Source organism: Schistocerca serialis, chromosome 6 (genome assembly GCF_023864345.2).
Source record: "Schistocerca serialis cubense isolate TAMUIC-IGC-003099 chromosome 6, iqSchSeri2.2, whole genome shotgun sequence".
In the NCBI taxonomy this organism is placed as follows: Eukaryota; Metazoa; Arthropoda; class Insecta; order Orthoptera; family Acrididae; genus Schistocerca; species Schistocerca serialis.
The window spans coordinates 546,983,297-547,127,475 of NC_064643.1; the positions used below are offsets into that span (position 1 = coordinate 546,983,297).

General features: G+C 42.3%; 1 protein-coding gene across 1 annotated transcript; it reads left to right on the forward strand.

The window, feature by feature from the left end:
* The first annotated feature begins 24,455 nt into the window (after window positions 1-24,455).
* On the forward strand, window positions 24,456-99,177 carry LOC126484973 (cytochrome P450 6k1-like). Its single transcript, XM_050108577.1, has 7 exons — window positions 24,456-24,675; window positions 26,168-26,406; window positions 50,681-50,943; window positions 64,064-64,213; window positions 75,858-76,087; window positions 80,528-80,779; window positions 99,011-99,177. The coding sequence occupies exons 1-7, from the start codon at window positions 24,456-24,458 to the stop codon at window positions 99,175-99,177; spliced, it is 1,521 nt and encodes a 506-aa protein (XP_049964534.1).
* Window positions 99,178-144,179: the final 45,002 nt, after the last annotated feature.

Consider the following 144,179-nt stretch of genomic DNA (forward strand, 5'->3'; position numbering starts at 1 on the left):
GTCTTGGAAAGCCCACGTTCAGGGTCTTGTTCAAAGACTTGATGCTGCCATTTTTACTATTCGAACGGTGTCTGATGTGAGTGATCATTCGACACGAAAATTAGTCTACTTTGCTTATTTTCATTCGCTTATGTCGTATGGTATTATATTTTGGGGTAACTCTTCCTATTCTAAGAGGATATTTTTGGCTGTTTCAGGCAATAGGTGGTTTAAGTTCACGAACCTCTTGTCGACCCCTGTTCACGAGTCTGGGTATTTTGAAATTGGCCATTCAATACATATATCTCATTTCTTGTTAACAATATTAGCTTATTCCCTAGAATAAGCAGCTTTCACTCATTTAATACTCTGCAGAAATCAAAACTGCATCTAGATCGGACTTTCTTAACTCTTGTGCAGAAAGGTGTGCGGTATACTGCTGCATCCATTTTCAATAACCTACCACTAGCATTCAAAAATCTTAGCAGTAATCCGTGCGCTTTCAAATCGGAACTTAAAAGTTTCCTCATGGGTCACTCCTTCTATTCTGTCGAGGAGTTTATTGAAAAATTAAGCTGATTCTTGATGTATTGTTGGTTGTGTGTACTTAAACTTATGGCTTGACTTTTTTCGCGTTCATAAACATTTTATTTTTATATGTTATTACTTTTAGTTGTAATTTCATGTATTGACACGTTCCATGATCTTGAAGTTTTCCTCCTCAATTTGGTTCTACGGAACTTGACGTGTAACTAAATAAAATAAACATGGGAAACCAGCACTATACATAGCAGGAAAAGCTGAAAGGTGGAGAGCATACGGAGGAGCTATACAAGGGAAATGAGCTTGAAGGCATTATTACGAAAGGGAAGAGGAAGTAGATGAAGATGAGACGGGAAATTTATGACACTGCGACAAATAATTTGACAGCGCTGTGGAAAACCTAAACCGAAGCAAGGTCGCTGGAGTGGACGTCATTCCCTCAGCAAGAAGAACGTAAAAATTCCAAAGACAGCAGGTGCTGACAGGTGTGAATTTTACCGAACTATCTGTTTAATGTGTCGTGGTTACAATGTACTGTCAATAACTATTTACAGAAGAATGGATAAACTGGTAGAAGCCGAGTTCGGAGCAGCTCAGTTTGGGTTCTGGAGAAATATGTGAACACACGAGGCAGTATTGATCTATGACTTCTCTTAGAAGATAGGTTAGGGAAAGGTAAACTTACGGTTACTGCATTTATAAACTTAGAGAAAGGTTTTGACAATGCTGACTGGAATTCATTCTTTGAAATTCTGGAGACAGCAGCGGTAAAATACATATAGGGAAACGTTCCAACTTGTACAGAAACCACATGGTAGTTACAACTGTCGAAGGGCAGGAAAGGGAGCAGACCGGGTCGTAGCCTATGCCCAGTGTCATTCAATGTATACACTGAGCACGCAGTAAAGGACAAAAAAATGGAGAAGTAAATAAAGCTCAGTGAGAAGAAATAAAAACTTTGAGGTTTGCCGATGACATTGCAATTCTATCAGAGACGGCAAAGGACTTGGAAGAGCAGCTGAACGTTATGGTCAATGTTGAAAGAAAGCGAGACCATGGTAGTGGAATGTAACCAAATTACAAGGGGCGTTCAAAAAGAAACGAGCCGGAGGCATAATTTCAGAGACCTGTACCTGGATGTTAGAAGTATTGACCCTGGCTGTTGAGGTACTTGTCCCACAGTGACACAAGGTGGTGAATGGCTGTCTCATAAAATTCCCGGGGCTGCGATGTTAACCAGTTTCCGCTCGTACTGCTGGACGTCGCCGTACGAGGTGAATCGTTTTCCCCTCAAAGCCTTTCCAAGGGGACCAAAAATGGCGTAGTCACAGGGAGAGAGGTCCGGACTGTGTGGAGGGTGGCCGAGAGCCTCCCATTTGAATTTCTGATGGAGTGACGCAACTATGTTGGCCGTATAAGGCTTTACATTGTCTTGGGGCAGAATGAACCGACGGGTGAGATTGCCTGGTCGTTTTGATGTGATAGCTTTGCGAAGGGTGGTCGAGGCTAGCGAGTAACGCTGGGCATTCGCTGTTGTCCCGTGCTACGGGAAGTGAATCAGATGGGGGGCATCTTGGTCAAAGAAGAACGGCAGTATAACCTTTCCTGGCAGCATTGGACGATTGATGCATACTGCTGCTAGCTCTGTATAGTCACGTGACGTGCACGCGTGCCTTCTAGCGATGAGCTGTGAACTTCCATGCTCTGTTCAGAACCACACCTCGCTACACACGCCACGATATTACCCTCCTGTCACCGGTTTGCACATTCCAGACCCCAGCTCGTTTCTTTTTGAACGGCCCTTACAAATCAGGCGATGCCGAGGGTTTTATATTAAGAAATGAGACAATAAAGTGATAAATGTATTTTGCTGCTTTGGCAGTAAAATAGCTGATGATGTTCGAAGTAAAGAGGATATAAATTATAGACTGACAGTAAAAGTGTTTCCGAAGAAGGGAAATTTGTGAACATCAGATGTCAGGAGGCAGTGAGACATGGACGATAAGCCATTCAGGCAAGAGGAAAATACAAGCTTTTGAAACGTGGTGCTGTAGAAGTATGCTGAAGATTCGGTTGGCAAATCTTGTGACGAATGAGATAAGCGCTACGGAATAGAAGTGAGGAGGGAAGAAATTTGGGACAAAACTTGACTAGAAAAATAGATAGTTTGATAGGACACATTCTAAGACATCAAGCAATCGTTAATTTATTATTATACGCAAGAGTGGGTGCAAAAATTGTAGAGACAAAGGGATGAATTCAGCATTCAGGTTCGAATGGATGTACCTTGCAGTAATCGTTCGTAGATGAAAGGGCTTGCACAGTACCATAGGAGCTGCGTCAAACCAGTCTTCGGAGTGAAGACCACAACAACAAGATGGAAGGAAATCCGCTGTGCCCTTTCTAACCAACGCGGCATTCGCCGAAAGCAATTTATAGGATTTACAGAAAAACTATCGACATTTGAACCATCGTTGTCCTCAATAGAAGCACAGTGTTTCAGCAATACGTGTTTTTTCAACAAATAATAAATTATTCCAACAAAAAAGTAAAAACTATTTGGAACATAGTAACTAATGCATAAAATCTGCCTAATATGGCCAGGAAATTCTTCTAAAAATATCGTGCTTTTGCGACATGTGCATATAACAAGTGTTTCAAGACTTCATGGTGACAGACACAAAAAGTCGAACGTTTTCTATACATGCGAATACAGAAAGCACTTCGCATGGCTACTTTGTACGAGCATGTATAATTTGCCGTATTCCTATTTTCTTGCAATTATAAAATTTATAAAATTCTTGTTCCTTTAGCACAAACCGCTTCAGGCGAAAAGCGAGAAACGGTGACTGGTCTACGAAATAAAATTACCCCAAATATAACTTCTGAGTAGAAGTTCTCTTTGTCCATTAAACTTGCATGCTTTTGAGAATTTATGTCATGCGTCCGCAGAAAGACGTACTCGAAATGGCGCCAGTGTTTTGGGCGCCAATGATTGGCAGATGTTCGTTGAAGGGATAGCTCGCGCCCTGTTTTCGTTGCTCCGTGCTCTTGCTGCATTTCACGGTCTTCTTAAGATTTTGCTGAACAAGGCAGAAACATTCGTGTTACTAACCGTTCGACTTTTCACACACTAATGCAGAACAATGACATGGGCCGCTGAGAAGGCTCCTGCACTGTTGAAAACTGCTTCATGTCGCAGAGGATATGAGGAAGATAAACATTCTACAATTAAAGAAAAAATCTAGTGGTGACACCAAGGGCGTAGCTGGGCTGTGGCGTCCAGGCTAATGATTCAGAGGATGAGGTGTCTCTGCTGACCGAAAGATATAAATAAGAAAAATTTAAATGGGAAGGAAAGATGAAAAAATTGTTCAGTAAAGAAAAGCCGTTTGCTGTGTTAAAATAATGAAACACTGTTTAGGAAATCATTCTGAGGTTAGGATATGAACATTAGTTATCTCCTTCGCCCTGTTGAAAGATGATATTTGACAATTAATTAATTGAATGTATAGGACTAAAAGGAGAAGAAGTCAGCAAGTAGTTTTGGGCAAAGACATGACACAGCATTCGTGATTTGTGGCATCTAAAACTGTGCCCAAGAAAGGATAGAGTCACAATTTCAACGTGGTCCTTAAAGGCACAGTACATGCTACGAGGATGACCAAAAAGCAATCAGAAAGTCGGTCTCGGTATGCTACATGAAGGGGCGTTTTGTTGAGCTGAGAATACGGTGAGCATGCTCGAGCGGTGAAAGAAAAAGGGGGGGGGGGGGGGGGGAGAGGGAGGGAACTCACTTTAGAAACTTGGCTCGCGGCTCCCAAGACTATAGTTACGCTCCAATTGTCAACTTAATATTATCGATGAATTCACATGGATTCACGCCCCACTCAGAGCCTAAGCTACATCTGAATTTAATTATTTAGAGAACGAAAGCCTGATTGAGAAATCTTGCGACAGAAATTTGAAGTTTGGGATATCCGCTCGAAAATAGTAAACTTCAATGAATATTAATTGCCAGAATGAGATTTTTCACTCTGCAGCGGAGTGTGCGCTGATATGAAACTACCTGTCAGATTAAAACTGTGTGCCGGACCGAGACTCGAACTCAGGACCTTTGCCTTTCGCGGGCAAGTGCTCTGCCAACTGAGCTACCCAAGCACGACTCACACCCCGTCCTCACAGCTTTACTTCCGCCAGTACCTCGTCTCCTACCTTCTAAACTTTACAGAAGCTCTCGTGCGAACCATGCAGTTCTAGCACTCCTGAAAGAAAGGATATTGCGGAGACATGGCTTAGCCACAGCCTAGGGGATGTTTCCGGAATGATATTTTCACTCTGCAGCGGAGTGTGGAAGCCGGCCGCTGTGGTCTCGCGGTTCTAGGCGCGCAGTCCGGAACCGTGCGACCGCTACGGTCGCAGGTTCGAATCCTGCCTCGGGCATGGATGTGTGTGATGTCCTTAGGTTAGTTAGGTTTAAGTAGTTCTAAGTTTTAGGGGACTTCTGACCACAGCAGTTGAGTCCCATAGTGCTCTGAGCCATTTGAACCGTTTGGAGTGTGGAAGTTTGGAAGGTAGGAGACGAGGTACTGGCGGAAGTAAAGCTGTGAGGACGCGCCATGAGTCGTGCTTGGGTAGCTCAGTTGGTAGAGCACTTGCCCGCGAAAGGCAAAGGTCCTGAGTTCGAGTCTCGGTCCGGCACACAGTTTTAATCTGCCAGGAAGTTTCAATATTAATTGCATTCGTAGCATTCTAACTGTGTAAAGCTAGGTTTAGGGCCGTCAATGAAATACACTATTTGATCAGAAGCATCCGGCAATATACTAGTAGCCATTATATGTGGTTGTCCACCAGTCGTCTTTACGATGAGTTGGACTCTGCTGGGGCACCTTCAGTAAGGTGTCTGAATGTCTCTGGAAAAATGGCAGCTCTTCCTTCCTTAAGAGCCGGAAGTAAGTGATACTGGACGCTGGTATATGGAGCGAAATCGACGTTCCAGCTCAACGCAAAAGGGTTCCATTGAGTTGAGGTCTGGATTCTGGGCAGGACAGTCCAGTTCAAGTATGTTACTGTCCACTAAGCAATGCTGCATAGATGCTGATTTGTGACAGGTTTCCATTGTCATGCTAATATAAGGATGGTCTCTCGCTATTCTACTTCGTACAGAATGCAGTAAAGTGGGTTCATATTCTTCCATATTCAGCGTTTCCTTGATCGCAATAACGGGACTACACCCTAAAGATGAAAAACAACCCCTTACTGTAGTACCACCTGATCCATACTTTATTTTTTTGGCGTTACACATGATAGGAAGCAACGTTACCCAGGCATTAGACAAACCCAAATCATTTGATCAGATTGCCGTAGGGTACAGCGCGATTTATCAATCCAAATCACTAGTTTCCAGTCATCCACTGTCCAGTGACGTCACTCTCACACCACCTCAAACGTCGCTTAGCCTTCACTACTGAAATGTGTATCAAATGAAGAGTTGCTCTACCGTCGTACCCCACTCTATTTAACTCCCTATGCACAGTCATTGTTCTAGCTAGTGGTAGCCCTTAGGAACTCACAAGCGGATCTTTGCACCGATTTTACGCGATTTTTTACCAGCACGCTCCGCAATGCTCGACGGTTCCTCGACCAATAATATTATTTTGGAACTCTTCCATTTCATCCGTGCTTGCATAGAAAAACAGTATTATCACAAACTGAGTCCGCCTTGGTGCAAAACACCTTGCTATTCGTTTATTGCTTTATTATCCCAAACTAATTTCGGCGACAAATATACAAATATCACCATCATCAGAGCTTTTTTTTTTTTTTTTTTTTTTTGTAACCTAAAACATGCAGAAAATGGTATGGTTGTACAAACACAGTAAAACATTATTGCATTTTTACAAATCGTCTTTTGAAATATAGTTTTATATTGAACACTTTCATACTACCTTATTTATTGTATGCTGCAGCATGTTTTCAGCAATTATTGGCGCTGTTTACGACATATTTTCTGTGCTCTTTTTTCTGTTGCCGTCTTTTTACTAAGCAAACATCATGTCATCTGCAACCATGTGAGCGGCTTGTTTACTAACAGCCGCTCACATGGTTCCTTGACCGTCAATATATGAGGTCTGCTCGTCGCGGTTCAGCTCTGGTTATTTCTCTGCGTTTCGACTTCACAGTCACATCACCAACAGTCGACCAGGGCAGCTGTGAAGGTTATGAAATGTTTCTGATGGATTTGTTATCAGCTGATATCGAATGACTGGTCCACTTTCGAAGTCACCGAGCTCTCCCGTTCCACCAGTTCTGCTGACTGCTTCTGTAGTAACACAACCATATTCTCCGTCTCTCTCTATACTGGCAGGTCCGTCTCTTGTGACATCTAGTGATCAGTTCTGTATTTCATATGGCCGTCCATATGCTTTTTACCAGATGGTGTGTAGAGTAAAGGTTGAGTCAAGCAGTAAATGAGGCGAGCAGTGTATGATTTGAGAAGCTCAATGGTTAGCATCTAGCACATTTTTCCTCATGTTATGTTAATCATACATCTGTGATATCACTTGCTTCTGAATGTAAAATACATGTTTCATTTATCATTACATTTTAAACAAACCCAGTCGCATCAACTGCACAATTCGTTTGCTTTGGACAGATATATTTTGGTTTAGGGCATCATGGTAAACTTCTGATATATCAAGGGTGTCGGGACAAAAAAAATTTGTGATACACAGCTTCACAATATTCACCTTTACTTACTCGTAAGCGTACAATAAGTCATAGGTATCAGCCAGTTATACATAATGAAAAAACGTTTAAAATACGAGTATAAATCGCTTCCTGAAACCGTAGCATTCATAGCACTCAGTGTTCTGTTATTAGTGACTCATTAATAAATACACTCCTGGAAATTGAAATAAGAACACCGTGAATTCATTGTCCCAGGAAGGGGAAACTTTATTGACACATTCCTGGGGTCAGATACATCACATGATCACACTGACAGAACCACAGGCACATAGACACAGGCAACAGAGCATGCACAATGTCGGCACTAGTACAGTGTATATCCACCTTTCGCAGTAATGCAGGCTGCTATTCTCCCATGGAGACGATCGTAGAGATGCTGGATGTAGTCCTGTGGAACGGCTTGCCATGCCATTTCCAACTGGCGCCTCAGTTGGACCAGCGTTCGTGCTGGACGTGCAGACCGCGTGAGACGACGCTTCATCCAGTCCCAAACATGCTCAATGGGGGACAGATCCGGAGATCTTGCTGGCCAGGGTAGTTGACTTACACCTTCTAGAGCACGTTGGGTGGCACGGGATATATGCGATAAACAACTGCATGCGGACGTGCATTGTCCTGTTGGAACAGCAAGTTCCCTTGCCGGTCTAGGAATGGTAGAACGATGGGTTCGATGACGGTTTGGATGTACCGTGCACTATTCAGTGTCCCCTCGACGATCACCAGTGGTGTACGGCCAGTGTAGGAGATCGCTCCCCACACCATGATGCCGGGTGTTGGCCCTATGTGCCTGGGTCGTATGCAGTCCTGATTCTGGCGCTCACCTGCACGGCGCCAAACACGCATACGACCATCATTGGCACCAAGGCAGAAGCGACTCTCATCGCTGAAGACGACACGTCTCCATTCGTCCCTCCATTCACGCCTGTCGCGACACCACTGGAGGCGGGCTGCACGATGTTGGGGTGTGAGCGGAAGACGGCCTAACGGTGTGCGGGACCGTAGCCCAGCTTCATGGAGACGGTTGCGAATGGTCCTCGCCGATGCCCCAGGAGCAACAGTGTCCCTAATTTGCTGGGAAGTGGCGGTGCGGTCCCCTACGGCACTGCGTAGGATCCTACGGTCTTGGCGTGCATCCGTGCGTCGCTGCGGTCCGGTCCCAGGTCGACGGGCACGTGCACCTTCCGCCGACCACTGGCGACAACATCGATGTACTGTGGAGGCCTCACGCCCCATGTGTTGAGCAATTCGGCGGTACGTTTACCCGGCTTCCCGCAGGCCCACTATACGCCCTCGCTCAAAGTCCGTCAACTGCACATACGGTTCACTTCCACGCTGTCGCGGCATGCTACCAGTGTTAAAGACTGCGATGGAGCTCCGTATGCCACGGCAAACTGGCTGACACTGACGGTGGCGGTGCACAAATGCTGCGCAGCTAGCGCCATTCGACGGCCAACACCGCGGTTCCTGGTGTGTCCACTGTGCCGTGCGTGTGATCATTGCTTGTACAGCCCTCTCGCAGTGTCCGGAGCAAGTATGGTGGGTCTGACACACCGGTGTCAATGTGTTCTTTTTTCCATTTCCAGGAGTGTACTTCAACAGTCGTATGGTAGAGTAACGAAAAGGGAAATTTACAAACATGATATTTCCTTCAGACTAATTTTGAGACTCTGAGTAACCGCTCGATAACGGCTGCAAGGTCGTAGTATACCAATAAGATACTCATTCTTCTTCTACCTATACATTAATAAGACCCACAGTTACACGCTACAGCAAAATTATTTAAACGTCTATGTAGACTTTCCCGGCGTATTAGTACATCAAATTCATGTCGGGTTTCCAGCCGAATCAAACTGTCATCTGAGGACAATATTTCAGCGGTCCACCTGGCCGCCATAATGAGGTGAGAAAAGCTACGCAGCTCTCGCCGATAACTGATTCCACTCACAAAGCAGATATCGGCGAGAGCAGCGTAGCTTTTCTCACCTCATTATGGCGGCCAGGTGGACCGCTGAAATATTGTCCTCAGATGACAGTTTGATTCGGCTGGAAACCCGACATGAATTTGATATTGAAACGCCGTCTGAAAGAGAATTATTATTAATACTGCCACTTCCAGTGCGTGTATTTGACACAATTTCTCCGTTATAGATTAATTAAAGATGCCTTATGGGTTGTGGATGCAGGAGTATATTTTCGTGAATAATAAGAGCGCTCTTCGAATCAGTGGAAGAACTTTACGTATTCCACTGTGTCTTGAAAACTGTTCTGCATGTCGCTAGATCCTTTTACATGTTTGATAGATATGCAGTTGTTTATCGTCATTCCAGGCAAAGAGACAGCTCATCTCTATGATATTTTTTTCTAAGTGGAAAGAAAGACACTGGTTGTCTACGTATAACGGAATTTAGTTGATAAGGAACGGCTTCAGACCGAAGTTCAGTATCACAAAAATTCACAAGAAAATTGCTGAGTCGGCATGAAACGTCTCTCCACCAGGATATTCCGGCACCATATCCGGGTAGAGAGATTACCCGATAGACAGATATCGGAGACAAGATGATCCTACGTGCACAACGGCTATTTTATGTCACCCCCCTCAAAGACCACGTGGTAAAATCCGGTATCACAGCCTCCAGAAATCCAAGTCATATAAATTGCAGCGCCATTCACAGCCTCGTTAATAGCTTAGTTTGTCGCCGAAGCAGCAGAAGACGTCGTCCAGAACACTGGTGGTACCCGTCTACTAATAAGTAAGTGGCTTAAAGTACTTCACTTTCTGTCTCCTGCGACTCATCGAACGCTTTCAAGCGTCAGACTTGCATTGCACTGATGGAATGATTCTGGTTTATCCCCGATGCGATACCTAACTACGAACTAAACTTAACTAGTGTACAAAATATTTCATCCGGTGAACATCTGCAATTGGAGAACATATTTATAGAAAAGAAATCCGCTTCCGCTGCTAGTAATTTTCTTAGTTTATTTCTCGACCGGTTTCGAAGTTTAAAGCTTCATCTTCAGGTGCCAACAATTATGAGGAGATGAACATGTGTAGGAGGGTGGGAGCGTAGGACCAGCAACGTCAGCGCCGCCTGACTGCACGACACGGAACAGAACAGCAATCGGCCGCTGTGAATAATTCTACTTATTTACAAAAATAGTTCCCGTTAATAGATTCGAACCAACATCTTCAGATAGCTGTCCACGTTTATATAACACCTGCTCCGGCTTACATTATTTGTTGGGAAAAACGACCAATAAATAATGTAAACCACAACGAATGTAATACACACGAGAACAGTTATCTGAAAATAAGCCTGTCGGTTAGGAACTGGTAATGGCGCTATTTATGTCAATAAATAGCATTATTCATTGTGGATGGTTACTGTTTGCTTCTTTGCAAGACACAACATGTAAAAAAAATTCTTATTGGCATTTAGAACCAGCCAGTTTCCTTGTATGACACTGAGAAAGTTCTTAAAAAATTATTTTTCCTAATTTGTATCATTATTTTTATGTACTGATGGGACAAAAAAAGGCTCTGAGCACTATGGGATTTAACATCTGAGGTCATCAGTCCCCTAGAACCTAGAACTACTTAAACCTAACTAACCTAAGAACATCACACACATCCATGCCCGAGGCAGGATTGGAACCTGCGACCGTAGCGGTCGCGCGTTTCTACACTGAAGCGCCTAGAACCGCTCGGCCACACTGGCCGGCTACTGATGGGACAGGCAGTATGATTCTGTAGGATCAGAATACCTTCTCAATATTTTTGACACAAATAGAGCTACCCTGTTTTTTCATTTTTCCAGCTAATGTTAGACTTCGCACTTAGAGCGGCTTCAATTTCTACTCTTTATTTAATTTCAAGTGTACATAAACCTTTATCCAGTTGTGAATGTTAGATGGCTGTTGACTATGGGGTGAAGACTAGCCTCCAAGGATCATCAAATAAAGACCAGTCTTCCCAAATTTATTAATCACTGAGATACAGACATAAGCACTTGTTAATGGAACTGTGTTTTCTTCTGTTTCTGTGGCAGAATACATCATCTACAGGAGAAAAATTCAGCGATAAAGCTGCTTTGTAGATCTGGCAATAAAGTACCATACGCAGTAAAACCACGCTTGAATTGGGGATTGTTGTATTACTGTTGGCGGCCACAGCTGTCAGGCATACGGCAAAACAAAATTTGAATACAAACTGAAAAAGCTTCTTTATGACTACTCTTTATATTCTGTAGAAGGATTTAAATGGTTAAAATGACTCTGAGCACTATGGGACTTAACTTCTAAAGTCATCAGTCCCCTAGATTAGTTCCAGGCTACAGCGCCTAGAACCGCTCGGCCACCGCCGGCCGGGCTATAGAAGGATTTCTATTATCGTAATGTGTAAAAGGTGGCAGTAGGAATTATTAACGCACATCTGTATATGTCGTTTTTTAAAAAAGAAAAAGAACATTAGGAATATTCAATATGTAACCGTAGGCGTAAATTAATTTGCGATGAATGTAAAATGACAAGTTCCACATCATTACGATTTATCATGCAAAATAATCCACGTGACATGAAACTAACTAATCGACTGAATAGTACACCGTCCGGAAGTTTATTCCTCACGTTTACGCCTCTGTAGAAGTAAAGGATAGTAAACTTCCATCTCAGTATGTAGTTTGGACTTCCATATGGGGATACATTAGTATGACCGCAACAGCAGCACAAAAGTACCCTTACTCAGTCTCTTAATTTTGTGCAAATACGAAAGTGCTTTTCTGTCTTGCTGTCATTCTTGAAATTCTAACAAAGCAATTGCTTCTGTTCATAGCAACTATAGCTAGAGTATTTAATGTATTCCACTTTCTTGGTGTTGGGTCTTATCTCATTCCACGAGGGAGAGATTCGCTTCTGTTCAGTACTTCCCCTGTACTCCCTGCCTTCAGTCAGCCCGTACGTCTAGTCAGTGCTTACGTTTTCTCAGACTTTTATAAGCTGTCTAAAGTGTTTTGCTGAGATTGGAACCTCCCGCTTACAGTTTTTCCCTTGTTTGCGAATTAACTGTGGCTTTTTTAAACTCCACCTTCTGCAAAATACGATTTGTTTCGATTTTCTATTCTTCACCTTGCAAGGCACCCCTGGGTTAAAATTCTAGTCAATCTTTTTTTGCCACTGGCATGTTCTGAGTATCCGCAATCGAGATGCAGGTCCCCCACAACGGTCCAGGTGCATGTAAAGAAACTGTGCACAAGGAAACTAAAGGAAAGGGCTGGCTCTAACACATAGACTGTAGCTGTGTGGCCTGATGAAACATTTAAAAAAATTAGTAAGTAGTGATGCGGACTATCAGCTACTCTAATGAAGCAACGGTTACAATTAAGTACATTTATTGGGTATCAAGTCAATGACTGTTCAGATCAAACGATTATCAAATATCGTCACGGAAGAATGAGTGCATATACACACATGAGCGTATGGTAACTGTGGATATTCAGAGAGAAAGGACTGGAAAAGGTATCATAAAACAGGCCTAACGAACAAGAAACGGTGTTAAGTAACTGCTAATCGCGAAATTGAAGTGTCGGTGACGACTTCATTGCAAGGTTAATGAGTAAAGAGAAATAGAACCCCAAAGGGTAAAATCAAGGCCGAAAGGACATCACGCAGTAACTGATTGATTAATCTGAACTAAAGCGCCGATCATCCCGTACGAACTTCATACTCCATTACTGCGACACTTGCATCATTTATGGGAGACGAGACGCGGTGAGGTCGCAGGCGGCGACGGATAATGGCATTATACAGCCCGTCTGCTCGCGAATAAACTGCCCCTCTCACGGTGAAGAACTATGTTCTCTATTCCTATCAATGACGAAGTGTATTTACTATGGCTCCAGGCGGAGAAGTGCGTTTACTATGGCTCCCGGTTCTTTCATGGTGCGAGCCCGCCAAAGGTGCTATTTTGGCCAATCTGAAGCCGCGTATTCTATTCCACCAATCAGAAACGTCCTTACAGTTTTGTTCTGGAAGATTTGGCGTCGCTTTTTGGAAGATTCAGAGTGCCAAACTATCCTACTCCTCCTTTCATAAATTTGCGAGTGCCATCCTACGACGCATGACTATTCCCAAAGGTTCCAAACTGCAACCTATCAGAGGGTGTCCCACGAAAATCTTCATGTAACCTTGTCTTGTCAATTTTACGCTCAAGGAGTCAGCGGCTGTTGGTTCTAGACAAAAGACTCACTTGTGGAGGCGCCCCGTGATTACTGCACAATACTGCGATGTTAAAGCACGGGACACGCCATTTGCGTGGGTACTCTGTCCTTTGGAGAAACCGTTGTATTTATATTTGCCAACTCGAGCACAGGGAGAGTTCACTGAACTCAGCACGCAAGTGCATTCTTTCCAGAGTGTTGTTAATTCTGGCAAAGACGCACGCCGCCATCTGCCGCCGTGAATGCGATAGGGGGCGGTCGCTCACAAGAGTCGGGTAGCCGCCGCTGCTACCCCGCACGCATCCTATCAGCTGCCTCGTCCACTGAAGGCTGGCCAAGGCGAGCAGAAACTGTAAGGGCCGTATTTTTACTCCTCACTAATTACCAGAATGAATTCAGAGTGCAACTTTACAATTAAGACAAAGAATTTCTCGTCAATCGTCACCCCCTCTTACGGACAATACCACTCTTCTGCGCATACAGTAAAATTTATTGATTAATTAGACCTATCGTACGGATGGATGAAGTGTGCTGAGAAAAAAAGAAATGCAACACGAGGCTCGCTACAGCCAACATATTTCGGCATCTCTGTGTCACCTTCAATGTGTCGTGTTTTATTTTTGTGAAAATATTAGACAATGTTTGTGGGTGGTTTCATATTTTAGGCCTGATAAGTATATTTTGTTTTTATTGCTCTCCTAAAACTGTATATATGTGGTTTATCTGGTGGGGAAAACATTTAGGGCTGCACCGGCAGCTCTGTACGCCGCTATCTGTGTGGGCAATGCAACAGCAATTTTAACTATCTATTGCCTTGACTCGATGTGCTGTCGGATGAGTCGGTGGTGCACCACAGCTTTAAATCTCAAATATTAGAAACAGGAATATTTCTAAAACTTATATTTAGCAGAGAGTAGTTTCAGTGATAGTTATAGATATCTTTAGGTTTTATTAGTGTGTCTGTCTAGAAATGGTTAATAAAACAGACTGTAGAACATGTTAATTAACTGGATAAAATCATTTAGGATGATTTTGTGGGCTAAACCAGGTAACTACAGTTTAAACCAAAGAGTGAGCACATTGAGAATGTTGGCCTCACATGGATTGGCGGACACAAATAAAATCAGTTAAATAATGATTAATTTGTGCCGTGCGAAGTATGTTGTCTTGTAGTGCGCGCAGAACATTGAACACAGCAAGACCTGCGAGTAAAGTTCATGGAATTGCACATTAAGTCGTGAAAACACATTAAGTCATGAAAGCAGCAACAAATGTTCAAAATTCGAAAGTATAGTTTCCCACTGCCAATCGCTATGTAAATTGAAGTTCGATACTCTCAAGAATCACTGCGCAAAAACATCCATCAACTTCATCAGATAGGATAGAAATAACAAATGCAGGGAATATTCCCAATTCACAGCTTTCTCTAATCCCGTACACCAAATTACAGCTCGCAAAATCAATTACAAAAAATAACTCGCAGTCAAATATTATAAGACGCGTGGAAAGCTAGAGTCTGTAACTTGCGGTCATGGCATTACTTTTGAGTCCAAACAAATTCTCAAGTATTTCCACTGAGCACGGCTCCTCGGTCGCACAGCCTCTCGACAATATCACACACAGCACCAGCTACAAAAGTTTGCTGACAGAGCTCTGGCGCGCCTATCCACCAGCGCTTGAATGCTCTGCGACATCAACACTGCTGAATTCCAGTTAATTACTTAAACACTGACCACTATTCCGTTTTGAAGATAACTACACATGTAACAAGCTGAAACACAGAGAAATTTATTACGGTCACTTTGCGACCTCTCACTGAAATATCGACACACCATTAAACAAATTATTAATAAGGTTCACGAATGCATGACTGAATCTGGCATTGCAATGTGTTAACCCTTACGAAACATTACTAATACGTACCAAATAAACTATGGTCGCTCATCCACTAGGAATGTTGTAAGAATCTGAGGAGACCATGCGCCATTCATACTATGTGTAACTGTGGAGAATTTGCATATTGACATTTAATAAATCGTCTATAGTTGTTGATACACACATCTGATTTTAAATGCAGCTATTTTGGTGGGCACAGACGTCGTCAACTCTAATGTATGAACGTTTTGCTTCAGTGGTTCATTCGTTATTAATTTTGTAAACTATTGTAGTGAAAAGCATGTAATAATATTTAAAATATTGGATCTAGAACTATGCTTGAAACTTCAATGAGCTCGAGTCATGGACGCGAAATTTCTGGTGTATTTGGTTTTTCAGAAAAGTGTTTGTGGGGGGTGTTACGCATTTTCGTATAAATATGTTGTTTCGTGTTCCATTTCAACCAAGTTATCCGCCCATAATACCGTGGCCAGCCACATACTGCATTACTTACACACCTCGCTCTAGTCGGTCATTTCTCCTTACCCACTAAACCTCAGCAACCAGAACCACTCACCAACTCCTTCCACCCCCCGTTCCAGAGTCTCGTAATCCCATAATCTGATATTCGTGTCTGTGTGTGTGTGTGTGTGTGTGTGTGTGTGTGTGTGTGTGTGTGTGTGTGTGCGCATGTGTGTGAGAGCGTGTGTGTGCTTGTGTAGCTGGGGGGCCAGGGGCTGGATCACCGTAAAAACTCCCACTAACCAGTAAAAATTAGCGATGTACTTGACAAAAAACAAAATGATGAACAAGTGAATGGCGTCAATGATATAGCATCTCTCGATACGTGTGGCAACATAAATTATTAATAAATCGCGTTTTTATGCATGAATACATATGATGGCAGGTGAGAGAGACGCAACAAATGTCTAAAAATAACAATTCTCACGCAAACGTTTCCCACTACATTTTATATGACTTGCTGTAGTCCACAAAAACCAGTAAATGCAAGCGAGCCTGTGCAATTCCACATTCACAGTTATTGTAGTTTCATGTGAGCAATCAAAACGAACAAATAAAAAAACATTTTGTAGTTTTTAGGCGTAAGACCCAACCACGTCCTGGCCCTGGTGGCCGAGCGGTTCTAGGCGCTTCAGTCTGGAACCGGGCGACCGCTACGGTCGCAGGTTCGAATCCTGCCTCGGGCGTGGATGTGTGTGATGTCCTTAGGTTAGTTAGATTTAAGTAGTTCTAAGTCTAGGGGACTGATGACCTCAGATGTTAAGTCCCATAGTGCTCGGAGCCATTGGAGCCAATTCGAACCAAACGACGTACTTCTTGTGATATTTTAAGATAAGTAAAGCTAGACGCATTGAAGATGACACGTGGGTGTCGATTCATGTTTGGAAAAAGGATTTAAAAAAGGAATAAACAATGTTTTGCAGAAGCCAGAGTATTAAATAATTTGAATTTGAGTAAGATGTAGTTGTTCAATCAAAAATGTCTCTTAGTTTCATAGGCTTTCAATATTTACGATGATTACTCTCCTCTGGACTTGCATTACTACGATTCTAAACATGACATAAAACACAAAAACTGTTGACATTTCCCAACCAGACCTTTCGACTAAACTAAATAACAGATTGAGTTACAACACTGAAATGAGGTTCATTTTCTATTCATTTCATCATTATGTGTATCGCCCCCCACTGTAATCACACAACCGCCGCTAATCGGCTGTGTTGTGAGCCTTAGATCGCAACAATGATCATCGTATAAGTACAAGGCTTCCAGTACCTTTACGGTCGAAATATTACGAATAGTATCATATTACGAATAGTATCCTAACCTGAATACCTTTAAATTACGAACTACTGGTCGAAACGAATATTTTACCGACGTAAATACACTACACTGTATGGTAACAATGTAAACTCACAGCAACTACACTGTCCGAGAAAAAAGGTAAGCAACGAGAAGCGGATTGGACGACGAAATGAAACTTCACACGTTGAGAGGGTATGTGATGTTATTTCAATGATTAGAGCACCGAATCAAATTTATGGAGAAAATGGCAATATGCACCCATTTATTAGCATGACGTGGCTGCCATTCTGGCTTGGATGCATGCACTGACTCAATTTCGAAGAATATCATAAACCTCTCGTATCCACTCCTGAACCACGCTCGCTGACAACCGTGTGTACGGTACTTTAGACAGGGTGTTTGCATAAGAGCGCGCAAAAATTTAACCGGATGTAGAGGGTGCTCCATTGAACCATTTGAGGTAAGGAAGCTGGGTCCGAAGAAGTCAGCTGATGGAGATAACAGTAATAAAATCACATTACTGAGTCCTTTTTTATTTACATTAGTTACAGCTAACTCCAAATACCATCACTGACACAATGAACGTAACATTTGTACCTTATCTTACAAAATGTGCTGAAATTGAAGGCCATAAGTGCAAGAATGACATCTGCGAACATGATTCTGACGCACCCTGACAAAATATCCCTGGTGTGTTTTGATTCACATTACAGGCAGCGACGATTCTGGCAACTAATTCCATCTCCGTATCCACTGGGGTCTCATACACAAGAGACATTAAGTATGCCCATAGGAAATAATAAGGGGCTCTAGGTCAGGTGACCTCGCCGACCATGGAATAGGACTTGTCCCTTCCAATCCAGCGACCAACAAATATAGCACTGAGGTGGTTGCGAACATCCATACTGAAGTGAGGCGGTGCGCCGTCATGTTTCATCCACATCCTCTCATGAACAGCCAAGGGTACGTTCTCCAAACACTCGAGCACGAACCTCAAGCACAGGTAGCCATTCAGATGGCCTCGTAGACTCCCTAGTAACCAGGTTCGCCCTCCTTGTTTCCTTGCAGGAAATAAAGAAAGTACATGTAAATAAACAGCACAGTATGTGTAAACTTGTACGCATGTTAGTTGTAAATAAACTGGAAAACAGTAATGCTAGACAAAGCGGTGGACAGGTTTACTTCCAAATCACCTTAAGATGGCTTCTACGACACCAGGTTCCCTGCCTCGAATTTTTCATTACAGCATTCTCTATGTCCTGTTCCATTTTTGTACACTCTTACGGAAACACACTGTATACTCGGTAATGTACTGGTATGGTGTTCGTTTATCAAATGGTGCCACATATGTTCTATTGGGGGGACATATCTGGAGATCTTTCTGCCAATGGGGTACCTCAGAATATGCTGGCTATTTATAGTGACACATGTCATGTATGGACGAGCAATGTCCTGTAGAAAAATGGCACAACGATACTGTCGCGTGAGAGATAAGACCAAAGGGCACAGGATGTCCAAGACGTACTGTTATGCGATAGGGAAATACAACGTCCGCCGATGCATATCCGCCGATGGTGAGCACGTGTAGGAAGTTACACTGGAATCTGGCGATATCTTATGGGTGTCTCCCTTTTCTTGTCAGGCAGTGTATTCAAACTGAACTCTTGAATCAAATTACTTGGAGCCATTATTTGCCCACTTTGTTGATGACAGGGGTACAATTGCTGCTCCAGTAGCGCCTTTCGCGCCTCATTCTACGACAAATGCATTTCATGGACAAGCTGATGGGTGGTTTTTCGTGAAGCTTCTCCCACACGATATAACGTGTTCTAAAATTTTACTGTGCGTGCAACTCTTTCTCAAGAACTCCCCCAGTGACTTGAAGCACTCATTTTGTCATAAGCGTCTCTACACAATGACAATTTTATTCCAGTGAGAGTACATTCGTCTTTCTGCGCGCTGCTTCCTGCTGCACCATAAATTAAATGCGTTTGCGCAAGTTCTCAAAACTAATAACCTTCCATCGTGTACAGCCATTTATGTACATTAAAAAGTATTAAACTTATCCATGGTCACACCACACAAAAATGTGGAGCCTTTGTAACACAATGCCACCAGCGTCGCTACTGTATGCAGTTATTTGTTATGAAACATGAGCATTTTACATGCAGGCATTGCTCAATCAAGGAAACGTACTACCTAAGGTAAACACAGTCCGAACAGTCCGTGATGGCCCAACATACCTGTGACAAAATCTTCTCGGACTAACAGCCGAGTCAATGCGTTGTTCTCCAGCAAATTTTGAGCAAGTTTTTTGCTTGACAGCTTCAGGTTGAAGTGTCGGGTTGATGTCTCGTCCGCATCTTTGCTGGAGAACAACGCGTTGACTCGGCTGTCAACCCCAGAAGATTTTGTCATCGAGATTTGCCAAGAAAGTCTGCATGCCCACCGACCGCCGTGTCATCCTCTGCCCACAATCGTCACTGGATGCAGATGTGGAGTGGCATGTGGTCAGCACACCGCTCTCTCGACTGTATGTCAGTTTACGAGATCCGAGCAGCTACTCCATCAAGTAACTCCTCAGTTTGCCTCACAAAGGTTTAGTGCAACCCGTTTGCCAACTCCACTCGGCAGACTGGATGGTCAGCCATCCAAGTCCTAGCCCAGCCCGACAGCGCTTAACTTAAGTAATCTCACGGGAACCGGAGTTACCACTGCGGCAAGGCAGCTGGCAAAGTATTTACTCACCAAAGAAAAATCATGGAACAGTTGTACGTTTTTAGAAGCTGTTATTTTATTTACACAGCCAGTTTCGGCATTTCATAATACCTCCTTCAGTCCCTATGCACACCGTGTAGAGTGAATCCGACAACGACTGCGTGCATTTATGCATCTGATTCTCTGAACACAGAGTGCATAGGAGCCTGAAGGTGGCAATAATGAGATGCAGAAACTGGCCGTGTAAATGAAGTAACAACATCAGAAAACAAACGGCTGTTTGGTGATTTTCCTTCCGACTAGCCACGGCGGATCAACAGAGACTGAACTGTTTATTTCCGACCATTGGTTCATTACACAGAACGCTAAGGCTATAATCCTGTACTGGCTGTTCAAATTTGACCTGAAAAGTATGGGACGACCGGCATATTAAGACATAAGCTGCACCGATGAGGCAAAGCATTGTGACCACCTGCTTAACAGTATTGGTCCACCCTTGGAACGCAATGTAGCAACGATTCTGCATGCCAGAGATTGAACGAATCCTTGGTACGTATTCGGAGGTTCGAGGCGAGAGATGTCTACGCACAGGTTACTCAATTCCCGTAAATTTTAGGCTGGTTGTGTGTGAGCGCGTGGCTGGCGTCCTTTGTTTGTTCCACCAGGATCAGATCATGCGATTTTTGTGGAAAAGACACGAAAGTGAGCTCACTATCAAGTTGATCAACTACTGTAACACGATTTTGGCCGTGTAGCACGAATAGTTGTTATGCTAGACAATGCCATCGCCTTCGAAGAAGGCATCAGATTACACTGATGCTATAGATCCATACTTACCAATCATGTACAACCGCTCGCTCGACGAAACATCCCTACCTAAAGACTAGAAAACTGCACAGGTCACAACAATATTCAAGAAAGGCTACAGAAGTAATCCACTAGATTATAAGCCCATATCATATACAGCAGGATTTTGGAACATATATTACTTTCGAAAGAAATGAATTGTCTCGAAGAGAACGGTCTATTCAGACACAGTCATCACGGATTTAGAAAATATCGTTCTTACGAAACACAAGTAGCTCTTTATTCACATGAAGTGTTGACTGCCATCGACAAGGGATTCCGAAATGGTTCCGTATTTCTAGATTTTCAGAAGGCTTTTGACACCGTAACTCACAAGCGGCTTGTAACCAAATTGCGTGCTAATGGAATATCGTCTCAGTTATGGGCCTGGATTTGTGATTTTCTGTCACCGAGGTCACAGTTTGTGGTAACTTACGGAAAGTCATCGAGTAAGAAAGAAGTGATTTATTGTGTTCCCCAAGAAAGTGTTATAGGCACTTTGTAATTCTTTATGTATATAAACGATTTAGGAGATAATCTCAGCAGCCCTGTAAGGTTGTTTATACATGATACTGTCGGTTATCGTCTAGTAAAGTCATCAGAAGATGAAACCAAATTGCAGAGAGATTTAGAAAAAATATCTGTATGGTGCGAAAATTGGCAATTGATCCTAACAACGAAAAGTGCGAGGTCAACCACATAGTTCTAAATGGAATTCGTTAAACGTCGGTTACACTATAAATCAATCAAATCTAAAAACCTTAAGTTCATCTACGTATCTAGGAATTACAATGACGAGGTACTTAAATTGGAAAGAATACGCAGAAAATGTTGTGAGGAAGGCCGAAAAATTACGTTTTATTCACAGAACACTTACAATATGCAACAGAGCTCTTAAAGAGACTGCCACGGACATGATACAGGAACTGGGGTGGACATCACTAAAACAAAGGCGTTTCTCGTTGCGGCGGAATCTTATCACGATATTTGAATCTCCAACTTTCTCCTCCGAGTGTGAAAATTTTTTGTTGACGCCGTGCTACATAGAGAGAAACATCATCATAATACAAAAAAAGTGAAATCAGAGCTAGCACGGAAAGATATAGGTTTTCGTTTTTTCCTCCCACTGTTCGAGAGTGGAATAATAGAGAATTAGTGTGAAGGTGGTTCAGTGAACCCTCTGTCAGGATGTGAAGTGTTCAAATGGTTCAAATGGCTCTGAGCACTATGGGACTAAACATCTGAGGTCATCAGTCCCCTAGACTTAGAACTACTCAAACCTAACTAACCTAAGGACATCACACGCATCCATGCCGGAGGCGGGATTCGAACCTGCGACGTAGCGGTCGCGCTATTCCAGACTGAAGCGCCTAGAACCGCTCGGCCACACCGGCCGGCCTGTTAAGTGTGATCTGCAGAGTATCCATGTAGATATAGGTGTATATGAAGGGATACAGGTGGCCACAATAATGTTGACGTAGTGCACAGCTGTCATAGTGTGTTCAGATACTACCGCCAGTCCTATAGACTCACAGCTAACTGTCCGACGTGAGTATGGGGACACGACCAACGATCTGTTGTAACAAGAAACGTGATTCGTCAGAGCAGGTAGCACTTTTTCACTGAGTCACTGTCAAGTCTCGGTGATACCGTACCCATTGCAGTCCTGACGACGTCCTGGAGCCAACATGGCCTCTGCTGTGGAGAGCCATTTTCAGCAGTCAGCGCTGAATGGTGTGCTACGAAGGAATTATGCCTGCATCAGCATTGCACTCGCATACCTGCCACAGATCGCTGTCTATTCTGTTCTAGACAGCGCGCAAGCCTTTGATCTCCACGTTGTGTGAGGAGGCGTAGAGTAAAACACTCAGACACCGGGCCAGAACAGTCTGCCCTCTGTCAAAGTCGTTTATGACAGTGGGTTTCCCCACCTGTGCCCCGTATCGCTAGAATGATTTCACGATTTGTCGCTCTTCTGCTTACATACATTCCTTAATTCGTCACGCGCCTAAAACACCACCTGAAGGTATGCATTTAGTGGCCACAGTGTTTTGGGCTCATTAGTGCATCTAGCTCTGGGCTAGGAATAATGGGTCGTATGAATAAAAAAGGGAACATTCTCCGGAGAAGACTGTCAATTTCGCGTGAATAAAAAATTTGAAGCATGTTCTCTGACGAGGTTCTTTCTTCGCACCCGCTTCCTTCCTTCTTAAGAAGGATCCCGATGTGTGTCGTCTGCTGTGTCCGGCACAGAACACACATGTAATTCTAAATTTCATTCAGCTCTCTCAAGCAGGCAAACTATTCAATGCACAATTATGTAACTGCCTTCACTGTGTTATGGAAAAGTTGCACTACGCCTCGATATTAGCCTTACGTACACGGGCAGTTTATGAAAATATATTTTCTGCCGATCTTACCTGATTTTCTGACATGCAGACAATGTTGTTGTTGTCGAATTAAGTGAATACATTACGTGAATAAAGCCTTAAGAATACATCACCCTTTCACCTGCTCCAAACAGCAACTTTCCCAGAGTTTTCTAATACGAGATTATTTTATTTAAATACGACGAATAGTGGTTCGTTCGCGCGTCGAGTACTTAAACGTTCGGCCGTAACGTTTCCTTGCGAGAAACAGAACGCTAATTTTGTGATAAACCTGTGAGCAATTTTACTGGCCCGCTTACTTAGTTTTAACATTTGTGATTTGAGGAAACATGAAGATGAACATCTGGCAATGTCTAAAAAGCGATCGTGTCACATTGATGGCTGGGAGGACCATTCCGGGTGAGTTCGGCAGCCGGGTGGGAGTCTTATTTCAGGTGACGCCACACTGGGTGACATGCTCGTCGTTGATAATGAGATTATGATATGGACAGCGAAACACCCAGTCCACGAGCGGAGGAAGATCTCCAAACGCACAGGAATCGAACCCGCGCTCCCTGCATGGTAGGCAAACACGTCACTGCTCAGCTAAGTAGGCGGACTGAGAATGTCAAGAATGTCAGTGACACACTGGTGTACACCTAAGTCTTCTCGTACACCAGTCTGAAAACTTGGCTTTGCTAAGTAGTAAAACAATGTTCTCATTTTCGGGAAGAAAGTTCACCAATCAAATAATGCTTTTATTGTTCAAACCATATAAATTCCTACAGTTTTTCTTTTCTGTATTCCTTCGTGCAACATATATCTTTTCTCCCCTTCCGAGAAGCATAAATTCAGTCATTTTTACTTAAAAAAACTCGGTAAAAATTATCAAAAGTTATCCTCAATAGAACTTACTTAGCATGAACCATGCTACAAAGCTTATTTAAAAAAAACCGAGAATTTTCTCCAGTTCTGAGAAATTTCCCTAGTTTTATTCATATGAAATCGGAGAACATTTTCCGATTTTAGAAACTTCCACCAGCCTTTTACCCAATCCGAGAACATTTTCAGATGATGTATTTTGTCCTAATCGTTTTATTCATGAGAAACTGAGAATGTTCTCCGAGATCCCAAGAATAAAGTACGCTCTCCGTTTTATTCATACGACCCAATAACTCAAATAAAACAGTCTTCATGAATCTGACGTTTCAAGTCTAATAGTAACACTCCCAGCATCACGTATCTCCTAGTTAGCTACTTAGTTTAATTGGAAGATATGGATCACACGTGTTCATTTAAGATATTAACTCAGTATCTTTATTCCAGGACAACGATGGCGCTTCTCTTGGACTCGTGGATTAGTGAATTCATACTTGTCGTTTCTGTAGTGACTCTCGTTATCTACCTGTGGTTCGACCATGGCTTCAAATACTGGAAGAAGAAGGGCGTACCTTTCGTGGAGCCAAGCATTCCGTTCGGAAACTTCAGGAAAAACATTTTGGGTCAGGAGCCCCTTGGTGTAACGACGCAAAGCTTATACAAACAGCTATCAGGTACGTTTCAAGACTTACGGTTAAGACTTAGTTAGACACAAACTTTTCTTATACTGTAAATTCCTCTGGTACAGTGTACACTGTCGTGAAGGTTTCTAGCACAAATAAAATCTTCAGTAAAGATTTTGTAACCTATCAGGACAACTCCATTGTGTGAAACTTATGAGATGTGATAATAGAAGGACTGCTTTCAAAACGGTGGGCGAAAAATGTGTGTACCTGCCCGATACGTAGAGATGCTTTTATATCTCGTAGTGTCACATGACATTGGAAACTAAAAGATGAACCAGGTTTTCGTGTTCCGGTACGGTGGCATTTGGTGTCACAGTGCAAAGAGCAATACGTGAACAACTGTTTGTACAGGGTGCATCAAAAAGAATCATCCGATTTCAAAAAATTAGACTGATAACTAATGTCAAATACCTCTAATGAATAGTTATTTTGACCAGCATTAAAAACAATTATAATTCAACAGTAGCAAAGTATATGTATGAAGTAGTAGATTGGAATTTAGACGACATTTCAATAGAGCAGACCAAGATCATTTATTTCATAGATTCTACATATTTCATCATCATTATTTGTCACTAGTGAGAATGCCTTAGTTACTTGATATACTGTTTATGTATAAACGTTGTAAATACTCGTAGTATACAGTACTTAGTATCAGTAGAATCGTAAGATGGTGAGTTGCCACTTAAATCATTTGTGTAATTTGTACATTTGTTAATAATCAATACATTTATCAGATTTTAAATAAAACTGTGCTGTCATAGTGGGGGAATGCAAGTCTCGATTGGCGCTCAAGCGTTCTAATTGTTTCTGGAGAGCTAGGAAGGATTCATGAGGCAGTTTGAAAGACACTCTGTTAGAAGACTCTGTGACGATAGGGCGGAGTAGCCAGATGTAGGTAAAGTGAAGTTCTGGACGGCGAATGACGACGAATACTTTAACTGTTGCTCAAACTTACAAAATTTCTGATTATATTGGACGAAGTCTCAGAGATTCTATTTAATGGAGCAGCACTCCTAAAAGTTAAAGTGTTTTGTCTGATTGCAAAAATCGTTTCCTTCAGTTTAAATCATTTGTTGTGGCATTCATCAGTCATCACTGGAATTCAACCGTTTTTCATTTATTATTATTGTTTTTAATATGTTTCAAATTGTGTTACTTGACAATTCGTATTACACGCCAGTGATCAGGTAAGTCGACTGCAGGATCAAGGGTAAAAGGGAATAGTGCAGTGGAATCTGTTGCTGAGCATAAAATAAATGACCTGGTTTTGTTAATAGAGCCGTACATCGCGCAAGTGCCATACAAGAGGTACGTCGCAAGGTGGGAAGCATATAGCTCTCTCATTCCATTGCTCACTGAAATATAGCGCATGTCTACTATATGATACGGAAGAAAAGACCCAATTACGTTATTTGGATATTGTAATAATTCTGCTTCTGTTATTATCTTGCAATTTGAGATTAATTTCTCTTTGCAGGAGAGCGTTATGTTGGACATTTCGGATTCAGTCGACCGATTCTTCTAATTCGTGATCCAGAGATCATACGCCACATCCTTGTGAAGGATTTCTCGACGTTCCATGATCGAGGAATCGTACTTGACGATAAAGAACCACTGAATCATCATTTGTTTGCCCTCACTGGACAAAAGTGGCGGCAACTTAGGGTCAAATTGAGTCCTACTTTCACGTCTGGCAAACTGAAGGGCATGTTTACGGTTAGTAAATACATGTTTTACATTTATTTGAATTCGAAATGCTTTAATCTAAAACTCCTCATTAAGATACGTCAAATCTCTTCCTCCAGCTACATTGTAAAATTGCATTTCTTTAAGCCTGAAATTCTGTAAGTACCTTTTGTCAATCGAAATACATATCTGTTGGAAGGCTAATATCACTTAAGAACATGTTGTTTAAGATTATTTAGACCCTGTATGAGGAATTTAACATTTGAAAGAGCGGCTGTAGCATAGTGGATATTTTCTGCATATCGCCATTTAAAACGCTGTAGTTTCTTAAGCGGATGGTTGATATATTTCAGTTGGGAACATATTAAACGCATTACAACAAAACCATAAACATCGCTTTAACGCTATGATTTTAGTGTTTTCTTCAAATTAAATTATTCCATGGTTTTCTTATAATAAGGCTGATAAACGTTTAAAAATTAAAAAATGTAGACCGCTTTTGTTGAAATCAAAACACCAGTTGCCAGTTATGTTCTAGTTTGGTTACACAGCTGGTTCGAACGCAGTTACGTACCATAATCAAGTGTATTAAATGTGTATGCCTAGAACACAATGATCACATTTTAAAATGTATGTGTTTGGAAGGCATGCGTTGCTGTCACCTGAAGCGAAGTTTTCGTAACTAGTAACGTTCGGAGTTTACTATTGCAAAATACTTTTGACAGCTCTGTTTATTTAAGTACTTCTACAGATCGACAGTCACTGTCAAGCTCTTTGTGTGCCTCCTTAATGACGGAAAAGTAACGAAATTTGGAATAATATTCTTCGTGTTTGTTGTTGTGATCTTCCGTTTGTAGACTGGTTTAAGGTTGTTGTTAAAGTTAGTCTACCCAATGCAAGCCTCTTCATCTCTGCATAACCACCGCAGCCTCATCTATTTGAACCTGCTTACTGTACTCAAACCATCGTCTCCCTCTACTATGTTTGCCCCCTATACATGCTTTCATTACCCAATCAACACTTCCTTGTTCTAGCAACCCATCCCTTCTTTTAGTTCATTTGTGCCATTAATTTCATTTTGCCACACTTCAGTTCAGCACCTTCTCGTTTGTTATTCGGTCTTCACGTCTAATCTTCACCAACCTTGTATTGAACTACATCACCTACAAGCATCTTTATTAAGTCAGCGTAATTCCCAATAGGGACACTGTCTGTATTTTGATTCACTATCTGCCTTACTGGCGGCGTGCGGTTTCTATATGGAAGATAAATTTATAAACTTAACTATCATTTTCCTAGTCACTATGTTAAAATTCACTAGCATCTTATCGCGACTGTGGAACGACACTCAGCAAACATTATCACATGGTCTCGGTTCCACCACAACATTGTTGGTAGCTGCATGACAGTGCCCCAAACTCAAAGTAACTCGCATCGTAACAAACTGGACACGTTTTTATTTCACATAAGGGTATGCACGCTTCTATATGCCTGGCAGGAACGATGTCGTTATCCTCCAGAATGCTACCTTTTAGCCTTACCTTAAATTGTAATATCTTTTGATATAAAAGTACTGAATTTGGTGCAATATATCCGAAAAACTCACTGTGAAAGATTTTGGTGTATATATCTCCAAATATACTCCAAAAAAACTGCTTTTGGAATTTTCAATACAGTTGCAAAATACTGTACCCAATATCAGGTTTAAGAAAACCTATCTGAGTAATCAGATAATTCTTGGTTTTGTTAAAGTCAATGTGAACTGCAAGTGACCTGCAGAACAAATAGCAAAAAGAAAAGCACGTATTATTTAGTTACATGAAGAAACTCATTTCCAATATGGTAAAAAACAGAAGCTCACTGTTAAGTTATATAAAACAAACACTGAACTAGATAATACCAAAACATCAGACAAATTCGTCGATATCCACATGGAACCAGATCACACACAGAAACACCAATAAACAGGAAGAAAAAAACACAAAACAAAAATCTGTATGACCTCATGAAATCCAGCACACCAATTGAATGATAGACTTGTGAAATTAACTGAAATTTCATTAACAAAGCAAGGAAGGAAATTACTAGTAAAAGGAGTCCAAACACAACATAAACACAAAACATTCACACTAAATAATAGGAAATATGATCACAGAAACAGAACAGAAAATAAAACAAGGAGAAATGTTTGAAAACCCCAATTTCAAAGCCACCTTGACAAAAGAACAGGTAGCAGAACAGATGAAACGCATAATAAAGGAGAAAAAGATTCACATCGACTAAAAAAACAACAGACCACAACATATGCAGAAAACAAATCAAAAAACTACAAGAACACAATGCAGTCATAACGAAGACGGAAAAAAGGAATACGCTGGACCTTATGAGTGAAACAGAATTCATCAATAAAAACAGAAAAGTTCACAGAAAACAATAACATTCTTAAATTAGTCAGTGATCCCACAATGAGGTACCAAAGAAACTTACATAAATGTCTAAAAACAGGAGATAAATGTTCAGTTATATAAAACAAACCTTAAACAAACTAATCTAGTAAAATCATGAGCCAATTTGTTGACATCACACACACAATCAGATCATAGAAACAACAATGAAAATGAAGAAAGAAACATAAAACAAACAACTAAATGACCTCATGAAGTCCACCACATTAGTGAATAAAGAAGACAGAATTGATGCCCATCACAAAATCTTGAGCAAAATACATGACACGTAACAATCCCAAAACACTCAATCTAAATAGTTTACCAAATACACATAAACATTTTTGTCCAATTCAACCACTAATTAACTTCACTATGCACCATCTCACCTCCTAGCTAGACAAACACATACAGTAATACAGAAATTGTACACTTTCACAACCAACAGCAACCTACTACACACCAATGCACTGACAGAAAAAATAAAAGATGTAATTTTGCCATCAATAGCAAACCTGATATCGTTTGACATCATATCCCAATACACAATGACGGCAGTAGAATAAACAATCAGCATTATTAAAGAACAATAGCAGGAACAAGGGAAGATAATAAATTCACACATAGGTGAAACTGAGCCCACCCTAAAAATTATAACAGAACAGAATTACTTCACATTCAACAAAGAGTTCTGTCTACAAAAATATGATCTACCAATGGGCTGACTTAACAGTGTCCTACTTCCAGACATATTACTGAACCACGTTTAAAAGAAGATATTCAAAGAAATAATACATTCAGAACAATACATGATTATGTAGTGGTACCATTATGTGGATAACATTATTTGCATGATAGACAAAACAGACACCTAGATAAAAAAGTACACAGTAGCATAAACAGAGTTCACTCAAAAACTAAATTCATCATTGAGAGAGAAGCAGACACTAAATTTAATTCCTTACATATCACTGTACACAGAGTCAACAACAAACATAGTTTTGGAATATTTAGAAAACTTACAGCCACATGAACTGCCATTTGTAAGTATTCGAATCATTCCCACAGACACGAACTCTTGAGCTGCAAATACATGCTATAAAGGCTCAACCTAACTTCACAGGGCAAACTGAACCACACACAGAAATTAAACACAATACATTAGTTATCTAGGAAGAATGGGTGCAACATATCAATAATAGACAAACTGAACAACAAAATGAAAAAGGAAACTGAAAAAGAACACACCACGAACACTGCACAAGCCACAACTGAAAACCAGGAACACAAACACTGGACAAATAAAAAGTACCAGGAAAATCTTATAAAGAGCACAATATGGCGTATACTAACACAGAGTAATAAAAAGGTCCACAGTGTAGGAAACATCCTGAGGAATAAAGTACTACAAACATCACTCCACGCAAACAGCACAGTATAGAAAAATCTAAACAATAAAAATCCTTCCACAAACAAATCTGTAAAATTACAATATATCAGTTAATTACCTACATAGGTCAAACATGCAGAAATTTTAAAACAAAATATGAATACACTCCACTTTTGCAGATCATCTTATACAAGAAAACCACCGCCCTAACAACATTGTGTCTGATCTTAAGATTGTCACAGAAAGCAATAAACCCAACTCACCATAGAGAAGAACTACCATGCACTAAGAACAGTGATACAAGGAAAGAAAGAGTTGAATAAAATACAACACTGCACAAAAAAACATAGTTTGGAACACAATGAACTGTACAAATACACTTCCCCACTACAAACATAATAATGAAACACCCTCTATATACTTAAAATCATCTGTTTTATCAATCCCATTGCCCCCAACCCCTCAACCATCTTTTCAGTTCTCTGTCTCTATATCTCTCGCTTTTAAACATTCACACACTCACACTCACGCACACACACATCACATCATATCTTTTAAGTTCTCAACCAACAGCGACACACAAAACATTCCAAATTAGAGCTATACTAAACATAATGAAAACGATGAACAAGTGAGGAGCGACAATAACATACCACTTCCCAATCAGTATGGAGACATTAACGCCTCCTCAGATCACATTTTGTGGAAAATACGTGTGAAGTAAAAATGAGAGTGAAATCATATAAAAACGGCGTGAAAACAATATACACAATATTAGAAGAGAGAGATTTCTGCAAGAGGACAGAAAATATAAGTACAAGCACATACATAACCACTAGCCAGGAATCAAAAATGCACAAATTTTCTTCATTGCTACTTTGCATATGATCTGCTGTCAAAACAGCAAAAAACGGCACACAAAAAAACTGATCTCTAAAAATGCATTTCCTCTAGCAACATAATTTTTAGGTCAGCCATTGAAAAACCAGACAACATGTTCTAAGTTTTAGACATACAATGGACAAATGATCATAAACTTTGCATTGTACTTTAGAGAATTAAATCCAAGCCACAGAAGATGACACATACACTGAGGTGACAAAGTCTTGGGACGGGTTCTAACATCGTGTCAGCCTCCTTTTGCCCAGCATAGTGCAGCAGCTTCATGTGGTATGGACTCATAAGTCGGAAGCCCCATGCAGAAATATTGAGCCATTCTGCCCCTATAGCTGTCCACAACTGAGAAAGTGTTGCATATGCAGGATCTTGTAAACGAACTGGCCTCTCGATTATGTCCCTTAAATGGTCGATGGGGCTCATGTCGGGCGATCTGGATGACCAAATAGTTCGTTCGAATGGTTGAGAATGTTCTTCAAACAAACCACGAACAATTGTGGCCCGGTAACATGGAGCACTGTCATTCACAAAATTCCCATCACTGATCGGGAACATAGAGTCCCTCAATGGCTACAAACGGTCTCCAAGTACGCAAATACAATCAATGATCGGTTCAGGTTGATCAGAGGACCCAATCTATTCCATGTAAACATAGCCCAAATCATTATGGAACCACCACCAACTAGCAAAGTGCCCAGTTGATAACTCGTGTACATGACTTCATGGAGTCTGCGTCACACTGGAGCCCTACCATCGGCTCTTACCAACTGAAATCGGGACTTATCTGCCTAGACCCCAGTTTCCCAATTGTCTAATGTCCAACCGATATCGTCACGAGCTTAGGAGAGGCGCTGTAGGCGATGTCGTGCTGTTAGTAAAGGCACTCGCATCAGTCTTCTGCTGCCACAGCCCTGTAACTCCAAAACTACTTGTCTGTCAGCAATGAAAACTACCTCAATTAGACGTCGTAGACATTCTCCAAATCGAAAAACACGGCCACAGTCTGGTATTTATGCAAAAAAAAACCGTTCATGACATGGGTTGACAAAGAGACAGAGATCAACTACAGAAATGTGCGCTCGAAATACACATTGTGCAGTAGTTAGTAAATTGCGAGACTCGAGCCACCATTCCAGCTGGGCATGAATCATATGTCGAATCACCTCGCATACACAGCTGTTGAGGGAAATGGGGCAGTAGTTACGAGGAACATAATTGTCCGTACTGGGGTTACATCTGAGGTGGGGATGACAGTAATTTCTTACCAGTGCTTAGGAAACGTGCCCTCACCCAGATGCGACTATATGTATGAATGAGAAAGTGCTTGCCCACAAAAAGGTTCTGCAACATCTGAATGTGAGCATCGTCTGGCCCTGGGGCAGAGGATCAGGATGAAGTGAGAGCATTATCTAGCTCCTTCACTGTAGAACTCACAACTCTGAGAAGAGAAGGCTAATACCTGAGCCTCCTCCAATCGTATAATATGGAGGAAGGGAGGGTGATAGTCGGTGGAGCTCGACATCTCCACAGACGGCGGCCCAAGGTGTTGGAGACAGCACCACTGTGACATCATCAGCTATGATCAGTCTGGAAATTTTGTAATGGACCTTGGGCCCAGAGAGCCTTCGGATGTTGGCCCACGCATTGGAAGAGGGAGTGGAAATGTTAAAAGAACCAGTGAATGAAATCCAGCTAGCTTTTTCGCTATCCTGAAGAACGTGACTACACTGTGCTCGCAACTGTTTTTAACGAAGACAGCTTGCCCTCGTAGGATGACTTCTGGAAACGCGGAGAGCACGTCTCTGCGCGCGAAATGCATTGCGGCACTCCTCAGTCAACCAAGGGACTGGGACACAGTGAGGTTAAGATGAAGTAGAAGAAGTGGAACGTTACGCGGCGGTAAGGATAATGTTGGCAATGTGGTATACCTGGTCATCACAACTGGGGAAACGTTCGTTGAAAGTCGCCAGGGAGAAGTAAAGAACCCAGTCGGCCTTAGAAAGCTGCAATTTAGGTGTGCAGATGGGTGGGGCAGGATAGCACACAGGAAATGGTCGTTCGAGTAAGTGTCAGAGAGAATGGACCACTCGAGACGATGAGCAGGAAGAACAGTGCAGAAGGAGAGACACAAATGGGAACAGGGGTGCGTGGAGTCTGAAAGGAACGGGGTGGGAGGGATTTCCGTGTTGAGGGAGATAAAGTTAAGCTGACTGAGAAAAACAGCCAAGAGGGCTCCTCTCAGACATGTTCTGGGAGAACCCTAAACGGGATGGTGAGTATTAAAGTCACCAAGCAGCAAAAAGGGGTAAGGGAGTTGCCCAAACGAGCTGGAGGAAGTCTGTCCTAGTGACACCGAATGATGGAGGGATGTAAACAAAGCGAAAAAGCGAAGTGAGGAAGGAAAATGCAGACTGCAACAGCTTGAACCTGAGTAGTCAGTGAGATTGTTTGACTATGAACTTCATCCTGGATGAGCAGCATAACTCCCCCATGAGATAGAATGCCATCCTCAAGGGGAAGGTCAAATCGGACTGGAAAGAAATGCGAGAGGTCAAATGGGACAGGAGGACGCAATTTTGTTTCCTGGAGGCAGAGACAAATGGATGCTGTGATTCCAAGAGCAGCGGGAATTCCTCTCTTTTGCATCTAAAGCACCAAACATCCCATTGAAGAAGAATCATATCAAGGGTTCCGGACTGAAGCGGCCAGAACCACTCGGCCACCGCGGCCAGACCTCCAGCTGTGAAACAAGTCACCAAACGTCCGTCTCGCGGGGCGAAGTCACCTGCTACACCACCGATTGGCCGGAAAGGACAGAAGGGATACACGCACGACGACTTCTTACTTCTCTCCAGCTGCTGACAGAAGGAAAGGAACATCCGTTTTTTGCAATTCATCCAAGGGATGAGTTATTTCCACCACGTTAGGGAGAAATATAGAATAACTGATTTTTCCAAAAACGACTGGTGTTCCTTCAGGTTCTGTGTTTTAGGGAGGTTATCAATCACTGCTAAGAGGCTCTTCCTAGATCTGAAACCGATCTTCGTACGAAGGTAGCTCGAAGATCCAAATTTGGCCCAAAAATCTTTGATTTTTGCAGATTAAGGCCCACCTCTTGCAATTAGGTGAACAGAATCTGAAGATTAGTAATATGTTACTGCTGTGAGAAACACGTGAAGATGATGTCAGCAAGATAGATTGCATAGCACAGGACACCTTACGTGTTCTAAAAATCTCTGGAAAACGGCGAATGCACTCACGATGCAAAACAGCAGCCGTGTATAGCGGTAGAACCAGAAGGGTGTGTAATGACCATTATCTGCTGACTGGCGCAATCTAGCCAAATCTGTAGGTACGCCATTACCAACGAAAATTTTAGAAAAAGACTTACTGCCCAACAAATGCACTACTATTTCTTCTGCGCAGGGAATGGGGTACCTATCAAATACAGACTGGGCGTTAATGGTGAACTTAAAATTCCTGAACAAATGAAGCGGACACCAGAGGTGTAGCCCATTGGCTGGAAGGTATGGGTTCAGTGGTACCTATGGCTATGCACTCAGTCCAATACTTCCTTAATCATTGGCCACTGAGCAAACGGAATTGGCCGAGCACAATTAAATTTGGCAATGGCCGTCAGTTTCAGGGTGAGGTGGTCCTCAGAGTTTTGCAGCAACGAATTCCGGCCAAAACAGCGATCCAGACCCGCGGCAGAGGTCGTCTAACGCCTAAATCAGAGTAGAGTCGTAAGTAAGATACACAGCATCCTGAGTTTGAAAACCAACAAATGTGAGCACATCAACACCAAAAATGTTTTCGGATGTCACAGTTTCAACTGCCAAAAAGGAGACCACCCACGTGACTTGCTGATACTCAACTTCTATCGTGAACTGGCCTTGAACACAACTCGGCAGACCGAAATAGCAGAGCAAACGTTTAATGGAGGTAAAAGAAGGGCGACCCAAACAATGATACGGTTCAAGATTCACGAGAGACATAGAGGCTCTGGTATCGATCTGGAAATGCAATGGCCGTTTCCGAATTTGCAGCATTATATAAATCTTGCTGGGAACACTGAGCTCCTGGCTGCAGCACAGCGTGACACCATGAACCTCACACAACTGAATCCAATTCCGAAAACTGGCTGTTCGGGCACCCACGAGAACAAGCAACGACACGGTCTTGTTTACAGCAAGCCACGCACCCTGCACACCGATGCGGCAGAGTGTGGACGTGTGCTCGGAAAAATTCAGGACATGAGAGAAAACGACGCACGGAAGATCCACGGTCCGATGGCGAACAGTGCGAACAACAAGATCATAACGAGGGCGTTGGTGAACGACGCCTTTGCTGTGATGCCGAACACACCACCACTACATCCTCAAACTGTTCAGTTCGAACATCTGAGCAATAGACAGGACCTCCTTGACAGTGGGATCTTCCAAATGCACTGCTTCTAGATGCAACACTCTGCCCTGAGCAGAATGGAGAAAGGCGTTGCTTATCAGATAGTCGACACAGGGCTGTTGACAACGACCACATGCAAATCTGCACTTCTGAGTTAACCTCAGGAGGTCAGCAACTCACGCCTTATAGGACTAGCTCTGTTTCTGTTCTCGATGATGAAAGTATATAGGAGAAGCTACAACGCAAGTTTTCTTATGATAATAACACTAATCAACAAATTGAAACTTTTTCCTTTATCTGGTTTGTAAACGGTTCTACTTTTCTAAATTTTGGTGTGCTGACTTTACTGGTAAAATCAGTATTTCTCTATCACTTCAAATTTGCTACATACACAGCAGAATCAAAACAGCACTGATGAACATTGACAGAATTACAATAAACAAGAAATACGTATTCAGAACTTTAGAAATGTGTATATACGAAAAGAACGCCAATAAAAGGTCTAAATTACTTCCCAACATGGTTTTTTCAACTATAATGTTATTCGGCTTTCGAAAATGTCCAAAGATGCCCTTATTTTGTTTGCCATATCATCCCTCTTCCTAACAAGATTCCAGCAGTAGTCATCCATCATCGAAGAGTTCGAGTAAACTTCATAGTCGTGTTCTATAGTATGGATGTCTTCGTCAAAGCGTGCAACTTACTCATTGCTTACGGTGGCCAAATTTACTGGAAAGAATTCAGGGTGGCGATGTTAAAGGGGAATTTAAAGTGACGCTCTATACCCCGTATTCTTGTAGCAGTGTAACAGATCATTCACAATGGAAACGTAGTTATTATCATTTGTGTTGCTAACAAAGCCCTTCACAATTGCGTTGAAAGAGGACCAAGCAGCTAATTCGATGTTTGGCGTCAAAGGGTGCAAATGCAGTGAATACACATTTGAAAACTTTATCTAGTTTTGTTCGAATACCCTGCAGCATTGGAGAGGAGCAACCTGAAGATGCTCTTTAGGTTGCGGCCATTCCATTGTAATAGTGAATGGCATGGCCTCGCTTTTTGCTTTCGACCATTCGATTAAAGTGGTTGGTTGGTTGGTTGGTTGGTTGGTTTGGGGAAGGAGACCAGACAGCGTGGTCATCGGCCTCATCGGATTAGGGAAGGATGGGGAAGGAAGTCGGCCGTGCCCTTTCAGAGGAACCATCCCGGTATTTGCCTGGAGTGATTTAGGGAAATCACGGAAAACCTAAATCAGGATGGCCGGACGCGGGATTGAACCGTCGTCCTTCCGAATGCGAGTCCAGTGTGTAACCACTGCGCCACCTCGCTCGGTGATTAAAGTGGTATTACAGGTTATACAGGCAATATGAAGCGCTAAATTTTTATCGTGATCACCAACAAGACGATCAAAATACTGTCAATGATTGGTTTTCGTTGAGATATTGGGTGAATTTCCCACATAAATAGTAAGTTATCGTGATGGTTTACACAGCAATGGCGTTTGAAAGTTGCTATTATTGTTAAGTGTTAGCTTAACAAACATATGACAATGTTCCACGTCTCTCACAACGAGCACTCAGCGGGACAACGAAAACTCGCAAAACACTGCTTGGCCAATGTAAGTATCATGATAATAGCATCATGTGTGTTTCAGCATGGATTAAATCGTAAAAACTCCTTTGCACTGTGGATTATCTCGCCATCAGAATCTTTATAACATCTGCCTTCTAGTGATGAACTGGAGATCTTCCTGTACCAAAACAACAAAAAAGCTTAGAACATTAGACATCCAAATAAAAGCGTAGGAAATAGCCTTAAAAATTAAAAAATCTCACGAATCAGAACTTTCTCAAAGGTACATTCGACTTCTACGCGCCAAAGTACATATTAATTGATATGTCAAATCCACGATGCAAATGAGTGTTGAGTAGTGTAATCATTGAGAAACTCCAGATTCCATTAATGGAGTGAGTTTTCGAAATAGGCGGAACGCATTTGACTCGATCCAAGGTAAAGAAATGGATTTTTGGCAAGTCCGGTCAAGTGCCTGAAACGCCGCGAAATGCTGCTGCAAATGCCAGATGTGTTGGGTCCCACTCTTCCATCAACTCTTGGAATGGTGGAAAAATTGGAGGCATGGATGAGTGTGCTGCATGCTGAAAGGGGGGGGGGGGGGGCAGGTTGCGGGAGGACTGCAGTATCCTGCGAAGTAATAACCAAATGATGGAGCAAGTCTAACTACTGTTGTTGCTGCTGCTGTTGTTCTAGCAACCTGCGCAAACACTGGATCCACTGTGCTCGTGGAACCCACGCAGAAACTAAATGACCTCATCGCCAAAGAGTGTAGTATCTACAGATTTATTGAAAATAACGAAATGCGTAATAAATATCGGGTGATGCAGCTACCCCTGCCAATGGGCTTTATGTAATCGACAATGCCTACAAAAATTACGTGCAATATTTTCACATTATCTTACTCATTACGTGCAAACTAATAGTTCTATAAAAATTAACAGGACTGTATGTAGGAAATTTAGTGTAGTTAAACTTTCTACTGGGATACGTCTCCTCTGGAGGCAACAGTGGTCGTGTTATTCAGTAAAAATGTATCTGGAGATCACTTTTGTTCATTTTTCGGGAACAATTGCAAATAAGAGCTCTAGCGATAACATGCCTCTGTACAAAATTTAAACTAGTAAAATTTACTAAAAATTGGTCGTGTTCTGTTTTCTCTATTCTTTTTTTTGTGGAGGGTGGGGGGGGGGGGGGGGGGCGGGAATCTAATGATGTTGTGGGTTGCATAAACCCATCTATAGGGGCTGCTGATCACCCTGTATAACTGCAGTAACTGAGCACCAAGAACTGTGCGCACACACACGGACAGAAACAGTTGGGAAAAACGATCCAGGTCCAAGTCTGATACCTACCAAGCTCGTCATAACAAACAGTCGTAATTTTAAGTAGAGCCTTCACGGAGCATGAATGATGCAAGAGAGAGTGGCCTGCGCTGCTAGTGTGTAGCTAGCCCCAATCAGTCGGCGGTGACGCTGTCAGCAAGCGAAGGAGGCGCTTTGGTTTCATTCTCTCGCTAGCGCTTCAATTGTGAACACTCGTCTTTTTATTGAATTTGCCTGTCCTGGGACGGTGATATTTCACCGAACCTACAGGGTCTAGCGATATTGCGGTTTCGTTAAAAAATTGACTGTGTCATTTTCACAGGAGATGCAGTTGCCAAACCCCATGCCTTCGTAAATAAAAACACTTAATTGTCCCTCATGTATAAACCAGAGTAAACGAACGTTAAGTGGTAGACACGAGCAACATGCTGTATAACGTTGGACTACTACAATTTTTAAGGCTCAGAATTATCTTTTTCACAAACTGCATAGCAGACTGCAGACTGAGTAACGAATTTGCACAGTTGTTAAACGGATTTAAAATAGCTCGAGCCCCCCGCATTGTGATTTGTAAACTCTCTATTTAATGCTAAAATACAGTCACCACTACACAGACTCAACTAAAGTTCAACTCGCAACAGAGTTGTTTAAGTCCAGATCAGCTCAGCACATGAAAATATTTGAAGAAGTTGATGACTGCAAAGATTATTGCAGTCCCCACTAAACCACTGCGTAAAATTTCTCTGTCATGACCACAGCGTCGAAAAACTACTAAGTTCTTAACACGTTTGGCTAGAACTTCGCGCACAGCAACTATGCTAACCAACTGCGAAAGACGTCATATGGCTATCGTCTTCTGTAAGTTCGGTCCTAATACCTCCACAAATTCCAAGACCATACGTCACTTAGCATGTTAGAGAAATCAACATTCACACTGATGTGTTGGCAAATGTGCCAACACCTTGTAGATAGAGGAGGCCGAAATGCACGCTATCTAACGCAGACGGGCGTGAATTCTGGAACAGGATAAGTATTGAATGCTAATAAGAAAAGTATGCAGCTCCTCGAATACTTAACTTTTATTTATCCTTGTTGTGAATACAGCATTCTTGATGAGACATTTCATACGATAACTATCAAACTATGTAAGGCTAATGGCGCCTTGCTAGGTCGTAGCCATGGACTTAGCTGAAGGCTATTCTAACTGTCTCTCGGCAAATGAGAGAAAGGCTTCGTCAGTGTAGTCGCTAGCAAAGTCGTCGTACAACTGGGGCGAGTGCTAGTCCGTATCTAGAGACCTGCCTTGTGGTGGCGCTCGGTCTGCGATCACACAGTGGCGACACGCGGGTCCGACATGTACTAAATGGACCGCGGCCGATTTAAGCTACTACCTAGCAAGTGTGGTGTCTGGTGGTGACACCACACACACTTACTTAGATGTAGATGTCACGTCGATTAAATATTTGGGCGTAACATTGCAGAGCGATATGAAGTGGGACAAGCATGTAATGGCAGTTGTGGGGAAGGCGGATAGTCGTCTTCGGTTCATTGGTAAAATTTTGGGACGATGTGGTTCATCTGTAAAGGAGACCACTTATAAAGCACTAATACGACTTATTCTTGAATACTGCTCGAGCGTTTGGGATCCCTATCATGTCGGATTGAAGGAGGACATAGTTGCAATTCAGAGGCGAGCTGCTAGATTTGTTACTGGTAGGTTTGATCATCACGCGAGTGTTACAGAAATGCTTCAGGAACTCGGGTGGGAGTCTCTGGAGGAAAGGAGGCGTTCTTTTCGTGAATCGCTACTGAGGAAATTTAGAGAACCAGCATTTGAGGCTGACTGCAGAACAATTTTACTTATATTTCGCGGAAAGACCACAACGATAAGATAAGAGAGATTAGGGCTCGTACAGTGGCATATAGGCAGTCATTTTTCCCTCATTCTCTTTGGGAGTGGAACGGGGAGAGAAGCTGCTAGTTGTGGTACGAGGTACCCTCCGCCACGCACCGTATGGTGGATTGCGGAGTATGTATGTAGATGTAGATTTAGATACATGTTTTTTCTACAAAAAACTTATCTTGAAACTAGATGTGTAATTAGAAGCATCCTAAAAATATGTAAGATGATATCAAACAACGCAATATCCAGGATATAACGAAACAATATTATGAAATTTGCTATTCACCAAGTAGCAGAGATGCTGAGTCGCAGACTGGCACAACAAAAAGACTGTCACAAAACAAGTTTCCGCCCAGCAAGGCTTTTGTCAACAACAGACGACAGACAAACACACACACACACAGACACTCACACAAACGCAACTCACACACACATCACCGCAACCACTGGCAGCTGAAGGCAGACTGCGAGCAGCAGCGGTGCATGATGGGACAGGCAACTGTGTGGGGGTGAGCAGGAGGCTGGCACAGGGAGGGGGATGGATAGCAGGGTAGTGGTGGGGGACAGTTAAGTGCTGCTGGGGGTCATACAGGGAAGAGATGGAGACAGTCTATGGAAGCTAGGTGCAGCCTGTAGACTAAACGGAGGGTGGGGGATAGAAGAGGGGTAGTGGAAAAGGAGAGAAATAAAATGACTGGGTGTGTTGATGGACTAGACTGCTCTGTATTGCTGGATTGGGAATGGAGAAGGTGCTAGATGGGTGAGGACGATGACTAACGAAGGTTGAGGCCAGGAGGATTACGAGAACATAATATATACTGCAGGGAGAGTTCCCAGTTGCACAATTCAGGAAAGCTGGTGTTGGTGGGAAGAAAAGTCTAGGAAGCAGTCACTGAAATGACGAATGTCGTGTTGGGCGACGTGCTCAGTAACAGGGTGGTCCAGTTATTTCTTGGCCACAGTTTGTCAGTGGCCATTCATGCAGACAACTAGCTTGTTGGTTGTCATGCCCACAAAGATTGCAGCACAGTGGTTGAACCTTAGCTTGTAGTTCACATGACTGGTTTCACAGGTAGCCCTGCCTGTGATGGTACTGGTGATGTTTGTGACTGGACCAGAGTAGGTAGCCTTTGGAGGATGTATGGGACAGGTCTTGCTTCTAGGAAAATTACAGGGATATGAGCCATGAGGTAAGGGGTAGGGAGCAGTTGTTGTGTATGGGTGGACGAGTGTATTATGTAGGTTTGGCATCCAGCGGAATACCACTGTGTGAGAGGTGGGAAGTATAGTGGGCAGCAACTAGTGGCTGCTGTCAGAATGGAGGTATTCCTGGTGCTTAGTAGGTCTGATATGGACAGAGACACTGATGTAGCCATCTCTCAGGTGAAGGTCAACATCTAGGAAGGTGACTTGTCGAATTGAGGAGAACCAGGTGAAGCGAATGGGGAAGAAGCTACTGAGGTTCTGGAGGAATGTGGATAGGGTGTCCTCACCCGATCCAGGCGAGGGGTTTAGGATTTGGGGTGTTTAGGAATGACTACTCTAGATGGCCTATGGATGGGATAGCATAGGTTGGTGTCATGTGGGTGCTCATAGCCATACCACAGATTTGTTTGCAGGTAATGCCTTCAAAGGAGAAGTGTAGGTAACGATAGAGTTGGTCATGGTGACGAGGGAAGAGGCTGTTGGTCTGGAATCTATCGAGTATTGGGAAAGATAATGTTCAGCAGCAGTAAGGCTGTGGGCTTAGGGATGTTAGTGTAAAGGAAGGTGGCATCAATAGTGGTGAACAGGGCACCATGTGGTAAAGGAACAGAAACTGTGGAGAGTCAAATGAGTAATTGTTGGCATCTTTTATATAGGAGAGTGGGTTACAGGTAGTACGCTGAACGTGTTGTTCTACAAGAGCAGAGATTCTCTCAGTGGAGCCACAGTAACCAGCCACAATGGTGCATCCTAGGTGGTTGGGTTTATTGACTTTAGGAACCGTGAGTGGGATGTGGTAGGGATGAGGAGAGAGATTGACTCCAGAGAGAGGTTCTGGGATGGGCCTAAGGATTTGAAGAGAGCCTGGAGATCCTGCTGGATTTCAGGAATGATGTCACTGTGGCAATGTTTGTTGGTGGATGAGTCTGACATTTTGCACGATCCTTCTGCCAGGTAATCCCTGCAGTTCAAAATAATAGTGGTGTATCCTTTGCCTGCAGGAAGGATTATAAGGTCGGAATCAGTTTTTAGGTGGTGAACTGCAGTTCTTTCTGCAGATGTAAGGTTAGTTTGCATGTTGAGGGATTTGGGGAACGATGGTGAGGCAAGGTTTGAGGTTAAGAAATTCTGGAAAGTTAACAGGGGGTGATATGGGGGCACTGGCGGTGGATCACTGTTGGATGGAGGAGTGAACTGAGTCTGGCAGGATTCAACATTGGTCTTTGGTTGACTCTAGGGTTGGTGGCGAAAAAAAGTTTCCACTGTAGGGACCAGGAGAAGTTCTTTAACACATCCTGCATGATTGAATTTGGGAATGGAGCAAAATGTGAGGCCTTTGCAAAGGACTAATATTTCTGCAAGGCTAAAGCTTCTGGAGAAAAGCGTCATGACTATGTTTCAGGTCTTTTCAGCTTCTTGATTCTGTGTGGTGGTTATTGAGGTTTGAAGGGTGGGGTACATGTAGTACGTCTGTGAGACAGGATTTCTCAGCTATGAGGGGAGGTTTGGAGGTTGTTGTGGTGGACAGTGGTACTCCAAGGCGGGAGTACGAAGAGAGCAGGGTGGAGAGCTTTTTGAGGTGGCGTTGTGATTGTTGCTCTAGTTCCTGGAGGGCAAGAGTTTCAATATGTGCTATGGGTTCCAGGTATTTGGGATTGCATAGCAGGAGAGTTTTACAGATGAAGAGAAAGTATTGCAAGGAGATTTCAGTTGACTGATATGGTTTTGCAGGACTATGTTGGTAAGGACTAAGGATTGGTGGAATCTGAACAGAAATGATTGGCAGTGTCTGAGCTGATAGAGATCATTGTGGAAGGAAGAGTGGTAGCTTCAGATGAGTATTTTGACGGTAAGTCCATTTGGGGGGATTCCATGAGCCAAGAAACAACACAGTAACATGTGTGGGTCTGGGTTCTGGCTATGGATAAGGAAACTTTTCTGTATTGATGCAGATGGAAGGAGGAAGGACTCAAGGTGATGGAAGAAACAGGAAAAAACGTAAATAACGTAGAATTGTGTACAAAAAAATTCGCAAAAGTAATCCCAAACACATGGGAAAAATCACGAAACGGATGAAACTGATGAAGTAGGGGGAATCAAGATGAAACTGAGGGCGTACGACGACAGTGACAGGAGAAAACACTCTAAATTGGCGCCAAGTCATAAGGTCAAAGAAAAGACATAAATAAAAAAATATTTTACTCTGGGCTGGAGGTATGAGGGTGAATAAGCATGAAGAAGGGCCACAGCGGATGTGACTGGATGAGGTGAAATTAGCAGGTGCGAACTGGGATGGAACAGAGAAGGAGTGGGGGGTGGGGATGGGTTGGTAGGATGAGAGACAAGAAACGTATGGGAAATAACACGCGAAAATACGGGCGAATGACACAGGGTGATTGATTAAGTTGAAGGTACAGGATTAATGATATCGGCGGCAGTAATATGGGACATAAGATGCTGCGCCATCAATCAGTTTGGTCTTGTAGCCATTTGTTGTGCGTGGCCGAGACTGTTGATACAGTGTGGATCGTAAGTAAAACGTGTGGTGCGGTTTGTAAGACGACAAGAGAAACACAGGAAAGAAGAGAAGGAAGGACGGATATTGTGTATAGTAATGCAATAGAAGATAGTAACAAAGAAAAAGAGCACTGCGTTTAGGATGGAAGAAAAGTTGTCACGCCAAAAACAAACAATGGGAAACTCAACATGGAGTTGAAAAATATTACGAAAAGGATATCTGCTACTCATCATATAGAGGAGATACTGAGTCACAGATAGGTGGAACAAAAGACTGACACAAAATAAGCTTTCTGCCAACAAGACATTTGTCAAAAATAGATGACAGACATAGACACATACACAAATGCTACTCACACACACATGGTCGCAGTCTTTGGCAGCTGAAGCCAGACTACCAGCAGCAGCATCAGTGCATGATGGGAGAGGTATCTGAGTGGGGATGAGAAGAAGAGTGGGGTAGGGAGGGGGAGAGGTAGCAGAGTGGGGGTGATGGACCGTGAAGTGCTGCTGGGGTGTGCAGGGACAAGGTGGAAAGAGGATAAGGCAGCTAGGTGCAATCAGGAAGTTAGACGGAGGGCAGGGGCGAGATGGGGGGTAGTGTAAAAGCAGAGAAGTAAAATGCCTGGTTGCGTTGATGGAATCAAGTGTTGCATAGTGCTGGAATGGCGACAAGGAAATGGCTACGTGGGTGAGGAGAATGACTAGTACATGATGAGACCAGGAGAGCTACGGGAATGAAGAATATATTGCAGGGAAAATGCCCACCTGCAAAACTCAGAAATGCTGGTGTTGGTAGGAAGAATCCATATGGTACAAGTTGCGAAGCAGTCACTGAAATGAAGACTGTCATGCTGGACAGCGTGGTCAGAAACAGGGTGGTCCAGTTGTTCCTTGGCCACAGTTTGTCGGTGGCTATTCATGCAGACAAATAGCTTGTTGGTTGTCATCCTCACATAGAATGCAGCACACTGGTTTGAGCTTAGCTTGTAGAGCACATGTCTGGTTTCAAAGGTAGCACTGCCTTTAATTGTATAGACGATGTTTGTGACCAGACTGGAGAGGGTGGTGGTGAGAGGATGTATGAGACAGATATTGCAACTAGGTTAACTATCTATCATCATACTAACTGTATTTCGTCAGTTTCATCCTTTTCGTGATTTTTCTCATGTATTTGGGAGTACTTTTGCGAATTTTTTCCGTATATAATTCTATGTTATTTATGTTTTTTTTCCTGTCTCTTCCATCACCATGGATCCTTGTAACTCAGTACCACCCAGGACTGGACCAACTGAATTTAATTCTCCACCAGGATTTCGACTACCTCTCATTGTACCTTGAAATGAGAAATACCCTGCCCACTACACTTCCCACCAGTCATGCAGTGGTCTTCGACTGGTTGCCAAACCTACACAATATACTCATCCATTCCTACACAGTCCTTGCTCCCTACCCCATACCTCATGGCTGATATCCCTGTAATAGACCTAGAAGCAAGACCTGTCACATACATCTTCCAAACGCCACTTACTCTAGTCCTGTCACGAACATCACCAATACCACCATACACAGGGCTACTTGTGAAACCAGTCGTGTGAACTACAAGCCAAGCTTCAACCACTGTGCTCCATTCTTTGTGGCCATGGCCACTGACAAACTGTGGCTAAGAAATAACAAGACCACCCTGTTGCTCAGCACATCTCCCAACACGACATTTTTCATTTGAGTGACTGCTTTCCAGACTTTTCATCCCACCAACACCAGCTTTCCTGAATTGCGCAAGTGGGCACTCTTCCTGCAATATATCCTAAGTTCCCATAGTCTTCCTGGCCTCAACCTTCGTTAGTCATCATCCTCAACGACCTAGCACCTTCTCCATTCCCATTCCAGCACTGCAGAGTGGTCTAGTCCACCAATGCACCCAGTCATTTTACTTCTCTCCTTTTCCACTACCCCTTTTCTCTCCCCCTCTCTCCGCCTGATCTTCAGACTGCACCTAGTTGCCCTACCATCTCTCCATCTCGTCCCTGAATGCTCCCCAGTAGTGCTTAACTGCCCCCACCCCTATCCTGCTGTCCGTCCCCCTCCCTGTGCCAGCCTCCTCCTTAACCCCACCCAGTTGTCTGTCCCATCATGCACTCATGTTGCTGCTCATAGTCTGGCTTACCTGCCAGACATCGTGCGTTTGCATGAGTGTGTGTGTGTGTGTGTCTTTCGTGTATTTCTGAGAAAGCCCTTGTTGGCTTGTTTTATAACAGTCTTTTTGTTGTGCCTATCTGCGACTCAAAGTCTCCACTATATGGTGAGCAGCAACTATCCTTCTCATAACTTAAATGATATATTACACTTATCAGTATCTGAATTAGTGTATCTGTTTTGCTTTATTAATTAAATCGACTTCAAATAAGTGTCTTAGTAAATTGCCTATCACTGGTCAATTACATAGATAATCAAATATATATATTGCTCATTCGAAGTGTATCAATGAGCATTTTAATCTAAAGAGTCAATTTAATTTGTGGATACATAATTACAATTTTTAATATATATTTTGTGAAACTCTGTATAGAAACCTTCTCAGCTCTATAACTAATTACACTTATCACTTTCATAGCGTATTTGTATATAAGCTGAATCATCTCTCATTCTTCCTGAAGACGATTCATCGTCCTCCACCCTAAATATTATGGTATCTGCGGCACGTGCACAAGAGTAGATAAAGCCAAGGTGTGGATATAATTGAAGTGTAGTTCCTCATAATGGTCCATTGTGGGGTGTAATTGTTGTATGGCAGAGAAACTTGATAGATGTGGAAAACAGATTTACGCTGGAAAATATTTATTTCCAATTTTGAACACCAGGTGCAATTCTAGCGTTGTGCAGCACATCGCCAATGCCTCCAGTGCTCATATTACAAACACTGTGTAAGCCGCAGTAATAATAAATTCAGCATTATGCCTTTCTCATTTGTTTGGCCTTTTCTACCCACATCTCGTCCCTTATCCATTACATATAGAATCATTTCTCTACATCTTTCTTGCACTCACTGCGCTAGATTTTCTCTGGTGGTCAAAAATTGGAACTTTTTATTTTCCTGCATAAATCGGTTCCGCATTAATGTATATATCTACCAAGGTTCTCTGCCATACGATAACTGCAGCCCACAGTCGACGTCTGTGGGTAGCTACACTTTAATTACAAGCACCCGATGTGTAGTCCTTTGTGTATGCTGGCGGGCAGACATGATGTCACGTATGGGTCCGAGTTAAGTTTAACAGATTCTCATGCTCCCAGTGTCCCATCTAGCAGGGGCTACCGCGTCTCCGTGGAAGCTGTCAGTGGCGCGCTATCCAGCCCCTGCACTATTGCACACTTGAACGAAGTACAACACACAATCAGAACCAGTCACCTCTATTCTCTTTACAATATGTCGTGCCACAGTCTACAAACCAGTTGCGGTGCTACTGCTGACGCCCTACCCCAGTAAACCGATAGATTGATAGACTGATTTTCAGCATGATACCCTTATGAATGAGTGCCACTAAGAGGAGAAAGATATTTCAGTAGCTAGACATACCCCCTTTCACACGGAGCTGATTTCAGGATTGTAGGCTACACAGATAGAATACTCAAGCTGCAAAGCGCCTACACCTGCTGTCTCTCAGGACCAATAATAAAAGATGGCTAGCGTCACGGGGAAGCGTCAGCGAGCATTTTGTCTCTAACAAAAGTAGTTCCACATGACGTCAACTATCACTCCTAGATATTTGATTCAAAGACGTTGAAACGCCCTGTATAAACTTTCTTATTCTTGTGCTAAGTATGTTAATAATTGGCAATCACTTTTCACTGGAGTAAGTTTTACAGAATTTATCACTGGAAGTAATTAACTACTTGGGCGATAGATTAACATTATTCACAAATTACCAGTTTTTAAGTTATTATATCACTGCATACGGTTTCTTTTTCTGTTATTAGTTCCTGGTGTAACGTGCACCAGTGGAATTAATCAAGTACTGCAGTTGCTATGGCTCAGTATCTTCGCATCTTAGTATTTAGGTATGCATGTCCATCTCTTGATAGTATCTTGCGATGTAAGTCTAAAGTTTTGGCTATTAGGCAAGCTTTGTGACACTTGTCAGTAGAAGAATTCTCAGTTTGTCGACAGTTCTTACAAATTTTGACCTGATGACCAGCTGAGAAGACGATATTTAAGATGTGCTACTTCTGAGAGCTGGCCGCCGTGGCCGAACCGTTCTAGGCGCTTCAGCCCAGAACCGCGCTGCTGCTACGGTTGCCGGTTCGAATCCTGCCTCGGGCATGAATGTGTGTGATGTCCTTAGGTTAGTTAGGTTTAAGTAGTTCTAAGTCCAGGAGCGTGATGACCTCAGATGTTAAGTCCCATAGTGCTTAGAGCCATTAGAACCATTTTTTTACATCTGAGAGGTGATTTTCCCAATAGGGAGAGGGGGTCCTGCAGAGATGTGCAGCATAACAGCACTGTCCATTATGGATTCTTGTGACTGACGTTGTATATAGTTTGTTAAAGTTTTAACTTTGAATGCCGTTTTCTTTTGGGATTGTATTGTTGAATACGTGAAACTTATGTCGTTTCATCAACTGAGAGGTTTCCCAGAATCTGTACCAATCATTAAATGCCCCTTTAGTTACAGTGGTGTATAAAGTAAACGTATAAAGAAAGGTATTCCTTCCGTGATGCTACCTTTTGTTAACTGTTCGACAGTTCTATTGTCTCTGGTTGGGGAATACCCTGCGACCCAGACAAGTTGAGCTCTTTTGTATTCTTAAAGATGTGATTCGTCAACTGAAACTAAATTAAAGTCTCCAGAATGAGATTTTTACTCTGCAGCGGAGTGTGCTCTGATATGAAACTTCCTGACAGATTAAAACTGTGTGCCGGACCGATACTCGAACTCGGTAACTTTGCTTTTCGCGGGCAAGTGCTCTAACATCTGAGCTACCCAAGCACGACTCACGACCCGTCCTCACAGCTTCAATTCTGCCAGTACCTCGTCTCCTACCTTCCAAACTTCACAGAAGCTCTTCTGCGAACCTTGCAGAACTAGCACTTCTGAAATAATGAAAGGCTGTTTGTATTGTACCATATACGTTTCATCTTTTATTTGTGGAGCATCTTCAGTGGTGACTTGTTAAGGTAAGGGGAGGGGGGGGGGGGTCTTAAGTAAGTAATACAACACATTGTGGTATGCATTTGTTCAGATTCCAATACACCATATTATTCCCCACTCTTCTGGAGAGAAACAACTATTTTTGAACATAATCTGCGTTCATTGTTACTGCCTTACGCCACATTACTGTGAGGGCCCGTATGCTGCTTGGGACCACTCTGCTGGTTGACATGAGCCAAAGTGTTGCTGCATCAATGAGCTCCCCATCATTCACGAAGTGCTTCTCACGAAATGCTACCTTCATTGGGCCAAACAGATGGAATTGGAAAGGTGTTAGATCCGATCGGTAGGATGGCGGAGTGAAAACAGTCCAGTAAGGTTTTTTGTGGTGGCGAACACGCTGGTGTCGTCCCTTCAGTTTCCTGAGGGTAGCACAATACACTTCCGAGGTGATCGTTGCGCCACGCCTTTCTAGTCTCAGAAGACTGTCTCCATGACTTTACCAGGTGAGGATGCGGCTTTGAACCTTTTCCTCGGCGAGGTGATGTGGCGCCACTACATGGATTGCCGTTCTGTTTCCGGTGGGAGGTGATGAACCCATGTTTTATCGCCTGTGATGATGCTGGACAAAAAATTTTCATTCACCAGGTGACTTGCAAGCTCTTCCACACTGATGGTCCATCGTTGTTCTTTATGGTCTTAGGAACCCAGAGGGCACACGCTTTTGAATACCTCAGCAGGTGGACGAGTGTGTCAGCGCTGCCAACACAGATGCCGAGCAGAGTAGCGATTTGTTTGATAGTAATCCGTCGACCACCTCAAATGAGAGTGTCCGCACGTTCCAACATTGGAAGTGTCACAGATGCGTGCAGCCAGCCAACTCGTGGGAGACTGGACAGGTTTCCTTGGCTTTGTTGCGATGATGACGGACGCTTCGCCCAACGATTCACCGTGTTTTTCTTCAATGAAAGGCCTCTATAGTCATTCTGCAAGCGCCTACGAGTATTTGAGATGCTCTGGTTTCTCTTCAAAAGGAACTCGATGACCGCTCTCTGCTAGGAACGCACCTTCGTTAGAGACACCATTTTGAAGGCTACCTATCGGAACGTCATGAAACTCCAGGGACTGAAGCGCTAATATTCCACGCTGCCACTCAATAAATGCCGCATTTTTTCAACCGAAACTGGCCGCGAAAGAAATGCGTTGCATTACTTCTTGAATGCCCCTCGTATTCCAGTATATGTGCCGTCGTGAAGTTGTGTTTGGTGTGCTTACCCAGGACGTCCGATAATGGCGTTTAGAATTATACCTTGCTTCCATTGTTCTCTGTGTTTTCAAACTGTATTGTTTGATACTTTATACTGATGTGTTAGTTCTGTACATCGAAAAGGAAATAGTTGTTTTCAAGTTCCAGGACTCCCGTTCTGGTTTGTAGAGGGCTCCCCGCGAAACTCTAAGCAGTGGTGTTAACAGCAATCCACGGTTGCCGGTAGACGCTGTCAGAGTGCGGCCGCGAGATGGCAGACGTGCTGGAGGCGGTGGCCGAGCGCGGCGACACTGTGGAAGTGCGGGAACTGGCAGCCAGGTACTCCACTGACATCATCGCGTCCGTCGCCTTCGGCATCGAGTGCAACTGCCAGCGGAACCCAGACAGCGAGTTCCGCCAGTGGGGCCGCAGGATCTTCAAGCCCACCATACAGTCGGGCATCAGCAGCATCCTCGCTTTCATCAGTCCCACACTCACCAGACTTTTAAGGTAATTACGGGTACTTTAGGAGCCTGCGACTGTAAGTTATCAAATGCACTCTAAGACAAAACAGAAAAACGGGACACCACGAAGGAATCATCCAAATGGGACGGATATATTTGATGTACACGTACAGAGAAACAAGTAATTACAGCTTCAGAAAAATTGGGTGGTTTACTCAAGAAAAAGAGTTTCACAAACTGAACAAGTCAGTAACGCGCTGGTCCCCCTCTCGGCCTTATGCAGGCAGTTATTCGGTCTTGGCAATTGATTGACAGCAAAGCTGGATGTCCTGAGGGACATCGTGCCAAATTATGTCCAACTGATGACTTAGATCGTCAAAATCCCGAGTTGGTTGAAGGACCCTGCCCATAAAGCTCCAAACATTTCCAACTGGGGAGAGATCCGACTACCTTGCTGGCCAAGGTATGGTTTGGCAAGCACGTAGACAAGAATTAGAAACTCTTGCAATGTGCAGGCAGACGTTATCTTGCTTAAATATATGCTCTGGATCGCTTCCCAACAAAACGAGGCATAGAACATCGTCGACCTAACGCTGTACTTTAAGGGTCAAGATGATGACAACAAATGGAGACATGCTATGAAATAAAATATCAACTCCGCCATATAGTGGGCAACTGATAGGTTGGTATCCAACCGTTGTCTGCGGCGTCTATACTGGACGTCGTACCTCAATTCGTAGCAAGAATCTTCACTGAACATATTTCTACTCAAATCAGTAAGATTCCAGACCGAATGTGCCCGACAACGCTGCAAACTGGATCCTTGTGGTCGATGAAGCACCAGTTGCACCTCAGATCGATGATAATGATGAATCCGGGGTTCTGGATACGGCTCTCACGATTTCTCGGTCCTTTCTTTCTGTCGTCCCTCTAGATCGACCACTTCCTTCTCGACACTGTGTCCGGCCATGGTTCACCCATACCTGCGAACATCGTCGAATAGTGGCATCACTCCGTTCAGAAGTCGAGTGTTTCGTAAGTTCCTCCAACTGGCTTCTTTGAGCCCAGCTTTCTCAAATACCGTCATATGTATATATTGTTCACGCGCCTGTCTGTAGGCCATAGTTAAGGTCCAACTTAGTACGTAGAATGAAATTTGCAAAGATTTTATGCCAGGGTATCTACAAGTCCCCTCTTTTCCATTCTTGGGAGTTGCACAGTAAACCTACGTTGCAGCGTCACACATTCATCCATCGGCCGCCAAAGTTCATCCTTTTCCATTTACCTTAGAAATCTGTATGAATATCAATTTGTAACCTATTTGCATCACTCCTTCGTGGTGCGTATTCTTCTTCTTCCTTTTCTTAAAAAAAAAAAAAAAGTTCAGAAATAAACTTAGCAGCGACCAGCCGCTCATTAAATACATACACTCCTGGAAATGGAAAAAAGAACACATTGACACCGGTGTGTCAGACCCACCATACTTGCTCCGGACACTGCGAGAGGGCTGTACAAGCAATGATCACATGCACGGCACAGCGGACACACCAGGAACCGCGGTGTTGGCCGTCGAATGGCGCTAGCTGCGCAGCATTTGTGCACCGCCGCCGTCAGCGTCAGCCAGTTTGCCGTGGCATACGGAGCTCCATCGCAGTTTTTAACACTGGTAGCATGCCACGACAGCATGGACGTGAACCGTATGTGCAGTTGACGGACTTTGAGCGAGGGCGTATAGTGGGCATGTGGGAGGCCGGGTGGACGTACCGCCGAATTGCTCAACACGTGGGGCGTGAGGTCTCCACAGTACATCGATGCTGTCGCCAGTGGTCGGCGGAAGGTGCACGTGCCCGTCGACCTGGGACCGGACCGCAGCGACGCACGGATGCACGCCAAGACCGTAGGATCCTACGCAGTGCCGTAGGGGACCGCACCGCCACTTGCCAGCAAATTAGGGACACTGTTGCTCCTGGGGTATCGGCGAGGACCATCCGCAACTATCTCCATGAAGCTGGACTACGGTCTCGCACACCGTTAGGCCATCTTCCGCTCACGCCCCAACATCGTGCAGCCCGCCTCCAGTGGTGTCGCGACAGGCGTGAATGGAGGGACGAATGGAGACGTGTCGTCTTCAGCGATGAGAGTCGCTTCTGCCTTGGTGCCAATGATGGTCGTATGCGTGTTTGGCGCCGTGCAGGTGAGCGCCACAATCAGGACTGCATACGACCGAGGCACACAGGGCCAACACCCGGCATCATGGTCTGGGGAGCGATCTCCTACACTGGCCGTACACCACTGGTGATCGTCGAGGGGACACTGAATAGTGCACGGTACATCCAAACCGTCATCGAACCCATCGTTCTACCATTCCTAGATCGGCAAGGGAACTTGCTGTTCCAACAGGACAATGCACGTCCGCATGTATCCCGTGCCACCCAACGTGCTCTAGAAGGTGTAAGTCAACTACCCTGGCCAGCAAGATCTCCGGATCTGTCCCCCATTGAGCATGTTTGGTACTGGATGAAGCGTCGTCTCACGCGGTCTGCACGTCCAGCACGAACGCTGGTCCAACTGAGGCGCCAGGTGGAAATGGCATGGCAAGCCGTTCCACAGGACTACATCCAGCATCTCTACGATCGTCTCCATGGGAGAATAGCAGCCTGCATTGCTGCGAAAGGTGGATATACACTGTACTAGTGCCGACATTGTGCATGCTCTGTTGCCTGTGTCTATGTGCCTGTGGTTCTGTCAGTGCGATCATGTGATGTATCTGACCCCAGGAATGTGTCAATAAAGTTTCCCCTTCCTGGGACAATGAATTCACGGTGTTCTTATTTCAATTTCCAGGAGTGTATTTATTTCCATGAACTATTTGTCATTGCTTTTCCGACTCGTCTCCAGATCAAGCACCCAGAAGTATACATATTCTTGCTAGTATACTGATAATGGAAGAATTAAGAAGAATGATTTGTTGAACTATAAAAAAGTTACGACGCTGTAAAATGGTGTAATGTATTCGAAAATATCATGAAAATGGGTATAAAGTATAGGGAAAGTCGAGTAATACACAATGTATACAAGAACCATGAGGGGAAGTGAATATGGACGACCACGAAGAGAGTACTCGGATTAGAAAGGGTAGAAGATAGGCATTTAGTCTTTCACTCCTTCTATTAAACCTATATACTGAGGAAGCAATAAAGGAAACAGGAGATATGAATGAAAGGATGTCAACGATGAATCGCCGAGGACACTTATCCTCAGTCAAATACGGACAATTACGGGAACATTGTGTGGAACGTAAAAGAAAAACCAAAGTAGTGAGTAACAGTAGAAATAAAATTAACAACATCCTGAAGTCACAACTGGAAACCACAAAGTAGACAAAGTAAAGGAATTGCTTGGAAGCAAATTAATACACGACGGTCGAAGGAAGGAGGACACAGAAAGGAGAGTAGCACAGGAAAGGAGGGAATTACAGGCAGAAAGAAGTCCACTGGTAGTTAACATAGAACTTATATTGAGGATGACATTTCTGTACGTTTGGATCTCATGATAGTATGGAACTGAATGAAGGACTGTTGGAAATGCTTAAGAGAAGAGAATGGAAGAGTTTGAAATGTGGTGCTGCAAAATAATGTCGCTGATTAGATAGGCTGATAAAAAGTGAAGAGGTTGTCTGCCGATTCGGCGAAAAAAGAAATATGAGAGAAACACTGACAAGAACAAGGGACAGGACGATAGAGCATTTCTTAAGACATCAAGAAATAACTTCCATCGTACTTGAGGGAGTTCTAGACTTTAGAATATTGTAACACATCCAAAAATAATTGAATAGTTGGGTGTAAATGTTAATCTGACATGAGGCGCTTGGCAAATGGGAGGAATTTACAGCGAACCGTACCAAACCAGTCAAAAGACTGACCCCCACCCAAAAAAAGCATTGTGCTGCGTACTAGGTGTTACTTCACTGTGACAAGAAGGTAGTAAGCATGCAATGTATCGCCTTGTGTGTTAATTACACGGCAAGTTGTTTCCAAAAATGAATTCGTTTACGTACTGCTGTAGTACGGGCGGCTTGCCAGATTCCAGTAATACAGTCAAAAGGAAACCTTCAGTGTCCGTACAGCTGCTATTATCTAGATTCAGTAATCAGCTTTCGATCATCTTTGCCCTTCTGCTAGACTATGATGCAATTTATTTACTAATTTATTATTATTATTATCAATGTCGAAATTTTAAATTGAATCCAACCTCTACTACCGTTTCCTAAAAGGCCTAGCTAGCAGTTCATTGAACTATAGTGACGTTCAGCATGCTGTAAAGGGTTTTGTATCCTATATCTATAGCTAATAACATCGTATTTTATTTGCAGATAAGCTTTTGTGCCTTATTGGAATGAATGTAAAAACAAAAAACATACAATTCCTGTGCATGTTTTCATGGCGCAGCGAGTGCCAAATTAAACTTCGGGCGTGCACCCACATAAATCCCACTTCTTCTTATAATATTTGGGGCATGTACCGTTCGGCCGGAAGACTCACTCTGAAGATGACCGAACGGCACACGATCGAAATGCTAGGAGAAGTGGAATTTATGCGGCTGCACGCCAGAAGCTTAATCGATCAGTACCATTTTTGCGTAATGTTTCAAGTATAATTCTCATCCCGGGTCTTCAAAGTATCTGGAAAAATTACGTGTTGTATTTCACTCGCGTCAGTGCTGTACCGAACTTTGATTACATCTGTGATTTTCCGCCGCCACGTTTTGTGCTTTCAGTCGTACAAGCCGTTATTCGAATTTTGGAGAGAACGCCTGAGGATAGGCAAGGCAGTCGTTATTGAGATGTGATCTTGTCAGTATATCTATGTCGGGTCAAATTTAGTCGAACTGAATATGTAAAACAATGAGCAAAGCGAAGTAGGTAAGTGTCAGGTTTTGCTATAATTTGTAATTTATTGTGATTAAAATAGTTATATTTTATGCAGGGTACGTTGATGCTAGGGTCTGAACTTTTCATGGCATGCATAGGATGGGGTGCTAAATTAATCTAATACTGTGAAACCAATATACATCATGCACACATTGATGTGCCCACATTCCTCGTAAAAGCAATGAATCTGTTTGTTTGTTGCTGACAGCTAAGTAGCGAGAGACTGTTTGTGGTAGGGACAAACTAAGAACACACAACAGAGTTGATTCACTACTACAATTTCTCCATGTGCCACTAGTTTATTTGAACTGGTTATTGTTGTGTACTGCGGGCAGTAAGGTTAATATTTTTGTAGCATGTTTTATAGAGGAGGAAGACAGAGAGTTATACAATTATGCTTGTCTCCTGTTATACACTACGGAAATGGAATGTGTTACACCATGAAGCACCTCCCGATATTTGTTAAATTTTGTGAAGTTCATCACGTAGAACGTATTAAACGATTCCACTTTCATTTCATTCGGAACTGATGATCCACGTCAGTTGGTTGGTTGATTTTGGGGAGGGGTCATCGGTACCATAGCATTATGGAAGGAAATCGGCCATGCCCTTTCGAAGGAACCATCTCGTCATTTGCCACACGCGATTTAGGGAAATCAAGATGGTCGGACGCGGATCTGAACCGCCATCCTCCCGTGTGCTAGCCACTGCGCCACCTCGCTCGATATCAACATCAGTATGAAGTCTGTTACACAGCAGCAAGAATATACAGTTCTATTCGTTGAGCAAGGAAAGCAAACACCCTCCTACTCTGACGAATTTTTTACAACGCCTGAAACACATACTGACTGAGTTCTTGAAGATGCCAGGCTGCATGTTGGTACGAAAGTATACTTCTTCCCATCACATACCACACCTTCTGTATGTATGGGTGATAGATCAGGTTATAGAGCAAGCTGGTCCAGAATCTATGCATTCCTCAAGATATGTGTGGTTGACCAGGTACTTAGCCATTCATTGTTACAGATACTAAGTCGTCTACAATATACAGGTGGTGATACATTTTTGCTACAACTGGTTAGCCATACGTAAGTATGTGGGCTACAGACAGTTTACACTGCTCGCCACCCAAAATCCAAAATCCTGAAGGAAGTGTGCAAATCAGATGAAATTTTCAGTAGTCGTTTGTGGCGACGAGATGTGCACATAACAGTATTTCAGTGCAAGCTCATATCAGGGGCGCCAGTAGCGTCTCATGCAAGCGCTGTATAAAGGGGGAACAGACTGGCGTGTGGACGCACTTGAATTGTTCTTTCGAACTACTGTTTTGCATAAGCACCGTCAGTATGCCTCGCAGCGAGCGTCTTTCGAGCACGTTTACGAGTTCGTCAGAGGAAGAATAGTTACCTTTATGGATTGTAGATTATCCTTCAGCGAAATCGCCGATCTTATCGGACGGAACCAAGCAACTGATATACGGATATATCATCGCTGAATGCAGGAGGAAACGACGGACCGACGGTACCGATTGCACCCATGTCGGTGCACCACTTCATTTGATAACAGGAATATTGTGTGCGTGGCAGCGATGGATCGCTCTGCCACATTACGAACCATATCACAGCAAACTGATCTCTTGCGCAACAAGCCGTGTCCGCGCACACCATTCTACATCGTTTGCAGCAGAGTGGACTGTCCGGAAGTCCGTTTGCGGCAGCAGTGGTGCGATGAACCATATACAAGGACAACCAGTTGAATCGACGTTGTCTTTAACGGCGAATCCCGATTCTGCCCGATATCTAGATTATTGTCTGGAGACACCGTGGTGAGAGACTGTTGAAATGTTGCCTTATGCATCGTCATACTGGTCCTACACCCGGTATTATGGTTTGGGATGGTACAGGATTCCACTCCCTCACCCCCTTGTACGCTTTGCTGGTACACTAACCAGATCGCGTTACATCTCTGAAGTGTGGGAACCTGTTCTCCTCCCACAGCTTCGGGGCTTGTTGACGGCCACATTGCAGCAGGAAAATGCGCTATCACACGTAACACGCAATATTCAAGACTTCCTCGTCGCCCATCATGTTCATTTGCTGCCTTAGCCTCCCTTTTCTCCTGATCTCTCGCCCACCAGGAACATCCCGGGATACACCGTCGTTGCTACACCAGATCAACTTTGGCAGTATGTGGAAGCAGCATGGACTGCAATACCCCAGCAACATAGACACAGACTTTGATTCACTCCCGAGGCGTGTGGCAACGGGTGCAGCGAAATAATGGAGGCAACACTCAATATTAATTTCATTATCTTCCTCGCTTCACTTTATTTCAGAGATGTGATCTTTGTGCATCTTGTTATCCCCCAATCAGTTTCACTGTGGTGTGCATTTTGGATGGCCAGCAGTGTGTTTTTATAGTTACAGGTGTTTTGAATCATAGTTACAAGTAGTGTTTTCGGCTAACAAATACTTTTAGTTATTTCATATCAGTCAGTCAAACCAATCATATTTATTTTATAAAACTGGCACTACTGTTCCTCGTGATAGTTGCTTCATGAAGAGTATTTTTGATTTTGCTTGCATTCCTGAACTAGTTATTTCACTATAACAGAAGTATACAACTAAGTACCCGTTTCTTTATCCCACAGTTATTTTGACCCTTCATTTTCGCTAGTGATTAGGAACTCTTTCTTTACTTACTTTAGTTATTGCCTCTGGCCCCGTGGTGCGTTTCTCGCGATCTTTGCGAGGGCGTATTTCCTGCAAGCACGCTTATGACCTCTCTACACCAGTTCGGCGATGTGTACGGAAAATTTCTATACAAGTGGTACGAATATCGCTGGTCAAAATTGTTTCACGAATCGTATTCGCAACCTTGCAGATGTTCCGGTCCTAGTCGTTTCATTACAACAGAAGTATAAAATTGTTCCATCGCTTCTTATCCTATATAGTCATCTTCTGATCCCTTCTATTAGGTATTAATGGAAAATTGTTTCTCCGCTTAATAACAGTTACAGCTTCAGGCCCGATAATAGCTCCGCACATTGTTTTCGCCAACAGGTTACCTGCTAGCCTGTTTCAGCGATTAGGACCTAAACTTCCTATCCCATCCAACTTGTTTTATCATAATTTATAGTGCTTTGTGTGTTAGTACATACGCTGGATTTGCGTACAGGGTATTTGAAAAATCCCATTACAAACATCTAAGACATGCAGAGGAGAGTAAGTGCATAATACGAGGGTCACTCCAAAAGAAATGCACACCATTTCTTAGAAAATCCATCTTTTATTCTACATGTTTGAAAGTTTTGCAGTGTGTAGATACATCCTTTAGGAAATTTCTCGACCAACCTGTTGGAGGCACTGTTTGGCAGCGTGCACAAGCGAGTCATCATCTTCAAACCTTGTTCCACGAAGAGAGTCTTTCAGTTTCCCAAAGAGACGATAGTCTCATGGAGCCAGGTCAGGACTGTAAGGCGGGTGTTTCAGTGTTGTTTATCCGAGTTTTGTGATCGCTTCCATGGTTTTTTGACTGACATGTGGCCGTGCATTGTCATGCAACAGCAAAACATCCTGCTTTTGCCGATGTGGTCGAACACGACTCAGTCGAGCTTGAAGTTTCTTCAGTGTTGTCACATATGCATCAGAATTTGTGGTGGTTCCACTTGGCATGATGTCCACAAGCAAGAGTCCTTCGGAATAAAAAAAAACACGGTAGCCATAACTCTTCCAGCAGAAGGTGTGGTTTTGAATTTTTTTTCTTTGGTGAGTTTGCATGATGCCACTCCACTGATTGCCCCTTCGTCTCTGGTGAAAAATGATGGAGCCATGTTTCATCGCCTGTCACAAGTCTTCCAAGGAATTCATGTCCACCATTCTCGTTCTGTTCCAAAAGTTCGCTGCATACCGTTTTTCTTGTTTCTTTATGAGCCACTGTCAACATCCTGGAAACCAACCTGGCACAAATCTTTTTTAACGCCAACACTTTCAGTAATCTGCAAACACTTCCTTCCCCTATCCCAACGTAGCGTGACAATTCGTTCACTGTGATGTGTGTGTCAGCAGTCACCAATTCGTTAACTCTCTGCACATTGTCTGGAGTGTGTGTAGTACGAGGCCTGCCGCTGCGAGGACAATCCTCAATATTGCCGTGCCCACTTTCATCACGTAACGTGCTTGGCCACCGACTAACTGTACTGCGATCGACAGCAGCATCTCCATACACCTTTTTCAACCTCTTGTGGATGTTTCCCACTGTCTCGTTTTCACAGCACAGGAATTCTATGACAGCACCTTGCTTCTTACGAACGTTAAGTGTAGCAGCCATTTTGAAGACATGCTGTGACGGCGTCACTCACTGGAACAAGTTGAACTAACTTTGAAAACAAGCGGGAAGGATGTATCTACACATTGTAAAACTTTCACACATGCAGAATGAAAACTGTATTTTTAAAAAAATAGAGTGCATTTCTTTTGGAGTGACCCTCGTATATTCAATAGGAACCCATTTCCGGAAACGTATCCGTTCTACGACGTTCAGTTCAGATGTGAAACGCGTCTGCTTAGCGAAAGAGAAAAGTCTCAGAGTTGCTAGTCAAACGTTCAAATGTGTGTATTCTTAAAGGACCAAACTGCCGAGTTCATCGGACCCTAGACTTACACACTAATTAAAGTAACTTAAACGAACTTATGCTAAGAGCAACACACATACCCATGCCCCAGGGAGGACTCGAACCTCCAGCGGGAGGGGCCGCGCAATCCGTCACTTGGCGCCTCAAACCGCGCGGCCACTCCGCGCGGCTGCAATATTGGAACGTGCGGACATTCTCATTCGAGATAATCAAGGGATCGCTGTCAGATACCTTGCTGCACAGTTGAATGCCTCTGTTGGCACTGCTGCAACACTCATACACAAGTTGGGGTACTCAAAGCTGTAAGCCCACTGGGTTCCTTCCCGCCTAATAGAAGACCATAAAGCGCAACTAAGGACCATCTGGACGGAATTGCTTCCGTGTTACGAAGCTGATCGTGACAATATTTTGTGGAACATCATCACACGCAATGAATCATAGGTTAATCACTTCGAACGGAAAACAGAACAGCAATCTACGGAATGGCGCCGCACCACTTCTCCAAAGAAGAAGTGCAACGCTGCACTTTAAGTTGGTAAAGTTTTCTGGGACTCTGAAGGGGTTACTTTGTTTGAGCTCCTCCTTCATGGTTCGCCAATCGACTCACTAGTGTATTGTGCTACCCTCAGGAAATTGAAGAAACGACTTCACCGCTTTCGCCACCACAAAAATTCAAACGAACTTCTCCATCTTCATGACCACTTAAGGCCTCACACAAGTCTACGCACCCGAGAGGAGCTCACAAAACTTCGTTTGACTGTTCTTCCCTATTCACCATTCCGCCTGGCTCTCGTACGTTTCGACTCCCGTCCTTTTGGCCCAATGAGGGCAGAAGGCAGTACGTGAATGATGGTGAGGTCTCTGATGCAGTAAGACGTTGGATTGTACGTCAACCAGAAAAGTGGTACCATACAGATATACAAGTCCTCCCAGTAAGATGGCGTAAGACCGTCGTACTGAACGGAGATTATGCTAAAAAATAGATTTTTGTAACCAAAAGAGTGGGAAATAATAGTGTGTATTCGAATTCTGAATATAACCAAACTTCTTTCAGAAAAAAATGTGTTCCATTACTTATCGAACGCTCCTCGTATGAATGCATCACCACAAATATCAGCGTGACTCGTCGGTGAACGCCACAGAATACCACAAAATGTCCCATCTGATTCAGGCTGTTGCCTTTGTTATTGCGTCAGCGGTAAAGGAGGCTTCCCAACTCGAGATGTGACGGTCCTTAGCGGCACTCCGCCTGTAACCAATGCCTGGGTTTTAGTTAACGGCATCCGTCTGTTCTCACAGCCAGTCCAACAATCCTACAACCTCCTCGCTTTGTAGCTCTTCTGGAAGTACCTGTACCTGTCCGTGCAATCTGTCGTTCTGATGTTCTTATGTCCCTCGTCCTGATGATTCTACCTTTCTGTAAGTCCGTAAGATGACGATACGCTCCACTTGCACGACCCCTGGGCACGCTGCGTTGCGATCTCCACCTGAAAAGTTCGACTCTCGTTAGACACATCAAATAGGCACCATGTCCTCACACCTTTCTTCATCTATAATAATGACCTTACATTGTACTTAAAATACTGAAAGTAAGTCCGCATAACGATGAAATATTAATCAACGTATGGAAATACTTTGGATTCCGTAGAAATGTTGGAACACGTGAGGTATAATGACCCTACGACTTGTCTTAGAAGAAAGATTAAGGAAAGGCAAACCCACGTTTCTAGCATTTGTAGAGTTAGAGAAAGCTTTTGACAATGTTGACTGGAATACTCTCTTTCAAATTCTAAAGGTGGCAGGGGTAAAATACAGAGAGCGAAAGACTATTTACAATTTGTACAGAAACCAGATGGCAGTTATAAGAGTCGAGAGGCACGAAAGGGAAGCAGTGGTTGGGAATGGAAGGAGACAGGGAGATAAGGAAAGGAGATAAGGAAAGGACAAAACACACTTTATTGTCTGTAATATATCATACAGTCACCGTTGATCTTTATTTTACAGTTGCCATTACCGACTTTGGCCCATATAAACAAGTACTCATCAGCATTTAATTTCTTCTTCCTTCTCGTAGTCGAAACAAATGGCATGCTTGGAACAAGTGTACCATAAGGCTGTTTAGCCAACATTCCTGTGGTCTCTGCTATACTCCATGTTCTCCAATCCAATATGTTAGCATCTGGAAAAGCTTGAAGGCCACCATAATCTGCTCGGTTGCCCCATACAACAGCCAGTGGAAGACATGTACTACCTCCAAACACAAGCTGAACATCACAAGTGAAGTTCAGATGCAGTCCACGAAAAACATTTGGACTTCCAATCAATTGCTGTTTATTAAACTGCCCAGCCAAGTCAATATCAATCGCCTTCAAACTGCGATACACAGGCACGCTGTGCCGCCAGCGACGACGCCATGCACGTCGCAGAGGCATTGCTGTGGCACGTTAACACAAGTCTTTCCCCGATGTTATTCAGTCTGTATACTGAGCAAGCAGTAAAGGAAACAAAACAAAAATTCGGAGTAGGTATTAAAATCCATAGAGAAGAAATAAAAACTTTGAGGTTCGCCGATGACATTGTAATTCTGTCAGAGACAGCAGAGGACCTGGAAGAGCAGCTTAACGGGATGGACAGTGTCTTGAAAGAAGGATATAAGATGAACATCAACAAAAGCAAAACGAGGATAATGGAATGTGGTCGAATTAAGTCGGGTGATGCTGAGGGAATTAGATTAGGAAATGAGACACTTAAAGTAGTAAAGGAGTTTTGCTATTTGGGGAGCAAAATAACTGATGATGGTCGAAGTAGAGAGGATATAAAATGTAGACTGGCAATGGCAAGGAAAGCGTTTCTGAGGAAGAGAAATTTGTTAACATCGAGTATAGATTTAAGTGTCAGGAAGTCGTTTCTGAAAGTATTTGTATGGAGTGTAGCCATGTATGGAAGTGAAACATGGACGATAAATAGTTTGGACAAGAAGAGAATAGAAGCTTTCGAAATGTGGTGCTACAGAAGAAGATTAGATGGGTAGATCACATAACTAATGAGGAGGTATTGAATAGAATTGAGGAGAAATGGAACTTGTGGCACAACTTGACTAGAAGAAGGTAACTGTTGGTAAGACATGTTCTGAGGCAACAGGGGATCACAAATTTAGCATTGGAGGGCAGCATGGAGGGTAAAAATCGTAGAGGGAGGCTAAGAGATGAATACACTAAGCATATTCAGAAGGATGTAGGTTGCAGTAAGTACTGGGAGATGAAGCTTGCACAGGATAGAGTAGCTTGGAGAGCTGCATCAAACCGGTCTCAGGACTAAAGACCACAACAACAACATCGAAATACTGCAGTAGCAGTTTGGAGGCGTTGCGTCAAAGTGTTTCTTTTGTAATACTTTCCATTTTCGTCAGAATACTTCTATTTCTATATTTTAGTTTTGTTACCAAATAGTTTTATTCCTTACCTCTCTCCATATTTTTATGGCTGCAGCAAGCGTTCAGAACTTCAGGCGAGGTCTCTGAGGACCCCTCTTTGTGAAGCAGCTTGATGAGAACTTTGATCATGTCGTTCTTATGAATTCGGAAGTGGAACATCTCCCTTACAGGATCAAGGGTGGAACTGCAGCGGTCAGCGAATACTTTCGTCGCATGGTTGCAGACACCGTAGCCTACAGGGAGAAGAACAATATCACGAGGAAAGATTTCATGGATTTGCTTATTCAGCTCAAAAACAAGGGGGTTGTTGATCCAGACAAGAGCGAGGCTCAGGAGAACACGTCCATGAGTGAAGCCATCGATACCAAAAGTAAGTACGTTTTCAGAAAATACTTTCGGTAAAAATTATTCTCAGCTGTTTTCACCAATAAATGTATATTAATTTACTATGATTTGGCTATAACTAAACGTGCTGCCCTCTGAATTGTGTATAATCTTTAGCCTATGAACTGATACAGTTTATGTGGTAACAACATGAAGGCTATAATTTCCGGTCAAAGACATAAGTAAAACTGTATTCCGACTGCCGCGGGGAAGTCGTTGCTGGAAGGAGCTGTGCAGACTAACTTGGCTATAGCCGAGCTGTTGCGGAAGGGAAATGAAGTAATTTGTCTTGTGCGATACATCTGCATATCGTATGAATTCTTTTGTGACGAACGAGTATTTCATGAGACGTGACGTACCGTATCGTCACTGCCTGAAGCCGTCAGGTTCGTTAGATGCTGTCATGGAACACCTCATACCAGTCGTTGCAAATAATCCAGTAATATGATTGTGACCCTTATTGAAATGAAATGATCGTATGGCATTGTTGGCCGGGAGGCCCCATTCGGGGGATTTCGGCCATCGTATTGTAAGTCCTTTTTAGGTGACTCCACATCGGCGACTTGCGAGTCAATGATGAAGGACACAATACCTAGTCCTCTGCCGGGAATCGAACCTCCTGCGTGGTAGGTGGTAACGCTATCGCTACGCTACGGAGGGTATGACCCTTACTACACCAGTAGAAGTAACGTCCAAGATAAGGTCTTTACAATTAAAAATTGTAGCTGTTCTGATAAAATACCAAAAAAGTTAATTAAAGAGTGTGCAACTAAGTCTAGTAACAAAAAGTTGTTAGTGTGGCTAGTCACTCGTCAGAGAACCATTTCCTGATTGGTTGAAATATGCTAAGGTTAAGCCTTTGTTTAAGAAATGAGTTAAAGAAATTCTATCAAATTTCCGTCCAGTTTCAATTTCCTAGAAATTTACCACCAGAGGCGTCCAGATGTGCAGAACATTGAAATGTAGTCAGTACAATGGAAGAGCGGCTAGGAAGAAGCGGTATGCGAATGAACATAATCGAAAGAAGAGACCGTACTTTGCTAAAGAGTTTATTACGAAAGAAGATACATGGAGGAATGATGTCACTTTTACCGACGACAGTAAATTTCCGAAGGATGGTGGAGTGAAAGGAGAACAACTGCTACCCCGACTGTAAGGCATGGAGTGGTAGTGTTCTTGAATGGGGCTGCATATTGAAACATTTGGACCTGGCTAATTAGTGTTCACCGGCAGTATAATGGACAAATATGTCTATCGGAAAATATTAGAGAATAATACACGCGAAAGTGTTAAAAAAAGTGTGAATATCAGATCAGTCCTAGCTCTATCAGGAAAATGACCCGAAGCACAAGCCTCGCGCTGTGCTGGAATATTTGTTGCACAGTTGCCCGATAATCTTGCATCCATCACCTCTACCACTGGACCTCAACGCTGTAGAGGATGCGTGAGGAGAAGTAGAACAACTTGTTTGAAAACACTAATATCTTCCAAAAAAACTTTGAAGTGTCGATTAAAAGAAGAATGGGATGGTTTATGAACTGACTATTTAAAAAGGATCATTATCTGCGTGTCACTGATTTTGAAAGAAGTGATACAACAGTGTCGTTACCCGACAACGTATTGAAACATATATTTTGAGAACAATTGTCGTGAAATAATTAGTCCTGAACAGTGCCCGAATATTAAAGTGACTTGAAAACAGGACCTAGCTTTATTTAATTTGTATTATTAAACAACTTTTGTAAGTTATGTTACTAAACGTTGTGCTATTATTTACGAGACATGTAACTTAATATAATACTTGGTTATGTCATTAGTTTGTTTTGCTAAGAATAAAGTTGTGATGCTACAGAGTAAAAATCCGATAATGCGCGAATATTAACGTTACTGTTCCTGCGTAGTCTCGTTTGACTGAAAGTTCAGCCTGCTGTTAGTTGCCTCAGACTCTAAGGGTCCCGTGAAGAACTGCTTCTGTATACTACGGAACCTAGCTGAAGGTCATGCGTAATGAGACGAACAACAGAAATGGCACTATGGTTCACAGGTAATTATCACGTGAATGTCACCACGATTTCTAGGAAAGATAATACACACTCGGCTTCTTAACCATCTGACAATAAATAATATAAGGGGTGACAACTGCAGCGTGTATGCAACGTGGCGCGACTCCGATGCGGGTATATAAGCACCGACATGTAGGGAAGACATTAATGTGACATTTTCGTCTTTCCGATATGTTTGGGGTGACTGCGAAAACGTGAGTTATGGCGACGTTATTATCAAATGCGTCCTAACAGGACCAACTTGCTGCCATTCCTTTCGTGGCTGCCGAAGGACAAACACCGATAGACATCCAACGGAGAACGGATAATGTATATGGGCAGTAAGTCTGTCGAAAAGCACGGTAGTGGACTGGTGCCACAATTTCATGATATCTCACGTCACCATTTAGCAAATGTCGTAATGCAGAATTACGCCACCTGAAGTGGGAGGTACCCTAGCACCCGCCCTGTAGTCCGACCTCTCCACACGCAATTATTATGCCTCTACTACATTACAAAAGACCGTGAAGGATCGACGATTCGTGTCGGACGAGAATTTGCAGTAGACATTTAGGGACTTCTTAACGCAGCAGGACACAGTGTTCCATCTAACAGGTGCCCGCCCCGATAGCTGAGTGGTCAGCGTGAAGGATTGCCGTCCTACGGGCCCGGTTCGATTACCGGCTGGGTCGGGGATTTTCTCCGCTCAGGGACTGGATGTTGTGCTGTCTTCATCATCATTTCAACCCTACCCAGCGCGCAGGTCGCCCAATGTGGCGTCGAACGTAATAAGACCTGCACAAAGGCGGCCCGACCTGCCCCGCAAGGGGCCTCCCGGCCAATGACGCCAAACACTCATTTCCATTACCAAACGGATATCTTCAGCCTGGTGCGATGGGATGATTTCCTCAACGCTCATGGTGATTTTGCCTGACTGGCATACCGATTCTGGACTGTTCAACCTTAGAACGGCGATTTGTTGATAGCCCCTTGTATGTCGTCGACGTTACTGTTCGGATTTCTAAAGGATTCCGGTACTGAGAGGACTATTTAGTCATAGTAAGAATGAACTTAATTAGTTAGACATGATATTACAGTCTACTCGCGTATTTTGTGATGTGTCAGAGCCCTCTTAAGCAAATTAGAATATTACGTTGTGCAGGAATTGCAGCAAAAGGGATCAAACCGTATATCTCCGATACTAAACTAGTTTTATGCAGGCACTGTGAACTACACGACTATTGAATTTTGCTGTATCCACTTCATTAATGATACTCACAAATAATGCGATAGGCATAACCTTCTGAAAAAGGGCACTAAGTGCCCGAAACCGCTAAGGAAATTAAATTTCATTTATGCAACTCGTTGCTTATTATTTCATTATATACGAATACAGTTGCTGAAGAGGATAAAATACTAAAAAAAGATTACTTCCATTCCATAACATCAAGGAGGATCATCTTTTTGGGGTAACTCATTAAGCCAAGCTAAAGTTTTCCGTCTGTAGAAACGTGTAATACGAATTATCTGTGGTGATGATTCAAGAGCGTCCTGCAAAGGCCTGTTTAAGGAACTGATGATACTAACCAGTGCTTCCCAAAATATTTATTTCTTAATAAAATTTGTCGTTAAATACACATGCTGTTTGCTGTTACTTGATGCAACTAAATATCTAGTAAACGACGCGTCGTACGAAGAAAATGTTCTAGGTCAAAAGTCATTATTAATAAGGGATACATCTGTCTCTGCAACAACTGGCCACCTCATAAAAGTCCCTCCTGTGTGAGCGGAGACAGCTTCGTGTTTCCAAATGGGACTCTCCCGTTTTTACTCCACATTCAGGTTCTATGCCAAAAAATACGTACAGTTTCATAAAACCACTGATTTCTGTTCGTGGTAGATTACGCTACAATCGACAAATATCAAGTGCGCCAGTTTTTGCAATCAAGGATTTGATTCCACATTTTATTTTCGATGTGAATGTAAACCTTTCTGTTCTAACGGTTAATATTCACGATCCACATTTACCTTAGCGTTGCAAATTTGATTGTACAATGCACTACGTTTAACGTGATCCAGGAACAGAGACGTGGATGTAATAGTTTTCCGCTACCATCGGGATGCTTGATATTGGTGAGTCACCCTGCCCTGACCGTTGGGGAACCTGATTTGGGTTAGTCCTCTTGGCTCTCGCCACTGCGGTGCTCTCGAATTCGGTGAGTATCCGTGGCAGGTGCACCCGTCACAGTCACTTCGTTAACATTTTATCTTACTGCAACGGTTGTCGTTTGTATTTCGATGGTAATAGCGTAGTAGCCAGCGCGACAGTTGCAGCGGCAAACCGAAATCAGTCACGCTGATAGCGGGGTTCGAGAGCGGGCACTGAAAACAAGCATTCCAACGGTCTGGGGATTCATCACATTCAGCTCCTTGGGGAACAGAAAACGACGTTACCATACAAGTAGCTTGTCTACCACAAACGTGAACGTCTACTCATATTACTGTACTGTACTCTTACATTTGCAACACTCAGGTAACGTTTGAACATCAATGTCAACCGCTAGAACACAAAGGTTTATATTTTCGTCGTAAATAAATGTAGAATCAAATGAGTTGGTTCTTAATTGCAAAAACAGACATACTTGATATCTCTCGATTACAGCGCCATCTATCACGAATGGGAAACAATGGTTTGAGTAAACAGTACGTATTTTTTTGGGGTAGAATCCTATTATCCAGTCAAAATGGGAGGTTCCCACTTGAAAACACAAAGTTGACCCCAGTGGTTAGGAGGTGGCCAGTGTGGCACAGGCAGATGTCCCTTTTACTAATATTAACTTTTCACCTACATCACTGTTTTCGTACGATGCGTCGTTTTCCATATATTTAGTTCAAAAATGGTTCAAATGGCTCTAAGCACTATGGGACTTAACATCTGAGGTCATCAGTCCCCTAAACGTAGAACTACTTAAGCCTAACTAACCTATGGAGATCACACACATCCATGCCCGAGGCATGATTCGAACCTGCGACCGTAGTATCAGCGCGGTTCCGGACTGAAGAGCCTAGAACCGCTCGGCCACAGCGGCCGGCAGATATTTAGTTGTATCAAGTTAAAACAGACACCTTGTATATCTGTTTTCCTAATCAACTGCTCAGTTCATGGCATCAGTACTAAAAACAAAAATAGCTTTTCTGGAGATTTATTTCTTAGTGTGAGTTAGGTGTATCTTGGCGTTTAAGATTTTGGGGTCGCATACGCTTAACGAAAAGGAAGAGGAGGCTACTGGGCTTTGGGGTTCGGGGGGGTCATTTCGACCCGCATGTCCTCAGTGCCTGATACAGTTACCTGAGTCCTGTTGCGTTCGGGTTGCAGAGAATGCTTTGCTGTCCGTGGTGATCATACACGACATTAAGGACCATGTCCTGCTTTTTGTAATATCCAGGGGGCCATCAAAAATGGCGGTGACATACGCGTGATAATTGTCTGTGAACCAAAGTGTCATTTCTGTTGTTCGTCTCATTGCGCATGTCCTTCTGTAGAATACAGAAGCAGTTCTTCAAGGGACCCTTACAGTCTGCAGCATCTGACAGCAGCTTGCACTTTCAGTCCAACGTGGCTAGGCAGGAACAGTAAGGTTAATATTCGGGCACTATCAGATTTTTACTCTGTAGCATCACAACTTTATTCTTAGCAAAACAAACTAACGACATAACCAAGTATTATATTAAGTTACATGTCTCGTAAATAATAGCACAACATTTAGTAACATAACTTACAAAAGTTGTTTAATAATACAATTTAAATAAAGCTAGGTCCTGTTTTCAAGTCACTTTAATATTCGGGCACCGTTCAGAACTAATTATTTCACGACAATTGTTCTCAAAATATATGTTTCAATACGTTGTCGGGTAACGACACTGTTGTATCACTTCTTTCAAAATCAGTGACACGCAGATAATGATCCTTTTTAAATAGTCAGTTCATAAACCATCCCATTCTTCTTTTAATCGACACTTCAAAGTTTTTTTGGAAGATATTAGTGTTTTCAAACAAGTTGTTCTACTTCTCCTCACGCATCCTCTACAGCGTTGAGGTCCAGTGGTAGAGGTGATGGATGCAAGATTATCGGGCAACTGTGCAACAAATATTCCAGCACAGCGCGAGGCTTGTGCTTCGGGTCATTTTCCTGATAGAGCTAGGACTGATCTGATATTCACACTTTTTTAACACTTTCGCGTGTATTATTCTCTAATATTTTCCGATAGACATATTTGTCCATTATACTGTCGATGAACAGTAATTAGCCAGGTCCAAATGTTGATATACAGCCCCATTCAAGAACACTACCAGCTCCATGCCTTAGGGTAGCATTTGTTCTTCTTTCGCCCCACCATTCTTCGTCCTTTCAACCTAAAAATCCTAAACTTACTTTCGTCGGTAATTGTGACGTCGTTCCGCCATGTTTCTTCATTCGTAATAAACTCTTTAGCAAAGTACAATCTCTTCTTTCGATTCTGTTCATTCACATACTGCTTCTTCCTAGCCGCTCTTCCATTGTAACCACTACATTTCAATGCTCTGCGAATGGCTTGTGGATATACGTTCTTTCCAGTCTCGTTTTGAAGCCGACATGCTAATTTGTGTCCACCGGGTGTAGAATCCTTTATTTTGCGTATTAGTTCCTCTTGTCACGTGACTCCAACATCATTGGTTGGCCCTTCTGAGGTGTAGAGATTATACAGTCCTCGTTTTTTAATCGTTTGACGGTATCTGCGACAGTGTTCTTATGCCTTTGGCGTTATGAAAAATCACAGCTTGTATTCCAAAACTGGTTATCAGTTTTGCGTGCCATTGTACCGTCTGGGCAGTCGACCGTGCTTATAGACAAACACTGTTTCTAACCCAGAGTGTGTAACTTGGCGTGAACGATCAGAACAAGTGCTATGCTGCCAACTATCCGAACATTAAAGTAACGTGAAAATCCATAGTGTCCTTATTTAAATCGTATTATTTAACAGCTGTTAAAAGTTGTTTACAAATTTCGTACTATTATGTACTGGACATCGATCTTAATACAACACTTGATTATTTTTTATTTTTGTTTTGTTGAGCATAATGTTATGATGTTATAAAGGAAAAATGTCAGTCTCCGAATACTAACGTTACTGTATATGTTTCCGTAGGCAGTTTCACTGCAGCTTATTTATCATGACAGTGGGAGCAGCAAAATGCACAATCCTAACTTAAAGAAGACTGATGAGAAATAAAGGATCAGGGAATATATACCAGTCTCGAAACAGATCCCAAGTCCAGCAGCGGAAAAGTTTATGTCGCATCTTCAAATAAATCGATAGGAATGTCGAAAAGCAAATTGTGCAAAAAGTTACTGAACACTCATTCGAGAACCTCGAGTATATCAAGACATATTTGTAAATTTGACGAGCAGTTTTCTCACTCCATAAATATTTTGAAAGACGACAAAGAGATAATGGCTGACAAGTTTGTGGAAATGAATCCTAAGGACTTTAGGTCATTTAGCAGTATATAGGCTTTATAAATTTAGGGTCAACATTGACTGAAATAGGAAAAAAATGGCTCAGTGGATACTAAAAACAATATCCTGGTGGTATGCATCGTAGTGCAAAGAAATCTTAGTATGAAAGAGACATTTCTTCTTCCAGATATGCAGTTTTTAGAGTAACGTAACATGAAAAACGAACTTCACGTTTGCTAAAATGCATTTGGAGGATTTAGAATGAAGTGTTCTTCAGTGAACCCGCAATAGACATTCTGGATAAATCAATTGCAATTGGTATAACTGATCTCATGTTTTGGCTGAAACACACTAAGATTACAGAAACTAGACTTGCAGTGTAACAGAGATCTTCAGGTTCTTAGGTGCAAAAGAATGTCGGCTCTCAGAGACGGTTCTGCTTGCTACAGATAACATGCATTAGAGGTGACCTGATGACGGCTCGAATTGAGAATAGCGAGTACGGGCAGAAAGAGGCTGAAGTTGCAGAGAAAACCTTTCACATCAAAATAAATAAATAAGCCCGAAATACGCCGAAAACTAAAAAAAGGACAAATAAAATTCATCATTTCATGGCCGATAATGACACAAAATGAATATATGTTTCATTGGGCCCCATCTTATCATACTCGGGTAAAAAAAGACTTTCCATCAAGTTCGAAACCCCACTTATAGCATTATACTGACAGCGTAGAGAATAAACTGCTGCACAGCGGGAAGATGGATAGGCATGTTTCCTTTAGCCTGTATGGGTTGGATATAGCTTGGCTTAGGTGTGAGTAAAGCAGACTGCCCGTTCTTTGTGATAATGTGTGGCAGCTTGCCTGCTTGACTAACCGGCAAGCATTGGTAGGTTAAAAGCGGAATTTGTACGCCTCTGCAATACTGGCAGCGGCCGGACACAAAACTTTCGTGGCTCGAAGTCGACTAAGTTCCCTCGGGTTCAGCCGATCGAGTACTAGGGAGTCCTCGTTTAGTCGATTAGGACGTAATGAACAAACTAGAAATGAAATTCTTTCTGAATGACGGCATTTCAGAGACTGAGGAAAGCAACTGCATAGTAACTGCATAACATCACCAGTAGTGCCGCACCCAGAAAACTACTGCGGCGTAAAACCAGTCTTTTGATCGAATGCTTTGCTCTGTTTGCTCCGAGTACCCAAATAACCACATCTCTCTCACACCGAAATAAATTATTGTTCCTATTTTGGCCACACACGAGGATTCACTGGGCTGTGCTGTATGTAAATATTATTTGTTGTTTTCTAGACGATGTCATCCATTACTGCTCGAGTACACTGTCTGTGAAGACTCACTAAAAATAGTAACAACCGTAAAATACCTAGGAATAACCGTCAAGGACGACCTACAGTCGAATGACCAAATAAAACTAACTACAGGAGAAGCAGATTCCAGGCTGAGATTTATGAGGTGGATCATAAGCAAATTTGGCTCATCCGCCAAACAAGTGGATTACAAAACGTTTATTCAACAGGTTACTGTGTTTTGTTTATCAGTCTGGGACACTCACTAACAAGGGAACGTTTCCAAGGGTCAAAAAACACTCTTGATGAAACTTGGCAGGTGTGAGGAAGGGGCAAAATAATCCAATACGTATTTTTTTTTTTTTTGAGACCAGTTTCACTTTTAAGGGGTAAACGCCCCCCGAAAGGTAATTTGACATATCAGGTTTGGAGAGAATATCTTCGAAACGGAGATATAAAAAAATGTTTCTTATGTAGTAGTTTATATGTAAATAACGTTCTTGAAGAACTTGTAATCCAATTTTGTAATAATTTAGAATTTTGCAAAATACCTCACCACCATTAATTAATTTTGAAAAATGAAAATTTTTGTTACAATACAAATTAAAGAAGGTTTCAATCTACAGACATTCGTGTGTAATAAAGCTGGTTCCTGAATCACCATTTACGGAAAATACGCTGTACACGGTGTGCTGTCAGAGTATTTTCAACAAACCACATTAAAATTCCTAAACATTCATCATTAGTCTATCAGTTTATTAACAAAATTTCTTCACTTATATACACGACAGAGAACACAATATAAAACAAAATTCAGCAGGATTTCAAGTTGTCGCAGGTGATCCGCAAAATATCCTGATTCGTATCAGACATACTTCTGTACATTGCTAAGCCGTTGCGAAAAGAACTGATTATGTGCTAGTGACTGCAGCTAGACCTGAAAATATTCTCAGAAGGTTTTCCCAACGTCGAAAGCCGTATATGTACAAGGTCTGCACCTGTGCCGTCCTGTCCTTTGGGACCACCAGAGGAACAAGTTCCTTGTCCTCAGGTACGATTCTCTGTACGGTTCTTTCACACTGACAGCCCTAAAAATCTAACAATAATACAGATTCTTCTCCCTCGCTGGGAAAGAAAAGCTGTTTTAAATATCTTTTGACCTGGTCAGAGGATTGCTTGCCATATTTCCATGCTGTCACAAGGACATCTGGGACAAAAAGAAAAGAGATTCTCGAACTCTCGGTTAAAACTGACCATTACTTTCTTTTAAAACTATCAAAAGGTATACTAAGAAACCATTTTGACTATTATACCAGAGGAGAAGAAACTTATTCACCTTGTGATCCCAAAGGACACGGCGGCTCAGGTGCAGACGCGGTAAGTATACGGATTTCGATGTTGCGAGAACCTAGTGAAAAGATTTTCAGATCTAGTTCTGTTGAATGATTTTGATGTGAATCGCCACTTGAGAAACAATATAATTAAGCTGTAGTCACTAGCACATAATCAGTTCTTTCCGCCACGGCTTACCAATTTAATGAAATATGCCTGATACAAATCAGAATACTTAAAGGATCACCTACGACAGTTTGAAATCCTTCTGAATTCCGTTTTATATTGTGTTCTCTTTCGTGTATATTATATGAAGAAATTTTGTTAATTTTATGTGCATGGCGTAAGAAAACGTTACGTTTTAAGCGTTTATTTACAGATATCGCTACTGAAATGATTTTGTGTCATAATATTGAGTTACTTATTATTTTCACTTAACAAAATACACTAAAGAGCAACGGTAACTTAAAAAAACAAATACAAGAAAAAGAATGTAAAATGTAAAATAACAACACGAAACATAAAACAAATATAAGTAAAATAAATAACTGGACTAATAATGAATACTTTGATATTTCAATGAAGTATGTTGAATATACCTTGACACAACATTGTGTACAGCGTATTTTACAAAAGTCAGAAGCAGCTTGGTTACACATCGATGTATCAAGCTTGAAATTTTCTTCAATTTGTGTTGGTACAGAAGTTTTAATGTTTCAAAAATAATTAATGGTGGAGGGAGAGTACTTTGCAAAAAAATTCTAATTAGTATAAAATTCGATTACACAGTTTTCAAGAACGTTAATTACATATTAAATTTCATATGGGAAACATTTTTTATTTATCATAGTTTCGAAAATATCTCTTCCAAACCTAATATGTTAAACTGTGCTAAAAGTGAATTTGGGCACGAACAAAAAAAAATACGTTTTGGGTTATTTTCCACCTCCTGCACACCCGACATGTTTCATCAGGATCATTTCTTGACACTTGGGAATGTTCCCTTGTAAGAAGGATTAACAGAAGAGACAGAGAAGATCCAAAGAAGAGCGGCGCATTTCGTCACGGAGCTGTTTAATGTTACGGAGGTGCGCAGCAAACTCCATTGGCAGCGGCCACTAGAGAGGCGTTTTGTATCACAGAGAGAAGACTTCCAGAGCGTATTTCGAAAAACTGGCAGGCAATATGTTACTTCCACTCATGTATGTCCCTCTAAATATCAGGACAAAAGATCAGAGAAAATAGTTTTTACACACTCGTTATTCTCACGGGTCGTTCACAAGTGGATCAGAGAAGGGAACATGATAGTGGTAAGACAGGCATCCGCCGCCACAAACCGTAAGATGGAGTATTAAGTATAGATACAGACGTAGCTTTACGTTGTTTTCTTAACCGTATTTACTTTTTCGCAGAGCTGACACTCAACGAGCTGGCTGCCCAGGCATTCGTTTTCTTCGTAGGCGGCTTTGAAACCTCTTCGACGACAATGAGCTTCGCCTTGCACGAACTGGCTCTCAATCCTTCGTTGCAGACCAAGCTGCAGGAGGAGATAGACTCGGTGTTCAAAGAATATGGAACGGACATCACCTACGACTCCATTTCAAAAATGTCCTACCTTGATAAAGTGGTGTGCGGTAAGTCAGTTTAACATTCACTACGAACCCAGACCTGTACATCATTTGTTTCTGCCCCTAGCCAAGACACTCACTAAATGCTTTAGTTAGTATGACAAGACAGTTATAAAAGAACGATTACGAAGCGAACGTCGTTGACAGCAGCGATTTGTTGTTGACGTCGTGGAGATGATTCGTGTGTTGGTCATGGTAGCTGGCGTTCGCTGGTTATTGGCCTTATTAGGTATTTCCTTTGAAAAATAAGAAATAAGATTGGATATAGCGTCAGTTTGACGAAGAGATCATTAGAGACGATATGCAAGATCGGGATGGAAAATTATGAGTGCGATATCGGCTGCCTTCTTCTAAAACGAGACATTCCGTCCTTTGCCTTAAGCGATTCTGGGTAGCCACAAAAAATATGAATCTGAATGTCCGGACAGGAATTTGAACAGTCGTCCTCTCGAATTCGAATCCACTACTGAACGGAATGGACAGTGTCTTGAAAGGAGAATAGAAGACGAAAATCAACAAAAGCAAAACGAGGATAATGGAATGTAGTCGAATTAAATCGTGTAATGCAGAGGGAATTAGATTAGGAAATGAGACACTTAAAGTAGTAAATGAGTTTTGCTATTTGGCGAGCAAAATAACTGATGATGGTCGAAGTAGAGAGGATATCAAATGTAGACTGGCAACGGCAGGGAAAGCGATTCTGAAGAAGAGAAATTTGTTAACATCGAGTATAGATTTAAGTGTCAGGAAGTCGTTTCTGAAAATATTTGTATGGAGTGTAGCCATGTATCGAAGTGAAACATAGAACGATAAATAGTTTAGAAAAGAAGAGAATAGAAGCTTTCGAAATGTGGTGCTACAGAAGAATGCTGAAGATTAGATGGGTAGATCACATAACTAATGAGGAGGTACTGAATGGGATTGGGGAGAAGAGGAGTTTGTGGCACAACTTGACTAGAAGAAGGGATTGGTTGGTAGGACATGTTCTGAGGCATCAAGGGATCACCAATTTAGTATTGGAGGGCAGCGTGGAGGGTAAAAATCGTAGAGGGAGACCGAGAGATGAATACACTAAACATATTCAGAAGGATGTAGGCTGCAGTACGTACTGGGAGATGAAGAAGCTTGCACAGGATAGAGTAACATGGAGAGCTGCATCAAACCAGTCTCTGGACTGAAGAGCACAACAACAACAACGTTAACTTATCGTAATACATAATATCACGCTTCAAATTAACTAAATTTGCTACACTTTCGTCCAAATAAATTATTTTGGGTGTCATTCTGCCATGGCCGACATTTTTCCCTCACCTTCATTGTTTACGAAATCGTGTTCCGTTTCTAATGATCTGTTGTTTAAACAGTTACTTTCCTTTTCTTTATTTTGCAGTTGTAACGCAATCATCCGATAATTCCGAGTAATCCTAATCAGTTACATAAATTTGGTTTAAAAACCTAACTGATTCAATTGGAACAAAATACCAATGAACAATGCTGAGGGACAATAACAGCGAATTGTAACGTACAATGAAATAAATTTTGAAAATATTCTTATCTGTGGGGTAGTAACGTAAATATTTCCTGGGTTTTTATGTATAAAATAATAATCAGACAACTTTCTGCGCCATGTTTTCCGTTTATTACTTCGAAGAGCACGAGATTATAACAACACTTCACATTTACTAGGATCAAAAGGGATTTTGAAATGAGATGAGTGCATAAACAGTCTATAACTTTCCAGAACTCTCAAACAACTCACTTGGCAGGCTCCGCCGCTGGCCTATGAATGAGTTAAAACAATTACAATATTTCAAAGTATTATTGGAATTTGTTCATAATTAAAACAATAATTTACACGTCTACAAAAATCCAAGTGCAAAGATAAGTTTTACGAAACGTAGTAATATGTTTAACATAGTTTAACAGCATTTTGGAACAAATACGAGGGGCATTCATTCAATCAGTAATATGCAACACACCGTTTTTTTTTATTTTATTTTTTTAAGGCGGTTTGGTTTTATTCAGGATTCCAATACACTATATTATTTCCCACTCTTTTGACTACAAAAACCTATTTTTCCATCTCCCTTCAATGGGACGGCCTTACGCCACCTTACGTGTATGCCCGCATGGTATCACTCTGCTGCTCAACGTCGGAGCCAACGTCTGGCTGTATCAATAACCGCCCCATCATCCACCAACTGCTTCCCGTGGAGTGCGTCCTTCTTCGGGCCACCGGATGGAAGTCAGAAGGTGCGAGATCAGGGCTGAAGGGTGGATGAGGAAAAACAACCCAATGAAGTTTTGTGAGCTCCTCTCGGGTGCGCTGACTTCTGAGAGTCCTTTCGTTGTCATGGAGGAGAACAAGTCCGTTTGCATTTTCTTGGCGGCGAACAAGCTAATGTCGTTTCTTCGATTTTTGAGGTAATGCAACACACGTCCGGGATGATCGTTGCACCAAGACGAAGGACATCAAATAGAATAACCCTTTCAGAGCCACAGAAAACCGTCGCCATGACTTTATAGGATAAGGGTGTGGCTTTGAACGTTTTCCTCGGAGGAGAGGTGGATTGGCGCCATTCCATGGATTTCCGTTTTACTTCCAGTTCGAAGTGATGAACTCATATTTCATCGCCTGTGATAATGTTCGACAAAAAACTGTCATGATCAGCCTCGAAACGCGCAAGCAGTTCCGCACAGATGGACTTTCGTTGCTCTTTTGGTCCTCCGTTAGACGGCAAGGAACCCAGGGCGCACACACCTTTGAGTTCCCCAACTGGCGGACGTATAGCGCCACCACTGACCATAACTTCATGAAACTGTAAAGACTGAAGGGAGAATACAACACGATGACCCACAGCAAATTCCGCCTTCTTTCAACCGAAATTGACCAACAAAAAAATGTGTTGCACTACTTATTGAAGACAATTCATACATTCTCAATACGAACACTACTAAGATTTGTTTTTGCACTTAATTAGTCTGTAAAGACAATTACAAAATTATTTTTTGTGCTGTAGTTAAAACACGTTTTCGTACAAATGCTGAAAAATTTTATTTAGTTACATATTGGTAAATATTTCGTATATACTTCTTCAGTTGATTTCAAGTTATCATGTCTTCAGGATTATTGTTCAAAGGAGTTATTCACAAAAATAATGAAATTACATCCAACAGTAAGTGAATTAGGTATAATAACAATTGCACACCGTCGTTATATTAAAATTAATAATGTCAAACTTATTAAAAGCAGTTACAAACATTATCACCTTGCAACTGTACTCGGCCTACTTTTCACGTGGCTCATCTGCAAAGGGGGTTGGTAGTGAACGGTTGCATTTGCGGCCCTACTATTGAGTCATATATTCGCTAGCTCTTGAACGGCAGTGGACTGAATACACAATTGTCTACACCACGACCTTGCGAAAATGAGGTACACTATACACGTTCAGATTGAAACTTATTTATTCAAAAAGAAACCCCTTAACTTTGTGGCCATGCATTTTTTAAGTTCACAAATAAATCGATCTGTATGAATAACAATCGCTGCAATTCTTACACATGGTTTATTGTCGCGTACCTACACACTTTCATATTGTTCCTTCACATACACTGGCGTCCAAGCTTACACTCGCGGCACTTTGCCGCTCCGAACTTACCACCAACACGGACAACAACCAAAGATCTCCTTTTCACGCTCATATCCCCAGTTCGGGTCACGTGACACTACATTAATCAAAATAATCCATAAACAGAGCCACAATTCGTTTATAATTTTTATAAGGTTTAAATACTTAAACCTAAACACATTAGATAATTTTACACAGCTTTATCACCACAATTTTATAATTTGTAGCAATTAAAAAGAAAACAAAACACTATACAACGGAACTACAACACTCATCAAAACACAAAACAAGTATTTTCCTGTCTATTTTGCATTATACTATTTTCACTCTGCATTTAATACATAGTTTTATTCTTAAGCGTGGAAAATTAAAATCAATACTAATTTATGACATGCTACCAGATTACATAATTAGGAATAACTCCATATTTTGGCACAGCTTCACCCCTCTTCCATCATTTAATGACATCTCTGCACGAAATATGAAACATACAAATAATTGTCTGGCACTACAAAGATCGAAACTGAATAGTGTCTTCATAATAAAATAACGACTTACTTTGCAGTTGTTCTAAACATCTTTATAATTTAATTCTACTATGAAACGTTTTGATTGGAGTACACCAGCCTGACATATTTCTGCTGCTGTGCTTTAAATTTAAATTACAAACTACTTGAAAGAGCTCCATATTATCCCCTGTTACGTTACAACCTCTGCGAACTATGGATTGGTTTCTTCACTATTCTAAAGGATCGTGTTTTAAGCTAGTCTGGTAGATTAATGTATACATAAACCAGCGTTTGTGTGATTTTTTTAGAGACACTGCGGAAGTACCCGCCCCTGCCCATCCTGAACAGGGAGTGTAACAAAGAGTACAGGATTCCTGGCAGCGATCTAGTGCTGGAAAAAGGAACGGCGGTCGCCATTTCCGTGCTGGGCCTCCAGCACGACCCCAAGTACTTCCCGGATCCCGAGCGCTTCGACCCTGAGAGGTTCTCGGAGGAAGAGAAAGCCAAGAGGCACCCCTATGTTTACCTGCCGTTCGGGGAGGGCCCCCGCATCTGTATAGGTGAGTAGTCTCGCCCCACGCCTTTTTAGTTCCAATTTGTGTCTCGATGTGAAGAAGAGTAAAAATCTTCAAATTGTGAGTTCTAAAATGTTGTTGCATTTTTCGGTAAAAGTAGCTCATACAATAATTCCTGAGCTTTTATCTCGTACGCACAGAGACCTTTCGGAATAATTCTTGGCGTCAAGCTCTATTACGCAGTCGGTTTACATATCCTTTATAGTAAACCAACATTAAACAAAGTGGGACTATTGTCTCAATGAGCGAGGAATGCAGAATGATTTGGATGAAATTTCAGTTTGCTGTAGTGAATGCCAGCACTCTTTAAATGTGGATAGGTGTAAGATAACGCATGTAATGTAGAGAAATGACCCTATCGTAACCCACCACACGAGCAATGGTGAACGTCTTGAACACCTCAAATGCCATGAGTACTCATGGGTCATTCTAAGACTCTCTCTCTTACGCCAGTGACTCCACAAAGAGTAGTCGATGTTTGGCCTCTTCAGGTACGCTCTTCCTATTATTGGCATATTTTTCCTTGCTGCAAATATCTGTCAATCCTTGGCCACCAGGTCTCTCCATTTTATATTCGATCTGCCTGAATATCTTCGTCCTTTGGGTTTCTTCTCTGACATTCCCCTCAATCTTGACTATTCGTCTCCTCTATAAATATGGCTGGCCATTCTCAGTCTCCTTGTCTTGCCCTCTGCAACAACACCTGGCTCATTATATATCCCCCTGTTCTTTTTCCTTCAGCATCCTCCTCCCTCACATACTGGTTCAAATATTTTCCTCAGAATTTCATTTTCAAAAACCTCTATCTTTCTCTCTTTATGCTTATCCATCCTCCAATTTTGTGCCCAATGTACAGATCTGATTTTAGTTTCATATTTTCTTGTAGTAGTAACTCTAGAAAATGCTGGGATTACAGAAATGGTTATTGCGGAACACTAAGGAGCAACATGAAATGGTTCGATCACGTAAAACCGGTGTTACGGAAGGTGAATGGAAGATTTAGGGATCTCAAATTGATACCATATTTCTAAATTCCCAGAAGACTTTTGACGCCGTTCCTTAAAAGACAATTCTAATCAAATTGCGTGCATGTGGACTATCGTTTCATCTGTGGATTTGTGGTTTCCTGTTAGAAAGTTCGTAGTACATAGCATTACACAGAAAGTCATCGAGTAAAATAGAAGTGTTATTTGGCGTTCGCCAAGAAAGCGTCATAAGCCCTCTGCAGTTTCTAATCTACGTAAACAATTTAGAAGACAACCTGAGTTTGTCTCGTATATTGTCTTCTGCAGTTGATGCTGTGATTTACCGCCTAGTAATTTCATCGTAAGATCAAAACCAGTTGCTAAATCACTCGGACACGATGTTTGTATAATTCAAAAAGTACCAATTGTCTCTGGATAACGAAAAATGTGAGGGCATCCGCATGAGTACTAAATGAAATGCGTTAAATTACATTTGCTTGATAAATCATATAAATCTAAAGGCTGCCAATTCATTTAAATACCTAGGAATCACAATTACGAACAACTTAAATCAGAACTATCATATCGATAACGTTGTGAGAAAGGCAAACGGAAGACTGTTTTATTGGCAGGACACTTAAACATAAAAGATCTGTTAAAGTGTCTCCCTAAACTACGCTTTTCCGTCCTCTGCTAGAGCACTACTATGCGTTATGGGGTCCTTACCAAACAGGATTGACACTATGCAACATTCCCTAGGCCGATGTACCACTTTGTAACATGCCCTCTGCGGAATGACAAACCCTAACTTATATAACGTACTGGACCCCTTGGATTGTCTGATACGGTAAGCGATAGATTGTCGTCAGTGGTGCATGGCAGGTCCTGTTTGTGACTTACCAGGACAGGGGCAGCGTAGTCAGCTTCCGCACTTTCTCGACCTGTAATCTTACCTGCCATTGCCTGCAGTTCAGCCGCTCGTACGTTACTCGGCACCCTGTGGATTCTTGACTTCGTAAATACGTAGAACTAAGGTTTTGGAGAGGAGTTCCAGTGCGACTAAATAGTGCAACGCACCTCTGATAAAAGCAATTATATTGGCCTCAAAATGCTCTGATACCGATTGCATTTTGTTGTCGTCTCAATCAAGCTAATCCCAATTGTGACCGCATTAATATAAATCACTAAGCTGCCACGTGGGTCTTTGTGTGCACAAGGCCACGATCTTGTATTACTGGATGTCACGGAACTCAGTCTTTACTTACACTTGATACGCCATATAAAAATAAGCATGATGATCACCAATTGGAAATAATGATCATTATCAGAAAACAAAACCAGAATCTGCAACAGCAGGAGCGATCACAGCAGCAGTGTTCAATGACTGTCGTGTTGTTGCATGCACTAAGCTTTGCTCGGTTAACGATTGGCGTATATACCTCAGTAATTTTAACATATTAAGATAAACGTTCCTTCACAGTCAACGTAACTTCACCACTACGCGAACATTACTTTGTCACAGTCTTAAGCAGATGAAGCCACAGAGCAAAGATTAGATGGTAATCCTGCGGGAGCGCAACCGCCGGCCATCCGTTCTGCTCCCCCGTCTAACCGCTAGTCCCCAACAATGGCGAGCTATGCGCTCCTTCTCCCCCACTAAACCGCTTGTGACGTCCGCCACCATCTCTGCCCTTAAAACAGATACATTTTACTTCGGTAGCGTCTAGTCAGACCCGTCCACCTTCTCCATCCCCATGGGTAGCCCGCCTGTGGATGCTGCGTCGTATTTCTAACCTAGGCCTGCCCCTGGATTTTCTGTGTCCTTCTGCCTTCACGTTCTCGCAACTCACCGTGCTGGCCTACCGCGCCCGACTCGGCTCTTATCGTAACCCTTCGACACGCTATCTCCGCTCACTCCGTCCGTCCGTCTGCCAGCCTGCTGCATTCTAATCAGAGCTCGGTTAATTAAAAAGGCTTAAGACTATTGCTCATCTGAAGCGTGTTCATTGGTGCATAGCACATTACCACGTTTCAAGACGACATTGAAAAAGTCCCAAAAAAGGACAGTTCGTTTCCTATTATAGCGAAATGGGGGAATTCTCTACTCTAAATGCAAAAATCTTTTATTCTCGCCAATTGACATAGAGAGAAATGGTTCAAAATGGTTGAAATGGCTCTGAGCACTATGGGACTTAACATCTGAAGTCATCAGTCCCCTATAACTTGGAACTACTTAAACCTAACATCACACACTCCATTCCCGAGGCAGGATTAGAACCTGCGATCGTAGACTGAAGCGCCGAGAACCGCTCGGCCACAGCGGCCGGCAGAGAGAAATGATCATCGTAATAAAATAAGAGAAGTCAGAGCTCGTATGGAAAGATTTAAGTGTTCATTTTTACAGCTGCGCTGTTAGAGTGTGGAACAGAGGAGAAATAGTCTGAAGGCCGTTGGAAGAACCCTCTGCCAGGCGCTTAAGTGTGGTCTGCAGAGTAGTCATGTAGCTGTACATGTAGAATTGTCGGAAGGTTTATGGGGAAATGTAGCACATCTCTAAAGGAAATCACACACAACGTGCTACCACGACCAGTTGTAGAGTATTTTTTAGTGTTTGGAGGCCTTATCAAGTAACTAGAAATGTACGGGCGACTGAAATTAGAATCCCTGGAAGGAAGATGACTCGGAAGCCTATTAGACAAATTTAAGGGAGCTGTATTCAAAGAAACTTATTTGAGCATTATGTGACCCGTCAGTTAGGGCGATTCACAACAACAACTTATGTACACATGTTATTCCAAAAACGTTATCGTGGAAGTAGGGGTCAGGAGGTGCTGGTGAAAAAATACACATTGATAAGGTTATCTTTTATTTTAAAATGCTTTCTCAGTAATAAATTTTTAAGTGTGGCACTTCCTTAAAAAATATTTTCAAAACAATTTCAAATAGCTTGACAATTTTCATTATGAAAAGGAGATTACCAGGTATGACATTAACAACTTGCCAATAATGAGATTTTAACTTGACACAACACTATATATATATATATATATAAGACAACAGTGTAAAAAATCTTTTAAAAATAGCTCCGTGTAAAGGATATTGCAAGGTTTGACGTTAACAATAAGAGGATTTTAAACTTGTCATATCAATAAGGGAACAATTCCAAAAAAAGAACTTTAAGTAGCTAGCTTGTACTAACCAAAAATAGTTGTCTCTCGCAAGTTACATAACTTACATTTGTTACAAGGTAAATGTGAATAAGCCGGCACACAAGTCTTCACATTAAAGGCAGTTCCAAAAAAAAAAAAAAAAAAAAAAAAAAAAAAAAAAAAAAACCTTAGCTCGGTGAGGGAGTGACACGTGTAAAGGGGACCAAGTCACAATAGGCGTAATAGTTACTGGTGGTCTACAGGGCCACAGTTGATCAGCCCCAAAACTTCCATTACAAGCTGCCACCTCACCGAGTTACTCAAAACCAGAAGATGTAGCAAGGGCGGTGCCTGCACAGACTCTGGACCATAGAAACCCGCGGCACTGACCCTAAATCACCCAATCGAGGTGTGAATGAAAGCGGCCCGACGAAGAAGCAGTTACCACATTCCCGCGGATGGGATGACCCCAACAAAACCACTGGTGAAGAAACTCATGCCCTTCACTGGACCCTTGAAAATATATATATATACACAACTAACTCTGTTACATAAAAACAGTACTCAACTTCTCACACTCCACCCCAGCGCCAGGAACACGTCGCACTTCCAAATGCTCGTCAGAGCTAACCGCTGCCAGTGGTTTCAACGGCCGATAAGAAGACATACGGTCCCATGCGCTGATCTCCTGCACCACGGCTTGTAAGCTTCATAAGCCACGTACATGCGGGTAAGGCAGGCTTCGCCCCTGACAGCAAGAGCTCGGCCAAAGCAGCTGACGACCCCCAACAGCAGGGCCCCGCTCGCGCCACCACCTCTCTCGGTCACCGCCCAGCACGTACTCCTCGATCGTCACGCGACTGTAAACTCGCTGCACCTCCCACCAGAGGGCGGTAGCGATCCAAACAGCGCGCCAAACCGAAAGCGCCACCGCAAACACCAGACGCGAAGCGAAAGCACTCCGCCTGGCGCGCTTTTCGAAGAGCCGGACACAACTACGGCTCATTATGCTGCTACCATCATACACATCGCGTATGGAAATGTGGAAATTTCTGGTAAGTTCGTATGGGACCAAACTGCTGAGGCCACCGGTCACTAGGCTTACACACTACTTAATGTAACTTACACTAACTTTCGCTAAGCACAAGCCACACACGCATTCCCCAGGGAGGACTCGAACCTCCGACGGAGGGAGCCGCACGAACCGTGGCAAGGCGCCTTGTATATGGATCTTCAGAATAAGATAACAGAGTTTATGGTACGCACAGTAGTATATATGTAGTCAATATTCCATCGCTGAATACATCAAAAGAATAGAAATAAAACCGATAATGTTGGCTCGAATTACTCTGTGCCAAGCACTGTTCGGTGACTTTCGGAGCATTTACTCCACCTGGTCAAAAATATCACGACACTTATTAGCGAGCATTAATACGGAGAGTACCTACCCTTCGGGTTGAGCCCTATTGGGCACACTGACAATAAGGCGTCTGAATGTCTGTAGAGGAATGGCAGCCTATTTTTCCTCAAAAGCTGAATCTAGTGATCTTGGACACTGGGCGCTAGAGGGAAGTCATCTTTCCATATCATCCCAAACGTGTTCCATTTGATCCAGCTCGGGCCTCTAGGCAGGCCTGTCTGTGTCAGAATTGTTGCTTTCTGACAGCGTCATGTTCATACAGTCATCGACTCACTACTGTTCCTCTACTATACGTGGTACAAAATGCTGTATATTTGTTCATATCCATCTACATTTAGCTTTTCCTGAAGCGCAATTAACGCAAGAGGCCTTGCCGCAGTGGTATTACCGGTTCCCGTAGGATCACCGATGTTAAGCACTGCCAGTCTTGGCTAGCCCTTGGATGGAGCACCCTCTGGGTCTGCCGAGTGCCGTTGGAACGCGGGGTGCAATCAGCCCGTGTGAGACCAGTTGAGAAACCACTTGATTGAGAATTAGCGAAACCGGTCAGGAAAACTGACAACGGCCGAGAGAGCAGTGTGCTGACCACATGCCCCTCCAGTGACGCATTACGGGTGAGGATGACACGGCGGCCGGTCGGTAGCCTTCCGCCTTCATGGTATCTTCGGACGGTGTTTTGTTTGTTCAAACACAATTAGGGGACTACACTCCTACCACGAAAAACACACTCACAGTGTAACACCAAGTCCTCCATACTTCACTGATGGAACTACACATAAGGACATGAAACCCTCTCCAGGCATTCGCCAAACCAAACCCTTCCATCGGATTGCCACAGAGTATAGCGTGATCCATCTCTCCAAATCACTCGTTTCCAGTTATTGACCACCTCAAGCACCAGTTATCACTTACTAACAGAAATGTGCCATGTATGAGGGGTTGCTTGAGCATTGTACACATTCATTGTAACTCCCTACTCATAGCCACTGTGCTAGCTGGACTGCTGGTAGCACTTCGGAACTTACAAGTGATTCCTTCCTCTGATTTCATGCGATTTTTTTACTACCAACCGCGGCAATGTTCGATGGTTCTTGTCCGTCAGTATATGAGGTCTGCTTGGTATTGGTTTAGCTGCGTTTATTCCTTCGCATTTTCACTTCACACTCATACCACCAATTGTGGTAGTATGAGCAGCTTTAGGCGGGCTGAAATATCCCAGATGGGTTTTTTACTCAGATGACATCCAATGATTAGTCCACATTGGGAGTCACTGAACTCTCCTGACCGAACCATTCAACTTTTACTGCTTCTCTACTGACAACACAGCACTCCCCTCCTCCTTTTATACTTGTGGGTCCACCTCTCGTGACATCTTGTGGTCAGTTCGGCATTATATAGGAGTATCCGGATGCGTTTGATCAGACAGTGTAGAAAGATGTAGAACTGAATCAGAGACTGCGGCGTAGTCACGTGTACCAGACCTCTTTCGCCCTCATGACAGTGGCAACGTATCTCTGATATTTAGGGGAATCTCTTCTACGCTGAAAAACTTTTCAGACTTTAGCTTCTATGCCGCCATGTAATATAAATTTAATATATTTTTTTATTCAGTTTTGAAATGACAGCGTTCATTTTAATTGCGGTGCAGTCTCTTCCTGAAATCACAAAAATTACTCCAGGAAATAAAGGTTTAAACAAAAGTGAAAAAATGTTACAACGAGCGCAAGAGTCATGTAATTATGAACTAATATTCCGGTCAAACTTAAAAACGTTGCGATCCAGAAAATCGTGGATACATCGTATTTGATAATCCATGTGCTAGACCTACACTATTATTCCACAGCACATCAGTAATCAGTAAGTGTAATCAAAGTAAGAAGAAGTATTGTCTGAAAACAGGCATACGTTGAAGTAGAAACTATCGCCAACTAACATAAATTTCCGTTTTCAAGACGGGGAAGACTGTTAACACATTAAAGAAACACACAAGGAAATATTCCAATCCGACATGTCGAAAACCACCATGGAATTTAGAATACAATGAACAAAATCCCTGTCAACATTTTTGCTGCTAAGACACACAGCAAGTATTTTTTCAGATTTGACGCTTTTCGTTTTTGACGCACGACGAATAGCTTAAGACAGCCGTTTGTACAGATGTAGAAGATGTAGATGCCTAGAGCGCAATCGGCTGTGACAAGACAGCATAGCGCTGCATAGTGCTGATATCCGGAGTGACACAAGCGAATTTGAAACATCTGAATCATTAAAAAATGTCACGCATCAGTAATGTTTTCACAAAGAGGCAGTTCGTACCGACGGCTAACCTGTTGCGTGAGTAATTCCTACTGAGGTGACTAGCAGAGGAAAATAAATCAAGGCAGTATTTGCTATTACATTGTAGACAAAATCCATCAGTCGTGATTTCAATTTATTGAAATGAAATGTTTCTTAAACGTACATCATTTTGTAACAATTCCTGTATCAAAGTTCTTCTAATTTTTTAATAACGTATATTTTAGTAACAATGAAACAGTTCCTTGTTGATTCCACGTAGTCGTCACAAGATTTGACGAAAACTAACATTTTCCTTACATCAGGCACAACCAGCGAAACAATTATTAATGCTTTCAGAAACGTTTAATTTAGACAGAACTGCGACTGAGTAAGAAACAAAAATGGTCCTCACCGTTGCTCTGCTTATCGTGCTGCATACCGAGCATACTTCAAGCAGTTCGTAAAATGTGCTGATACAAACTGATAACGCACAAATGACTGAAATTTAAGAATACTGTTCTCCTGCTAATCCCCAAATGACACTAAGATATCGGAAATTATATAGTCCGACAATTTCCTTAAAAATATGTTCCACAGTTGAAAAAAAAACTGTTTTCCAGCCACACACTTGTCGTTCCGGGTGGAATCTCAATTATATCAACAATCTTTTCTTCATCCTTCTGAAAGACAGAGTTGATATTTCCAGGGCAAGAGTGTAACAAAAGCACTGAATTAATTTCTGCAGCTCATTAGAAACCATTTCGAATTAAATGTTAAAAATTATTCTTTTCTATTTTTCCAGGTTTTAATACGTCCGTTGCAAAATTTTTGCCACCAAAAAGGCCTTTCTTTATAGTTTTGGTCGTACTATGCGTTAACGTCCCTCAAGATGTAAAACTATGGAAACAGTAACCCACTCATACTTACGTCTGACAATGTTGCATATGAAAGAGTCAGAGCATTAGTCCACCACACAACAGACTGTCTGTTTTCGCCTCGAAATGATACAACGTGGTTTGCTCACAGTTCTTTCATGAAACCAGTCTGAATAGCTTTAGACACATCAGATGTGGAGATAACAGCAAGCTTTGTCTTCACAACAGCTACGAGTTGACTGCACTCCTCTACGCGTTTACTTGAAGTATACTTCGTTGTTGGCGACTTCCTATACTGTATGATTTCTTGAATCTGCTCAACCAGATCGAAGAAGATTTTTGCAGTGTTCATCTCAACTTCGATTCGAATACCCTGTCTCAAAGATCTCCATCGGTAATGGTCCATTGCCTCTCACGAGTAGGAGCAGCTCTACATAATTCATATCTCAAGAAAACTCCTCCAAAGAACTGTTGTTCACGTTATTTACTCAAGGTTAGGGGTTCAGTACGGTTATTAGTGAGGGTGTCGGGACTTCGTGTGACCACCCTATGCAATAAATTGTTTAGATAGTTTTGATTTCACAGTTTTGCGAGTTTCAATTTGACTCTTCTTTATTACATTGTGTAAGTCTTTCTTACATTTATACAGTTCACAGTTAGATTTCACGAAATAAAACCGGTTTCCAAGCTGCTTAACATTAAGTGTGAAATGCGATGAATATTAATTTAGTTTTAACTCCATATTTAACACTTATGCTACCGCAAAAGCAGCTGCAGGTTTGTGTGAACAGTAACTACAGACAAATATTTCAGAGAAACAATCAACAACAACAATTCGCTTCACGAATTACGATCGTGGGAGACGTGTTACTAGTTTACCGGTGTGCTGTCAGCCAAGCACATGCCGCTGTCGTGTTGCGCATGTGCTGACTACTACAGCTCCGGTAGGGTTGTAAACTTCTCCAGCCACCTGCCGAGCTATGAATTTGAAAATTTTCAACGTTTTTTAAAAAAAACTTATAGTTCGTCTTAGCAGCTAAAATTTTGAGAGGTTCTTCCTGCATAATACATTTCGAAAGGTCGGACTGGACCATTCCCTTATCAGTTTATTTGTAAATATTACGTGTTCCATGGTAGGAGGATTTCTGTTTCAACGTACAAGAGGGTGCATGATGGACGAAATTTGGTGTACCTGCCCACAACTTAAGCAACGAATTTTAAAAACAAACAGCATTCTGCTCTCCCTAAGCTTCTGTAACTGAAGAATTAAGAACAGCTTAAAAATAGTTTTAGTACTATGGTGTGCGTACTGTAAGACCTTCAGTACACACACCATCAGATTATTTGACTGTCGCTCTGACGAAGTAGGCGAGTGTCAACAATATGTCTCGTGGTCTTATCGTGGCGTGTTTATCTTCCGCCGTTAGGTCAGACGATAGAAATGCCACTTGCACGCTTAGAGTAGCAGATTGACGGTGACCAACTTTAAACAGAACTTCATTAATTTTCACACACATTTATTAAAATAATAACAAGCATAAAAATTATTTAACTTGGTTCTGGATGCTATCTACAATTGACAATCTGAAGTTCCTTTGGTATTGGTACGTTAATCTTATTCTCACATATATCTCTGATACTTGACAAAAGTATCTATACATTTATCTTCATGGCTATGTACAGGAATATGGTAGTCTTATTAAGCACAGACTGAAACTTGACTATAGACTGGTACAGACAAACGTAGAACTCTTACAGACTGGTACACAGTAATGCAGACTGGTACTGACTGGTGCAGACAAATGCAGACTGGTACAGACTAATGCAGACTGGCTAATCGGAGGTCTGTACACTCGTAATACCTCGCGCGTTCATGTATCACTGCGCGAGTGTGATCCGCGAGGAGCAAAGGTTCTGCGTTAGCAGCAATCTCATTGGCTGCGTTACATACTAATACGTCGATTGGCGGAAGCAGAATTTGGTCCGTCTCTATGGCAGCGCCATCTCGTAGTGCGGAGACGGACAAGCGCTGCGCCTGCGCTGTTGTGCTTAGCGGGGCGCGCTCTAGGGGGAAAGTTGTGTACGCGCTGACTACGCGGAACTATGTACACAACAAGTACACTGACGGAAAAAAATCGCAACACCTAGAAGGCGTGGTGCGACATACGCGAAAGTTGGTAGGCGTGTTTCTACACCTGAAAGATGTAGCACCACTATGAGAATGCGAATCAGTTTCGCCATAAATACGCGCATAACGGTCGTGAAAGTTACTTACCTTTGAGTTTGGATGTGACAGTTTATGTTCGTCAAGAATGCCATTAACGTGACAAAGAAGCCATTATCAACAAAATACTAAGTTTGAACAAGATCGTGTAATAGGGATACGAGAAGCTGGATGCCCTTTCTGTGATACTGCAGAAAGACTTGGCAGGAATGTAGCCACAGTACATGATTGCTGGCAGCGGTGGTCACGGGAATGTTTAGTCGCAAGAAGACGGGGCTCCTGAAGGCCATGTGGCACTATTGGGAGGGAAGATCATCGTGTTCGGTGTACGGCTCTGGCGCATCGTACTGCATCTGCAGCAGCAATTTGAGCACACAGTGACACAACGAACTATTACAAATATATTGTTTCAAGAACAGCTCCGCAACAAATGTCCTGTAGCGGGTTTCCCACTGATCCCAAACCACCTTCATTTGTGACTTCAGTGGTGTCAAGCGAGAGCTCAGCAGAGGGCAGAGTGGAAGTCTGTTGTGTTTTCTGATAAAATCCGGTTTTGTCTCGGTGCCAATGGGGGCCATGTGTTGTTTAGAAGGAGACCAACTGAGGAACTGCAACCAACCTGTCTGCGTGCTAGAGACTTTGGACCTACTCCTGGAGTTATGGTCAGGGTGCGATTTTGTATGACAGCAGGAGCACCTTAACTTCAAATCTGTTCGTCAGTCGGATGATTCGACCTGTTGCCTTGCCATTCATGAACAGCATTCAAGAGGGTGGTTCCCAGCAGAATAATGCTCGTCCACATACTGTTGTTGTAATCCTACAAGCTGTACAGCATGTCTACATGTTGTCTTGGCCTGCTCGATCACCAGATCTGTCTTCAGTGGAGTGATTATGATACATCGCCGAATGACAACTCCAGCGTCATCCACAATCAGCATTAACCATCCCTGCACTGACCGACCAAGTCCAACAAGCATGGAAATCCATATCACAAACTGATATCCGGCACCTCTACAACACAACGCATGCTTGCATTCAACATTCCGGCGGTTACACCGGTTATTAATGTACCAGCATTTCACATTTTCAATGGCTTATCTCGCGTTTACATTAACATGTAATTTTCCGTGGTTAATCACTTAAATATGTTAATTTAGACAAACGTATTCCCGAAATTTCATAGCTTTTTTTCATCAATGTACGTTATACAGAACTTAAATATGTAGAACACATATTTACAAACGGGCACATAACGCTATCTCGTGTGTCTGAACAACAAATATAACAAAATGATCACATACCTCACGAGAGACTGTTGAAAGATTTTGGATTTAACTCAAAGCTCTGGTGCACCACCCGCTGCTCAAAAACTGTGCACCACCAAATTTCTTCCCTTTCTCATCAAATACTGTCGTCGAAAATTCTTACACCACAAGGGTTCTGACTAGCTACAACCTTGGCGAGGTCCTTGACTTCTGGAAGCATGTGATGTCGGAGTAAACTTGAGAAATCAAAGCCGCTATTTATCCTTCGATTATCTACCCACCAGAGCTCATGAAGCTGAATAAAATCCATTCCAGTCCCGGCATCAAAGAAACATTACTCTCAGCACCTGGGCGCTATGTCCATCGCTAAGATACATCACCCCGAGAGCCAGTGACAGAAACTTATTCGATGGGGTCTACCTGAATGCTGTTTACGGTCACTCAATTTTTCTAGGCAAGAGTTACTCTTTAAACCAAGATTTCTTCAGGTAATTCGCCTCAGATCAGCACCTAAATATAAACACTAATTGTGCAAACTCCAGCTTTCATTTTCGTTACTTTTACCACAGCATAGAATTCCCTCGTACACATTTTCTTTGCAGTTCTGCTCATTTTTACAACGCCTGTGATCATAATTTTCTCATTTCCTGAAAAAGAGATGGTGACAAATTTTCCGTCTGATGGCAATGCAGCAGCGCATATGCAACCCAGCCCGACTCCGATTCGGTATATAAGCGCAGACATGTAAGCAAGGGGCCTTCGAACGGAAACTTGGTGATAGTTCCTTATACAGTAATTTTCAACAAGCTCCCACAAGATATGAACGCTGTTACTGACAAAATGCAAGTTTCCAAACCACAGTTGAAGGCGTTTACTTTGACCAAGTCCTTCTTTTCAGTCTACGAATACTTTCGGTCTCCTTAATTGTGTAATAATAATAGTTATGTACCAAAAAGTGATCGTCTGAAATCCAGCTCGGTCTGGTCATCCACAAGACCCAGAACGCAGTACATATAGGAGCCCAGGTAGATGCCGTCTTCCTTGACTTCTGGAAGGCATTTGATACAGTTCTGCACTGCCGCCTAATGACCAAAACAGAGTATGGTATCACTTCAACTAGGTGACTGGATAGAAGAGTTTCCTACGAAGAGAACTCAGCATGTCATTTTCGATGGAGAGAAGTTTTCAGAGACAAAAGTAAATTTACATGTGCTCCAAGGAAGCGTTATAGCAGCATTATTTTTCACAGTATACAGGGTGGTCCATTGATTGATCGAAACGGCGATGTGACCATCGGCGGCCGGCCGGAGTGGCCGAGCGGTTCTAGGCGCTACAGTCTGGAACCGCCCTGCTGCTACGGTCGCAGGTTCGAATCCTGCCTCGGACATGGATGTGTGTAATGTCCTTAGGTTAGTTAGGTTTAAGTAGTTCTAAGTCTAGGGGACTGATGACCACAGATGTTAAGTCCCACGGTGCTTAGAGCCATTTGAACCATTTTTCGAAAAAGTATTTGACTCGCTTTCAATAAAAACTCTACTAAGAGCCCTTGATAGACAAGACGTTGACTCAAACTACACTGGTGTCCAAAATTAAAACAACGCACTACTATTTCCTGTGTCTAATTCACAACATAACCATTAAAACTGTCAACATATGTCGTTACGATCGTGTTCTGGACGGAATATGGCACTCCGATCAACGGGCAACGATGCCACCAATGACGTCAGGACACCTACCAAAAGGGGTGGTGTAAGCAGGGTAGTGCCACATCCACAATTGCTGTGTACACAGTCACAGACGGTACAGTATGGCAGAGAGAAGACGCCTACAGACTCTCTGCTGAGGAGGGCAATAGGAAGAACGGAAGCAGGAGAGTGGCAAACTTATGTGGCCCAATTGTTTTTTGTGAATCGTTCTGTTGTTTCTCTGATGAGGCGACAGTTTATAGAGACCGAAACTGTACCTCGGAGACCAGGACAGGGCCGACCACGTGTGACATCAGAAAGAGTGGAGCGTAATTTGGCTGTAAGGGCACTACGGTACCCCCTTACTACTGCACTGCAACTGGCATCTGACCTCGCAGCGTCTCCTGGACATGTTGTATTGAGGTAAACACTGTACAGAAGGCTCCAACAGGGTGGCCTTTATTGTTGGAGACAGCTGTCTTACCTCTGCAGCGCCTGTCTAGAGTGGAGCCGTCAACATGCAACCTGGAAGGTCGGAAGGTGGGCCAATGTCCTTTTCACTGATGAGTCCCGATTTGGTCTGGAGAGTGATTCTAGAAGCATTCGCATCTCTAGGGCACATGGAACACGATTTCGGGACCCAAACATTGTGGAAAGAGACCGATATCGAGGAGTATCCCTAATGGTGTGGGCAGAGATTTTGTTGACCACTCCAACACCTCTCCAAATTTTACGGGTGAATTGGCAAGGTTTAACTGATGCAGCTACCGTGAGGAGATCTTGGGATTTCATGACCAGGTGTTCCAAGATGCTGTGCGTTCAGACTTCGTACTGATGGAGGTAATGCTCGACCTCATAAAACGGAAGATATTGCACGCATAGTGTGGCCTGCTCGCTCTCCCGATTTGAATCCCACAGGGCATGCCTGGGATGCACTAGGGATACGGTTTGCATCACATCAGCATCCACCAACCACTCTCCAACACTTGTGAGCAGCTATGCGGGAAGAATGGGCATTATTGCCTCAACATAGGATCGATGACATCATTCACAACATGTCCCGTCGTTGTCAAGCCTTTACTGGTGCCACAGGTGGTCACACGCCATACTGAGCAAATTAACCAGTTGTCAGAATGAGTAAGTTGAAAAACAAAAAAGAAGAACATTTTTGTCTACAGTTACGTATGTTGCAGTTGATTACGTTCTGTATTCTTTACGTTGTTTTTATTTTACTATCACCTGTCTTGCGGAAAAAAAACGCAACCTTGCAAAATTTCCGTTTGTTGCTTTAATTTTGGACATTAGGTATGTCATCTTGTTGAAGGGTATATGCATTAAGGCAACAATTTCTATTAGACTTCAGTAGAATGATGGGAAGTTCAAAACTAAGGGAGTAGCTAACAGGGAGATGCAATATCACCAAAATTATCAGCAGCGCTAGAGTAAATCTGCTCTTCTCGGTTTACAAGCCAGTCGTTTCGAAATGACGCCGCTTGTAAGCCGAGAAGGGTTTAGTCGGTCAAGTCGCCACGAAATATTCCTAGGATACAGCGCTAGAGTAAGTTTTCTTATCCTTAAACTGGAAAATAAGGTGTTTGGATAAATGGAACGTAACTGACCCACCGTAATTTTTCTAATGAAATTGCGATGTTTGTTTCTAGTGCATTAATTATTGAAAAACTCAATCAATTAAATTTAAAAGTGTTCGTAAAATCAGTTATAATAAAAGATAAATAACGCGTAGCCGGCATATCGGAAAGAAGATGGTGCAACTTAACAATGCAGCTTTTGTGTTAGTGTATCTATCGATGTTGAGGAAGATGGCTGGATGCACAGCCAAGAAAGAGCTGAAGTGTAAAAACTGATCCGAGGGAGGAGCTTCCTGTAAACTAAATAAAATTTTCAAAATTAAACTTCCAGTTTATCTTGGGAAACCATTAGAAAATCGAGTGATTCTCAGCTAGCAACGGAGCGATTCCTGTTTCAGAATACTTGGAGACAGTAAAATGAAGAAAACGGTCAGCGATAGGTAGTAACAGTGCTAGTAATACGGCTGCCGGCTGCCAGCTGGCTTTAGATGGCTTCCAGGACATGTGAGAAGACAGGGATCGCGACCTGATGTAAGGTGGGCAGACTGCATTGATACAAATGTGTAGAGGCCTGTGTGTGAAGACTGTAAGGCTTGAAGTAGTCCAGGGCAAACCAGTATGCCACACTGTGTGTCAGTTTGATGCTGCTGCTAATTATGATGATGGTTAGTGAATTGTAAATTAGTAATATGAAAAGTAAGAATATAATGTTTATTACGTATGATAATTTGTACTTAAGGTACAGGTACCGATATTATGAGAATTATGGAACACTGAAATAAATCGAAAAGTCTGCTGTCAGTTTTATGTTAACTGTAACTTATTAAAATTTATAGAATATAAGGAAAACATGAATTTATATTGTTTACTTTCTCTAGCCACCATGATCTGCTATACAGGGAGTTTCAGGAGGAACTCTAAACATTTTAGAAGCTGGTAGCCTAGACTAATTCGAATACAATATTCCATGTGACATGTGTCTAGCTGAATTGCTTACTGAGATACAACTGGCTACAGAGATAAGTTTTCATTTCGTGGGTCGGTATTCAAGTTGCAGCGGTTTTCTTTTAAGATTTTAATTTTAATTTTTAAGCTGAGGTGAAGTTGTGCTTGAGCTTACACAACTGAATTTTTGAATTGTTTTGTGAGTATGATTTGTTGTCCAATTAATGCTGCACGTATTTACAAATGTGATGTATGCTGATGTTGTATTTATGCATTGGGTCTGGCCGTGAGTCGTGATCGGACAGGCGACCGCTTGCGATGAGCGAGAAATCCGGGTTTGAGTGTCGATCTGATACAAATTTTCATTGTCTTCATTCTGTTATAAAGCTGATGGTTGTCTATATTCGCAACTGCCAATACATTTCATTAATTATTCAGCTGGTAGAACGCAATCCTTCAACAAGCCAACGCAGAATTTCTATACACAGCGGTGTTCCACATACAAACATATGGCGGACACTGCGTATGCACGGCCTCTGTCCTTATCATTTGTAGCAGATTCCACCTCTCGGTGAAAGAGATGAAGGTAGACGATTGGAATTTTGTTGTTGGCTAATTCAAGATCTCCGAGTACTGCCATTTATATTGTTTGCTGCTGAAGCCATTTTTACTCGTGATGCTATCAACATCGGTGATGCGACTAAAGCTCACATGCCGTCGCCCAGACATATTTTCAACAACGCTTCTCGGTAAGTGTTTGTTGTATCATGAGAGACAATCAGCTAACTGGGCCTCTTGCGTAACCGTAGATCGATAGAAATGATCAAGTTCCTTGACCAACAATATTCCAGCACTTTATGCCTATGAGAATAGTTGGAATGCTAAGTCTGAGGATACAAACACATTAGACGAACTAATTGTACGGATCATGAGTAGTGCTCCCTTTGTAAATAAACGCCAAGACGAACTCAGAAAAACAACACGTGGTGTTGTCGAGAGGATTAGAAAGTGCACTGAAGTTGCAGATGGGTTAAAAATATCAGTTGTGAACTACATCACTTGCCTCTAATGACCTAGTGCCTTCTGTGCGTATTTGTGTGAGTTGTGTTCTAACAGTTGTATCTCTGCTACGAGTAAAAGCTGGACGCATGTTTCTTTCGACTTTGTCTGTAGAACCACTTTGTAATATATTTATTGTTCTCTGCAAAACATCCTGTATTCGTCAAACTTTTATTCCATAGGCTGCAGTTTCCAATGATGACCAAGGCCTACATTTTCTTCCTTATTCAGTTAACTTAGGTAACTGCAGTCATATAACGTCTTCTAGACTGCCAGTATTTCGGTAGCTGAACACTGCATCGTTTTCACAGCACATACGCATAAACAGCGATCTCTCGTTGGATTCTTACCTTGAAAACGACCCCTAGAAATACCACCTGTTTGTCGAGAACGTTAGACTGCTGCATTCCTATACGACAGATAGGAAAAGCACAAGCTTCGCCTTCCCCATTCTTTGAGAAATTACGAAGCCTTTTAAAATGAAGTAAATGTATACGTTGAATTTTTTTTATTATTATTGATGTCATTGACTTGGTTATTTTCATTTCATCAGTTTTACTTTCAAATGTTTGATATATGTCCAATTGTCTTTCTAAACATTTGTAAATACCCAGTGACACGTATCATGAACACAGAGGTGCAACGGAACAAAAAACTCTCTCGTTATCTTTTTTTCAATTTTCAATAACATAGAGATTTATCAATCACTCTGTTGCCTTGCCTAATGCACAGGCTCCTTACGTTTCTTGTCTTTCTATTTCAGGTATGAGACTCGGTCTGTTGCAAGTCAAGGTGGGACTCGCTTACCTGTTGTCGAGGCACAATGTGCGGACCACGGACAAAACGGTGACGAACCTCGAGTACAACCCTAGGTCCATTATACTTATGCCTAAAGGTGGCATCCAACTACGGCTTGAAAAGAGATTCTAGAAGATGTTCGCATTGTATGGATCCAAGATATGATAGCAAACTAACGCTGCGGACTGTTTCAACGCTTATCAAGTTGCTCTTTTAGCTCTACATTGTTGTACCATGTTAAGATTAAATTACATTTTCGCAAAATACACTATTTTACCATGAGACACTCTGAAATATAAGTCGGCTCTTTGTTTTCAAAATAATGCGCATCCATACAAAATCCTACCTTCGCACATGATGATAAAGTGTCTATCATACATACCTAGGTGCGACGCAGCCAACTGCTCTTAAGAGTATGTCTGTACTTCCATTAATCACTCTGAATGGAATACGTGATTGTAAATTAACCCTCCGTTACTCGCGCGAAAATTCGTGACATTGTCACTCGCGCGGATAACTGGTGTCATCCACAAAGCAAGTGGTCTATTTGTACACTTTGAACTGTTTTTATGACTGGTTTTATGACTTTTTATTAAATCTAAATACAATACATTTAATATTTGTACATAGTATAATATATTCTAACGTTTGAAAGAGTGACCATTCGAAGAACAATATCTTCAGCTGAATTACTGACATTACGTGGTCCCTCTTGTTGCTTACAGACGTACGGTTCTAAATTCAAAGTGTAACCTGTTTTTACATCAACCAGAGCAAACACTTTTAACCCATACTTTGCTAGTTTGCTAGGAATATATTGCCTGAACTGGAAGTTTCCTCTAAATGCCAAAGGCTGTTTGTCAACAGCAAGATACTCACTAGGTGAAAAATATTTTTGGCAATTGTTCGTGAATAGTTCATGTACCTCTCTGATAGCTTTTTCTGTTTTTAATTGCTTCGTTCATCCTTCAAATGACGAAAAAGTTAGGCGAACGTGGCTTGTGTATTCTCGAACAAGAAAATGCTGTGTATTTTTTTTGTTGCAAGTTGTTCAATACGAGTGCTGGCTTTCTCATAAGAAGTGGTCTAAGAGACTGGCAAAGTTTATCAAAAATTCTATCTTGCCATGAAATGTCCCGCAACCGTATTACTGAAATGCGCTCGTGGAAAGAGTTCTTGCACAGAATTAAAAACTCAAAAACAATGGGTCAGGCAGCTCAAGATCAAATTAACTAGGAAGAAAAGAGGCAAAGATCGGTTTCGTTAAGGCTATTTTCCATAGAATGTTTTCCTGTCGAAAATAATATTTCATTAAGAGGCAACCAATAAATATTGGGAAATCCTGGTTCTGGAAACTTCTTACGGCTAGTAAAATTAAGGGCCTTGTTCGACCCCGTAATAAATGAACATATTAATCGTGCGGCTAAGCCTGGAAGATACGTAACTTACTTAAGTGAGGACATACAAAATGAATTCATTACCATAATTTCTGATTAGATTATATCTGTCACGTAAAAGGCCATACTAAGTAACAGATTAAATACTCATAGCACTGCAAAGATTATCTTGTTAGTGTCAGTAGTGTACAGAAACAGTTGAACTTGCTACCACAGTACGAAGTTCGCGAGCCGTGAGGATACCCAAGCATACTACCCCCAACTTGCGGCTACACCCTGTTTTAATGACAGTCCACCGTAGATCCCTCGAACAAACAGCCGTGCGCAGTACTTGAAGAATGCACAGGTCGCATTCGTCTACAGGAAGAGTAGCGGAAGTGATTCATGAAATTGTCGTCCAATATGCTTGACATCCATTTCTTGTAGAATCTCTTAACATACTCTGAGCTCACACGTAATACATCTGAAACAGAATGTCCACCATGCCAACCACCATGGATTCCGAAAACATCAATCAAGTGAAACTCAAACCGTACTTTTGTCACATGACATCCGAAAGCCATGGATGAAGGTAGTCAGGTAGATGCACTATTTCTCGACTTCCCGAGAGCTTTTGATTCAGTACTACATCTATCCTTACCATTAAAAGTAAGATTATATGGGATATCAAGCAAAATTTTAGTTTAGAGTGAGGATTTTTTCGTAGTGAGGATTCAGCATGTTATCTTGGATGGAAACATGCACCAACCAAAATACATGCTAAGACTTGTCATTTTGCAAAGACAAAATCATCGCCAGACATATGATGACAGTCTCGCCTATATGTCAATAGTTCTTATCAACCTTTGATGGACTTTGACAACACTTATAATCATTCTAGACATAATTAAACTTCCGTTTTCATTGGAATGGTGCTATGTGGTCTTATTGTTCCTTTTTAAATGGCTTTAGTTTTATGCGCCATCATTGAAAATAGCCTCTATGCTTGTATTCATAAAGTGCTTGTATGCATAAAGTGGAGCATCATTATGTGACTTAATTAATAAGAGTGACTGATATTATTGCCATGAAATCTGGGTTGTGGCTTCAGAGCAGTGTCGTACCTCTGCGAAGAAGTGGATTTGTAATTTTTCTAATGACGAAAATTATAAGTTTTAATAGATTATTATAAGAAAACAAACACGTGAGACCACTTCAGTGAAAATGATAGCCAGAAAAACGATTTTTTACACACAGCAACAAATGTACATCATTTTGTTATTTGACAGTACCGTTAACAACTTCAACAGTGTTGTGCATAATTATAAGCTCGCAGTTCGATTTGAAATGAGACATTGATCAAATGTAAGAACTGTTTTACTACAGTAATGAGGGAAAATAATATTGTGCCACTGCATGTTCCCTGTGATTTGTAACAGTTGTGTATGCGTGCGGGAAAGTAAACGGTATTCTGCTAAACGAACGTGCAAGGGCTAGTAAGCTACCTGTCAATAAGGTTTTTTCCTACATGACCTGTTATGATAGCTGTTCCTGTAAGCTGACTGGTATGTGCAATACCATATCACTAACATTCGACGCGTGTAGCTCCAGATAACACGATTTTTTAAAATGTGACACACATAACGTTAGTATCGTGTAAGTAATTTAAACAACAATTGTAATAAGCATTTGTAATGTGCTCCACTAATATTTCTTACCTCTTTACTGTAGTTTTGGCATTATATTGCAGACATCTGATAAAGGCCTAAGGCTTAAACTGGCCAGTAATGTGATGCATATGCATGGTACATTAAAAGGATGAAACTGACGACCTACAGTGGTTAAAATGGTTCCATCAGATGATACATTGAGTGTGTGGTCTTGTCGTATATGAGAAATTATTTTGGGCATCTGTTGAATGTCTGTGCCGGAATCATCTATTAGTAGCAGGGTGTCATCTACATAACAAGAAAAATATTCAACTTTCTCTGCAAGTGTGTCTGTGTTTCTAAAAATTTTTGTTCCACTCTATTTCGAAATATGACATCTATGGTGCCAGCTGTGATACATCGATGGCTACTCTATCCTTTTGTGTGTATTTTGCATTACAGATTTCAAAGCAATTCTGGTTTAATACTGGTTTGAGTACTACTTTATTTATACAGTCATTGCGATTTATTATCAGTAAACTTGTTTCTTTTCTGCTTTAATTCCGATGCATGGTTTGTGATGAGCTTTGGTTTTTGCTCTAGTGTGTAGAGTGATCTAATTTTTCACCTTTTTTTGTATCGACGGTTGTGTGTTAATTTTTTTCTATACTGTGTGATGCTCGTACTGTTTTTCATTTTTTATCTGGGTCTTAATTTTGCTGCGTCAGTTGCGACCTTGGTTGCAGTAAGACGAATGGTCAATCATTTCATGTTTGGTTTAGGTTTTCAATTATATTTTAAGCCCTTATCAAGTAAGCTTTCTCGTCAATCGTGAGGTTGATATATGTTAGATTTGATGTTCTTGCATGGAATTGGAAAGGTTATGCACACGCCTGTTCCGATTTAGTTATAGGGTACTGTATGAGCAGTACATGTTGCATTTTATTTTTATGTGTTAGATGTGCATGTTCATTGGTATAACACACATATCTATTTATAAATCTGGACAACTGGTGAAAAATTTGTTGACTGGTGCTGTCCTGAGACACAAGTAAGCCGCATACGTATTTTCATTCAAAAGATTTTCCTGTGCCAATTTATCCTTGATTTCCTGACCCACTCGTTATTTAGTGCCAAATATTTGACTGTTACCACACAGAATTCCATAGATGAATAAGCCACCTACTGAAACACACAAAATCGTTGACTTACGTATCAATTGAAGCTATCAAAAAAGCAAATATTAAATAGGTGTTATCGAATATTGTTCAGCAAAAAATTCCACTGCTTAAACATAGAATATTTAGCGAATAACAATATCGTCTGCGCTACACCTACGATACACAACAAGAGAAAGTATTATACATCGACAGCACTGACGATATGTTATGGAAATAGGTACTACGACAGATATATAAAAAACTGTTACCAGTCGCAAGTAAACATGCACTAGATACATGCGCTAACAACACTGTTTGCAGATAGATTGTTAATGGTCATGGACAAAAATAAGTTTATAGCACCAGAAAATAACATCTTAATGGAAAGACTTTGAATGTAGCTGAGTTTTTGGTTTACTATGCATGTAATATTAATTACGTTGTTCTGGGCGATATATCGGTACTTTTCTTTTACTAGATGTTTCACTGACTTCATAAGTACCCTGAATATGTGGAAACTCTTATGTGCAAGTTTTAGTTACCGTGTGCAGTGCAGAACTCGAATCCCTGACAGGTACTGGCTGCCTTACGAAGATGAAGGTGTCATTGTGCATGAACTTTAAAAGCAAGGGATAACGCTGTCAGCCGTACACACATGAGAGGTGACATTGTCAGAGGCAGTTGTGGGAACACGTGTAATATACAACGTGCATAAGCTGCACGTTTTGTTATACTACGATAGAAACTGAAGTTGGTTAATGCTTATGACTGCACGAAGATAAACAAGACACGGCCCCTACTTCAACTGTAGAACTTCGTTCCAGCAATTTAAGATTACAGATTAGTCAGCAATCTCTTCATCCTGCGCTTCTGTTAAGTCTATTTGTGCTCTCTGATCTCGTTGTAGCTTCATAACACTTGAATGGCTAAATCCGGATTCCGAAGTAACGACGGAACACAGCATTAAGTTCTTCTTCTTAGGCTGGCGACAGTCGAGCTAGAACACCGACCGAGCCTCTCATTACATAAGAGGCATTTAAATGACACTGGGGGGAAAAATGAGTAAAGTGTTTGTTATTTCAAATGTAATCGCCATTATTACTAATACAGGTTGACAATTACAGAACTATATGAAATAAAAATCGTCATAACCTCTGAACGGTTTGCGTTAGAACATTCAAACTGCATGGTTGGCCGCGGCGCATGATGGGAATTAGTATGCGCTGTGTAGTTTGGCTCAGAGACAAAGCAAACTTTCATTTGCATTGGTACGTCAATAAGCAAAATTGGTGCATTTGGGGGACTGAGAGTCCGCTTTTCGCGACCGAGAAATTTCTTCTCCCTCAACGGGTGACTGTGTGGTGTGCAATGTCCAGTGACGGGATAATCGGTGCGATATTCCTTGATGGCACGGTGACTACCGAAAGCAACTTGAATGTTTTGGAAGATGATTGTCCAAAGTGACCCTGATTTCGACAGGATGTGTTTCATGCAAGGCAGAGCTCGACCCCATCGAAGCAGGAGAGTTTTTGATGTCCTGGAGGAGCACTTTGGGGACCGCATTCTGGCTCTAGGGTACCCAGGGGCCACTGGCAAGAGCCTCGACTGGCCGCCATATTCTCCGTATCTGAACACATGCGACTCCTTTTTGCATGGATATATTAAAGGCAAGGCTACAGCAATGAACCCAATACAATTGATGAGCTGAAAACAGCCATTCGGGAGGTCATTGACAGCATCGATGTTCCGACACTTCGGCGGGGCATGCTGAATTACGCTATTCGTCTGCGCCACATCATCGTCAATGACGGCAGGTATATCGAACATGTCGTAACCTAAATCCAAATATCTGTAGTGACGTTTACGTGTTGAATAAAGTATGTACACGTGGTAGTTTGTAACTAATATACGTTTCTTTTTCATGTAGTTCAGTAATTGTCACCCTGTACGTTTACCCCGTTGTGAGACATGCCAGTTAATGCCTTCAAGAAGAATGTTTGCAGCTGCCTACGGAAACGTGATCGTACGCAGTCATGCACCTCTTCGCCCGAAGCACATCGGCGGCCATGAATGTCTTTCTTCAGGGCTCTAAAAATACGAAAATCGCATGGATACAGGCTGTAGGGAGGATGTGTAATGACTTCCCATAGAAACTTTGAAGCTTACTCGAAACGATCATGGCAACATGTGGGCCTGCCCACATCCTCCATACAGTCCCGTTCTCTCCTTATGCGATTACCATATTTCTGGAGCCCTGAAGAAAGACATTCGCGATCGTCGATTTGCTTCGGACGAAGACGTGCACGCCTGGGCACATTAATGGTTTCATAGGCAACTGCAAACATTTTTCCACTAATTTACTGACTGGCTTGTTTCACAGTGGGATAAGTATATTAATAGATAAGGCCAATACTTTTCAAATAATAAACATTTTACTTACTATTTTCCAAGTGTCTCGTTTTCATTTGACTGCCCCTTCTATAATCAAAAATTTCTTTACAACGTGGATAGTATCTTCGGAATCATCTCACACTTTCACACCCCTCAAAGTGATCTCAAAGAAGTAAATCTTGAGTTACAGATTTCAAATTAATTTGTGACGTTTCCAGAGCTACCACATCTCGAAGTCAGTTAATCGAGCACACTTTTGAATAGCTTACACCTTCATTTAAATGTACCGGTTAACAATAACACCGACACACGTTCGTAGTTCGCGTTGTCAGTGGTAGTTGAGTCGTGTGCCGGGAGCGCTGTGCTATCGTTGGGAGCATAGCGCAGCACGTATGTGTGCGTATTTCAAATGGTTCAGATGACTCTAAGCACTATGGGACTTAACATCTGAGGTCATCAGGCCCGTAGACTTGAACCTAACTAACCTAAGGACATCACACACATCCATACTCGAGGCAGGATTCGAATCAGCGACCGTAGCAGCAGCGCGGTTCCAGACTGAAGCGCCTAGAACCGCTAGGCCACAGAGTTTGGCTGTGCGTGTTTAATCGCACCATTATTTCAGTTAATAAACGTGTATTGTTACCGTACATCTGGCTGTTATGATTAACTTATTAGTAAAATATTGCCCCAGTAACATTAATCAATCGCTTTTGCGTAACGTGGTACGTGGAATTACACCTCACAGTACTCGTTCCTTCCAGTGGACACAGGGTCAGTGGATTTCGTTATAAAAACTGCGGACGTTTCGGTTTATCGAAATTTTAGTAACACAGAAATTCTCCACGGGGCCAAAGCCGAGTCAGTTCGGACAGAGATCGAGAACTTCAGTTACGTTCTTCATTTTCGTCTCTATTTTTACTGTACCGGCTATCAGACCTTTTTCATTCTTTCAGTTTCTTAATTCTAAAAGCATACCGGGCATAAAACAGTTACACCGTCACTATAGTCGATAATGGCCTCAGTTCACAGAGGAAGAGACTTCATAAGCTTCTCCGTAAGTGCCATACCAACCTGAAGTTACTCATTGTTCATTAGACGCAAGAGATTACCGAATTGCAGGACGGTGATTGATACTTTCCGCAACATTCCAAACAATCTACGACATTTTATATGGACTTATAACTTCTTGATTTATGGAAATAGTCGAAGATCGATAGGGTGCCAGTGCGTTCGTCAAACTCTGGAACGTAAATGTGATGCACTGTGAATCGCCTGTTATCATCTCGAAGACACGCGTATAGATGGCTTGTTAATCAACAATAAAGGGCAACAATTGCCAACCGAGGATGGTGAAACATATTGGTTTGTGTTCGCGGTAACCTGAATGATGGGGCATCTACATAATCTACATCAATATTCCGCAAGACACCTGACGGTGTGGGGCGGAGGGTACTTATGGTACCTTCAACTGTAAACCCACCACCTCCTTCGTTCCACTCGTGAATGCCATGTGGGAAGAATGATGTTCCGTGAGCCTCTGTACTAACTGTGATTTCCCGAATCTTCTCCTAGTGGTCATTTCGCGAGATGTACGTGGCAGGCAGCAATATGTTACCCCACTCTTCCCGGAAAGTACTCTCTCGAAACTCCAATAGTAAACTTCTCCGTGATGCACAATGCCTCTCTTATACCGTTTGCCATCGCAGTTTGATCACCGTTACTATAACGATCACGCGTCGACTAAACGATCCCGTGACGAAACGCGCCGCTCTTCATTGGATCTGCTCTGTCTCTTCTAACAGTCCCACCTGGTAAGTGTCCCAAACTGATAAAAAATCCTCACAAATCGGTTGAACAAATGGCTAATAAGCCTCTTCCTTCGTCGATGGTTTACATTCCCTTAAGATTCTTCCGGTGTCTGCTTGTCCTACTATTAATTTTATATGGTTATTCCACTTAAGGTCGTTCTGGATAGTTACTCCTGGATATTTTACTGTAGATACTGTTTCCAGGAATGTGTTGTCACAATATTGTAGTTGTACAATAGTGGATTTCTTTCCCTATGAAAGCTGAATTTGTTACATTTATTTACATTCGGGATCAGCTGCCAGAGGCTTCACCACTCATCAATCTTCTGTGCATTATTCTGAAAGTCGATACTGTCTTATGGTGTTGCTATCTGCTTACAGATAATAGATCCTACTATCATCTGCGAACGTTCTTAAAGAGCTTCCGACACTTTCTACTGGATAATCGATAAACGTTGTAAACAGCGGCTGTCCTACCACACTTACTTGAGATACTTTGCAAATTGCGCTTGCAAGTATCGATTACGTTTCATTAAGAGCGACGTGGTATGTTCTGTCTGCAAGGAGATCTTGAATCCAGTCTCAAATCTTGTCCGATACGCGATAACCTTTTATTTTTTCTCTTAATTGCAGTGTTAGACTGTCCAATGCCTCCCCGAAGTCAAGGTACACGGCATCCTGACGTCAGTGACCCAAGTCATCGTACGAAAGACACTCCCCACATGTCACCGAATTCCCTCCAGCCTCAACCACACACTGCGGATTAAATGGTTCAATTGAGGGACGGTGCCCTCGACGACCTGCATCATTTTAAAGAGGATAAATCACTACTGGTCGAACCACATCATGCGTCTCCAGTCAGCAACTTTCCAGTTTCTGTCCTGTTTGGCCGACTGAAGACTTGCAGTTCTACGTGCCCATGTGAGGTATGACCTCACGCGAGGTGCTGGACTCCAAACGTCCATTGCATGCAGATCCCTTCGCAGTTTTCCCTTGAAAACTGGTTGGGATAGACCTACATTCCCTGACAGCAGCTATTCCTGTTACATTAGAAATCGATTGGCGTTGATAAGATCCAGTCCCTGTTAGTTAGGATATTGGCATCACTACTGATCGTATGCGGTGCTACATAGCTGCGAATGGTACACCATTCCTTGAAGACATGCTAGACAGACCTCGCTGATATTAGGTAACTTCGTTCACGGTTTGGTCACGGGTACGACAATTTCTTGTCTGCCATTATATCACGTCTCTGCTTGGAGTAGGGCGGGGTGAAGGGGTTTGAGGGTTGGAGGAAGTGGGAGGGAGCGATCACATGACCTTCTGCTTTCAGTTCTATACCACCCACACCTCTCCAAAGAAACCTTCATGCTCTCTGAAGTGTATGAAGAAACTGGTAGAGGCACGTGTGTTCAAATGCAGAGATATGTAAACACGCAGAATACGGCGCTGCGGTCAGCAACGCCTATATAAGAAAACAAGTGTCTGATGCAGTTGTTAGATCGGTTACTGCTGCTACAATGGGAGCTTATCTAGATTTAGGTGAGATTGAACGTAGTGTTATAGTCAATGCATGAGCGATGGGACACAGCATCTCCGAGATAGCAATGAAGTGGTCCTCTTCCGTACGATCATTTCACGAGTGTATCGTGAATATCAAGAATAGAATAAAATTTCAAATTTCCGACATCGCTGAGCCGGAAAAAAATCCTACAAGAACGGGACCAATGGCAACTGAAGATAATCATTCAACGTGACGGAAGTGCAAGTATTCGGCAAATTGCTGCACATTTCAATGCTGGGCATTCAATAAGTGTCAGCGTGCAAACCACTCAACGTAACATCATCGATATGGGCATTCAGAGACGAAGTCCCACTTCTGTTCCTTTGATGACTGCACTACACAAAGCTTCCTTCTCACCTGGGCCCATCAGTACCGACATTGGACTGTTAATGACTCGAAACACGTTTCCTGGTCAGACGAGTCTGTTTCCAAATTGTATCGAGCGCTTGGACGTGTACGGGTATGGAGACAACCTCATGCAGCCATGGACTCTGCACGCCAGCAGGGGACTGTTCAGGCTCGTGCAGGCTCTGTAGTAGTGTGAGACGTGTGTAGTTGGAGTGATATGGGACCCCTGATACGTGTAGATACGACTCTGATAGGTGACGCGTACGTAAGCACCCTGCCTGATCACCCGCATCTATTCACATCCATTGCGCATTGCGACGGAATTGGGCAATTCCAGCAGAACAATGCGACATCCCACACGTCCAGAATTGCTGTAGATTGGCTCCAGGCACACTCTTATGAGTTGAAACACTTCCGCTGGACACCAAACTCCACAGGCATGAACATTATTGAGCATATCTGGGATGCCTTGAATCGTGCTGTTCAGAAGAGATCTCCACCCCCTCGTGCTCTTACGTATTTATAGACAGCCCTGCAGGATTCATAGTGTCAGTTTCCGACAGCACTGCTTCAGTTGCGACACTTCTGCGTGCTGACAGGGCGCTAGACGATATAGCCAGGTGTACCAATTTCTTTGGCTCTTCAGCGTGTTCTGCCAACTAAGCTTCTTTCTACGTCTTTTGCATTATATTAAAAGTAAAACCTCACGTATGAAAAGTTATTTTTATTTAAAGATAATGCGTTTCGCCGTGGTCAGGCATCGTCAGATTATCTAAAATGAAAACGGAGACTAATTAAACAATTATCTTATAAACATTATAAAGCACGGTGCTAAGCTGCGCTAAACATTTAATGCAAAACTGCGAACAACACTCGCGTAAAACTGTCAAGTGAAGTTCATTGCGACCTGCTACAACAACCACATACACACATAAAACCGTCTGGATGAAAATACGGTCGTCAAAACAACGAAAACGAACTGTGGGAACCTGCACAGAAAATTTCGGAATTCAACCCACAGGCCACAGCGGGAAAGTGGTCTGACCATCTAATACAGAAAATCAACAAAGGACTACAGATACCTTTGAACTGCTACAGCATCAAGTAGAGCGCCCGAAGAGCCACGTGTACATGTAAGCTTGGTTGTCAAACAGCTGGACGGTCTAACCGGCAGCGCCAATAGAATTACTAAACAGCGCGTGGCCGCATATGGCCGCGCTAATACAGCAAAAGCACAATAGATGGCCCTAGGAACGTAAGCTACAGAAACGGCTAATATGAGACTGGTTAATCTATACTTAGTGAGAATGACTAAATTACATTAAAATTTAAGTTGAAATGTAATGAAGATTTAAGTTATTGAACAAGTAATATGGGCCATCAAAATCACGTGCAATACAGCGATGCTACTGTATATACTAGGTAAACATTACAATGGTAAACGATAGTAATATTAAAAGTTAACCAGCAGATGACACATGGATAAAGCGTTCAAAAGCAGCGTCCTTGAACATTCAAATACACCAACTACAAAACTCCAATAAAACTTTTACAAATCTTAAAAGCGTTAAAAAAATTAGGTGTCTGTATGAGGGGGCAGAATACTATAACATTGCATTACTAAATTCACGCTCGAATAACACGCAATAGTATTGTACGCTCACACAGAGCAATAAAAAATTTAACCTTTTAGTGCCTACTTGGATATCATGGGATTAAAACATTATGCGCAATACAAAAATACGAAAATGGAAGGTCCAGAATCAATGGTACATACTGAATAGGTCTAGATAAGAAAAAAAAGAATACAACTGTGGGGCGGCGGATAAGTTTTTAAAAATAATTAAATTGCTGATTGCTGTATAAACACTTGCATGTTGAATCAGTTTCTGGCTTTTAGAATGTTGTTAATGCTGTCTTTCGCCGTTCTCAACACTGGCTCTCTATTTACTTTTTAGCACCCAGAAAGTGATTTAACAAAACGTGGAGTCAGTAATTAGAGATCCTAGTGCCCACTTCATTTGAGATACCATTATAGCTGCAGGTTATAGCTCTGAGGAATTAGGAGATTGTCCGGGATTTCTAATCAAAAACGGTTTTCCAAAATAGTTGAGTATATTCTGAAATTCACTGATAAAAAACACAAGTATCCCTACAACCTAACTAACAGAACAGTTCAGAGTCTAATGCGCTGATGCAACTATAAATGTCCGAATTAAATGTTAAAAAGAATGCTCGCCATAATTTGATGAAAATATTTCATCAAACGATACACTAAATATTTGGTAGAATGTCTGTTCCGCGACGGCACGTGAAAATACGACAATACGCAAACTGAAGCTAGATAATGAAAATCATCCCAGAATTAACACTTCACTTGAAATGTTTTCATGGTTCCGCATATCTCTAGTAACTTAATACGGCACCCGAGGCTGTTTGTAGCAGTGACACTGATGCGACGCGACTCCCGACGCAGATGGTGTGTCATTCAGCGTCTGGAGAGAACTGGGGCCTTCCTTCCTCGCGCAGTGTTCTTATATATAAAGCCGCGGTGCGGACGGCTAAGGGAACGCCTGATCAAATCGGCTCTTCGGACTAGCCGCTGGGCTAGTAACGCACCACTTCAAGTTACATAATAATTTATAGCTTCTTTTGCTGATGGCCGATGAAGCTCTTAATTTAAACGTGCATTCAGCACGCAGGTAAGTATTGATAATAAAATTTTGACGTGGCTAAGTTAAATATTTTGGGCGAGAGAATTAATTAAATTACACTGCACGCAGTAGATGAGCTCTGAACTGGCCCTTTTGAGATCCGCTATCGCTATAATTTTATAGGTATTCAAAAGAAACTTTTCGCATCTTCATAGTCATAGCGGACCTCCAACCTATTTAAATCTAAACATCCTAGCCTTATTTATTAGCCTACTTAATCTATCTTGCTTCCTTCAGTTTTGAGACGAAAACCACAAAATCATGAATTTCCACTAAAATCTTAATTTGTGAAATCCAAAGTACTGTGTTTATTAAATCATTCTGAAAGATGAATCTAAATATAAATTTTGAAGTCTCTAGCTCTTTTCTGTTGCGCCAATGATTTTTTCAGAAAAACGTCCAAATTTCGAAAATGGCTGAAGTTATCGAACTAATATTTAACACACATTAATGTAGTATTATTCCTGACATGCTAGAAAACTTTTAGGTCATTTGCTTGATTTTTAAGGTATTGCACAACATTTATGACGTCAGAGCTAGTTACAGCAGACTGGCTGGCACACAATGGAAACTGATGTGAATTTACTACAGCGTGAGTAGGCTGCTTCCCTACATCACCCTCTACTTAAATTCTTTTTTGTTTATGAATATTAATGAATGAAAAAAAAATTTAATCACGAAAAGGGAAGCAAGAGTACAGTTTAACTCCCTATGAAAAATCAAAATTGCAATATAAACCGGTAGAAACATTAAAGAAAACTGATTACCTACATTAATTATTTAAATTGTAGGCATGTTCACTGCCTTTTAAACAATGTCATTACTCAAATTTTTAAGCAAAGTCAATGAAATATGTTGGCATACATATTGCCTTAGACAAACAAACACATACAAATTGAAAAATTATTTTAGATTCATTAAATTCATTAAATACATTTTTACATACACAAATTCAACGAAAATAACATGATACATAAACAAATGATTATCTCTTAGCAGTCTTTTCTAAACCTGAAAGAAAAGTTCACAAATAATTTTTACACACTTGGTTGTAGCTGCTTTGGCTGGCGTCCTACACTTCCATTCACAAGGGTAGAGGAGGGGAAGTTGCTATGGTGTGCGTCGTTCACGTTCTCTCTAAATTACATGGAGGAAAGGGGAGGGTCACTGTGAGTTGTGTCCAAGTCACTCCACGCTTTCACGCAGCTACCAGGTTGCCATTATCTGGTTTGTCCTGTAGAACAAACAAAAAGAGTGCCTCAGACTCTGTTCACTTAATATCTATGGGTGGGTCACAATGAAATGGGGATATATACATTTTATCCTTTGATATTTTGTTGGAACAAAGTTAACAGAATTTTTTCAATATCACTCTCGTGGTTACTTAATTGTCATAAAATCGGTAAACAAATGGCTCAAAACGCCGTTAGTCACGTACTAGAGAAAATTTTTGCTCCTAAGGCATATAATCATAAATCATATTTAATCTGAATTTATTATTTCTGGGCCAGAACACTGAACCAATGCTCGGTACATTCCTGATACATTTGCATTTTAAGCACTTAACTGACTCATCTTTGATTACCTTATTCTTAGAGATAGTATGAGTATGATTAGTGGTTGTTTTCTCAGCTTCTTTGTACATGTGAGTAACTTTTGGTAATAGTACAGTTGTGAGTGTTCAAAACACACTACGTTTAGTTGACTACAAAATCCACTTATTGGTCCTCTGCTGTTGTCAGTTCCACATCTGCAATTAGGTACTTACTTACTCTGAAGTGTATTTATGCTGAGCTAAAATAATGTTTCACGTCTGTCAGTATGTTATTTATTTATTTTGCTAGTGTATGTACTTATTAACACTCACTTTATTAATATTTAAAGCATAGGATAGCACATTTATTTCATATTCATAGTGTATTGCAGCTGTTTAGTTTGCTCACGTGGCAATCCATTTCCACTCGATCGGACGCTGAAACCTCCAGTAGTCTCTCTCAGACCTACCACTAAAGTGCATCAAGTAATTATGGACGAGCGTAATGCTAAATTCCTTAAACCTATAGGACACCATGAGCTGCTCTGTCTCATCTAACATAAGGGTACCTATGGTCGCATTCACGCCTCCAACTCATAACCTCAATACGCGTAGGTGTATCCTGTCACACACTACACTAAAATAATGGCCAGCTCCAACCTTATAAATACTTCAGGGACGTGTCCTTCACGTCTCAACCGCAAACACTGCTCCATTCTATTACACTGCCTTTCCTCGCTACACAAGGTGAGTTCATCCTTACAACTTATCTGCATATTTTTCCTAACACTAAGCAATCTCTTTCTTACTATTTCTTAGTTAGCTCTAATGCATACACTAGGTTTCACTACCACTTCAGATCTTGCTTGTACATGAATTCATACATCTTTTTAAATTACTGTTGGTGGACCATTTCCAATAAAACAACACTTTGTACTTATTAAAATACCAGGATACTATACATAATTGTTACTCAAATACATTTGTATCTTCATTACATCATACTTCTCTATTGTTCGTCACTATTAGGTTTGTCACATTAGGTATTTTTCTTCACTAATCGGTGGATACAATGGTTCCAGAACTCATGGCTTGATAGCCATGACAGAAAATTTTCATGTCTGGAAAGAAGAGGTCGAAATTTTTGTAGGTAGGAAAGATGAAGAGTGAGTGAGACCTGAAATGGAAAGAAGATCTCACACAGCTGGGACTGCACAGCTGCCACACTGTGTAGAGGTTACAGAACAACCTCCTCCCTACAGCATTCATTAGCTTAATGCTGTAAAGAAGAGTTAGAAATTTTTGAGGACAGGAAAGAGGAAGAATGAGTGAGACCTGAAATGGAAAAAAGATCTCACACAGCTGGGACTGCACAGCTGCCACACTGTGTAGAGGTTACAGAACAACCTCCTCCCTACAGCATTCATTGGTTTAATGCTGTAAAGAAGAGTTAAAAATTTTAGGTGGATAGAAAAGATGAAGAGTGAGTGAGACCTGAAAAGGAAAGAAGATCTCACACAGCTGGGACTGCACAGCTGCCACACTGTGTAGAGGTTACAGAACAACCTCCTCCCTACAGCATTCATTGGTTTGATGCTGTATTGATAGTCATAACGGAAAATTTTATATGTTGGAAGAAGATGTCGAAATTTTTGTAGATAGGAAAGATGAAGAGTGAGTGAGACCTGAAATGGAAAGAAGATCTCACACAGCTGGGACTGCACAGCTGCCACACTGTGTAGAGGTTACAGAACAACCTCCTCCCTACAGCATTCATTCACTACCTATGAATTTCTTTAGGTCGATCACGTTCCTGAGACCTAATAGCTTCTTACTTTTAGGGTACTCTAGCCTATATGCATTGGCATGTGGTTTTCCTATGATCGTGAAAGGTCCTTGGTATACGAACATGAATTTCTTTGTTTCTGCATTTACTTTCTTTGATTTTTCTTTGGTTTTGACAAGGAGTAATTGACCTATTTCAAAGCTAGTAGGTACAGCTTTTGCGTCATGACGCTTCTTCCTTTCCAACGCTCTTTTTCTCATATTAGCCCTAGCTTTTAGTTTCTTCTCGTCTGTGGATATTTGCGTTAGAATAGGGAATTCTACCATATCTGCAATCACATTGTGCGGTTCTTGGCCAAACATCAATTTGCAAGGTGCAAAACCAGTTGCATCATGTCTTAAGTTGTTAATTACATTCTCAATATACTTAATGTGCTCTGCCCAACTTGAGTGTTTCCGAGCACAATAAGTTCAGCAAAGCCTATTCAATTCCCTCATAATACGTTCACTCATATTTCCTTGGGGGAAATACGCAGATATTTTCAGATGTTTCACGCCGGCCTTATCTAGACATTCCTTAAATCTATCAGAAGTAAATTGAGGCCCATTGTCTGACAGCAAATTCTTCGGAACGCCAACGTTCACGAAGAAATCTTTTTTCAACTTTTCAACCAATGTTTTTGCATTTGCTCTTTTAAGTGGGTATAGCTTAACATATTTACTGAATCCATCCACAATAACAAAAACATGGGTGCAACCACCTCTCGAAACAGGAAGAGGGCCAAACAAATCACAAGCCAGTAATTCTAGGGTTTCAGTTGGCTCTACTGAATGCATATCTCCTTGTATTTTGGTGTTAGCAGCACGGACTCTCTGGCACACTACACAAGATGCTAGACGCTTGGCCACACGGCGGTACATGTTGTCAAACACAACCTTCTCTTTTAATTTAGCAATGCACTTCTTTGCACCGTAGTGCCCATACCTCAGGTGTACATAGTCGATTAGTAAGTCTACATGTTGTGAGGGAAAGCACAACTTCCACTCAGAAACACCTATCTTTTTCCTTCTAAACAGAATACCTTTATACAAACAATAGTATTGCGAAACCTTAGGATAGTTCGCATTTCCTAAATAGCTCTTCACTAATTTCAGTTGGTCATCTGCATTCTGCTCACGTCTCAAGTTCTTAATCACTCTCTTTAATGCACTTTCTTCCTTTACTTCGTGCAATGCAAACATTCGAACTTCATTTAGGTCGGTTGCTGTAATTCCCGCGTCATCACAGAGCTCTGCACTTCTGGATAACCCATCAGCTACCAGATTGTTTTTCCCTTGAATATATTTAACCTCAAGGTCAAACTGCTGGAGATACAATGACCATCTTACCAAACGAGCATTCCTCAATTTACAGGTCTTTAAAAAGGTCAATGCCTTATGGTCACTGTAAACTATTATCTTGTGACCTAATAGATACTGCTCAAACTTCTGTACCCCAAATACAATTGCCAACGCTTCTAGTTCTGAGATGCCATAATTTTTCTCTGCTGCCTGTAAAGATCGACTTGCGAAAGCTATAGTCTTGTGCACTTCTTGTTCGTTCTCTATTTCTACTTGGAATATCTCCACAGCTATACCATAGCCACTAGCATCAACAGACATACAGAATGGTTTCTCAAAGTCAGGATGATGCAAAATTGGACTATTAATTAAAGTTTGTTTAAGCACCTCAAACGCCTGTTGACATTCTGCTGTCCAAACCCAAGGGGTATTCTTTTTCAGCAGGAGGTGAAGACAGGGAGCATTAAAAGCCTGATCACTAACAAAACGCCTATAGAAGCCGAAAAGACAGAACATTGATCTCAACTGCTTCTTGTTTCTGGGAGCCTCAAATTTTTCAATGACTGCTAGCTTGCCTTTTCCACTTATCCTATATCCCAAGAAACCTATTTCCCCTTTAACGCACTCTGTCTTTTCAATCTTTACCTTCATGCCACCTCTCTCAATAGCCTCTAACACTTCCTCTAATAAAGCTATGTGTTCTTCCCAGGTAGGAGTTGCTATTAACAGATCATCTACGTAGACTGTTATTTTATTACTTAAAGCAGGTCCTAAAACATGGCACATCACACGTACGAAGGCACAAACAGAGATATTAAGTCCGAAAGGTACCACACGGTATTGGTAACAGACTCCTTCGTACAAGAAAGCTGTGTACTTCCTTGAACTTTCCGCCAGTGGCAAATTCCAATATCCACACGTGATGTCCATAGAAGTTAAGAATTTTACTCCCCGGAATTTTTGCAATAACTCGTCCATGTTCTGCGGTCTATCACTTTCCCTAACCACTATTTCATTCAACCAACGAGCGTCCAAGACCAATCTGACACTCCCGTCTCCTTTTGGTACAACAACAAGAGGATTATTGTACTCACTGACCGCTTTCTCAATCACACCCCATTCCAGCATTCTCTGTATCTCCTTTCGAACCGCCTCCTTCCTAGCTACATGTATTTGGTATGGCTTCCTGAAAAACACTTGGCCGGGTTTCACCTTTAATTGACATTCATAACCTTTGACTATGCCAGGTCGATCTGAATATACCTTATGATGCCTTTTTAGAACCTGTCTCAGTTCTTCCTTTTGATTGTCTGAAATCTTATCGATTTCCTGCAATTTAGCTTCTATTTCGTCCACAATAATTGCTTCTTCTTCTGTGTTCAGCTTATTGTTACTAAGATTAACACCTTCGTCCCAATACCTCCTATTTTTCAGAACTCGTATAGGCAGCTCCCAAGTTTCATCATCAGTTACTACATGTTTATCACGAAAAGGTACTATACATACTCCGGTTATTGGCAAGACCATTTTTAACTGGCTTCTTTCAAAGTCAACAACACTCTGATATCTTGACAAGAAATCTATGCCAATTAAAACCTCAATACCGAGATTGTTTACAACTAAACATGGATGATCAATTAAATTACCATTAATGTTAAAGGGCAGTAAAGCTTCTTGCTTTACCGTTTTTGAAACCTTGCCAGTAGCACCAATTATTCTTAGTCCTGATACCCTCATTACTGTAAGCTTGTCTTTACCAGGTAATGCATCAAAGAAGGACTGAGATATTGCACTCACCTCACTCCCACTGTCTAAGAGACAACGTACATTGATACCCAACATATTCACTATTATTATAGGGTGGCTTATTCTAGGTTGTACAGGTGGTTCCTCAAATTCATCTAGTAGTTCCTTTTGGATTTGTCTCCAACTAAAGTGATCGACACCTGTCTTCATTACATTTAGGTCACAGTGTGTAGGGGTTTCCTGAATTACATTTTCAGCTGCCTTTTCCAGTCGGTCTATTAATTTCAAATCGAAACACCGCACGACTTCATTACATTTAGTTTGCTGAACATGACCCAAATTACTATAGTCTGAGTGATTCTGCGCCTCCAGACCGGGCATAACATTAGTTACAGCTAAACCACTTTCACCATTATCGTGGTTTCCTTCTCAAGTGACAACTGGTCACAGCTACTGGGTTCATTGACCCTCAACAGCCTACCCTCTACATTCTCACTTATCTCCTGTCCTAAATCTATTAGTACATTATCCACATTCTGCACAGGCACTTCTCCTTCTTCACCTGACAATTCAATATTTTGTAGCTCTTCCCTATCATTACACTGCTGCGCTTTCTCATTCTCTTCCCACTTAGAAAGCGTCTCTATCACGGTATCTATCAAATACTGTGAGTGATCTAATATTTCTGTTGTATCCTTAGGTGCTACCGACTCTTCATCCACATGTTCAGTTTGAGTATTCTGATCTGTCTTACCAATTCCCTTAACTACTGGCATAGGAAAAGTAACCGCCTGGTGAGCGCCAGTGTCCTCATAGACGGGAACTAGTTTTCCTGCCTCGGCCTACTGCTGTTTCCTTTAGTTTCATTATAGTTAGCTGGCATAGCTTTGCTTTCCGCACTGTTGTTTACCTGCATATTTCTGTTTGGAACAAAATTATTATCCCGGGACGCCATTGTTGGTTCTGATAATTATTTCCCCAATTCCTACCTCTCTTAGGATGGCGAACACCTACTGTTCTGATGTTTACATTGCCATTTTGCTCGTTCCTAAAATTACTACTATTATTATTGGCATTTCGGTTATTACGTGCTTGCTCCTCATTGGCAGCAACACGTTCTACACGTTCCAAATATTCAATGAAACGATCAAGATTGTCTCTAGGGGCAGATATAATTCTAGTTTGCCAGTACCATGGCAGTTTGGCTTCAAGACCCAGTATTATCATTTCAGGTTTCAGCTTTTCGTCCAAATGTGACAAACGTGAAATCCATGACCTAGCAAATTCTTTAATAGATTCCTTGCCTGCATTGAAGCGTTTTCCACTCCAAAATTCTCTCAACACTTCATTTTGCTTATTACTAGACCAATACTCATTAATGAAAGCTGTTTTAAACTCCGCTAATGTTTTACACTTCAACATAACATCAGCTGACCAACGCATGGCGCCACCTGCTAAATGGCCTCTAATAAATGAGATTTTCTCTCGTTCAGACCAAGTTGGTGGAATCACATCTTCAAAATCGTTCCAGAAATCGAGCGGGTGGATATTTTTGTCTGGATCGAACCGCAAGAACTGCCGACACCCGATAAAAGCGGCGTTTGCAGCTACAACTTGTTGTATATTAACATTACCAGACGTTACTGAAGCTACTTTACTCTCAATGTTAGCAATGTTAGTACTGATATTTTCTACTTTCATTTCAACATCATCTACTCTTTGCACAATATGAGTAGTGTCAGTTTTGATTGCTTCTACTTCTGCTTGACATATGTTTACTTTTATATTAACATCTTTAAATCTATCTGAGCACAGTTCAGCTTCCGCCTCGATCTTTTCTGTTAACTTGTGCTCCAGCTTCGCATCTTCCATTTGGAAGTCTTTGCGAACCTCAGCAACTTCGGATTTTACTGTTTTATACATTTCAGACAATTGTTGAGCAACCTTTTTCTTAATATCCTCATGATTGTAATCAATTTTATAATTCAAACTGTCTAGATCCTCTTTCAACCTATTGCAACCAGCCTTGAAGGTATCGTCCATTACCTCCAATCGTTTATTAAAATTTGTTTGGCTGGCCACAATCTCAGACTTTAATTCAGCATTACTGTTTTTGACCTGTTCACTTATTTCAGACTTTAATTCAGCATTACTGCTTTTGACCTGTTCACTTATTTCAGACTTTAATTCAGCATTATTGGATTCTAATTTATTGTCCATTGCCTCAAACCGCATATTAAAATTTGTTTGACTGGCAGCTATTGCTTGTAATATAACATTTAGATCAACAGCCCCAGCATCTTTGGGTTGCTCACTAGCTGGCTTTTTATCACACTCAGGTGACGAAAAACTAGCTCCAACACCAGAATCATCAAAACTAAATGAAATTTCTGATTGATTAGTCATATCTAACTGCTCCTTCTTAAACTCTACCATCTCTGATGACTGTTTCATTTTTAATTCATCAGAGAAACTATCATCCAATAAATTTACAATTTCTACTTTCCGCTTTACTACAGGGGTCTCTATTATTGAATCATTGCCCCTTCGCACACTACTGTCAGGAGACAATACTTCATTTTCCACTTTAACATTACTACTTTCATGCATGTTTACACATGAAACGTTGTCTGAATTTACAGTTCCCTGAACAGACATAGGTTCTAATTTAAGTTTAAACTCAGTTTCATTTGGCGGTTCCATCGCCGACAGTCTTTTAGTGCAGGTTAGTAAAATTTTTAACAGCTTTTCACTTAACTTAGTTCCTTCTGCACGACGTATGGCGTTGCCAGCGCGGCGTACCAGGATTCCTGATGCGACGTGGCACGTTGAACTGCAGACGGCTCTCCGACGGCTGTTGTGTGTTTGCGTGGCCCGCAATTGCAGGCGCTGCGCCGGCTGCTCCAGCGGACGACTGCGGTGCGGCGAGACTGGCTTCTCGCGATGCCGGCAGCACCGCTAGACTCAGTGCCAGCTCCGTCAATCCAGATGCGTTGTTAATCCAATTGCGTCGTCCACATGCACACGTAACACATTCACTGTTCTACACTCAGTTGCGTGTCGCATTTCACTCGCGAATCTGAATAGTTAAAAAATATCACTTTCACTTAATCGATTCCCGGCCGATGCATCATATGTGGGGCGGCGGATAAGTTTGTAAAAATAATTAAATTGCTGAATGCTGTATAAACACTTGCATGTTGAATCAGTTTCTGGCTTTTAGAATGTTGTTAATGCTGTCTTTCGCCGTTCTCAACACTGGCTCTCTATTTACTTTTTAGCACCCAGAAAGTGATTTAACAAAACGTGGAGTCAGTAATTAGAGATCCTAGTGCCCACTTCATTTGAGATACCATTATAGCTGCAGGTTATAGCTCTGAGGAATTAGGAGATTGTCCGGGATTTCTAATCAAAAACGGTTTTCCAAAATAGTTGAGTATATTCTGAAATTCACTGATAAAAAACACAAGTATCCCTACAACCTAACTAACAGAGCAGTTCAGAGTCTTATGCGCTGATGCAACTATAAATGTCCGAATTAAATGTTAAAAAGAATGCTCGCCATAATTTGATGAAAATATTTCATCAAACGCCACGCTAAATATTTGGTAGAATGTCTGTCCCGCGACGGCACGTGAAAATACGACAATACGCAAACTGAAGCTAGATAATGAAAATCATCCCAGAATTAACACTTCACTTGAAATGTTTTCATGGTTCCGCGTATCTCTAGTAACTTAATACGGCACCCGAGGCTGTTTGTAGCAGTGACACTGATGCGACGCGACTCCCGACACAGATGGCGTGTCATTCAGCGTCTGGAGAGAACGGGGGCCTTCCTTCCTCATGCAGCGTTCTTGTATATAAAGCCGCGGTGCGGACGGCTAAGGGAACGCCTGATCAAATCGGCTCTTCCGACTAGCCGCTGGGCTAGTAACGCACCACTTCAAGTTACATAATAATTTATAGCTCCTTTTGCTGATGGCTGATGAAGCTCTTAATTTAAACGTGCATTCAGCACGCAGGTAAGTATTGATAATAAAATTTTGACGTGGCTAAGTTAAATATTTTGGGCGAGAGAATTAATTAAATTACACTGCACGCAGTAGATGAGCTCTCAACTGGCCCTTTTGAGATCCGCTATCGCTATAATTTTATAGGTATTCAAAAGAAACTTTTCACATCTTCATAGTCATAGCGGACCTCCAACCTATTTAAATCTAAACATCCTAACCTTATTTATTAGCCTACTTAATCTATCTTGCTTCCTTCAGTTTTGAGACGAAAACCACAAAATCATGAATTTCCACTAAAATCTTAATTTGTGAAATCCAAAGTACTGTGTTTATTAAATCATTCTGAAAGATGAATCTAAATATAAATTTTGAAGTCTCTAGCTCTTTTCTGTTGCGCCAATGATTTTTTCAGAAAAACGTCCAAATTTCGAAAATGGCTGAAGTTATCGAACTGATATTTAACACACATTAATGTAGTATTATTCCTGACATGCTAGAAAAGTTTTAGGTCATTTGCTTGATTTTTAAGGTATTGCGCAACATTTTGACGTCAGAGCTAGTTACAGCAGACTGGCTGGCACACAATGGAAACTGATGTGAATTTACTACAGCGTGAGTAGGCTGCTTCCCTACACAACGATCAACAAATTATTGAAAATATAGTTGTAAGTGAAGGGAAGGGCCTTATGACATGTCTCATTAAACGATAAAATGTCTGACTCTTGCTAAACATTAAGAAGTGTAGCACTATGTTCACATGAGAGTGTTGCAATTTCCACCTCTTTTCGGCTGAATGGAGTACTTTTAAACTGCTTAACGTCGGCGGCTGATGGCCACTAGATTTTAAGGGCTCCTCATACACTGAATGGTGTTTCACCAAACCTTTTCTGTTCTGTAAACGCTCATTAAATCTAGTCTTGAATATTCTACCTGTTTGTCCTATATATGACGCATCACATACACTGCGACTGATATTATACAGCCTGGAACCAGAAAATTTATATCTATACGGCTGTTCATTGTAAATATAACGGTTCTGTAGGCTGTCGGCCGAAGCAAAAGTAACGTCTACCCCCTGTTTCTTAAAAAGTTCTGCTAGCTAGCTCGAAAGATTTCCTACGAAAGGGATTATCACTACATTAGGATTAGTATCCGGTGAAGCGAGGTCTTTTTTCTGAATAGATTGTCGACTATTACTGGGTTATAACTTTTTGTAATTTTCATTTTCGTTACGGTCCTCCGATTCCTTAATCGTAGATCGCAAGCTTCGTCACTTTAACGAAGCACGATGGGTGTCATTTCGTTGTCTGTTATGGTTTTTCGCGCAAGACTACTTACTTCATTGAAGCTTTCCAGCTTTCGAAGTCGTCGATCAGTGCGCATGCACTGTCGAAATTCGGTTATATGATTCAGCGGTATTGAATGCTGTACACTAATATTGAGGGGAATTTGTGTCTACATGTTCAGAATTGCTTAAGGTAAGTGCAACTACAGGAACTATTTCAATCATTAACATTTTTTCAATTAGTTTATGCCATGGTGTAACGTTTATAATATATGCCGGCTAGTATCTGAATTTTTATTTTATATTATTTTAGTAGAGTATTCTGCTTGCAGACGATCCAAATTTTGAAGAACAGCTTACGAAAATGATGATTAATTCAGACTTGACGGTGATCCTGGTTCTAACGAAGAAATTGATAATGATTACTTTTTAAATAGCAATGACTGATACAGATCGTTAAGATATTTCTGGGCCAAATACTGACATGAGTCGTAGCAGTCCCAAGACTTTCTTGTGCTTAGGCACGCAGAAGTGTCGCAACACGACGTACATGGACTCGACTAATGGCTGAATTAGTGCTGGAGGAAACTGACACGATGAATATTGCAGGGCTGTCCTTAAATTCGTAAGAGTAGGAGCTCTTCTGAACAGCACGTTGCAAGGCATCCAGATATGCTCAATAATGTTCGTGTATGGACAGTTTGGTGACTAGCGGAAGTGTTCAAGCTCAGAAGAATGTTCCTGGAGCCTCTGTGTCAATTCTGGAGTGTGAGGTATTGCATTGTCGTGCTGGAATTGCCCAAGCCCATTGGAATGCACAATGGACATGAATGGATGCAGGATACATACGCACATGTCATTGTCACAGTAGTATCTAGACATATAACTCCAACTACACACCCCTCACACCATCACAAAGCCTTCACCAGCTTGAACAGTCCACTGCTGACATGCAGAATCCATGGATTCATGAGGTTGTCTCCATACCCGTACACGTCCATCTGCTCGACATACGAGACTCGTCCGACGAGGCAACATGTTTCCAGTCATTAACTGTCCAATGTGGGCCCAGGCGAGCCCTAAAGCTTTGTGTCTTGCAGTCATCAAGGGTACACGAGTGAGCCTTCGGCTCCGAAAGCCCATATCGATGACGTTCCGTTGAATGGTTCGCAAGCTGACACTTCCTGATGGCCCAGCATTGAAATCTGCAGCATTTTGTGGAAGGATCCCTCTTCTGTCACGCTGAACGATTATCTTCAGCCGTCGTTGGTTCCGTTCCTGCAGGATGTTTTATCCTGCCGAAGCAATGTCGGAGATTTGATGTTTTAAAGGATTCCTTATGAACCCGTGGTCTAGGGGTAGCGTCTTTGATTCATAATCAAAACGTCTTCGGTCCCGGGTTCGATCCCCGCCACCCCTAAATTTTGATAAATAATCAGCATTGGTGGCCGAAGACTTCCGGCATAAGAAGTTAGTGTCATTCTGCCAACGGCCTTGTCAAAGAGGGCGTAGGAGCGGATAGAGGATCTGGGCACTCTTGTCCAAGGGGTAGGAAATTGCCCCTAAAGGCGGAAGAATCAGTAATGATCAACGACATGAGGATGCAGAAGGCAATGGAAACCACTGCATTAAAGACACGTAACGTGTATCCACAGGACATGTGGCCTGTAACTGAAGAAGTGTCATGATGATCACTCCATTGGCGAAAGATTCCGGAATAGTCCCCCATTCTGATCTCCGGGAGGGGACTGCCAAGGGGAGGTTACCATAAGAAAAAGATTGAATAATCTACGAAAGGATAACGTTCTACGAGTCGGGGCGTGGAATGTCAGAAGCTTGAACGTGGTAGGGAAACTAGAGAATCTGAAAAGGGAAATGCAAAGGCTCAATCTAGATATAGTAGGGGTCAGTGAAGTGAAGTGGAAGGAAGACAAGGATTTCTGGTCAGATGAGTATCGGGTAATATCAACAGCAGCAGAAAAGGGCATAACAGGTGTAGGATTCGTGATGAATAGGAAGGTAGGGCAGAGGGTGTCTTACCGTGAACAGTTCAGTGACCGGGTTGTTCTAATCAGAATCGACAGCAGACCAACACCGACAACGATAGTTCTGGCATACATGCCGACGTCGCAAGCTGAAGATGAACACATAGAGGAAGTGTATGAGGATATTGAAAGGGTAATGCAGTATGTAAAAGGGGACGAAAATCTAATAGTCATGGGCGACTGGAATGTAGTTGTAGGGGAAAGAGTAGAAGAAAAGGTTACAGGAGAATATGGGCTTGGGGCTAGGAATGAAAGAGGAGAAAGACTAATTGAGTTCTGTAACAAGTTTCAGCTAGTAATAGCGAATACCCTGTTCAAGAATCACAAGAGGAGGAGGTATACTTGGAAAAGGCCGGGAGATACGGGAAGATTTCAATTAGATTACATCATGGTCAGACACAGATTCCGAAATCAGATACTGGATTGTAAGGCGTACCCAGGAGCAGATATAGACTCAGATCACAATATAGTAGTGATGAAGAGTAGGCTGGAGTTCAAGACATTAGTCAGGAGGAATCAATACACAAAGAAGTGGGATACGGAAGTACTAAGGAATGACGAGATACGTTTAAAGTTCTCTAACGCTATAGATACAGCAATAAGGAATAGCGCAGTAGGCACTACAGTTGAAGAGGAATGGACATCTCTAAAAAGGGCCATCACAGAAGTTGGGAAGGAAAACATAGGTACAAAGAAGGTAGCTGCGAAGAAACCATGGGTAACAGAAGAAATACTTCAGTTGATTGATGAAAGGAGGAAGTACAAACATGTTCCGGGAAAATCAGGAATACAGAAATACAAGTCGCTGAGGAATGAAATAAATAGGAAGTGCAGGGAAGCTAAGACGAAATGGCTGCAGGAAAAATGTGAAGACATCGAAAAAGATATGATTGTCGGAAGGACAGACTCAGCATACAGGAAAGTCAAAACGACCTTTGGTGACATTAAAAGCAACGGGGGTAACATTAAGAGTGCAACGGGAATTCCACTGTTAAATGCAGAGGAGAGAGCAGATAGGTGGAAAGAATACATTGAAAGCCTCTATGAGGGTGAAGATTTGTCTGATGTGATAGAAGAAGAAACAGGAGTCGATTTAGAAGAGATAGGGGATCCAGTATTAGAATCGGAATTTAAAAGAGCTTTGGAGGACTTACGGTCAATTAAGGCAGAACGGATAGATAACATTCCATCAGAATTTCTAAAATCATTGGGGGAAGTGGCAACAAAACGACTATTCACGTTGGTGTGTAGAATATATGAGTCTGGCGATATACCATCTGACTTTCGGAAAAGCATCATCTACACAATTCCGAAGACGGCAAGAGCTGACAAGTGCGAGAATTATCGCACAATCAGCTTAACAGCTCATGCATCGAAGCTGCTTACAAGAGTAATATACAGAAAAATGGAAAAGAAAATTGAGAATGTGCTAGGTGACGATCAGTTTGGCTTCAGGAAAAGTAAAGGGACGAGAGAGGCAATTCTGACGTTACGGCTAGTAATGGAAGTAAGGTTAAAGAAAAATCAAGACACTTTCATAGGATTTGTCGACCTGGAAATAGCGTTCGACAATATAAAATGGTGCAAGGTGTTCGAGATTCTGAAAAAAGTAGGGGTAAGCTATAGGGAGAGACGGGTCATATACAATATGTACAACAACCTAGAGGGAATAATAAGAGTGGACGATCAAGAACGAAGTGCTCATATTAAGAAGGGTGTAAGACAAGGCTGTAGCCTTTCGCCCCTACTCTTCAATCTGTACATCGAGGAAGCAATGATGCAAGTAAAATAACTTACATTAAAAAAAATTGAACCCATCAGGAAACTGAAAGTGCTCAGTGACCGGACTTATTTCTATTTGCCAAAGAAGGTACAGCAAGCAGTCACAGCTTGTGTTTATTGTACCAGACATAGATTTTCATCATTGAGTGGACATCTTGACTGCCAGAGGTAATGCAGGAACCAATTACAATATAATGACATACATGTTAACACCAAAGTACGGTTGCACAAATTTCACAATAAGTGGATGATACATACTAGCAGATAAAGTTGACACATTTCAGCCGTTATTTGAATTAGTCCCTCTAGACTACACACTTTACGCGCACTAACTGCCCTAATACCGTCTTTACAGTAAGTTACCTCACAGTTGGCCTCAGTGTACGCCTTACATGACTATGGCGCCCTCTATATGTGCATCATGTTGTAGTAAAGCATTTTATATATGTAGCTGATTATTTATATTATAAAAAATATCTCTTTTAGGGAGATGCATTTTTATTGATATACAATAGCGACTACAGCGGTGAGTGATGCCAAAAGAGTAGAAGTTCTATACACTCAAAGTGGTAGTAATTTGAACTGCTTCGTGTAGGTGGCTACTGACATGTACGTAATTGCTATTCATGTTCTTCTTTGATACAATATGAATAGCAATTACGCACATGAAGTAATTCACAATCCTAGCACTCTGGCTATAATAAATTTTTACTATTTCAACGCCACTCACCGTTGTAGTAGCTTGTATTGTTTATTGATAAAAAATGTATTTCCTTAAAACGGCCATTTTTGTGATAATATGAATAACCAACTCCATATATAGAATGCGTTACTGTAAATTAATGCATGTATTAACTTTATCTGCTGCTACTTACCATTTACTTACAAGTGAAGTTTAGGTAATTGTACTTTGGTGTTAACATGTATGCGACGGTATTCTAATTGGTTCCTGTATTACCTCTAGCGTTGAAGAGGGTCACTTAGTGACCAAAGTCAAGATCTTTTAAAATAAACTCTTGTTACTACTGATTGCTTTACCTTCTTTCACCAACTTAAATTTCAATTGATTTGTGCTTCACTTCGTGCTGAGAATCTTTTAATTATCAAAGGCGAGCTGTGGAGCACATGGTGGCCAGGGCAACAGTCCAACACCCAGCGTATCGTGGTATGTCATGATAGCACTGCCAACATGCACTCTTGCGATATATTGGTGAGAGATAATGTCACAGAGTCCTCCAAGAGAGAACACTGTTACCATCCTTATTATGTCACAAAGGTAAGACCTGCAGTGTAAATAATGTAAATAATTAGCTATGTGAACCAGAGGTGATAGTTTTGTGTACCGAAGTGTTCCGCGTATCATCACGCGAGGTATGGAGTCCTTGAGTGCTTACGATGAAGATGAATGTGGTCCTTCACACATGGGTACGTCCATTTTACTGCAGTATCTAGAACAAGGACTCTTCTGAAAATATGACGCGGTGTCACTCCTGCGTCCTCTGCTCTACTGTCGGCGCGCCACTCCCTGCTGTCTCTCTAACGGAAACCGCAACAGTGATCGCGGATCTGACAGTGCATGATGGTCCAGACGTCAGCAGACCCTGTGTCTGGTTACTTGTCGTGACTGTATTATCCGGCACAGCCGAGCGAAAATTGTATTCCTCCTCTCGGGCCTTTGAGGTCCTGCAAGACGTTGACAGCGGTTCTCCTGAAAACATCGATTCCATATCCAAACTTCAATCCTGCTAGGCCCGGATACTGCCTCTGGCAACTATCGACCCATGCCACTGAAAGTTTCTCCGTAGACATGGCTTATCACGATTTTCTAGAAAGTTTACACAGCGTGTTTCCCATACAGAAATCACCTTTAAATACTGGTTTACATTTGAAGGTGATTTCTGCATGGGAAATACGTTGTGTAAACTTTTCTTACATTCAAGATGTTGATGGCGTGATTCCTATCTACGTTTGGCTGAAATACAAATATTTAAATGTCCAAGCATGATGATCACCTCATGGTGATGCAGTTTTAATGGTCAACAGTGTATATACCCATTTATGGGGAAAAAATGTTCCATAGTACTACGCTCCTGCTTCGTTTTGTTATCCAAGCAATATCGGAACCGACCAATGTGTAGCGATTAAACAGCTGACTATAGCAGGCTGCTTCATGCTATAAGGGACGATCAAGAGGTTTCCGTTTTGATGTATTGTTGCAGAGTATACGCAACCCAACGTGTCTCCGATGCGGGTAGATAATCACTGACACGTTGGCAACGAGTTAGTGTGACATGCAAACGGATACACTTTGATCGCCTTGTTACGAGAAATGTTATTACGGAAACGGGAAAGTGAAATTTTCTAAGTTTGAATAGCCAGTGTTAATCACGTGGAGTTAGCAACCGGCGCCAGCCGGGAAGGGTAAATATTTCAACATGTTACTCAGTCTGGAAGACAAAAACCTCAACAGTCGTGAACGAGACTGCGAGCGAGCTCAGCAGAAAATCGTTAGAAGAGTGCAGACTGAACTGCCATCGTAAGATTATGTAAGACCTCTTAGGCAGGGCCCGCCGGAGTGGCCGTGTGGTTCTAGGCGCTACAGTCTGGAGCCGAGCGACCGCTGCGGTCGCAGGTTCGAATCCTGCCTCGGGCATGGATGTGTGTGATGTCCTTAGGTTAGTTAGGTTTAATTAGTTCTAAGTTCTAGGCGACTGATGACCTCAGAAGTTCAGTCGCATAGTGCTCAGAGCCAGCCCTTAGGCAGGACGTAACAACGCCTAGCAGGAGTCTGACAACGCAGTAAAAGACAATATAGCAGATTCATTAAGAAAATGTAGTAGAACTGAAGAGATCTGATGAATCGAATAGAGTAGAAATGAATCGGTCATTACGAATGACGTCATAGAGTGAAGCATCTCCTCGATGACATGAATACGCCACACTGGCTAACCTAGGGCATTCACTCAGTACGATCGATGGCGTTCAAGTTGTTCGCCCTCGACTCCGTGGCTATGTTTGGTTTGGTAACGTCTTGTGTGTGAGAGTGTTCTCGTGTCGCCCTAACATTTCCTGCCTTACGAGAAGATAAGCGATCCATAGCCACAGATAACGAACTCCAGCAGATAGTACTGAAATCAGCACAGCAGCCAGCACTGATGGGTGGTCCAAGGGTCTACCAAATACGGCTCCGGTCCACGACAAAAGCTGCCCTGAAACTACAGCATAACACAAGTCTGACGGTCTACCGTACAGGCGGGCCGCGTGCAGCTTTCAGCATGACATCATCTACGTTTACATCTACATGATTACTCTTCTATTCACAATTAAGTGCGCGGCAGAGGGTTCATCGAGCCACATTTAAGCTACTTCTCTACCGTTCCATTTTCGATCACCGTGTAGGGAAAACAAACACTTAAATCTTACTATGTGACCTCTGATTTCTCTTATTTTATCAAACGAGCATTTCTCCCTTTGTAGGTAGACGCTAACAAAATACGTTTACATTCTGAAGAGAAAGTGATTGAAATTTCATGAGAGGGACCTGCTGGAACTAAAAATGTCTTTGTTTTAATGACTGTCACACCGATATGTGTATCATATCTACAGCACTCTCTCCCTTATTTCACGGTAAAACAACCGAACTGCCCTTCTGTGGACTTTTACCTGTGCCCTCTGCCAGTCCTATCTGAAATGGGTCCCACACCGCACAGCAATACTCCAGAAAATGGTGGACAAGTGTAATGTAAGCCGTCTCTTTAGTTGTCCTCTTATATTTTCCAGGGTTTCTACGAATAAATCGCCGTCTTTGGCTTTCTTTCCGACAACATTATCTATGAGATCGTTCTAAATTCAGTTATTCATAATTGTAATCCGTAAGTATTTAGATGAGTTTGCAGACTTTAGATTAATGTGATTTATCATGTAACTGAAAATTAGCGGATTCCTTTTAGTATTCGTGTGGATGACCTCACACTTTTCATTATTTAGAGTCAATACCACTTTTTACACCGTACAGATGTCTTGTCTAAATCATTTTGCAATTCGTTTTGATGATCTGATGACTGTACAAGACGATAAACGACAGCACCATCTACAAACAATCTAAGAGGGCTGCTCAGATTGTCTAGTAAATTGTTTTTGTAGATCAGGAATAACAGAGGGCCTATAACAGTCCTTTGGGGAACGCCAGATATTACTTCTGCTTTACTCGATGACTTTCCGTCAATTATTGTGGCATCCGATACCGTGGTCCACCTGACGGGACAATGCGGTCAGTGGTAGAACAGGGACTGAGTATTTCCCGAAACGGCGTGTGAATCAAACACGCCATCTGAAAGCAGGGCTACTGAGGAGGCGTGCCTGCCTCCCCAGTGGGCGGCAGTCTGTCGCATCAGGGTGACATGGCATTCAGCTCCGAGTTAACGCAGCGTCCTCAGCAGCAGTGAGTCCGCTGTTGTACACTCCTGGAAATAGAAAAAAGAACACATTGACACCGGTGTGTCAGACCCACCATACTTGCTCCGGACACTGCGAGAGGGCTGTACAAGCAATGATCACACGCACGGCACAGCGGACACACCAGGAACCGCGGTGTTGGCCGTCGAATGGCGCTAGCTGCGCAGCATTTGTGCACCGCCGCCGTCAGTGTCAGCCAGTTTGCCGTGGCATACGGAGCTCCATCGCAGTCTTTAACACTGGTAGCATGCCGCGACAGCGTGGATGTGAACCGTATGTGCAGTTGACGGACTTTGAGCGAGGGCGTATAGTGGGCATGCGGGAGGCCGGGTGGACGTACCGCCGAATTGCTCAACACGTGGGGCGTGAGGTCTCCACAGTACATCGATGTTGTCGCCAGTGGTCGGCGGAAGGTGCACGTGCCCGTCGACCTGGGACCGGACCGCAGCGACGCAGGGATGCACGCCAAGACCGTAGGATCCTACGCAGTGCCGTAGGGGACCGCACCGCCACTTTCCAGCAAATTAGAGACACTGTTGCTCCTGGGGTATCGGCGAGGACCATTCGCAACCGTCTCCATGAAGCTGGGCTACGGTCCCGCACACCGTTAGGCCGTCTTCCGCTCACGCCCCAACATCGTGCAGCCCGCCTCCAGTGGTGTCGCGACAGGCGTGAATGGAGGGACGAATGGAGACGTGTCGTCTTCAGCGATGAGAGTCGCTTCTGCCTTGGTGCCAATGATGGTCGTATGCGTGTTTGGCGCCGTGCAGGTGAGCGCCACAATCAGGACTGCATACGACCGAGGCACACAGGGCCAACACCCGGCATCATGGTGTGGGGAGCGATCTGCTACACTGGCTGTACACCACTGGTGATCGTCGAGGGGACACTGAATAGTGCACGGTACATCCAAACCGTCATCGAACCCATCGTTCTACCATTCCTAGACCGGCAAGGGAACTTGCTGTTCCAACAGGACAATGCACGTCCGCATGTATCCCGTGCCACCCAACGTGCTCTAGAAGGTGTAAGTCAACTACCCTGGCCAGCAAGATCTCCGGATCTGTCCCCCATTGAGCATGTTTGGGACTGGATGAAGCGTCGTCTCACGCGGTCTGCACGTCCAGCACGAACGCTGGTCCAACTGAGGCGCCAGGTGGAAATGGCATGGCAAGCCGTTCCACAGGACTACATTCAGCATCTCTACGATCGTCTCCATGGGGGAATAGCAGCCTGCGTTGCTGCGAAAGGTGGATATACACTGTACTAGTGCCGACATTGTGCATGCTCTGTTGCCTGTGTCTATGTGCCTGTGGTTCTGTCAGTGTGACCATGTGATGTATCTGACCCCAGGAATGTGTCAATAAAGTTTCCCCTTCCTGGGACAATGAATTCACGGTGTTCTTATTTCAATTTCCAGGAGTGTATTTAGCGGATTCTCTCCGGATTACGTAGCCACCAGTTGTCACAGAAGACAGGGTAACAACTTGCATTCTGAATAATAAATGGCACAATCTTGAATACTGTTTTATTGCGTCTAACGACGCCACACTGGTCCTCGGTCTGCATCCTGACAAAACAGTATGGGTCTACAGTCCAGCAGTGGACGATACCTGCAACCTCTTATACGTATTATTGGTAAAGACTGGCATAAATACTGATGGCCTATTTCATTTCCTCTTACAAACGACCAGAAACGGCAGAACTGAGAAATCGAGGTGCAGTATCAGGATAAGTGGTGACTGGTATATTCAGGATACCAGAAATACTCGCTCTAATTATGGCTCCATCAGAAAATGTTTCAAGGAACTTTCACAAATACATGAAGACCTTAGAATTTCCTGACACAATGAGATTCCATGTCTTTATTCCGTAGAGTCAACGATAGTGACGAACCAAAACTGTACACCCACATACGAACTAGCCTCTCAACCTTTCGCGAGAAGTGTGCTACAGATGTCAGTATTTGAGCATACCTCAAGTATCTTATTTATCACAACTGCTAATCACAAAAAAATGGCTCTGAGCACTATGGGACTCAACTGCTGAGGTCATTAGTCCCCTAGAACAGAACTAGTTAAACCTAACTAACCTAAGGACATCACAAACATCCATGCCCGAGGCAGGATTCGAACCTGCGACCGTAGCGGTCTTGCGGTTCCAGACTGCAGCGCCTTTAACCGCACGGCCACTTCGGCCGGCTGCTAATCACAGCTGTACTAACAGGGGAAACCATCAGACACAGCCAACCGACTGGGTTCATATTTAGCAGGTCTGTTGTGTGGGGCCTAAAATGGAAGTCTCTGAGAAATGTTGGATAAACAACCCCCCTCCCCCTCAAAACCCTCACCACAGTTTTTGAGAAAGCAACTGCTGTTGGTCACAACGCACAATCAACTGAAAACTGAATACCTTTCATCGTAGTACATGAGTTCCGCAAACGGATATTTTCACAAAAATCGAGGAAAGAAACATTTTTGATTGCCACTTACGTACCCATAAGGTATAAGCTTCGCAGTCTAAGTGCTGTTGGGGTAGCGACGAAGGCATCTGGCTCAGGAGTAGGGAACCTGTGTTCGATTTTCAAGTCATTCTGTTTTCCATTTGTACTTTTTTCCATTTCGAAACTGATAGGAATATGGAGGTCACTAAAATAAGTAAATCAATAAAGAATAATAACAAGGTATACAAACAAATTTTTCAGACGACATGGATTAATAAATAATTGAAAAGTAAATTAAATGAAATTAAATTAAATAAATAAAAAGTAAATCAGTAAAGATTAATAACAAGGTACATAAATAAATTTCTCGGATGATGTGGATTAAAAAGAATTACAATTTTAACCCTCGTTGCATGGAAACAGTAATTCCGAGTAAAAGGGCTTCGAAGACGAGACTTGGACGCACTACATCTCGTAAGGAACAAAAACGAACCCTTGTCGCAGTTGGTGGTACACAAAAATAACAGATTCATACACAGCGTCCAAAAATATGTTGTCTAAAGACTACTCGTGGTGTAGAAACGGTCAAACGTTTAACCAACTCGTTAAAAAAAAATGTCTACGTCATTTGCTTCAAACCCAATAAACTGACAAATTAAATATAGAAAACATATCATGAGAACATTTTAAAACCATGCATTGGTGATCTATATCTACATCTACATTTACAGATACTTCGCAGTCCATCGTAAGACGAGTGGTGGAGAATACCCCTTTTCAATACTAGTAATTTCCCTTACTGTTCCCCTCTCATACAGAACGGGAGAAAAGCGACTGTCTATATGGCTCGGTATGAGCCCTAATTTCTCATATCTTATCTTCGTCGTCCTTACGCCTAATGTGTGTTGGAGGCAGTAGAATCGTTCTGCACTCAGCTTCAAAAGCCGGTTCTCTGACCGCCAGTGAATTGCTCCGATGTCTTCCTTTAATACAACCTGCTACGGATCCCATTCACTCGAGCTGCACTCAGGAATAGGTCGCAATAACGTCCTATATGCTGTCTCCTTTACAGGTACGCCACACTTTCCTGGAATTCTCCCAATAAACAACAGGCGACTGTGCTCCTCCCTGTCACAATCCTCGCATCCTCGTTCCTTTTCATATCCCTTTGCACCGTTACCCCCAGATATTTAAACGATGTGGCTGTGTCAGGCAGAAGACTACTGATGCCGTTTCCGAACATTACGTGTTGTCTTTCCTTCTCATCGGCATTAACTTTCATTTTTCTGCATTTAGAGTTAGCTGCCATTCATCACACCTGCTATGGCGCCTTGCTAGGTCGTAGCAAATGACGTAGCTGAAGGCTATGCTAACTATCGTCTCGGCAAATGAGAGCGTAGTTGTCAGTGATCCATCTCTGGCTAAGTCGGCTGTACAACAGGGGCGAGTGCTAGTAAGTCTCTCTAGACCTGCCGTGAGGCGGTGCTCGGTCTGCAATCACTGACAGTGGCGACACGCGGGTCCGACGTATACTAACGGACCGCGGCCGATTTCAAAAGCTACCACATAGCAAGTGTGGTGTCTGGCGGTGACACCACAACACCAACTATAAATTTTGTCTAAGACATCTTGTATCCTACAACTGTCACTCAACGACAACACCTCACTGTACATCACAGCATCATCAGCAAGCAACCGCAAATCGCTGCCCGTCCAGACTACCAAATCATCTACCTACACGGAGAATAACAACGCTCCTAACATACCTCCCTGGAGCATTCCTGACGATAGCCTTTCCCTGATAAACACCCGCCGTCGAGGATAACGTACTTGGTTCTATAACTTAAGAAGTCTTCGAGGCACTCACATATTTGTGAACCTATTTATATACTCGTACTTTTTTAACGGCTTGAAATGGGACATCGTTTCAAACGCTCTCTGGAAATTTAGAAATATGGAATCTGCCTCTTGCCCCTCATCCGTTGTTCGCAATATGTCAAGTGAGGAAAGGGCAAGCTTAGTTCGCATGATTTCTAACACCTTGCTGATTCGTGGACATTAGATTGTCGGTCTCAAGAAACCTTATTATATTCGAAGTGAGAATATGTTCAAGGATTCTGCAGCAAACAGATGTTAGGGGTATTGGTCTATAACTTTGCGGCTCTATTCTTTTTCCTTCTTATAATTATACAGGAGCCACTTGCACTTTTTCCCAGTAGCTTGGGACCTTGCGCTGCGCGAGATATTAACTGTAAATGCAAGGTAGGTAAGATGCCAATGCTGTAGAGTATTCTTTGAAAAACCAAACTGGGATGCCATCCGGACCTGATGAATTATTTGTTTTCAATTCTTTCATTTGTTTCTGTACAAAAGAGATGCTTATTACTCTGTCATCCATACTGGAGTCGGTTCGATGGTCTAACGGTGCTATGTTTGCTCGATTTTCCTGCGTGAATGACTTCTTGAACGTGAAATTTAAAACTTCGACTTCTGTTTTTCTCCCTTCAGCTGTCGCAACAGATTGGTTAACAAGTGACTGGATGGAAGCCTTAGACCCAATTACCGATTTTACGTAAGATCACAAATTTCTCAGGTTCCCTGTCAGATCTCTTGCTAATGTATGATGGTGGTAGTTGTTGTATGCTTCGCGCACAGATCTCTTCACAGACGCAAAAATCTCTACTATTCTTTGCTTGTCGTTATTTGCTGATAAGTTCTGTCTGACATTGGATTCATGGTGTGAGCAAACTAATACTGTCATATATGGTGGCATGTTTATAGATGGCAAGGGTCTACCGACAAGTGCGGTAGCAGTAATTCCGCTAAACTACACACCTGTGTGCCAGTAATGTGATGTTTTGTTTTTGTTTGTTTATTTCGACGTTTCAAAATTGTAATCTGATTCTGGAAACACAGCGATAATTACACATCCGCCCGAGCGCAATAACGATTGACCACCTAATTCGTGATCAGCTTTCGGCACTGATTTTTCAGACAATTTTATCCTGTGTGTGATATACATCAAAATTAATTCCAGAGATATAAATGTTTTCAAATGTAAATCAAGTTTTCTTTTCGTCGAATCTTCGAAAGGAATGATGTAACTGCGTGAAGGCTGCATTCATTAAATGTTCTCGGTGTTGCGAGTATATTTGCTTCGAAAGTTTACTTGAGAAGTATCATCCATCTAGTTGTTCAGAAAAAAATGGACGACATAGATTGAGTGAAAGAACCATTGTAAAGCGACCAAGTTTAAATTTTTAATACTTTAGTATTTCAACTCGTTTCAGAAATTGATGTGGGTACCTTATTATTATTTCTTATTGTTTTACTCTTCCTTACAATTTCTAAACATCAAAAATATAAATGAGAAAATATGAATGCAGTTGGCAACCGAACACAAGTTCTCTGCTTCCCAATAAAATACCGTGTCTTTATTTTTTACCTTCCCTCCCCTTATAGCCCTTCCATTCCCTCACTTTAGTTGCCTTCTTGGGCTAGATTTTGTGTTTTGGTCGCTACACCAGCGGCAGTTGGCAGGCGCCCATTCGATGCATGGATTAGCACGGGGTAATAGCAGTGGCGCGGTACGCTTGTATCGAGACAGATTTCCAGAACGATGGTGTCCCGACAGGAAGACGTTCGAAGCAATTGATCGGCGTCTTAGGGTGCAAGGAACATTCCAGCCTATGACTCGCGACTGGGGAAGACCTAGAACGACGAGGACACCTGCAATGGCGAGGCAATTCTTCGTGCAGTTGACGATAACCCTAATGTCAGCGTCAGAGAAGTTGCCGCTGTACAAGGTAACGTTGACAACGTCACTGTATGGAGAGTGCTACGGGAGAACCAGTTGTTTGCGTACCATGTACAGCGTGTGAAGGCACTATCAGCAGCTGATTGGCCTCCACGGGTACACTTCTGCGAATGGTTCATCCAACAATGTGTCAATCCTCATTTCAGTGCAAATGTTCTCTTTACGGATGAGGTTTCATTCAAACGTGATCAAATTGTAAATTTTCACAATCAACATGTGTGGGCTGACGAGAATCCGCACGCAATTGTGCAATCACGTCATCAACACAGATTTTCTGTGAACGTTTAGGCAGGCATTGTTGGTGATGTCTTGATTGTGCCCCATGTTCTTCCACCTACGCTCAATGGAGCACGTTATCATGATTTCATACGGGATACTCTACCTGTGCTGCTAGAACATGTGCCTTTACAAGTACGACACAACATGTGGTTCACGCACGATGGAGCTCCTGCACATTTCAGTCGAAGTGTTCGTACGCTTCTCAACAACAGATTCGGTGACCCACGGATTGGTAGAGGCGGACCAATTCCATGGCCTCCACGCTCTCCTGACCTCAACCCTCTTGACTTTCATTACGGGGGCGTTTGAAAGCTCTTGTCTACGCAATCCTGGTACCAAATGTAGAGAGACTGTTCGTGCTCGTATTGTGGACGGCTGTGATACAATACGCCATTCTCCAGGGCTGCATCAGCGCATCAGGGATTCCATGTGACGGAGGGTGGATGCATGTATCCTCGCTAACGGAGGACATTTTGAACATTTCCTGTAACAAAGTGTTTGAAGTCACGCTGGTACGTTCTGTTGCTGTGTGTTTCCATTCCATGATTAATGTGATTTGAAGAGAAGTAATAAAATGAGCTCTAACATGGAAAGTAAGCGTTTCCGGACGCATGTCCACATAACATATCTTCTTTCTTTGTGTGTGAGGAATGTTTTTGAAAGTTTGACTGTACCCTTTTGTAACATCCTGTATATGATGATGAGAAATACTCAGTTTGCAGTTATCTATCGATCCCACCAAATTTGAGTCAGTTGTGCGTCACGTCCTTTATGGTCGGTTTTCTGTAAAATTGGGAGAGGGAAGTCAAGCCAAAATATCTTAGAGTCTTTCATTTTTGGTTTTATACAAGCGACATACTAAATACGAGCCGCATCGGTTGGCTGTATCTAAGACCTTCCCAAAGCAAGTTAAAAAGCAAAAATGTACCAAGAAATATGAAAAGAATGGACAGACACAAAACTGGTAAGAGAACTACACTTAAGACAGAGACTAGAGGTGACAATGCAAAAGGAAGAAACTTATTAGACAACTATTACAACGTTTCCTTACATATTAATTGCGTTTACAAACTCAATGAGCATTCCTGTAAACTAATGCATATTGTATAATACGAATGGTAATCGTTGACAGCAACTGAAACGACGCGCACAGGAAACGGTAATTATACAGTGTTGAGTATATTACACCTGGAATAACATTCTACGAACTCAACACCTAGCTCCTTAAAAGTAAAAGTCACGTAAAACAACTTTAAGCAAATGTTCCACATTACATAGGAACTATGATCGGGTACTGTTTGAGCTATATGTGTTCCTGTTCTCGAAGTCACCAAAGAATAACCGTAGCTACTGACTACAGTGTATTGCTGCCGCTCAGTTACTCTTTCCGATGTCATATTATCCAGTCCACTGGAAATCCTTCAGTCACAATCGTTTTCTTTCGTTTAATATTATACGACTTTCGTGACACCAGGAAAGTTTTACTAATACTCAATCGGTGGCTTCGTATCGTTGCAATGGCACTGAGGTAACATACAGCATCGCATCCTCGTCAGACTCATCAGGAGCCAGCTCACTTCTCAAACTGTGAATTCTTTCCTTACAATGGCAAGTTAATTTCGTTTCACTTTGTGACAGTATTTGCCACATACGCTAATTTTATCAACCTTAAAGGATTTCTTAAAAATTCAATAAAATTTATTTGTGAATTGTTTTGCACAGTAAATAAGGCCAGTAACTCATTACGAAGTTCATAAAGCCTGAATAGTGCTTTTCCTGTTGATACACATATCACTTCCGTATGAAGTAAAAGTGCGTTGTGTTCACTACGAATTTCGTCGCACAAAATTTTAAAGAGTCTGGACTGCAGAAGTCGAAATTTTATATAAACAGACTGAAAAAAATCCCAACACAAAAAAGGAGTTGTGCGACATAAACGAAAGTTGGTAGGCGTGTTTCAACATCTGAAAGACGATGCCTATTCAAGTTTCGCACCAGTCGCATAAAAATGGCGTTAGCAACGTCACTATGAGGCAGCAAATCAGGTTTGCTTTAAATACGCGCTGGAACAGTCGTGAGCGTTAGTTATCTTTGATATTGGACGTGGTGACTTGATGCTTGTCAAGAATGCCTTTAAGGCGATAAAGGCGCCATTATCAACACCTCACTGAGTTTGAACGAGGTCGTGTAACAGGGCTACGAGAAGCTGGGTGTTCCTTCTGGGATACTGAAGAAAGACTTGGCAGGAATGTAGCCACTGTACATGACTTCTGACAGCGGTGGTCACGAGAATATACAGTCACAAGAAGACTGGCACTACCGAGGGGGAAGACCATCATGTCCGGGGTGAGGCTCTGGCGCATCGTACTGTATCAGCAGCAGCACTTAGAGTAGCAGTTGGCAACAAAGTGATAACAGCTAACTGTTACAAATCGGGTACTTCAAGGACAGCCCCGATGCAGATGTCCTGAAGCGTGCTTTCCACTGACTCCAAACGTTCGCCTCTTGCGACTTCAGTGGTGTCAAGTGAGATATCATTGGAGGGAGGGATGCGGGTCAGTTCTGTGTTCTGGTCAAAGTTGGTTTTGCCTCGGTGCCAGCGATGGCCGTATGTTGGTTAGAAGATGGTCAGTGAAGGGCCTGCAACCAATCTGTATACACACAATGGACCTCCATCTGGAGTTATCGTCTGGGGTGTCATTTCGTATGACAGCAGGAGCACTTCCGTGGTTATTACGCGCACCCAGACTGCAAATTTGTACGGCACTCTTCTGATTCGACTTGTTGGGCTGCCTGTTTTGGACAGTATTCCAGGTGTATTTTCCAACGGGCTAACGCTCTCCAACCTACCGCTGTTGTAACCCAATATACTCTACAAAGTGTCGATATGTGTTGCTTCGCCTGATCGATCACCAGATCTCTCTCCAAACGAGCACATATGGGACATCATCGGACGAAAACTCCAGCGTCATCCACAATCAGGAGTAATTGTCCCTGTATTGACCGACTACGTGCAATAGGCATGCATCTGAGTCCCAAAAATTGACATCAGGCACGTGTACAACACAATTCATGTTCGTTTATATACCTGCATTCAACAGTCTAGCGATTACACTGGTTATTACTATTTCAGCATTTAACGTTTGCAATCATTTATCTCACGCGTACATTAACCAACATGTGATCTTATCTTGCAGTGTTGTTGTTGTTGTTGTTGTGGTCTTCAGTCCTGAGACTGGTTTGATACAGCTCTCCATGCTACCCTATCCTGTGCAAGTTTCTTCATCTCCCAGTACCTGCTGCAACCTACATCCTTCTGAATCCGCTTAGTGTATTCATCTCTTGGTCTCCATCTACGATTTTTACCCTCCACGCTGCCCTCCAATGCTAAATTTGTGATCCCTTGATTCCTCAGAACATGTCCTACCAACCGGTCCCTTCTTCTTGTCAAGTTGTGCCACAAACTCCTCTTCTCCCCAATTCTATTCAATACCTCCTCATTAGTTATGTGATCTACACATCTAATCTTCAGCATTCTTCTGTAGCACCCCATTTCGAAAGCTTCTATTCTCTTCCTGTCCAAACTATTTATCGTCCATGTTTCACTTCCATACATGGCTACACTCCATACGAATACTTTCAGAAACGACTTCCTGGCACTTAAATCTATACTCGATGTTAACAAATTTCTCTTCTTCAGATACGCTTTCCTTGCCATTGCCAGTCTACATTTTATATCTTCTCTACTTCGACCATGATCAGTTATTTTGCTCCCCAAATAGCAAAACTCTTTTACTACTTTAAGTGTATCATTTCCTAATCTAATTCCCTCAGCATCACCCGACTTAATTCGACTACATTCCATTATCCTCGTTTTGCTTTTGCTGATGTTCATCTTATATCCTCCTTTCAAGACACTGTCCATTCTGTTCAACTGCTCTTCCAAGTCCTTTGCTGTCTCTGACAGAATTACAATGTCATCAGCGACCCTCAAAATTTTTTATTTCTTCTGCATGGATTTTAATACCTACTCCGAATTTTTCTTTTGTTTCCTTTACTGCTTGCTCAATATACAGATTGAATAACATTTGGGAGAGGCTACAACCCTGTCTCACTCCCTTCCCAACCACTGCTTCCCTTTCATGCCCCTCGACTCTTATAACTGCCATCTGGTTTCTGTACAAATTGTAAATAGCCTTCCCAACCATAACTTACATATGTCACCTACACAAATATATTCCCAAAATTACATTACCCTACATTAATTATTTTTTGGTGCTGCGATTTTTCTTCCGTCGGTGTAGAATAGCAAGTTTTGCTATTGCCATAAATCCTCGAGATGTTTCTCCTTCTGCAACTCTCTTTAAATTTGCTGGTTGACTTTGCTAAGGAACTGTTTTGATTGCTACGGACTCCACTTTCTTCCTGGAGACTTTTTGGATTTTGATGCCCATCTCCTAATTTAGCTTTTGATACATTGTTCTCTAGAGTATCAACCATCTCTCTCGCTCTTCCCTCTCATGAATTGTGATATACACATCATCAGACCTTAGTCCTCTCCCTGTCTAAATTCAGCGTAATTGACACATTCCAACAAATCTACAATTGCACTTATGTGTCACAGTCTTGTTAACTCCATACAAACACACAGGATATGGTCCATTTCTTGTCAAAAAATGTATCCTTTCTTTGGTAAGGTAGATATAATTCACTTACAGCCTTTCAGGTACGTTTGGGACAAAAGCCTATGCACGCGAAGTGTTGTGCTTCTCTTGCACCAGTTCACAGTCATCTTCAGCAAGCGTCTGTTCCTTTGGTTCTTTCTTGTCAATGATGTTTTGGTCAGAGAAGTCTTCTAAATACTATATTTGGCGGACAAATGTCCAACTAGATAATTTGCAATGGAAGCCTGGAGAATTACGCGGAGGGCGTTCAATAAGTAATGCACAACATTTTTTTTCTGAAATCAAGTTTATTTTATTCAGGACTCCAATACACCTCGTTATTCCGCAGTTTTTAGGTTGCAAAGCCATACTGTTCAACCATGTCTGTTCAGATATCTGTAGACTGTGTGTCTGGAGACAATTGTTCCAGTGGGTGCTGTAAGGTTCCGAGCAAGACTACCTGCAATAGTCGCTGGTCGTCTGCGGGCACTGATTGTGAGACATCGGTCTTCCTGTGGTGTTATACACTGTGGACGCCCGTACTGTAGCGCCTGGACACGTTTCCTGTCTGCTGGCGATGGCCTTGCGCCAAGTTACTGAGAGAGCCTGTAGACCCATATGATACCACTCTACTGGTCCGCAACGGAGCCAGCGGCCTGCTGCATCGATAATCTCCTCATCATCCACGTACTGCTTCTTGCGGATTACGTCCTTCATTGGGTCGAACAGATGGAAGTCGGGAGGTGCGAGGACGGACTGTAGGATGGATGAGGAAAAACAGTCCGATGAGGCTCTGTTGAGCTCCTCTCGGGTACGCAGACTTGTGTGAGGCCTTGCGAGGTGTTTGACCGTAAAAAATCGATTACCTTGAATGGGAGTTCCAACAGAGCAGGAGCCACAGTTGTGTGAGCCCGCCCGGCACGTGGAAG

Bases quoted from the DNA above. Each gene is read 5' to 3' on its own strand.
- LOC126484973 (XM_050108577.1), top strand. From the start codon at position 24,456: ATGGCGCTTCTCTTGGACTCGTGGATTAGTGAATTCATACTTGTCGTT. The intron at 24,676-26,167 runs GTACGTTTCAAG...TTCTCTTTGCAG, and splicing joins CTTATACAAACAGCTATCAG to GAGAGCGTTATGTTGGACAT. The intron at 50,944-64,063 runs GTAATTACGGGT...TCTCCCTTACAG, and splicing joins ACACTCACCAGACTTTTAAG to GATCAAGGGTGGAACTGCAG.